The sequence below is a fragment of the Chlorocebus sabaeus genome, chromosome 5 (assembly GCF_047675955.1).
Source record: "Chlorocebus sabaeus isolate Y175 chromosome 5, mChlSab1.0.hap1, whole genome shotgun sequence".
Lineage (NCBI taxonomy): Eukaryota > Metazoa > Chordata > Mammalia > Primates > Cercopithecidae > Chlorocebus > Chlorocebus sabaeus.
Genome location: NC_132908.1, coordinates 20,697,970 through 20,842,148, shown reverse-complemented (window position 1 = coordinate 20,842,148; position 144,179 = coordinate 20,697,970). Strand labels below are relative to the sequence as shown.

Here is a 144,179-nt window from a genome sequence, read left to right as displayed (position 1 = left end):
GACCAGGTGGGCCCAGGGAGAGATGCAAGCACCTGCTTCCTCTACGGGGCCAGCTTTACTCAGCTGAGCTAGCTGTGTCCACAAAGGAATGTGGTCCAGTGTGGCCAGATCCTCCAATTAATTGCAGAAGAACATTCAGTGTGGTTTTTAAATATTGGAAACAAATTACAAACAATATGGGCAAACCTGTATGGGCTAAACAAAGCACATCTTTTTTGCTGGATATGGCTTACATATCACCTCTGGGCAAGGACAGCAGAAAGCTGAGAAGCCAGCTTCGGGGTAAAGGAGGAGGAAGAGAGGCCAGCCTCCAAGACCCAGAAGTCTTGATGCAAAGATGGACATAGCAAGACAGGGTAGTATCACAAAGGCCAGTGGGGGAGGGTAGGAGAAGGCAGGTGTGTCCACATTCGGGATTGTGGCAGAAAGGTGGAGAACAATATTGCAGAGACTGCCAGGAGACCGCTCCTTCCTGTTTAGCTATGAAACTTGCTTTGGTCAATTAAATGTAAGCAGAAATGACTTGTGTCACTTCTAAGCAGAACCATTTAAAGCTAGTAAACAGAACCTCTTAGTAATATTCTTTTTTTTTTTTTTTTTTTTTTTGAGACGGAGTCTCGCTTTGTTGCCCAGGCTGGAGTGCGATGGCTTGATCTCAGCTCACTGCAGCCTCTGCTTCCCAGGTTCAAGTGATTCTCCTGCCTCAGCCTCCCTAGTAGCTGGGACTATAGGCACGCACCACCATGCCTGGCTAATTTTTTTGTATTTTTAGTAGAGATGTGGTTTCACTATGTTGGCCAGGCTGGTCTCGAACTCCTGACCTCGTGATCCTCCTGCCTTAGCCTCCCAAAGTGCTGGGATTACAGGTGTGAGGCACCAAGCCCGGCCTCTCTTAGTAATATTCTAAGTAGAGAATATGCTATCAACCTGAGTCCCGGAATTAAGATAACATGGAGCAGATATCAACCTGTGCTGGAAATGTGAAATGAACAAGAAATAACATTCACTGTGTCAAGTCACTAAGATTTGAGATTGTTCCTGCAGTAGTACTTAACCCATTCTGATTGACACTAGCTCATTTATCTACAGCCAGTCACTTGGTTTCCTGGTCATATAAATGAAAGGATATTTTCTTCACTTTGCCTGAAGGAATTTCAAACAATTTTTTATTTCTATGAAACCTTTTCCCAAATTTGTACCACTTTATCTTTGTAGTGCCTCTTCTCTCTTCTGTCTGCTGAATAACCTTTCTTGAATGTGTATATTTCTTCCAATAAATATTTTCAGGCCTGTAGCCTTTTGTACAGGATTTACTAAATTCATCCCTTTTGATTATTTTTGTCTCCTTGATTTTTTTGTTTTGTACTATGCGTGTCTGAGTACACTTCATGAGCTAAACCAAATTAGTATGTAGTCAGTGTTCTCACCCTGTTTAAGAAGGCACTGGCATTTTGACAGCAAGGATGAAGACGTGAGGCAGATGGATTCAGAATTGCATTGAATTCCACTCTATTTTTCAAGATATTTAATTCATAAAGTAATTTCGGGATCATGAGACACGATACATATAACATTACAAGCAAATGTATTTATGACTAAATTATAAAACTTTGCAGGAAAGGCCTCTAGACAAGCTGGCAAAAAGTCATTAAAGTATTTGAACATTCATTCAGTCACTAAATATTTACCGAGTGCCTCAGATATACTAGGGATACATCAAGGAATGACAGGGGGCCACTCTCATAGGAGGCTCATTAGGGCAGTGGAGCAGAGTGGCTAGAGGCAGGTTTTAGAGCCAGAAGTATGACTAAGCAATTGACTTCATTGTCCCTCACATGGGCCTCAGTTTCCCCATCTGTAAAATGAGGACAATCAGAATTCACGCGGTTGTATTAGAAATGAATGAGCTCGATGTATACAAAGTGACGTGGAACTGACAGATAGGGAATGCTTAAGGAGTTGATGTTACACAAACTTCCCTAGAATGAGGAAGCAGGGCCATGAACAGAGGTTGCTTTTGTGGGGAAAAGTGCGACAGTAGAGAGAGGGAGAGAGAAAAGGAAAGACAGTGGCCAGGATGAAGAAAAGAGTTGTTTGTTTAGTTCTGGAAACTTAAGTATGCCCATTGGCAGGGGGAGGATGAAAAAATATTGAAGACTCAAGAGAGATGGGACAATAGGTGGAAGTCAGTCTTGCAAGACAGGGTGGAGAAGTTAGACTCAAAGGAAAAGAGGAGATGCTTCTCCTGGAGTGGAGATGAGGTCTGGAAGGAGAGCAGGAAGATGCTCAAGAATCTGGTTGCAGAGAGGAGCAAGTTGGGGGATCTCTACTGCAGGGGCCCCTTGGTCTCTATTAGGAGAAGGGGGCTTATGAGGCAGCTGGAGATGGTTGGGGCTCTAACTACTTGTCTCTCAACTTACTGGCTGTCAAGCAGTGAGCGGTCCAAGTCTGGACTCAGTTACGATTTCCAAACTGAGAAGCATGCATTTGTTGGTACAGGCTTCCCAGGAACCTAAAGGCAGCCAAGCAGTCACTCTGTTCCCAGAGTTCTCCAGTGAGAAGGAGAAGCTGGTCTGATCTCCTATCACCACACATTTAATGATTTGCCATTTGCCGTTTGCTCAAAAAAGACCAAATGAGCTAACCGCTTGCAAGACCCATTATGAGCTGCTCCCCTCCCCCGCCACCTCTTACCACTCTTCCTCTCTCCAGAGGGGGCTCAGGTTTCCTGTGTAGAAGGCAGGGTGTTTTGAGGTGTAGTGAGCTATGATTGCACCATTGCCTCAAAGCAATGCTTGCATTATGCTTTGCATAAGGCTGAGACAACCTCGATTTGCCATCTCAAAGAATGGAGGCAGTGAGATACAGAAAACATGGAAGCCACCGGTTGGCATCTCTTTCTTTGTGCGTCAGTCATGTGGAGCTTGGCTTGCTTCCTCTTGTAACTGATGACTGAGAGTCTGTGCTGTGCTTGTCCTCACCCTGGGGTCTTCATGCATGCTGTTCCCTCTGCCTGGAGCGTATTTCTCCTTCCTTCCTTCCTTCCTTCCTTCCTTCCTTCCTTCCTTCCTTCCTTCCCTCCTTCCTTCCTTCCCTCCCTCCCTCCCCCCTCCTTCCCTCTCTCCCTTCCCCTTCCTTCCTTCCTTCCCTCCTTCCTTCCTTCCCTCCCTCCCTCCCCCCTCCTTCCCTCTCTCCCTTCCCCTTCCTTCCTTCCTTCCCTCCCCTCTCCGTCCCTCCCTCCCTCCCTCCCCCTTCCTTCCTTCCTTCCCTCCCTCCCCCCTCTGTCCCTCCCTCCCTCCCCCTTCCTTCCTTCCGTCCCTCCCCCTTCCATCCCTCCTTCCCTCCCCCTTCCTTCCTTCCTTCCCTCCCTCTCCCCTTCGTCCCTCCCTCCCCCTTCCTTCCTTCCTTCCCCCCTCCCTCCCTCCCTCCCTTCCCCTTCCTTTCTTCCTTCCTTCCCTCCCTCCCTCGCCCCTCCGTCCCGCCCTCCCTCCCTTCCCCTTCTTTCCTTCCTTCCCTCCCTCCCTCTCCCCTCCGTCCCTCCCTCCCTCCCTCCCTCTGCCCTCCCTCCCTCCCTCCCTCCCGCTTCCTTCCTTCCTTCCCTCCCTCCCTCCCTCCCCCCCTCCATCCCTCCCTCCCTCCCTTTCTTCCTTCCTTCCTTCCTTCCCTCCCTCTCTCCTCCCTCCGTCCCTCCCTCCCTGCCTTCCCCTTCCTTCCTTCCTTCCTTCCTTCCTTCCTTCCTTCCTTCCCTCCCTCTCTCCTCCCTCCGTCCCTCCCTCCCTCCCTTCCCCTTCCTTCCTTCCTTCCTTCCTTCCTTCCTTCCTTCCTTCCTTCCCTCCCTCCCTCCCCCCTCCCCCTTCCTTCCTTCCTTCTTTCCTTCCTTCCTTCCTTTTTTGTCTTTCGACAGAGTCTTGCTCTCACTTAGGCTGGAGTGCAGTGGTATAATCATAGCTCACTGTAGCCTCCAATTCCTGGGCTCAAGTGATTCTTCCACCTCAGCCTCCTGAATAGCTGGAACCACAGGTGGGAGCCACTATGCTTGGCTAATTTTTTTAAAAAATTTCTTTTGTTGAGACAGGGTCTTACTGTGTCGCCCAGTCTGGTCTGGAACTCCTGGCATCAAATCATCCTCCTGCCTTGGCCTCTGAAAGTGCTGGGATTACAGGCGTGAGCCACTGTGCCTGGCCCTGGTACACATTTCCTGACCATGCTTTGCCTGGATAACTTCTACTCATCCTTCAGATCTTAACTGTAAAGGCTCCTCCTCCAGGCAGCCCTCCTTCCTTTTCTCCCTTTTCACTATCAGTTGATCCTGTATTATGATAGTTTAAGTGTCTGTCTCCTGTGCTAGACTATAGACATCTTTTGTACTCCAGCATCCTGCCCAGTTCCGTGCTCCTGGCCCAGAGCAGACATTAATAAATGTCTGTGGAATGACAAGTCAAATGAACGAATGAATGAACGAATAAACAAACGAATGAACGAACTCCGTGAGGCTCCAAAGAAACAGTGAGCAGACTCAACCTGTAGGTGGCGCAGTTGAACAGGCGACCAGAATGGGAAGGGCTTATGGCCAAGGATCTGTTACCTTTGTTGCTGTTAAACCATGTGGCGCATGATCCCTGTGCAGTTGGCTTTTGAGGCTGAAATCGTGACTTTATCTTTATCAAACTGTGGGTGCTGTGGAGTCACCCGGTGATTACATTAAAACCATTGGTTTTGGACTATTCGAGTTTAAATCCAGGTTTTTGCTCCTTCCAGCTGAGAAACCTCCGGAAAGTCATTTAACTTCCCAGAGCCTCAGTTTTGCCCTCTGAGAAATGGGCAAGGTAGTAACAGTACCTGCTCCCTCACAGAGCTGCTACAAAGATCGAAAGGGGAGTGAGTCTCTCAGGCATGCCCGGCCCAAAGCAGGGGTGCAGGCAGCTTAGGGATGACGAGTGTGGGATTAGGGCAGGTCTCTGCGGCGTCTTCCTCCCCTCCCTGCGCCATGGGGCGCGCGTGCAGGCTGCGCTCTGCCCACCAGTCCTGGCACAGCCTCTCCTGAATGCGCGGAGCGGGGTGCAGCCGAGATTTCTGGGGTTTCGAGCCTACTGGGGAGTTGCAAGGCGGCTCTAGGGCTTGCGGACCCATGGCTGCTCCTCTGATGGTGAAAGCAGCGCTGCGGCTCACAAAGTGGTCCTTTCAGTGGTTTTTGCAGCGGCAGAAAAGGGCCTGCGGGCGGCCGAGTTCCTCCACGGTGACCTCCGAGCTGGTGGTAAATTGCATCTCTCGGCAGAGGTAGCTGCGGGAAGCGCCGGGATCAGTCCTCACCCGGGGAGGACAGGGCTGGAGCGCTGGACCGGCACGACCCTGAGTGCAGTGCGGTCGGGGTGGAGGGTCCACTGGGGCTTAGCCATGCCAAAAGGCGTGCTCTGGAAGCCAGGCCACGACAAGTCCTCCCAGTCCCGCGGATTGCTGGGGAAGGAGGAGAGACTCCACCTGGAGCCCCCAGATCCTAGGAACTCCTGGGGTGGGTGGGAGTGTTTGGAGGATGGGCTCAGAAGAGTGGAACTTGGATTCTGGAGCTGAAGGGGGCTGCAACTCCAGCCAGAAGCAGCCCTTATTATCCCCTTTCTGCTGAACGTCCAGACAGGGGCTGGTGTCACATTAGGGGGCGCTGTCATAATATCATGAGAGCTGCCAGCATCAGCGCTGCACTCAACACACTTAGGGGTGATCAAGCTTTGCCTCTTACTAACTGTGACTTTAGGAACATTATTTCTTTGGGCCTCAGTTTCCTCATCTGCAAAATGGAATTATAAAGTAACTTCCTCGAGTTGTCACTGTTACAGGATTGGCACACACAGTTTGCTGCCGATCCTAAGCCATGCAGAGGACTAATCGACCCACACAGTCTTTCCCGCTAAGCCTAGATAGCCTCCATGTTGCTCCACACTCTGATCAGTTACTGCACAGTGTGAAACCTTCAGGGCATCGCTGGCCTTCGGCCTTGCCAAATCACGGGCATCAAACTTCATTACAATTACACGTTTCTAGCCTCATTCAAGAATGAAGAATCTGCAATTGCACATCACTGCGGTTCAGCTTTCATTGCACTAGAGAAGTGTGTGTTGGCCAATGTATAAATGTGCATATCTTCTCAGCATTATTTAGAGGATGACAGTGTGTCTGGGGATACTTCATCAGCAGAATCTAATAAACTCAACATCATTAGATAGTTACATAAAACAAATGAAAACATTGATGTATCGTTTACCTGTTAGGACGTATTATGTAATAGCTCATCGGGTTGGGGAAATTAGATGAGATAATGTATGTAAATCACTTAGCACGGAGCCCGGCCCATGACATTTGCTCAGTAAAAGTTAGCTAGAGTAATATTAAGACATAGTGAAGTTGAAACATTGATATGGTTTGACTGTGTCCCCACCCAAATCTCATCTTGAATTGTAGCTCCCATAATTCCCACGTGTTGTGGGAGGGACCTAGTGGGAGATAATTGAATCGTGGGGGTGGTTTTCCCCATACTGTTCTCATGGTGGTGAATAAGTCTCATGAGAGCTGATGGTCTTATAAGGGAAAACCCTTTTTGTTTGGCTGTCATTGTCTCTTGCCTGCTGCCACATAAGACATGCCCTTCACCTTCTGCCATGATTGTGAGGCCTCCCCCGCCACGTGGAGCTGTGAGTCCATTAAACCTCTTTTTCTTTATAAATTACCCAGTCTCAGGTATGTCTCTATCAGCAGCAAGAAAACAAACTAATACAGATACAGTGGAGTTCACAGAGCTGTGACCGTGCATCATTGTTTTGTTAGGATTAGGTTCTGCTGCATAAACAGAATCTACTCTGCTTGGTGCCACACCCTGACTTCATTCCTTCCCTTCCCAGTCCTACTTTCTACTCCCCTGCAGGCTTTTCCTAAGAGCATGCCTAGTAAATTACCTTCAGATGAATCATTATTTTGAGGCTCCTAGGGAACCCAATCTAAGAACCACCATCACTCATGGACATTAGGACCGATCAGAGTCCAAGCTAGTTCGACCAATCACAACTCAGCACCTCATCCTGGCTGGTCACATTCACATTATCGATAGCAGTTAATATTTGTGCCAGACACTGTACTAAGTGCTTGATATATATTAATTCATTTAATCCCCACAGTAACTCTATGAAGTAGGTATTCTTACTATCCACATTTCCAGATGAAGAACTGAGAACCAGAGAAGTCAAGTAACTTGCTCAAGGTCCTGCAGGAAATAGGTGGCGTGGCCTGAATTCAAACCTAGACGATTTGGGTTTTTGAGTTTGGGTCTTAACAGCACACTCTGTAGCTAGTCACTGCAACGCACCCAGTAGAACTCAGTAACTAAATGGTAAGAGTTGTTAATGTGAGCAACAGAGACTAATTGGGAAGTGAATTACCCATGGCTAATATAATAATTTGGTTGTAAAAGCAACCAAAGTGTCTATAAGAAAGAAATTTTGAATAAAGCCCTGGGCAAAAATAAAATAAAATTGAGCGATTTTGAAAAAAATACAACAGGTTTGTGTATCGTGTTTACCTGGGGCTTTGCTGGGGTTACCTCTGACCTCTAGACATCCTGCACATATTAACACCACACACACACACACACATACATACACACACACACACGTGGAGATGTTGTCTTTACAAAGCTAAAGAAGCCCATGCTATTCTCATGAGGCCTCTGTTGTCTGAATTTCTACTGACAGAAGCTGGGGCCATCTTATCTGGGTGATAGCCAAGAAAGATGGTGTTGGGGGTTATTTGAAGCTTGAGCTAGGATGAGGGAGGTAGGCACAGAGATGTGGACTGGAATGTCCTAGATGGCTTCTCCCATCACATGTGTGGTGGTTGGGCTGAGATGGCTGAAACAGCTGGCTGCAAGCCAGCACCTCTCTTCCTCTCATTCTCTTTCTTTTCACGTGGCCTTTCTTGTGACTGGCTTCAGCTTCCTCACAATATGGCAATTTCAGGGTAATCTGACTTCTCACGTGGGGAAAGCATTCCCACAAGAGTGAAGGCAGAGGCTGTCTGACCTCTCTCAAAGGCCTAAAAGGGGCACAGCATCTCTTCTGCCAAAGTTCATTGATCAAATCAATCATAGAGGCCAACCCAGATTCCAGGGAAGGGAAAAGGATCTCCCCTCTCAACAGAAAGAATGGCCATCTTTACCCTGCCACAGACTGTAGTTTAAGCAAGATAGACATGAAGTTTTATTGTTATTAGGATGTTGGGATTGTTTGTTACAGCAGCTGACTTATGCTGAATAATGCACCTTGTCATCGCTGCACGTATAGGGGCTTATTCTCATCTTCCATCAAAAAGGGTCATCTAGTAAATGAAGCAAAACTGAGAGAGAATGGAAGACACTGTCCAGGGAATATTCAATCTCTGTTTCTTCTCAAGACCTCAATTTCTGATCTTCTTCCAACTCCTTTTGCATTGAAGAAAAATAAGTTCAAGTAGGAGATGTATGAACTCTCATATTTGGTTCAAAGAACAGTTTTCATCAGGGAAATTGATCTAGTAGTCAAAGTGATTAAAGCCATTTGGAGGTAAAGAGCACCTCATCACTGGGAGGCATTTGCACAGAGGCTGGTGTCATTGGGATGTTGGAGTTGAAATTCAACCACTATCCCTTCCACTACTGAGGCTGCTTTTCCTCAAACCCAACGAGATCCCAGTTTGATGGAAGTCTTTTCCAGCCCATGAGACCACCTGGGTGAAAATCTAAGCTCTTGATTGTCATGAGCAGGCAACCAGGGAGTGTAAACATACATCTTTCTAGAAAGTTCCAAGGCCAGGTAATAAGAAACTGGTCCTTGGCATTTGATAGAAAATAAAGGATTTCAGAAGTTTTTTCAAGCAAAGACAGGAGGCTGATAATAATAAAGATATGTGAGTGTGAAATAGATGAGACCTTGACTTCTACTTTGCCTGGGTATGGGGAAGGGTCTTTTGTAAAATACTGTGGATTTCTCTACAATAGTGACAATGTCTTAAATATGCTTGGTTCCTTTCTTTCCCTCCTCCTCATCATCCTGTGCTTCAGCTTGACCTGCCATCTCCAACTCCAAAATACATACTAAATGTGTCCCTTTCTCTCTATCTCTGCTGCCCACACCCTGATCCAAGCCACTATCATTTCCTGCCTGCACCACTGCCCCAGCCTCCCAAATGGCCTTAGTCACATGCTTATCTCTCCCCCTATAATCCATTTTGCACACCTGAGTCTGAGAGATCTTTCTGAAACAAATCATGTTACTCTTCTGATTAAAACTCTCTCATGGTTTCTCATGGCACTAAGAAGAGAGTCAGAGTTCCTGCAATGACTAGAGGCTCTACAGATTCCAGCCCTTTCATGTCTCATTGACCTCATCTCCTACCCACTTGTCCTCAGGACTTGCCGCTCAGCCATACGGGCTTCCTTTCAGTTATTCATTCATTCACCCAGCGCGATCCCACTTGCTACTCTCTCTGCCCGAAATGTTATTACCTTCCCATCTTCTTGTCATCTTGATCTCTGCTTAATGTCACCTCATCAGAGAGACTTTCCGTGATCGACCTATGTAAAACACAGCCCCTCATCCTTCTGTATCCCCCCACCCTTCTTTCTTTTCTTCATGTCATCAATTTATTTGCCTATTTATTTATCCAACGTCCTCTACTCTAAAAGGTTATGCCCAGAAGATACTTTGGCTATCTTGTTTTCTGCGATCTCCCTCTAGCCTAGAACAGCACTTGTCATAATCAATTGAATAAATGAAAAAGTATCAAATAAACTAAAAAATGAATGACCACTTGGCACTCCCCCAGGTTCCAGCAGAGATCTGGACATGCAGTAGGCAACCACTAACTTTCTTCCATTTGGTGACTAAATGGAAAACAAAGTAGGTAATGGCTTCATGTCGTCACTGTGTTGTGGTTGTGTTTCAGTATATGCAACATGGTGATTTTGTTCTTCAGAGGGGTTCCTCGCATCCCAGAGAAAATGACTTGAGACACAAACTGCAGGACAAGGTCAGTCTACCAGGATCCTGCCCAGCTCTATCTGAGCTCCCAAAAACTCATTCATCTGCCTTCTCCCTGAACCGCCTTACACACGCCAAGCTGACCCAGCAAGGAGCTGGTGGGCGAGTGAATATCTTCAAGGCTTTTTTAAAACAGACCATCAACACTCAGAATGTATAGCCTTAAGTGTGTTCCTAGAAAGACTGTCTGGGAAGATAGAATATATAATCAGAATTTCTTAAGTGGTACTGCTTGGATACTGTTGTGAGACATTAATTTGTATTTTCTCTCTTTTCCTTCCTTCCATACAGGCAGGTGGCTGGCTTGGTGGTTGATTGCTTTAAGGGAGGAATGTGTCAGGACTAAAGGCAGAAGTATCCCCCGAGATTTCTGTCTTTGTTGCTGAAAACTTAAACATGTGAGGATAGGTTTGTGGGAGGAGGTGGAATGGCTTAGATGACTCAGAAAGGAGAGAGAGAGAGACTTCCCTGAGATTAAGAAAAAGAGATGTCCTCTGGGCTGGGGTAAGAGAGGAATCCAGTGGGTTCCCAGAGAAATAGGCAGGCAGAAAGCCCCCAGGGAAAAATGGTACACGATATGTCCATGGGCATAAGACCACAGGGACCTGGATCCCCAGCCTTGCCAGAGATCCTTGGGTCCCGTGTCTGGGTTGAAAGCAGCATGCAGAACTTGGAGCTGAAGGTACCACACAGATGAATGGAACTCTCAGGGGTAATTGACACCATATATCTCACACTCCATGCCTTGGCACTGGATAAGATCCTGGATCTTTGGCAGTACAGATGCATTGAGCTGAGGGCCACTCTAAGAGACAAAGGCTGAAGTTCCTGCTAGTGCTACAAGGTTCAGAATGGGAAATTTGGCTCTTTTGTTTGTTTGTTTGTTTTTTATAAGGAGATGTGACCATTCTTGCACCCTACACTTTTGAGACAGAGATTCCCATCCACTCTGTGTTTATTATTGGAGAGAATGAGAACAAATGAGTGAGGAAACAATAGATGGGGCACAATGACAGAGTTTCCGGTTGACTAAGGGGGTGGCCAGGCCTCTCATACTTGCTTTCCAGGGTGTCCTTGAGGAGTTCTCCAGGAGTTGCTTCCCCTGGCTCTGTATTCATGGTTAAGGAAGTAATCCATGCCTAATGATGCCATAAGCATGATCACACCTTCTTTTGTGTAAATAATGTCTGATAAAATGAGGTGTGAGCCTGCTGTTGCAAAGAACACTTAGCTGTTAAATGCTTTCTTTTCCACTCCATTGACTTTCCCTATTTATAGCTTTTCCAGCAGAGCGTTTGTGTCATATTCCTTTCCTACCAGCTGCTGGGCTCCTCAACTTAGTTCTGAAGGAAAACCCACAAGTACCTCCCTGGCACTACCTGCTCCGTATGGCACTGGCCTCTGCTTGGGTCAAGAGTCAATAGACAAAGTATGGGGTGAGGTCTTGTATTAGTCTGTTTTCTTTTGCTTGTAACATAATACCTGAAACTGAGTAATTTATAAAGAAAAGAAATATATTTCTTGCAGTTATGGAGGCTGAGAAGTCCAAGGTGGAGGGTGCTGCAGCTGGTGAGGGCCTTCTTGCTGGTGGGGACTCTGTAGAGTCCCCAGGCAGCACAGGACATCACGTGGAGAGGCGGCTGAGTGTGCTAGTTCGGGTCCTTCTTCCTCTCTTTTACTTTCTTTCTTTTCTTTTCTTCTTCTTAAGAGACAGGGTCTTTTTAAAAATTTCAATAGGTTTTTGGGGAACAGGTGGTGTTTGGTTACATGAATAAGTTCCTTAGTGGTGATTTCTGAGATTTTGGTGTACCTTCAACTGAGGCGTGTACACTGTATCCAATGTGTTGTCTTTTATCTTACTCCCCTCCCACCCTTTCTCCCAAGTCCCTAAAGTCCATTATATCATTCTTATGCCTTTGTGTAGAGACATGCTTGCTCTGTCACCCAGGCTGGAGTGCAGTGGCTTGATCATAGCTCACTGCAGCCTCAAACTCCTGGGCTAAAGCAATCCTCTCACTTCCAACTCCTGAGTAGGTGGGACTACAGGGACACATCCCCACACCTCACTAATTAAAAAAAAAAATTTTGTAGAGACAGGGCCTCCCTATGTTGCCCAGATTGGTCTTGAACTCCCGGTCTCTTCCTCTTAAAGCCACCATTTCTCTTCTCATGATAATCCATTAATCCGTTAACCCACTGGTTAACGGTGGATTAATCCATTTATGAGTGGATTAATCCATTCATGAGACAGAGCCCTCATGATCCAATCACCTCTCAAAAGCCCCACCCCTCAATACTGCCACGTTGGGTATTAAATTTCAACATGAGTTTTGCAGGGGACAAACATTCAAACCATGAAAGTCTCCTCTCTTCCTCCCTGGACTTGCCCCAGAAGCCTCTTAGCCAGATTAGTTAGTAACAGTCCCTTGACCTGGTTAACCTGGTCAGAGGTGAGGGGCATCTACTGAGAGGGGAGGATTATAGAAAATTATGGGTGAGAGGAGGCTTTTTGTCTTGAAAATAGGACAAAGGGTATTGAAATAAGAACTACAAAAACACTCCAGTGAGGGTGATAACATACTAATATTAACATTAGTATTAATGTTAATGGGAATACTGTAGTTAACCTTTACTGAGTTGCTTGCTGTATGCTGAGGACCGTACGAAGAGTTTAAATGCGTTATCCATTTAACCTCACACCAACCCCACAAGGTAGGTTTTGAGTGGGCAGTATTGATCAGAGGCGAGTCCGCTTAGAGGAGGAGATAAGGTATTGTGACTGCTGAATGAAAGTAAAATGAATTATGTGAGCATGTTCAGGAGAAATCATAGAGGTCGATTTATTCTTATTTGTAGGAAGACAAAATAAGGAACAAGGGTAGGCAGACTTGTGGGATGCTTTTTTGTTCTTTGACAGCAAGAGTGGATTTTAAATGTGTTTTTCTTATTTTTTAAATTTGTATGAATTTAGGGAGAAGTGCAGTTTTGTTACATGGATATATTATGAAGTGGTGAAGTCTGGGATTCTAGTGTAACCGTCACCTGAATAGAGTACTTTGTACCAATTAAGTAATTTATCATGCCTCAGCCCCTCCCACATTCTCACTCTTCTGAGTCTCCAATATCTATTATCCCTCAGCCCCTCCCACATTCCTACTCTTCTGAGTCTCCAATGTCTATCATCCCTCAGCCCCTCCCACATTCCCACTCTTCTGAGCCTCCAATGTCTATCATTCTATGCTCTGTGTTCATGTGCACACACTAGCTGAGAACATGCAATATTTGACTTTCTGTTTCTGAGTCCTGGATTTTAACCCAGTAAAACTGAGGTCTCAGTAAAGACAGAATCCACACAGGCATCATTTCTGGTTGCCCCAGTAATAGGATCCTCACTTTAGGATAATAACATTATAATGAGAAAATGAAAATGAAATAAACAGGAAGTCAAGAAAGAACTGTGTATGCCTAGTGAATGCCATCTTGGGAGGACAGAGATGGGAAAGGAGGGCAGGAGGGAAAACATTTGGGTTATGTATAAAAGTTACCTTGAGATAAATTGGCATGGCATGTATCTTTGGCATCTCCCGCAAACTTTAGGGAAAAAATGGGATGGAAACAAATAATGAACTTGCTTATCCCCATTGACTAATCCTTTTCAACAATGGCATAGCCTCCTAGAGAAATGTGTTCACAGGAAATGGTGAAAGACGATCTTCCTGGTGCTCTGTGGCCTTGTACTTAGCTTTGAACACTGGGATCATGGTTGACCTGGAATCTGAGATGCACACCCTAGAGTCAATCCTTGCTTCTCAGGGCACCACCAGGCGGTGATTTTGACAATCTACTGCTTAAAATTTTCTTCCTGCTCTTACTAACACCAGAGAGTTGGACATGTCCCAAAGGAGTAAAGGGGATAAGAGAGGAGGTCAGCAGTTCTTATGTTTGATGCCACTTTACACAAGAAAATTGAGGTTAAGAAAGGTTGAGTAACACATGTGGTAGGGCTAGGGTTAGAATGCAAATGCTTCTGTCTCTAGTTCAAGCATGTCATTCTTTCCAGCATCTTATTCACCTTCTCAAAACCAAAGAAACTTAAGGAGGAGAAAGAAAAAACAGTAGATTGCTTGCCAAAATTTGTCACAATTCTTTCCTTCTCTGAATCCTTTTCCTGTGCCATGGAACTCTGAACTTCTCCCACTAAGAAGTAGAGTTTGGCCAGGTACAGTGGGTCACACCTATAATCCCAGCACTTTGGAAGGCTGAGGTGGGAGGATTGCTTGAGGCCAGGAATTTGAGACCAGTTTGGACAACATAGCAAAACCCAATCTCTACAAAAATTAAAAAAAAAAATAACTGGACATAATAGTGTGCACCATAGTCTCAGCTACTCAGGAGGCTAAGGCAGGAGGATCCCTTGAACCCAGGAGTTCAAGGCTGCAGTGAGCTATGATGATGTCACTGCACTCCAGCCTGCGAGACCCTCTCTCTAAAACAAATAAACAATCAAAAAAGAGGCAGAGTTTATGTCCTCACTCCTTGAAATTGGGCTGCCTATGAAACTTGCTGGCTTGAAATTGAGCTGGCCTTGAAACTTGCTATGGAAGTGAGGGTGTGCCAGTTCTGAGCCCAGGCCTCCGGGGCTCTTCTGGGCTTCCATTCACTCTGTGTGAGCCCTGCCATGGCCATGTGAACTAGCCCAGGCTAGCCTGCTGGGGGACAAGAAACCCTAGGGAATGGAGCTGAGGACCTCCGCTGATGCAGATACAAGAGATCAGCCGATGGTGGTCCCGGTCAGCAACCCAGGGATTCATGAACAAGAATAAATGTTGATTGTTGTATACCACTGGAGTTTTGTGATTGCTTATTACATGGCACTACTGTGGTAATAGATGACAAGTACAGAAGGCTCTGGAGACTATATCCTGGGAAGACGCACGATGGAATATTAGACAGCAGGATGAAAGAGTATGTTTAGCAGGTCACAAGGACTCTGGGAATCCGAAACCCTCTGAGGAGTCTGCACTCAGTGATGGATGGAAAAAAAATAGGTATTATCCAATACCATCCTCGGAGACATTGCCCTTGGAGAAACAAAAAGGAAACCAACATTCTGTGCCGGGTAGTCTAGAGTCATTCTTCTGTTTTCTCTTTGCAGCTATCCCCATGAACACCATTTCACAGCTGAGGGAGGGAAGGGACAAACTCAAGGTCACACAGCTTAAAAGTGGCAGAGTAGGGGCCGGGCACAGTGGTGCATGCCTGTAATCCCAGCCCTTTGGGATGCTGAGGTGGGTGGATCACCTGAGGTCAGGAGTTCGTGACCCAACCTAACATGGTGAAACCCTGTCTCTACTAAATACAAAACAAACAAACAAACAAACAAACAAAAAACCAGGTGTGGTGGCACATACCTGCAATCCGAGCTACTTGGGAGGCTGAGACAGGATAATCAGTTGTACCTGGGAGGCGGTGGTTGCAGTGAGCCAAGATTGAGCCATTGCACTCTAGCCTGGGCAACAATTGCGAAACTCCATCTCAAAAAAAAAAAAAAAAAAAAAAAAAAAGTGGCAGGGTAGGAATTCTCACCAAGGTCCAATGGACTCCAAAGACCACCTTCTTAATCGACTCCATGTTTTCCATGTAGTCATTGAGCAGGCATTTACTATGCCAGACCCTGTGCTAGGCTTAGAATTTCCTAGTTGACTGTAAGATAGTCTGTCCCCAGAGAACTGGAAGTCCATGTGAAATAGGGTGTTTTTGGTGCTATGAGACTAGTCACTCATGGACTTCCAAGGTGTGATTCCTTCTCAGTAGAGGAATGTTGGGTCAGAGGGTTCTGGATCCAGGTAATCATCAAAGGGCAATGGATTTCAGTTACTCAAGTACTTTGGCTTCTTGTTTTGTTCCTCATCCTGAATGGGCTTGGGATTTAGGCCGTGGTTATGAACTTTAGGCAATACTGAATTCAGTGCTACTGTTCTATTGGGTTCTGGGCCTGAGAGTGCTTTAATATGGATTATGAAGAGGGCTCCAGGGTTAGACTTGGATTAGACTTTGGCTTCTGTCTGAATTGCACAGGGAAATGTTAGGTCTTTACATAGCTATGATTTTCACTAGGCTTGGGATTAAGTTTTGCGCTCCATTAATCTCTGCACTTGGCTTGGAACACCAGTATCTTGGCTGGGCTGGAATCTAAGATGGATGAGGCAGATGGGCTCAGGGCCACCACCATATCTCAGTGCCTTGGCTGGCCTCTCTCTGATTTCTCTCTCCTTCTCTTGCTCAATCAGCTCCTACTATCTCATCTCCTGGGAAGTTTTCCTCAACTTCGTTGAATGAAGTCCACACTTTCTCCTTTACCCAGGTGTGAAAATAGGAAAGCAGCTTTCCATGGTTCTTTAATCTATTTGCCACTTCCCAAAAATAACTCTGCCACTTCCTTAACCCTTGCTATTGGCGAATCCTGTGTTGATCTTATGTCCTAGAATCTAGAAGAACTCTAAGAACAGATTCTGACTGCAAAATCCCAAGACTACTATTTCTAAGGGCTCCTGGCCACTGGATTGAAGGTGACCCTAAGGTCACCTTCTGAAGGGGTTGGGGGCCACCAGGCCATGTGCTGAGGGGTTCAGTGTGTGTAAAGCAAGCTAAGCAAATCAAGGGAGCTGGGATGCTTTGTTTTGGAGAATTTTATTTTGTTTTTGGAGGTAGGGGAGTTCCTAGCAGAAAAGTTGGTAGCTGCCATATTTCTATAGGTTCTAGGCCAGCAGGTGGCTGTAAACCCAAGCCCACTAAAAAGCCCATAGGGCCAGAAACAGGTATACAGAAATACATTTCAAGATTCAGAGCCAGGATTGACAGAGAATGGGGCCACAGCTGGAAGCCACAGTGAGAGAAGATACAGGAGCAAGGAGATGGGAAATTTAATAATCACATTAAAAACTTAAACACCAGGCCCCAGTGCTTGTCACTTTCCATCCGTTGAGATTCACAACACTTGACATCCAATTATAATTGTGGGTTCCTATAAAACAGCCCATTAACTGCAACTATAAATTATTATTGCTTATGTGGAGTAGGCTGCTGGCTTAGTGGCTGATACTGAGGATTATGGAAATTATTATCAAGCAACAATGTCTCTCTGAGTCCTCTTGCTCTGGGGAAGATGTATGGACCCTGGAAGAATGAAGAGGGCTGCCTAGGAGTTTTGACTACATGTTTTGCCACAAATGGCAGCTTCCTTTGTAATTGACAAAGGGAGGGCTTCTTTCTCTACCACTCCTCAAATTTCCCATCTAGTCACCTCCCATTAGACAGGAACTTGCATGGCTGTGCTTGAGGACCTGGTATACAAGTATACACATACACACACATGCACGCAGCTACAGATGTTATTAATGCCTCTTATTTGCTGAGTGCTTTCTGCATACCTGGAAAAAGTTATGTGATTTGTCTATGTTTTCATTTTGTCTTCATATCACCTTATGGGATGGTGATACAGCTAGTCCCATTTTACAAACGAGGAACTGAGGCACGGAGTGATTATGAGTTATTTGCCTAAGGTCACAGAACTAGTAAAGGATGGAGTCTTGATTTAAACCTAGGCAATTTCACTCTGGTCTGGGCTCTTCACTACTTTCACACGCTGCCTGCAGCAGATACCCTTTCACAAACAGCTGCTGACACTTCTGGATAGAACAGACAACCACAGATGCACTCCAAACACTTTGCAAATACAGTCCTGCAAAAGCTACCTGTTTAGCTGCTCATGGATTTATACATAGATACTCCAATATGCACACACACACACACACGCATCATGCATGCACACGCCATATGCATGCACATACCACACACGCACATGCATGCACACACCACACACATGGATATGCATGCAATAACCCCCATACACAGGCTTGCAAATGCCAGCCACACACACACACACACACACACACACACACACACACACACACAGTATAACTCTTACCAACCACTCCTACTCCTGAAAAATAAATCAAGGCCGGGCACGGCGGCTCATGCCTGTCATCCCAGCACTTTGGGAGGCCAAGGCGGATGGATCACGAGGTCAGGAGATCGAGACCATCCTGGCTAACACGGTGAAACCCCGTCTCTACTAAAAATACAAAAAATTAGCCGGGCGAGGTTGCGGGCACCTGTGGTCCCAGCTACTCCAGAGGCCGAGGCAGGAGAATGGCGTGAACACGGAAGGCGGAGCGTGCAGTGAGCCGAGATCGCGCCACTGCACTCCAGCCTGGGCAACAGAGCGAGACTCCGTCTCAAAAAAAAAAAAAAAAAAAAAAAAAGAAAAGAAAAATAAATCAACATACATCGTGGCTCCAAATAAATACTTTCTAAAATTCTTTAAAGAGCTTATTCCATTCTTTATCAATTCCTGAGTCAGCAACTTCGACTCTCCTTTCCTCCTCTGCAGACAGCACTGCTTCCTGGGAGGGGAGAACCACCAAGGAGCCTTGGGCGACTGCTGTCTTGCCATGGATTCTATTGCAGAGTGGGGAGCGCTCAGCCTGGATGGGGTTTTCTGTCAGCTTAACAGTGTCACTTCATGTCTTCCAAGAATTCCCGAGAGCTTCTTGTCTACTGGTAGTACCTTTCTCTTCTTTTCCAGATTTTCTACAGTTTTAAAATTTGTATCATTTCAGTGGCATTTGGGGACGGAATAGAGATAAACATAGAGGTTAGATTTACCCTTTAGCAAACAAAGATTGTCCATTGCATTTTAAAATTTGGCAATTTTTGTTTTTGTTTTTGTTTTGTTTTTGTTTTTTGAGACAGAGTCTTGCTCTTGTCGCCCAGACTGGAGTGCAATGGCACGATCTCGGCTCACTGCAACCTCCACCTCCCAGGTTCAAGAGATTCTCCTGCCTCAGCCTCCTGAGTAGCTGGGATTACAGGCATGTGCCACAATGCCCGGCTAATTTCTTTTGTATTTTTAGTAGAGACAGGGTTTCGCCATGTTGGCTAGGCTGGTCTCGAACTCCTGACCTCATGATCTGCCCGCCTCGGCCTCCCAAAGTGCTGGGATTACAGGTATAAGCCACCGCGCCTGGCCAGCAATTTCATTTTTATAGCAAAATAATATGTACCACTAATGACTGCTTTGCCACATATGACTTGGTATATATTGTCACATTTCATATCCCCTAGCAGTCTGTGAGGTAGGGACTATTATCGCCAGTCCTTTTAACAGCTAAGGAAACTGAGGCATAGGAAAAGTTTCCCCGATCAAACTCACATAGCTAAAAAATGGCAGAGCCAAAATTTGAACTCAGCTTGTCTAACTCCAAAGCTTGTCCTTTTCACCTACCCTACACCTTCTTTTGGCCAAAAACAATATGTCTTAACCATTCCCTTTTTACAAGCGTAATCTTCTCAAGTCTTAAGAAAATTTGGAGTAGGAATAATTATAAAAAGTTTTTTCATTTTTCTTGGCTTACATCTAAGAAGAACCTTTCAGCACAATCTCATTTTAAACTCCTGAATCTTCTCTTACTTTTTTTTTTTCCTTTTCCCCTATAATTTTTCTTTCCTGGACACATTTACTGAGGGAGATCTTCTTGTTCTTTCCGGGTTTTTTTTTGTTTTTTTTTTTTGTTTTTTTTTTGTTTTTTTTTTAATGGGTCTTTGATCCTTTTGTCTCATACTAAGGGGAAAAGGGAGAGCTTGTTTTTTTGTATTTTTCTTTTGCTGGATTGGGATTTGGTTACTTCTGATAACGAGTAGGAAGTGAGTTTCTGGGGGAGTCAGCATTGCAGAAGAGAAGTTTCCTGCTAGGCAAAGCAGTTTCCTTTCTGAGTCTTTTTTGGCAGCAGAAGTTAGTAGGGCACTGCCCTCTCCTCTAAGTGCCCTCATTAAGAGCTCACTGCAGAAATGCCTCCGCTTGGCTTGGCGCACTGTCCAGGGGAATTGCCAGGGTGGACAGCTCCGTGGTCTAGCGCTAATGCTGCCCGTGTCTCATGTCCTGTGTCCCGTCCTGGTCCCATCACTCTGCTGGAGGGATCTTTGTGGAAATCCCTCTTCCAGCCCCAGCTTTTGAATGGCTAGCTTCCCTGTCTCCCAGTATTGATGAAGGTCTCCCCCAACCCGTTTTTTCTATTTCTGTGACCATTTCAATTGGACTTTATGAAGGAGAGGAATTAAAAGCAGGAGCTTCAAGTATTCTAAGGAAAATGCAAATTTAAAATTTTCTTTTTAACAAGAAAAAGGACTGAAAGGATAAATATTCAAAGATATATCTGGGTGGTGGAATTATAGGTGATTTTTATTCTTTTCTTTGCAATTTTTCTTATCTCAGTTGAGTATCTGTTACTTTTAATTGATAGGTTTTTATCTCTTAATTTTAAAATTTCAAACATATAGAAAATAATATGACAGACATCCACATACCCACCATAAAAGTTTAATACATGTTAACATCTTCCCTATTTGTTGCAAACTTTTTAAAAAAAATTTTCTGAGGATATGTATTCCTTTTCTAAACGAAGACTTCAGTACTCAGAGAAAGCTAACTCAGGGACTCTCTGAGTCCTGGAAGTAGTTCATTGCTTAACAATGAAATAGGCAGTTAGCACTGCCTGAGAGGCCTGGTACCTGGCTATCAGGGGAACCAGTTCAGGTTTTGGGGTAGTGCTGCCGTTAAACAGACTCAGGGAGGGAAGCTGGAGGGTGTGTATACCAGTTTAATGCCCGGGAAGATTTTCCCCAATTCCAGAGTCTAGAGACGTCCACTCCATGCCTTACAGACCTCTTAGAGCCTTGCTACTCAAGGTAGGGTCTCAGACCAGGATCCCTTGGCAGCTTTTTAGAAATGCACTGTGTTTCTCACATGAAAATGTGCATACGAGTCACCCGGGGATCTTGTTATAATGCAGATTCTGATCCAGCAGGTCGGAGTCGGAACTGGTATTCTGCATTTGAACAAGCACCCAGGTGATACTGCTGATGCTGGTCTGCAGAACACACTCTGGGTCACAGAGTCTTAGAAGGCTGTTACCCCAAGCTGAAGGAAGCCACCCTGGCTATACGTGGCTGGAATCTAGTCTCATTGGTCAGAGCCAATGTTGCACTGGTTTTTACATTTTTGGAATAGCACCTTGCTCTTGGAGAAAACGTTTGGCCATTAGATCACTTTAGGTTTTGCTTTCAGTTTTGTGTGCCTCAATTATTACAAATTATTGTAATTAACTCTTTGAATAGAGTCCATCAGGGCAAACTCAAAGCATAATCTATTCTAGCTAGAAAAAAAGGATACACTTCTCTAATTTCCCAAATCATTATCCATATTCAGTATATCTCAACGTGGGATGAATGTCTCATTGTTGGTGTGTTTAAGTAGTGCATTGATGGCTTAAAAAATTTCTTTTTAGCATTTGTTGGGCTTTGAGAGAACCAAAAAGGCACAACCCTATTATTTTTTTCATCTGAAGTCTGATCCAATTGAGAAAAAGATAAAGCATAAGTCAGATGGGAGATTACAATAACGTTCTCATTGTGGTAAAGACTCAACTGCGATCTGATTTTATTAGAGTCAAGGGCCCTACTAATGCCCACCACACCTCGTACCCCAGCTGGAACATTGGGCAGCCCACCTGAGGGTAAGTGTGATTCTTAGGAACAGACTCAATTGCCCAGATCACTGCGTGACTGTAGTCAGGTTGGAGAGGAAGGAGAAAGAGACAAAAATGAGTATTTACGGCCGGGTGCGGTGGTTCATGCCTGTAATCCCAGCACTTTGGGAGGCCGAGGTGGGTGAATCACCTGAGGTCAGGAGTTCAAGACCAGTCTGGCCAACATGGTGAAATCCCCTCTCCATTAAAAATACAAAAATTAGCTGGGTGTGGTGGTGTGCGCCTGTGGTCCCAGCTACTCAGGAGGCTGAGGCAGGAGAATCGCTTGAACCCAGGTGGTGGAGGTTGCAGTGAGCCACGCCACTGCACTCCAGCTTGGGCAACAGAGTGAGACCCTGTCTCAAAAACAAACAAACAAACAAACAAACAAACAAACAAGGATTTATGATAAATTACCTCCACCCAACCAGGAAATGACCAACGACTGCACCCACCAACCAGATAAATTGTGTGAAAAGGAGAAGGAATAAGTAAAATCTAGGAGTGTTTTGTGAAAACCCCTTCTCTTGAAACCAGATGAATGTGGGAAGATATTCCCTTATAGCAATAGTTATGCTTTGGTATTTTATTTTATTTTATTTCATTTCATTCATTTATTTAGAGACAGGATTTCTGTCACCCAGGCTGGAGTGCAGTGGTGTGATTATAGCTCACGGCAGCCTCAACCTTCTGGGCTCAAGCGATCCTCCTGCCTGAGCCTCCCGAGTAGCTGGGACCACAGGTGCATGCCACCACATCCAGCTAATTTTGCTTTTTTGTGTGTTTTGTTTGTTTGTTTGTAGAGACGGGGTCTCACTATGTTGCTCAGGCTGGTCTCAAACTGGACTCAAGTGATCCACCCGCCTTGGCCTCCCAAAGTTCTGGGATTACAGGCCTGAGCCACTGCGCCTGGCTGCTTTTGTATTTTAATGAGTTAGGGTTAGTGGAACTGACTTTTCATTTATAACTGTCCTGCCTCAGCCTCCCGAGTAGCTGGGACTGTAGGTACATGCCACCAAACCCAGCTAATTTTGTGGGGTTTGTTTTGTTTTTTTTTGTAGAGACGGGGTCTCACTATATTGCCCAGGCTGGTCTCAAACTCCTGGGATCAAGGAATCCACCCGCCTTGGTCTCCCAAAGTGCTGGGATTATAGGCCTGAGCCACTGCTCCCAGCTGCTTTTGTATTTTAATGAATTAGGATTAGTGGAACTGATTTTCCACTTATTATAGGAACATAAGGTCTCCTTTTTAAATAAATTGAAGTAAATAAAATGGAGATAACTTAAATGAAGATTAAGGTAATAATAGTACACATAGTATGTGGATACGGCAAAATTGTAAAGATGATGCTCAAATGTCCAAAGTCTGGGAAACACTGGCCCACTGACTAGTCCCTGAAATCTCAATGCCACATTTCATCTTCATAAACTGAAGACCAGGGTCATTTGTCCTCATGTTTTCCACAAGGGACAGAAAAGGAACAGAAGGCTTTAGTTTAGTTCTTCAACCATTGATCATTTTTGATTTGGTTTCACTCAATAGAGTGGTTAGAACAAATAAACTAAGACCCTTGACATACTATTGGTCTTGATTTCACATATATAAATCATTTATGGGTCGAGTCATATGATCTTAATAGTATTGATCCAAGGCTTTTAATTCTGTCTCTCTCTTTTTAAAAATTCACTGAGAGAATCTAAGTGGGTAGGATACCAAATTCTACCTTTAAATGGCATGAAATGAGACTGTGTCCTTCAACAATTTGATGCAGTTTTTAGACGAACTAGAAACATGTCCGACCGCCATAGCAAACAGGGACACCAGTTTCCTTTTATCCATTACATGTCAAGGTTATAGTCACAGTTTCCAGGAGGCAGCATGATACAGCCAAACCTGTTGACTAAACGGTGCTAGGTAGAATTAGCTAAATGCGACTGATGCCAAAAAGAAAACATGGATTTGGCAGATAAATCTCGGCATCCACATGACGACATTAAATTATTCTACCCCAGAGGTTCATTCACTCTGTTACCTGGGGGCCGTGTTGCTGCCAAATTTCCCTGAAAGGTTGACTGCTATACATTTGAACTCAAAATCAAAAGCAGCCCTCTGCAAGCATGCTTAAATAAGGTATGACAGCCGCCCCCACTAAAAAATCCCTTCTGAAAAGATGGAGCCATCCTATAATTGAGTCCTGATAAAGTCTGTATATTAAAAGGCATTCTCTACTTTCTTTTGAACCATGAAGTACTGTCTGTACAGTCTCGTGTGAGCTGACTTAATGCTAACCTGGAATGTGTATATAGGTCACCGGGTGGACTTGGTAACAGAGAAGGCAAAGAAATTTAACACAGATTTAGTCCTCATTCTTGGTGATGTGAACTCATAGTGCAAGTGTTGGACGTAAACAATGTGCTGGAAGGTCATTTGAACCAGTAAGATGTGAAGTGACTAAAAAAGAAGACAACGTGTATCTGTTCTCTAGTCCCAGGTCTAACAAACTTTGCTGATGGAAAGTTCCTCTTAAAAGACAATTTAAATGTTAGTGTTGCAGCGTAAGTCTTTTCCTCGTGAAGATAAGAAGTTAGAGTTTTAAGTTGTTGATTTGAGTTCTGACTGTGCAACCTCAGACAAGTCACTTAAAAAAAAAAAAAAACAAAACTGCTGGGATCATGACTCCAGCCCTTCATGACCAACCACCAGGTAGGTCAACTGTCCTAACATCTTGGGAATGGGTGCATGTGGCTGGAAGAAAATTTCCCTGGTATCACCATACATGGATTTGAAAACTGGGGCCTCCCAGACAGCTGTTAGATAATGCAAAACAAGATCCTGATGTCAAAGATTAATGAGCATGTAAATAATATCATTTGATAAGATTTGAGGGGAAAAGCAGTATTTTAAATTCATATATTAATGTAATTTTAAATACAATCCGTCAGAGTAACTAAAATAAATGAGACGTTACAAGCAGATGGCTATCTCATCTAAATTTCTAAAAGTTTATATTATGTTGAAACGTATGAAATTGCTACTTTTGTAAGTCAAAACAGCTAAGTATTGGCAATTTCATGTGGTTCAACTTTACAAACTCAAATTGGCAGAATACTTTAAAAAATACCATTGGGAAAATGGTGGATCATGTTAGTGGGGCATTTATGCTACAAGGTGAAAGTGGCACCTTGGAAGTATCTGACCTCAGAATCTTTAAGGCTAGAGCCGTGATGGCATTTTGGAGATTCGGTGGAGTGTTTGTTGAATTTTTTACTTAACTGAGAACATTTTGGGAGACAAACTCTTGGCTCTTGACTCTCGGTGATATGGAAATGGAAATGGAAATGATATGGATATGGAAATGTTGGATGTACACAATCTGTTGTAGGGTCATCTTAACCAGCAAGATATGAAGTGATTTCATATTTCAATTATGATGATATACCTAGAAATGATAATGTCTGTTGACTATTTGCCCAATTTTTTTGACAGATAGATCTTCTTTCATACAATGTCATAGAATACTTGTCTTTCACACACTCACCAGTGATGTTAGTGGCGAATGGCTTGCCTCCAGCTAATGCCAAAATCGAATGGTGGAGGTTCTAGGGAGAATAAGATCATCACTGTTCATCTCTCGGAATTCTACTGGCTTTCTCACTCTGTCAACCCATACCACCTATAATTTGCAGTTCTTGCACTGTATCACCTTGATCCCCCTAGACTCACCCTAATAGAACCATTATTTCATACGCTTTCTAATTCATACTTATCATTAGTTTGTATAGAAAATAGCAATATGAGGATTATCCTAGGATTTCCTGTGAAAATAATTATAGAAGACCCATTATGTTGACCAGCATCTCTTATATAAAGAGGAAATAAGCCCTGTCTCCTTGGAGCTCACATCATTAGACCATATGATGTCGTAAGAGACACATCACCCATCAGTTTTCCTCCTTGCTTTTACTGTTAGGAAACTCACATCTATGTCTGAGCTCAATCATCAGAGAGCTTTTCTCACCATAGTATTTCTTTATATGATTCTACCTCCCTCTTGATTCCACATGAAATTGCCAATACTTGGGTATTTTGACTTACAAAAGTAGCTATTTCATAATATATTTCATATGTCTTAACATAAACTTTTAGAAGTTTAGATGAGATAGCCATCTGCTTATAATGTCTCATTTATTTTAGTTACTCTGACGGATTGAATTTAAAATTACTTAACTTTTTGTCAGGAATTTTGTGTTGACCCCTGTAGCAACTCCACCCCCAAATGTCAGCTTAGTTTTGGAGAGCAGGCTTGGTCACACTCCCATTCTATACCCCTGTCTGCTTGTTCTTGTTGCTATAAACAGAGCACCAGGATTTTTGTCTAATTTCTTAGTATGAGCTCCACTTCTCCGTTAGTAATATACTGGACTTAATGAACAGTAGGAAAAAGACAACGGATATCTGTTCTCCCAGGTCTAACAAATTTGCTGATGGCAAATTCTTCTTAAAAGACAATTTAAATTTTACTGTTGCAGCATACATCTTTTCCTCATAAAGATAAGAAATTGGAGTTAGAAGTTGTTGATTTGAGCTGGCTATGTAACCTTAGACAAGTCACTTCTAAAAAATACTTCTGGGATTCAATTTCTTTCCTCTGCAGAATGGGAATAAAAATCTTTGTTATTACAAAGATTAAATGATATAAAGTATATGAAAGGACTTTATTTCCTTAAGCCAGTATACAAGTCATGTTACAATTATTCAAAGGCAGGAGGAAAATTGAAATCTTGTATAAAATACCTTTGTGCCCTAAGTACTTTGCCTCTGTTATCTTTGTTTCTTCTTATTACCCAGAAGCTCCTTGCTATACCTCTGTCCAAGGGCTTGAATGGCTACAGCTTTTGGAAAAGGATCCAGGACTCTGACGGTGGCGTGTATTGCCCTTAAAGCCACTGTGAGGACCCTGGAACTCTACCCCATGAGGGCCAGGTTCATCTGAGTACAGTGAGCTGCAGAGCCCATGCTGATCTGCGACATAGCAAAATGCCCAGCGTGGAAGGGTAGCTAGGTCAGGGGCTGAGCTGCAGCTACAGTCAAGCTATAAATACATCCTTCCCTCTAGGCCTGGAGAGGAACAGAGTGTCTTCCTAGAAGCCTGAGGGCAGGATAGCAGGCCCATCAACACATGGCAAGATGCCAGCTCCGCGGCAAGGCTGAGCATATGTCAATTGACTGGAACTCCACAGATAAGCTGCAGACTGAGGTGTGCTGGGGTGGGTGCTATCCATTAAGTATGTGTCAGTCAGCCATGACCTAATTAGTCATGTGCAGTCAATCATGTTCTGGTCAGATGTGGATCAGCCAGACACATGCCAGTCACACAGACTCATCTCCAGTTCTTCAAGGCTTGTGGGAGTAAAATAAACGTCAGTCGCACACACGTCCACTGGATGCATTTCCATCCAACACTGTGTTGCATGAGAAAGGGGCACAAACCACGTGCCCCCAGCAGCATGCAGGAAAAAGGCTGATGTAAGAATTAAGAAGTTGCTAGAAGCCCTTCCATCCTCCCTGGCTCTTCTCTTACCACCTTTCTGGTCCCTTTTCCTGCAGTCTGAGTGTGCTATGTACCCAGCAGTGCAGATGCCACATGGTGGGGGACAAAGAAAGTGGAGCGGCATCTTACTCAGAGATTGGGTTCCGGAGTGAACAGGTCAGATGACAAAGGCACGGAAGCAAAGTCGCCGTGAGAAATCCCCTCAGTCCAACTTCGCCAGTTTTACCTTCTGTGCATTTGGGCTGCTATACAAAATACCACAGATCTGACAATTTATAAATAATAGAAATGTCTTTCTCACAGTTCTGAAGACTGGAAAGTTCAAGATCAAGGTGCTGACAGATTTAGTTTCTGGTGAGAGCCTGGTCTTTTCCAAGATGGCCTCCTGAACACTGTGTCTTCGCACAGCGGAAGGGATGGAAGGGCCAAAAGGGGCCAAACGCACTCCCTCAAGCCCTTTTTAAAAGAGTGCTAATCCCGCCCATGAGGGTGGAGCCCTTGTGGCCTAAACCTCCCCAAAGCTCCACCTTTTAATACTGTTGTATTAGAGGGTCAGTTTCAACATGAATTTTGGAGAGGACAAACACTCAAACCATACTGCCTTCCATCACTGCTGCACATTGCTGTCTATTCAGTTGGTCAGAGGAAGTAGGTGGCTTGCATTTGGGGACCACAGAGGATAAAAAATAAGTGATAACTAACATTAGAATCACAGTTAGTAGGGAAAAATGCTCACACTGTGAAGGGTATGCCGAGATCGAAAAGACGAAAGATCTATATCTCCCTTCTCATGGTTATCCTGCAGTGTATGTTCATGAACAAGATAGCGGGTAAAATTGCTTATACTATTTAAGTCATCTCTTTTTTTCTCAGTTCGACAGAATAGGAGTGGATTTAGGTGAGTTAAATGCTTTATGAGATGACTCCCTTGCATCATCAGATGAAATGCAATCTGATTTGTTTTAGAGGTGTTGAAAATGTGTTTGGTCCAGTGCCCAGAGCTCAGGCTAAATCCAGGCACCAGGCCCACAAGTGCATAAGAAAACTCCAGGGCCTCGATGTGTTCTCTCAGGTGTTCCCTGGCTACGGGAAGCAGGGAGAGTGGTGTGCCTGAGCTTGCTAGTCCTGTCTCCTGAGAGCTGATTGCGCTTGTCTCTTCCTAATTTGCATGCAGCGATGCCACTTTGGTAGCTTGAAATTGGCCCAGGTGAGTGTATTTACACCAGGGAAATTGGCAGATGCTGCAAATCAGACATCTTTCCTTCCCCTGATACTCCTTCAGAGAGCCAGTTTATGAGCTGGAGATAAAGGCAGGGAGAAGTTGGTGCTGGGGGCACTTGCCTTGAGAAGTCAAGTGGAAGGGATAGTGAGACAAATTGGAGGTCTCTAATGTGGGAGGTGCTGGAGTCATTTTAAAGATTGGTTGGAAAGTGTTGGTAAGCTAAGAGACAGCTTTTTCAAATAGTTTAAGTTTCATTGTAACACAGATTGTTAAATTTTTCCCCAATATTCATTCTCTCCTTCTTCCTTAGCAGAAACTCCAATTCTGGGTTGTCAGGGAAGCAATGTGTTCAGCTAAGAGATTACATTTTCTGGTCTCCTCTGTAGTTAGAGGTGGCCAAAAAGATGTTCATATAAGTTACTGGGCCAGGTGCGATGGCTCACGCCTATAATGCCAACACTTTGGGAGGCCAAGGCAGGTGGATCACCTGAGGTCAGGAGTTCGAGACCAGCCTGGCCAAGATGGTGAAACTCTGTCTCTACTAAAAATACAAAAGTTAGCCAGGTGTGGTGGCGCTCACCTGTAATTCCAGCTACTTGGGAGACTGAGGCAGGAGAATTGCTTGAACCCAAGAGGCGGAGGTTGTGGTGAGCCAAGATCACTACACTTGCACTCCAGCCTGGGCAACAAGAGCTAGACTCCATCTCAAAAGAAAAAAAATAAAAGAAAGAAAAAAAAGAAATAAGTTACTGGGTAGAATTTCTGGGAAATATCCTCAAAGGGGGTTGATTTAGTTAGAAGGAGTAACTTCTTTCTTTTCCTTTTCTTTCTGGCTACAACATAGATATGGTGGTTGGAACCCCAGCAGCCATTTTGGACCATGAGGATGGAAACCATGGAATAAGGATGGTGTGGCAGAAAGACCAAAGGAGGCTGAGTCCCTGATAATATAATGGAGCTGCTGCACCAACTCTTAACTGTCTGACTCCAGACTTCTTTGATTTGAGAGACTAAATCGCGGATTTATTTAAGCCACTGTTGTCAATAAAAAGCAGTTAGGAATACAGTTCCTAGAAGGCACATTCATAGTTTCATTTCACACTAGAAAGATGGAATAAAATGTGTTATAAGTTGTTTGTGGGGGGGGAGGGAGCTTGCTTTTTTCCCTTGAGGTGATAAAAGCAACATGTTCTCAGTATTTACCAGGAAACCAAAGGCAAAGTTCATTGTCACAATGTGAGGAGCCCCACTGAGACAACTATTTATTGGCCTAAATTGGTTTTTCAGATCTCTGGTGCTGAACACTGGGAGGTGGTGTGAGAGGGTGAGGAGACTGCGTATGTCTACCTAGGAAGGGGACTAAACAGGAAGGAGACCAGCAGCCCATCTTATCCTTGGAAAGGTGGATTTGTATTTCTGCCCCTAGTGCAGGTAGGTAGGTGTGAGATCCACCTTGAATCTATGGGAAAGCTGAGTATACTCCCTGGACTGGGATATGGTGTAGATGGGTCCGGGGTCAAATCTTGTGACCAGAATTTAGCCCAGTGGCCTGAATTCTTAGTCCCAATTTCCCCCACCTAAAACAATCACGCCTCCAGATGCTTTTCAGACTGACATGTAACACTCTTCCAAAAGATGAAAATTGCTCTCATTCTTTAAGACGGGACTCCGCTGTCACCTCCTCCCGTCCCGATTTTCACCAGGAAAGTCTCCACTCTCTTCTCTGTGCCCTTCATCACATAGATTCCACTTATTACATTATATAGTAATTACTTGTTTATACGACTTTAATTCTCATTAGTTTGGGGGCTCCATGGGGGTGCAGGAAGGAAGGCCAATGTGACTGCGCATCTCTGGAGCCCGGCTAGTACACCTAAGTGTTCAAGGTTAAGTGAATTAAATCCCATCAATTACTCATTTTAAAAAATTCATCTAGTAGGTTCTTCATCAAGTTTAAGGAAAAAATGTAACCTCATTGTCCCTCTGGGGCAAGCTTGTCCAATGAATGATTTGGTTCAACTTTTATGTAACAAAGTTGTGAGTTGTTTCTCAGCTGCCACAAACCCTCAGCTCATGTAACCTAAGCATGCTCACGTGAACCAAGCTTGCAACTTCTGGGGAAATGTAAGTGCCCAGACCAAGGAGCAGGGACTGAACGGAGAAGCAGATTATCACACGGCAGGATCCAGAATCCAATCAGATCAGGCTCTGCGGTCACCTCATGGCAGGACCCAGTCAGATCAGGCCTCCTGACATCACCTCATTTCAAGATCCAATCAGATTGCACCTCATTACCCTATGCTTATAAAACCTGACCCAGCCCCAGCTCGAGGAGGCACTGCTTTGGAAGCTATCCCTGGTGTTCCTCTTACTTGTTGTGAGTAATGAAAACCCCCTTGTTAAACCCCTCTTGGTTGTGGTCATTGGGCTGTCACCGGCCAAGCTACAAAACCTATCCATTGTGTGGGTAACAAGCTGAACTTCATCTAAGAGGTTGAGAGATTTATCGTAAGTGGGAGAAGAGTGGGAAGCCGTTCCATGGCCTTCCTCATGAAGTTCTTGCTGATTCTGTGTTGTTCTCCTCGTTTATATGACCGTAAATTCTTACATTGCTCCAATTATTGCACTTTGCTCACTGTCTCATGTGTCTCCTGTGTGACTTGTTCCAGGACAGTGCTCATACTCTGGCAATCAAGGGTGTGGCCTTGAGACTAGAGCCTGATTTGACTCCTGGCTCTACCAGATGTGAGAACTTTAGACATTTTCTTTACTTTTTTTAAGCCTTACTTTTCTCATCTCAAAGTGAGGAGAGCATCAATATCAGCTATCACGTTTGAGTGTGATTCCAAACACTTTATATGAATTAAATTTGTTGAATCCTCATGAAGCCACTATGATATTGGTACAATTCTTAATCCCCCTATTTTATAGATGAGGAAACTGGCACAGGAACCTAAAATAACTTGTTTAAGGTCTCAGAGTATGAGAGTAGTAAGCTAGGGTTAGAACTTAGGCATCTGTGGTCTTAACCACCACACCGAATAGTTTTACTTTTGACTGCACTTTGAAATAGTACTTGCTTTGGCCAGGCGAAGTGGCTCATGCCTGTAATCCCAGCACTTTGGGAGACCAAGACAGGCGGATCACAAGGTCAGGAGATCGAGACCATCCTGGCTAACACAGTGAAACCCCGTCTCTACTAAAAATACAAAAAAAATTAGCAGGCCTGGTGGCGGGCGCCTGTGGTCCCAGCTACTTGGGAGGCTGAGGCAGGAGAATGGCGTGAACCTGGGAGGCAGAGCTTGCAGTGGGCCGAGATCGTGCCACTGCATTCCAGCCTGGGTGACAGAGCGAGACTCCATCTCAAAAATAATAATAATAATAATAATAAACTATTAACAAAAAGGAAATAGTACTTGCCTTACAGAGTTATTATAAGATATGGAAAGCACAATTGCTGGCATACAAAAAGCACTGAATAAATGTTAGCTGTCATTACATCTGCACTTCCCTTTTACACACATTCAGTAAATTTTTGTTGAATAGTTTTGAGTGTTAAGGAGTGTTTATGAGGATGTAATAAAGAGACACACACACACAAGAAGACACAAAACCACACATAAGTATGCATCCATGGAGAGACACACATGTGCATACCAAAAGGACTGAATGTGGAGTATGAGGAATCACTAAGGATCACAATACCAGCAGAGTTGGAGAAGCTCCTGAAAGGCAGAGCTAGACGAATAGAAAGAGTCTTGGATGTCCAAAGGCAGAAGTATCTCATTGCTAATTTCCAGATCATTCAGGGACATGGAATCCCAGTGAATGGGGAGGAACTGCAGACAGGGCTGCCATGCAAGACTGCAGTTTGTGCCTTACAAAAAGATGCCAGCTGGGGGTTGGTGATATCCAATCTGTACTCCATTCACCATGCTGTATACTCAAAACGCTGTGTCCACCCCAAAGACACACCTTTTCCCATTTGTCTGCCAATGAAGAGTGCCTTTTTCTAACCTCACAAAGGCTAATGATGGCAATAAAGATCCCAAGAGACCTGAGTGATTTCAGGCAGAAGACAGAGTCGAGGAACAGGGTCTATTCTTGTGGTTAAGCAATGATCAAAAGGGCTAACATTCAGGTTAGAGAGTCCCAGAAGTTCATTCATGTACTCAAATAATTATTAAGTACTTATGTATGTCAGGCACTATGCTGAAAAATATGAGCATAGTCCCCACTCTCATGTAGCTCCCAGACCTCTAAAAGAGACAGATATCAAACAAGTAAACTAATATATAATGTCAGATAGTGATAAGTGCTATAATAGACTTTTAAGAATTACAAGATTGAGAGTGACTGGGGAAGACAAAGGGCAAGTTTTGAGTGGATATTTGAACTTAGAACTGGATGATAAGAAAGAGATGGCCATGAAATCTTGAGGATTAGCCCTTTAGGAGGAACAAGTTGGTGTCAGAGTTTGGGGACAATAAGGACACCCAGAGATTTACCATCCCAAGTGGGGCACAGTTGAGAGTGAAAGAGGCAATGTTGATAATTATGCCAGGACAACAGGTATAAACTGGGTCTGAACTGGGAAAATCAGAGTGAGAGAGCACCTTACCCTAGGGGGCACAGGGACTGGGTTTATTTGGTCAGAGAATCTGGAGCCCAGCGTTTAGACTGAGCCACTTGATCCTGGGTTGTGAAAGTGATTTAATTCACCCATTCATAGGAAAAAGGAAGTTGCTATGAGCAATTCTGTAGTTCTGTTAGAGCTGCAGCTGATCTCAGCCAACAGAAATATTGGAGCAGTGGTGGATTCCACTGCCAGGAATAAAGGGGATATGAATGGACTGCCTACTACGTGTGAGGCAAGTGTTTTCTCGCTTAATCTTCACAACAAAAACTGCTTATCTTAGGTACAAATTTATGTCCCAATTTACTTATGATACAATTGGCTCAAAGAAGTTAAATAATTTCCCCAAGGTCATGTAGCTAAGGAATGACAGAGGTGGGATTCAAACTCAGACCTACTGGGTCTGAGCAAATTGTGCTTGCTTCTATACCATATTGTCCTCAGACAGAGGCAGGGGAAAGAAAGCAGGGACTGAAACAGGTACAGACACATTCCAATATGTGTGGAGAAGCATACTCACATATTGACACAAAGCCACAGAGAGAATCAGAGACACCTGGAGGCTTTGCTACATTGATATGGTTCTGTGGCCAAGACAGCTAGATATCCCTCAATATCTGTTCTCCCCTTCTTTCATAGAGTATCCTAGTTTTAGCTCAGCATAGTGACACCCAAATTAAAGATTACATTTCCCAGCTTCCCTCACATCTAAGTGTGACCAAATAACTATGTTCTACCCAAGAGGGTGTAAGTCAAAGTGGTACCACTACCTTTGCACAACCACAGGAGGCACCATTCACAATATGAAGATGCTGTGAGTAGAAATGATGTTGCAACCTCAGATGGAAGAGGCATGTTCTTCCTGTGCCCCTTTTTGCTCCTAAGAGATTGAATGTACCAACGAACAATGGCAATAGAACTCTGATCCACAACCTCTTTAGCAACCTGCTTGGGAAGCCAGACCACAATCCCTGCAGCAACTGGCCCAGAATGAGAAAGACTTGTTCAATAACTGCCAGCTCCTCCATTTTTTGTCCCTGCTTCCAACTCAGGACCAGACAGAGAGTCACATAAACCTCTGAATCAATCACATAAGATGCCCGTTTTTGTTTTGTTTGTTTTGATTGTTTGTTTTGATTTTTGTTTTTGTTTTAGATATCCAGGCTACAGTGCAGTCGTGTAATCACAGTTCACTGCAGCCTTGACCTCCTTGGGCTCAGGTGATCATCCTGCCTCAGCCTCCCAAATAGCTGGGATTACAGGACATGGCACAATCCTAGCTATTTTTTTTTTTTTTTTTTTCATAGAGACAGGTTTTCACCGTGTTGCCCAGGCTGGTCTCGCACTCCTAGGCTCAAGGGATCTGCCAGCCTCATCCTCCCAAAGTGCCGAGATTACAGATGTGACCCGCTACACCCAGCCAAATGACCCACTTCTAATGATCTCACTTCCAGCTTTCCTATGCTAACTGCCTACAATCAGGCACCCCGAAGCCTTCTCTCTTTTCCAGTATGAACCTTTCCCACTGTTCTGCCAGCCTGTGAGTTTCTGCCAAATGCAAGACTCCTTGCTAGAGCAAGCTCTGAATCGATGACCTCTGCTTGCTCTCTTTTGGATAGTCTTCATTTATTTCTACACCCTCTTCCTGCTGAGTGGAATGCAGATATCGTAGGATGCATGGGTCTCCAGTGTCTGGTGTCATGGAACTGCCGTCCACTCTGGGCTGCTAGTAAGAGAGAAATCCATTTCAGCCTTTCAAGACACCGCCATTTTGTGTCTCTGTTTCAGCAACCTAACCAAACACACACACGCGCACACACACACCCCCCCCCCGAGGAGCCTTTCTAGTTCAGATTGAACATTCAGACTTCATCTATTTAAAGCATACTAATTTGGAACTTGCACAAGTTTGCCCTGGGGCAGGCTGGGTAAAAGGGTCCATTTGCGCTGGATTAAAAAATCAGAGTTTGCTGAGCAGATTCATGTACTCCAGATTTTACTCATTTAAACTAGGATTTTTAAGCATCTTTCATTTGCATACAATGATTGAGATGATAATTACGAGAGACTCATACCTATTCATTAATACTTGAAATTTACTTAGTCCGGGCAGTCTGAGAGTGCTTGTCATGCAAAGGAATAAAGCTGCATTTATGTGCACAAAATTCAAAATTTTCATCAATTCTGACTGATCTCTTCAGAATAAACAAGCAAATTGCATTGACTCCTTCTTAGACGATTCCTTTGTGTCTTAATGCACTTCCGTCTCCCATTGGATATGGCTTTGGCCCCTATAAGGCCCAGAGTTACAGAACACCAAATGCTTTTGGATGGGAAGTGTATAAGGGCAATTAATTAATGCCCATATATAATCTGCCCTTTTTCTGATCACCAGAGGCTCAGGGCCCCAACTTCCAAGCAGGAATGGCTTGCACCCTGTCACTTCTCCAGATCCACAGGGGAAGCACAGAGGCAAACCTGCAGAATTGATTTCTTGATGCCACGGATCCAGTCATTTGATTCCCTGTAAGACGCTTGGGTAAGGAAGATGGACCAAGATGCAGAATTGTTGTATTACACTTTAGTGTCTTCCACCCTTATAAGTCAAAACTGATCTTCAAGGAGCTTCTACTGTGCCTGAGAGAGCACACAAAGTCCACGCGGTCCCCAGATGTTCAGCAATCCTTCCTTGCTTCCTATGGATACATGGAGCTATCTGGGAAGCATCCCCCAGAAATGCAGTTCCTTGGGACACCCTTATCCACAACCCCAGACCTCCAACATCCATCCACCCTCTCACACATTCAACCATCAGACATCTGCTATGTTCCTACTACATCTTAACAAGATATAGTCTTGCTCTTGAGGAGTTCATGGTCTATGGTGGAGGCAGACATTTACACATTTACACAAATAATTATAATCTAGTATGATAAAAGCTGCCATTGAGTCATGTACAAGCTCCCCAGTGAACAGAAGAGTGAGCAGATAGCTTAGCTGGAGAAGGCTTCAGAAATATCAAGCAAACGACATTTGAGTGAAGGGAGCATGGGTTTCCATTAGCTGGGGACGTGTCAGGGAAGAAAGCATCCCAGGTGAAGGAAATGGCATGGGAATAGGTATGGAGACTTGAAAAACGCAACAAAAGGCACATCGTTCTGCAAGGTTGGAGCAGAGGATGAAGGAGAAACTGTAAGTTGGGGTCGTCTTGGGTGCCATGCTGGAGGATTTGGGCTTTACTGGAGGTTATAAGACACGTTCAAGCCAGGGCTGGGAACTCAAATGCCTACAGGAGCCTGGCAAATGACAAACCAGCAAGGGAGGGTGCCTACATGGGAGTTGTAAAACTGGGGAGTGCAGGTTCCATCCAAAGGCAGCGGCCAATTGTTGCCATGATGCGGGGCGGGCTTAGTGTAGTCAAGTCTCTCTCTCTCTTTTTTTTTTTAATAGGAAGCTGGAAATCCATATTTTTTACATACAAATGCTCCCAGTTTCTAACTGTTGACAGTTATTTCAAAATATCATCCTGGCCAAGCAAAAGGATATCTGATGCCCCATCAGCCTTTGGACCTTCAGTGTGGCATTTCTGATCTAAAATTTCTAAGCAGAGAATGAACACAGGCTTATGTTTCAGATAGAGGGTGTCCCCATAGGTCTCACATGATCTTTCTGCCTCAGCTTCTGCCACTAAGAACTTCCTTCCTCATCTCCACCACCTTGCCTCTGCCCCATGTAGTCCTTGCCCTCCTCCCTGACCCCCAGACCACCCCCAGCACCAGCTGCCTTCTAGCACTGCGAGAAGTTGAATTAATGAACTGTGCTGCAGACCCAGCTTACAGAGAAAAACCCAGCACTAAGGACACGAGAGAGCCATATTTATTTCACATGGACAAGCATGATTCCATTGCATGCTGAACATGAAAGCTCGAATGAGCAGAGTACCCGTAACAGCAGAATTATGTGCTTTTGTCCGCAGGGAGCAGGGAGAATCACAAAGTGGTTTTCAGAGACGGTGTTTTTCAAGCACAGTTGGGACCACAGGCTCTGAAGTCACTGGTTTATTTCATCACCAAAGGGTCTGTCTCCCAGGAGTGGCCGGAGGTGCTTTCAGCTTTGCAATCTCTCAGTGAATTGCTAAGGTCTGAGGAAGGCTAAGGATGGTCTCCCATCCCACCACCCAGAGCATCTTGAAGAAATGAAGCTCAGAGGGAAGATACATGCCACTTGGATTTAACAAGGCCACTCCTGCGTGGACAATGACAGAGACTGACCGCTGTGCCCATAGCAACAGAACCATCATCGCTTATAGTATCTATCATCACTGGAACATTCACTCTTCTTAAAGCAATTCCCCAAGGCCCCTTATGGGCAGAAAGGAGAATGATTCTGGAATTTACTGGACATGCCAGGAGCAGATCAACTTTGCTTGAACAGACTGATGAGAGATAGTGGCAGGGACTTTCTGTTCTCTAGGCTTTAGCTGGGCTTCCTGGTTCCAAGATGATGCAGCTCAAGGTAGGAAAGGGGGCTGGAGCTGAGGTTTGTTGGAGGGAGAAGATCAGAGGGTCTGGGAGCAAATCTCATGGAAGAGATAAGCAGAAGAGCCCTTGCGAGCCCTTTCCTCTCGTGGGCTTATTCCCATCTGAAGTCCTGCCCAACAGTTTCATAAAATTTGATATTGTAAGGTCTATAAAATTCCCGGAGCTGGTCTATCACTTCAGGATCAATCTGTACATGAGTTCTCCCTTTTGATTTGCCCAGGCATCGAGGCAGGAGGCTCGATTCTGTTTTTTTCAAGCAAGGGAATCCTTTGGTCTTGTTGAAATAGAAGTGCTTGTCCGTGATGAATCTCTTAATGCCCAAGAAGTCTTGGACTCGCCCCATCTCGCCGGCCGGGTCAGTGATGAGTCGCTCACCACTGACGAAGTGAATCTGAGCTAGCGGGAAGTACTGCAGCCAGCTCTCCAGGTGCAGCACGTACATGCCGATGCGGATGGCGTTCCACGACACGTCCACCAGGCCCAGGGTGCGGTTGCGGAAGGAGAGGCCCTCAAAGGTCGGGATGTCGGGCTTCTTGGAGAGTGTCTGGGTGTAATCAGAGATGGCGCGGGTCACAGGGTTCCGCACGACCACAATCAGCTTGGTGTCTCGGGACATGTTGAAGATGCGTCTAGGAGCCTCTTGAGTGACGAAGTAGCTGGGCGTCTTCTCGAGGGTGATCTGGCTCTCCAGGGTCCTGGGCATCAGGCTCCTGTGTGGGCAGAAGGAACACATCATCAAATAGGTTTGTCTGGGGCCAGGCCTCAGGCCCAGCTACATCAGCCCTTCCACCCAGGGACCTGTTGCATCCCCCTCCTGGCCTCTGTTCCATTCAAAGCTCTCACCTGGTGAGGGACTCACTTTAAATCTTGTTGCTTTTCTTTTCTTTTCTTTTTTTTCTTTTGTTTTGAGACACGGTCTCACTCTGTTGCCCAGGCTGGAGTGCAGTGGTACAGTCACAGCTCACTGCAGCCTCCAACTCCTGGGATCAGGCTATCTTCCCATCTCAGCCTGCCAAGTAGCTGGTACTACAGGTGTGTGCCACCATGCCTGGCTAAGTTTTCCTATTGTTTTGTAGAGCAGGGTCTCACTATGTTGCCAGGCTAGTCTCAAACACCTGGGCTTAAGCAATCCTCCCACCTCAACCTCCCAAAGTGCTGGGATCACAGGCTTTTTTTCTTATTTAATGTTTAACCTGTTTGCTTCAAGACTGGAAACAATCTAAACATCCATCATTGTGAGCTAAATAAATTGTGGAATAGCCAATTAATAGGGTTAGGTAGATCTGTCTGCATTAATATGAAATGAGTTCCAACATACAGTGTTAAATGAAAATAGGCGAGATACAGCTTGTACATCTTAGGAAGGATACATAAGGAACCAATAAAAGCAGTTGCTTCTAGGGAGGAAACTCAAGGTGAGTGCAGAATTAGAAGATGAGGGATAAATGAGAATTACTTTTCTTTTTTTTTTTTCAAGGGACAAGGTCTCACTCTATCTCCCAAGGTGCAATGCAGAGTTACAATCATGGCTCACTGAAGCCTCGAACTCCGGGGCTCCATGATCCTCTCACCTCAAGAAACCGGGACTACAGGCTCATGCTACCACTCCTGGCTGATTTTTAACAATTTTTTGTAGAGATGGGGTCTCACTGTGTTGCCTAGGCTGGTCTTGAACTTCTGGGCTCAAGTGATTCTCCTTCCTCAGCCTCCTGAGCAGTTGAGATTACAGGTGTAAACCACCATGCCTGGCTTATTTTTTTTTTTTTTAGAGATAGGGTCTCACTATGTTGCCCTGGCTGGTCTCAAACTCCAAGCTTCAAGTGATCCTCCTGCCTTGGTTTCTCAAAGTGTTGGGACCATAGGCACAAGCACCTGGATAAGAATTACTTTTTATTTTATAACCTTTAAAACTGCTTGAAAATTTTAATGCATTTATTACGTATTCAAATTACAAAGTAAGCCACTGAATATTGTTCTGGCAAAAGATATTTCTCCAAATATATTAAGAAAATCTTTTTTTGGGGAAAAAGTCTTGTCTTGCAGGAATAGCAACTGTTTTAGATATGAGTTCTGACGTCTTCTTCTGCTGAAAAACGGTTGAAACACATCCTTTGTGTAGGCTTGAACAAGCCAAGAACTCCAGGCTGGTTGGGATCTTAGTCAGGAGCCAGGCTATGTAACCTCTCTTTCCCTTGTTTTTTAATTTCCTGGCTGTGCTTGAGACCTTAAGGGATTTGGGAAGAAGCACTGAAGTCTCTTTCCCGGGAGCATCTCATTCAGACCTTGATGGAGGGGAGCATCCCTGGTACCCAACCGCTACTTCTTGATGAAGGTCACTGTTGATCCTTACGTGCATTTTTCTTAATTCTAGCTGCACCTTAGAACTACCCGAGAAGTTCTTTTCCTTTCTTTCCTTTCCTTCCTTTTTCCTTCCTTTTCTTTCCTTCCTTCATTCCTTCCTCTCTCTCTTTCTTTCTCTCTCTCTTTCTTTCTCTCTCTCTTCCTTCCTTCCTTTCCCTTCTTTCCTTCCCCTTCCTTCCTTCCTTCCCTCCCTCCCTCCCTCCTTCCCTCCCTTCTCTTTCTCTTTCTCTCTTTCTTTTCTTCTCTCTCTCTCTCTCTTTCTCTCTCTCTCTCTCTCTCTTTCTTTCTTTCTTTCTTTCTTTCTTTCTTTCTTTCTTTCTTTCTTTCTTTCTTTCTTTTCTTTTCTTTTCTTTTCTTTCCTGGGCTCTGTCCTAGAACAACTGATTCAAAATATTCAGGGAGGAGATATATAAAGTTCCTCAGATCATTCTAATGGGAAGGCAGAGTTGAGAAACACCTTTCCCAAGCCTAACGTGGTAGGAGGCTGGTCTACACTCCAGAGGCAGGGCTTGGATACAGGACCAAATTGAGGACTAGCTAAAACAGGGTGGGGCGGAAGCAGCTTTCCACAAGACATGCCCACCAGTGTGCCCTGTCAGGTTACCACTGCCATGGCAACACCTGGAAGTGATCATCCCTTTCTATGGCAACAACCTGATGACCTGGAAGTTACCACCCTTTTCCTAGGGTGGTAGATTTCTGCCTAATCTGCCCCTTAATTTGCATGTAATTAAAAGTGGGTATAAATATGACTGCAGAACTGCCTCTGAGCTGCTACTCTGGATACTCTGCCTATATACTACCCCTGTAGGGTAGCCCTTCTCTGCAAGGAACAGTGCCTCTGCTTCTGCTGTACACTGCTGCTTCAATAAAAGTTGCTTATCTAACAACACTGGCTTGCCCTTGAATTCTTTCCTGGGCAAAGCCAAGAACTCCCCGAGGCTCACCTGCCCTGCATCACTAACACTATGATTTACCAACCCCCAGAACATTCATTCTCACATCCTTTGGAATATCAACTCCCAGTTCTTAGCTTTCTGCTTCCCGGCTCCTATCACTCTCTCCACCCAATACCCTGGCCTCACAGTTCTTTGACCTTTGCTACTCCAAGTATTTCCATTTTCTCTTCCCTTCACCAACTCTTTTTCATAGCCATACCTTGGGCCATGTCACTGAAATTTGCCTAACTCTGAAGTGGTTCATTCAGAAATTTCACTCTAAGACTATGTAGAGGTTTGAATGGTGACCCTCCAAAAGATATGTCCACCCAGAACCTTTGTTCTGTTTTGGGTTTTGTGTGTGTGTGTGTGACAGAGTCTCACGCTGTCACCCAGGCTGGAGTACAGTGGCGCCATCAGGGCTCACTGCAGCCTCAATCTCCCCTGGCTTAGGTGATCCTCCCACCTGACAACTCCTGGGTAGCTGGGACTACAGGCACTCGCCACCACTCTTGGCTAATTTTTGTATTTTTTGTAGAGACAGGGTTTCACCATGTTGCCTAGGCTGGTCTTGAACTCCTAGGCTCAAGAGATCTGCCTGTCTTGGCCTCCCGAAGTGCTGGGATTACCGGTGTGAGTCACCATGCCCAGCCCACCCAGAACCTTTGAATGTGACCTTATTTGGCAAAAGGGTCTTTGTAGATGTAATTAAGGACTTGCAGATGAGATCATCCTGGATTAGAATGGGCCATAAGCCCAGTGACGAGTGTCCTTGTAAGAGAAGGGAGGAAGAGTCACACATTAAATACAGTGACCTGAAGACGAAGGCAGAGTGTGAAGTCAGATATCTACAAGCCATGAACACCTAGGACTGCCACAAGCAGCCACTGGAAGCCAGGAGAGAGGCACAGGGCAGATTCTTCTCAGAGCAGTCAGAAGGAACCAACCCTGCGAACAATTTGGTCTCAGACTTCTGTCCTCTAGAACTGTGAAATAATGCATTTCTGTTGTTTTAAGCCACCCAGTTTGCAGTAATTTGTTTTGGCAGCCACAGGAAACTACAGATTACAACCTCGTCCCTTTCTACTTTTTCCAGTCTCAAACTTCTTATACCCATTTTCAAATTCATCTGGGATTCTCTCAATTTCACTTTATTCCATCCTTCCCTGGACCCAACGAACAATCATTTCAATAGCATCATCTTCACCCTTATCCATTTTCCCATTCTAATTGCTCTCCCCAGTCTCTAATAATGCATCCTTCCAGCCTTTTCTCCTTTCCAGGTCTGTCCCTGGGTTGCCAAACAGCAGTGGAGAAAATTGCTGGCACTTACAAGTAGATCCTTACTATGTTCATGGATTCTAGCTTCCATTGAATCTTCAATACTGCTCAGTGATCTTATATTTGTCTTTTCAGGCCCTTTCCATCATTTTTCATAGTAAATGTTTCCAATTCTCATCATATACTCCCAGCCTAAATCCTGTCATCCATCCTTAACATGCAGCTAGTCTCCCGACACTAGAAAGCCATAAGCTTTCAACCTAACACCTCAACTCCTTCAACCTGCCTCTCCTCCAGCTTAAAGCTGATCCTTATGTGCAACCATCCTGAGTCCCTCCTGCTAGTCTCAGAGAACAAGGTACACGAGGGCTCACCCATCCACCTGTGCTTAGATCCCTTCCCCTTCTGCCTTTCCTGCAAACGCACCCATTAGCGCCTTGAACCTTCTAATTCATTGCTAGGCTGATACAACTGATCTCTTGCTTCCAGGCCCAAAGTCTATGTGGACCCTTTTTGGTTGATTGAAATAGTACTTATTAGTATTAAGTAGGACAATTTTTAAAAATAGTATTTATTAGTATTGAGTAGAACAATTAAAAACAATTTTTTAAAACTTGAGTAGAACTAATTTTAATAAAGTAGTATTGAGTAGATAGTTTGCATTATGTGCAAACAATCACAAGGGCACTTGAATAGAATTCTTTGGCTGGATTTTCTTAGAAATCAGGACATATTATATCGTGACTGTGGCATATATGGTAATTAGGTGTTGGCCTGTATGACAGGAATAGATGAAATTACATAAGGATAACAGTGCATTTAAACTGTGTTTAAAGACTTCCCAAACTCTACAGGGGCTGTTGAAATAAAGGTCTTCCACAGCACAAGGAAATTGACTTGACTTGCCACTAAACAGATTTCTTTGCAATATCCTTCAATACGCTAAAGAATATCCAAGAAAGGAATTGAGGACAGATTTTCTAAGCTTACTTGACTATAGAGCTGTGAAGCACCAATTAACATCTCTTTTTGTTACCAGTTTGGAAAATGCTGACCAAATCCAGTGATCTCCAAAGTACCACATTATTCCCCCATCTGTGCACTAAAGTGAAGCTCCACCCTTCTAATTTCTTTTTTTCTTTAATTTCCTTTTTTTTTTTTTTTTTTTTGAGACAGAGGTTTGCTCTTGTTGCCCAGGTTGGAGTGCAATGGCACAATCTCAGCTCACTGCAACCTCTGCCTCCCGGGTTCAAGCAATTCTCCTGTCTCAGCCTCCCAAGTAGCTGTGATTACAGGCATGTGCCACCACACCCAGCTACTTTTTTGTATTTAGTAGAGACAGGGTTTCACCATGTTGGTCAGGCTGGTCTCGAACTCCCGACCTCAGGTGATCCACACACCTTGGCCTCTCAAAGTGCTAGGATTACAGGCATGAGCCACTGCACTCAGCCCACCCTTCTAATTTCTAATTGGTGTTATCAGTTGCAAAACCAAATGGCAAATACTAAAGAAGATACAAAAATCAGGCTGCAAATACGCTGTAGTCATGCCACAAGTCAGAGGGCTCCTGGGTACTTCAAATTTTCTCTATCCCACCAAAAAACACCCTTGAATATTTATTTCTCCTTATGTCATTGGAATAGAGTGTTGGAGTTCTGTGTGATGATAATGTGCAAAGGTACTGCGTATACCTTCCCATGCCCTGTGCACATTGGAGGAAGGCACGATTAGACTTTGCCTTGGGGCTCATCTTTCTTCTTTATGCCACTATTTAAATTTTGCTTACTTGTTTCCAGCTGCTAGCAAACAGCTGAACTTTTCTCTCACCCTGCAACCCTTTTAAGCTTTTGCCTCCTTTGTTTTCTGTGTAGCTCTGCAAAAGTTACTGAAAGAATAATCTAATGCTCATTGTTTGTACTCTCCTCCCATCTGTTATTTTAACTTGCTTAGGAACTATTTTCCCTACATCTGGTAACAGCCCCAGATTCTTCCTTGAGGACTACCATTCCTGCTTTGGACAAAATCTTGGTGGGCCAAGGGTGGGGGTGCATGTCCAAAGTTAGGCTATTGGGAACCAATTGTGTTACAAAGACTAAAAAGGTGTCATAAAGATTGAAATTCCAATCAGATATAAAACCCTGGAAGAGATTCCTCATTAGTTTCTGTTGCCAAATCCCTGCAGCTATGTAGGTTCTTGCCCTTTCCGAGACCTGGCTCTTCCCCTTTCTTCTGGATTCTGTGAATTACTACACATCCTTCCAGTAAGTTTCTACTATTTTAAGTTAGTTAGAGTTGGTTTTTGTCGCTTGCAATCCAAGAATTTTAACCTGTCTTTTACAGTCTGGCCTCTTGCGATGGTTTGAATATTTGTCCCCTCCAAAACTCATGTTGAAATTTAATCCTCAACATGGTACTATTGGGAGGTGCGGACTTTAAGTGGTGATTGGGTCATGAAGGCTCTGCCTTCACGAATAGATCCATCTATTCATGGATTAATGAATTAAAGGATTAATGTGTTAATGAATTAGTGGTTTATCATGGGAGTGGAACTGGTGTCTGTATAAGAAAAGGATGAGAGATCTGAGCTAGCAAGTGAGCACACCCAATCCCCTTGCCATTTAATGCCCTGTGCTGCCTCGGGACTCTACAGAGAGCCCCCACCAGCAAGAAGGTCCTCACCAGATGGAGCCCCTTGACCTTGAACTTCTCAACCTCGATAACTGTAAGAAATAAATTCATTTTCTTTATAAATCATACAGTTTCAGGTAATCTATTATAAGCAACAGAAAATGGACTAAGACACTTATTTTCTGTTGAAGCTATACTCACCTCTTGATTATAAATTCCATGAGGGCAGGGTAGGGTGTATCTTAATTGCAGCTGTATCTCCAGAGTCTACCACAATCCATGGCACAAGTAAGGTCTTTATCAATATCTTTGACATTTAAATGGAGTCAGCAACCTATCTAATCCATTTATGCATTGAAGCCCTCATCCCCTTTACAAATTCCTAACTCTCCCCAAACCATTCTGGAACTTCTTAATGGCCTGCGTTCCACTTCTCTCATGCTGGTTTGTGTTTGTTTGTTTGTTTGTTTGTTTGAGACAGGGTCTTGCTCTGTCTCCCAGGCTGCAGTACAGTGGCACAATCTCAGCTCACTGCAGCCTTGACCTCCCAGGCTCAAGCAATCCTCCCGCCTCAGCTCCCCAGGTAGCTAAGACCACAGGTGCCTGACTATTTTTTTTTTTTTTTTTTTTTTTTGTATTTTCAGTAGAGACAAAGTTTCGCCATGTTGCCCAGGCTGGTCTCGAACTCTTGGGCTCAAGCAAACCATCCACCTCAGCCTCCCAAAGTGCTGGCATTACAGGTGGGAGCCACTGCACCCAGGCCCACTTCCGTCATTCTATGTGATCCTCCTGGATGATCTCATTCCTTCCCCAGCCTTTAACCATCACCTAAGAGATGCTGACACACAAATCTGTAACTGCAGCTCCGACTTAAAGCTTTCCTATGTTCTTAACTGGAATGCCTGTCTATGGACTAGATACCTCACTTCAAAAATTAACATTTTCCTCCCCAGATTTGTTTCTCCCTTTTGCCTGCTTTGCAAATATCATTATGAAAGGAGGAAAACTTCAGAATCATTCTTTTCTCTTCCTCAAATGGAATGTCTTTCATTCTTATAAGTTTACCTCCCCAACCTTCTGAAGTCTCCAGCCTCCTCCCTTAGTCCACGAACACAGCCACGGGCCCTTGTCACCTCTTCCTCAGACCACAGATTTCTCTCTGCCCTCCATGTTCCTATTCTTTTTTCCCTTTTCAACTCATTTCATGTCCACCAGGGAATCCAATCATGGATTCTAAGCTTTCTGGAGCAAATCCAATTAAGTCAGGCATCAACGATTCTTTTGAATAAGGTCCGTATTCCTTGGCTTGGCATTTGAGGCCCTTGTCTACCTTTCTAGAATTAATCTCTTGCTACTTCCTTGGTAGCCTGATGTTCATGCCATGCTGAACATAAAATCCTCTCCCCAGACAGGAACCTGCCCTTTCATGTGTGTTTTGCACTTGCCAAGTGTTTTATTTTTATTTTTTAAGACTGGTCCATCTTACTTGTCTCTCTTGCCCTGGTGAATGCCTACTCACATTTCCAAGTCCAAACCAAAAGTCACACACACCCTCTGTAAACCCTTCTTTGTAACCTCATGGCACTTTGTATAACCGCCTACTAGCACCCTCATCCCCTTGTGTGGGAATTGTTAGTTACGCATCCATTTATGCCAACAGATCCTCAGCAACTTGCACGTCTCTTGTTCATTTTTACCTCCCTCACATCACACCTAGCATACCATAGGTGCTCAATAAATGGATCAAAGATCCAGTGTCAGAGGTGGGGCCCATTGAGAAGTGGCCCTTGAGTCCTCAGAAGTTGTCAGTGCTGTTTTATAAAGCTCAGCCCTTCTTTAGCATGTTGGCCTCTGGCAGCTAGGTCTGCAGGGAACTTTTCTGTTGTTTTTAAGATTCCATTGTGCCCACAGGGGCTCTGGCTCATGACCGAGGAGGAGTCCAAGCTCTACTTCACCATACTTTCCAAATGTAGGAAGGTAGAATGAGATTTAAATGAACATCTGACGCCATCTCTGTTTTGCCACATGTGCACTATCCCTAGCCCAAGGCTCTGCCCTGTGGCTGGTGGGGAGGGGGTGGTGAAGTTAAGCTGCATGCCAGGACCACTTGAGGGGTTTTGGAGCAATACAAATGTCTGGGTCCCACATTAGACTAATTAAATCAAAAACTCTGGGCATGAGGCCCAGGTACCTGCAATTTTATTTATTTATTTATTGAGACGGAGTCTCGCTCTGTCGCCAGGCTGGAGTGCAGTGGTGCAATCTTGGCTCACTGCCACCTCCACCTCCCAGGTTCAAGCGATCTTCCTGTTACAGCTTCCTGAGTAGCTGGGATTACAGGCATGTACCACCACGCCCAGCTAATTTTTTGTATTTTTAGTAGAGTTGGGTTTCACCATGTTGGCCAGGATGGTCTCGATCTCTTCACCTCGTGGTCCGCCCGCCTCAGCCTCCCAAAGTGCTGGGATTACAGGCATAGACCACCGCACCCGGCTGGTACTTGCAATTTTAAAGCTCTCCAGATGATTCCAGTGGGCCACCAGTGCTAAGAACCACTGTGGCAGACTGCACCTTCCTTTAGCCATGTGTCCCTTAATACAGTTGCTCATGAGAATTAACTGGGTGCATCTTGGAGAAAAAATTCCCAGGTCCCTCTTTGGTACATTCCAATTTCAGTGGGTTTGGGGTGCAGTTCAAGAATATGCATTTTAAACAAGCTCCCCCCGTGATTCTTATGATCAGAGAAGCTTGGAGCATACAACCTCAACAAAAGGTATTCTCATAAGTAACATGGGCACACTCATTACTACCTAATATATTTGATGTTGATTCGCGTGTTTACTGTCCCTGGCCACACCCATCCCATCCCACGGTAGATGGTAAATTTTGAGAGTGAAGATTGTTGTCTGTATTATTTACTGCTGTATTCTCTATGCCTGGACAAAGGCTGGCACTTAGTAACGGTTCAGAAAATACTTGCAGAAGGGAAAAAATAACAAAGACAAGGCTTTAATCTTGGAATAATGAGGCAGAATAATACTGTTTGTACTGATAAAAATGTGTCCCTCTTTCTATGCTATAAAAATCTGTACTCTTTCACCCTAAGGGAAATATCACAGACTTCCTGTAGCCCCTTCCAAAAGAAAAAAGAAAAAAAAACCCACGCAAGTACTCTCTTGTCATCCTGAGGCTTTCTGGAAATTATATTTTTGACCCACACTAGGTTACCCAGTGGAACACAAGACAGCTCCCTTGGAACCCACTGTCCACCTAAGCAACATCCCTTGCACGTGTGAGCACGTGGGAACCTGCCTGATGTTGGGCCATCATCGGAAACTTACAGAGCTGGCACACCGCTGATTATTACTGATAGGATTCTCTGGAAGGTTTCATTTTCTGCTAAATTTGTACACTCTTTATATGTGTTCTGGAAGACCCGGCTGCCTGGAGGCCTGTGGTGATTTATTAGCTTCTAACTGGGCAACCAAGCTCCTTGAAAATCATTGCAGTCTCCGGAGAGATAATTAAGAGCGGAAGAGGAGGGAAAAGGCCTTATTGCAGGAAACCGGTTCTTCAAACCAAACCTGCTAAAGCCCCACACACTGAGCCATGTGGCAGGCGCAGCACCTGTGGCCGTTTATTCTCGTGTAGTTGAGCGTAGTCATGAGCTCCCTCTCACACTGTGGGACCATTTCCTTCCAAGTCCACAGCCCCAAATCCTTACACTTACGTGACCCTGCAGCAGGTCACTAAGTCTCAGCTCAAACTCCAGCGACCATTCTCATTGCTCACAAGATAGAGACTTCACTAGGATTTCTGTGGCTCTTCCTGATCCTGCCCATGGCCCCTCCTGGGCTCTGGCTAGACTAGATTATTTGAAGCCAGTCTGTACTCCTCCAAAAACTGTATCTTTCATGCTAAGGGAACTTTGACATGTTGTACCCTTTGCATGAAGCCCTCCTTAACCTGACTGGCAAAACTTCATCTCTCAGCTCATCGTTACCTCCACCATAAAGCCTTCCCTGACTATGCCCTTATTATTTCTCCCTTCCCGGAGAAATCACTCTTGTGATTCCATAGTACCCACTATAGACATAACCCATTTTTGATACATTATCTGAGTCTATCATCCCTCTAGAGTTCAGTGTCCCTGAAGGCAGGGATCATGACTGTGGCATCTCTATATCGACAGTGTCTAGTCCTCTGCTGGTATGCAATCATGGATTCATTCATGAGGCAAGTGTTTACTGAGCACCTACTATATGCTGGGGATACAGAGATAAGTGAGGTGCAGTCTCTTTCATCAAAGAGTTAACAGCTTTGTGGACCAACTGGGACAGGAGGCGGCAGGGTCCCCTTTTCCTAGTGTGAGGGGCTGCACCTAAACTTGGCTTCCTATAAGAAGTGGTAGCTTTCTTCCTCTGGCAGGAGAGGTTGTCCTTGAACCCAGTTTCTCATAGGTCCTCAGGCATTCAGGTGCTGGGCAGCTGGCTGTCCCAGATAACTCCTGTAAATAGCTGGTATCTAAATCCAGTCAGCCAGTTGTTTGATTATTCCCCAACTGACAAGGCTGCTCTAATCCCTGCACTACAAGAGGGAAGTTGATAAAGCTGAAGGGGCAGAGTCCCTTCATCCTTGGGGCATATACCACATTGGGTCCAGGCCCTGGCAGTCCCCTCAATGGGATGGTGAGAAGAGAGGGTAATGCTGTCCTTCTCCCTCTTGTGTTGTGACCCACGGCTTGCAAATGTCCCCAGTAAAGCCTATTCCTTTATCCATCCCTTGTGTATTGTGGAATTTATCCCTAGTCCTGCTGTGTGACAAGTGGAGACTACAAAGGGATCCTTCTTACATGGTATGTCCACATAGAGGACCACTGAGCAAAGAGATTGCACCTCGCTTTATCTTTGTATCCCTGGTATATAGTAGGTGCCCAGTAAACACTTGCCTCAGGAATGAATACACTACTGCATGCCAAGCACAGGATGAAGCATTGCCAATACAGAGATGTGACAGTCATGATCCCCACTTTCAGCTACCGGCTACTTTAATGGCTGGGTATGAGTATAGGATTTGGAATCAAAGAGACCTGAGTCTTGTCACTTGCTAACCATAAAAAATGGGTACACAGCAGTCATCAGACATACACGTGGTCATTGGTGCCTTGGACATAAACAAGACAATAGCTGACACTTATTGCACAGTGACTGTGGGCCACATGCTGTTCTAAACTCTAAATCATCTCACTTGATCTTCACAATAACCCTACAAAGTAGGAACTCACGCTATTCCAGTTTTTGTGCTAAAGAAACTAGGACATAGAGAACTAAAGTAAATCAGCAAAGCAACACAGCCAGTTTGCAGAATCTAGATTCAAGTGTGACTCTCACACAAGAAGAAAACGTGAGAATATAAAAATGAATCTTGGCATGAGGACAGCCTTTCTAGGCATGAGACAAAAATCATGAAGGAAAAGATGGAAAAGTTAGACTCTCAAAAAATGTAAGTCCCTGGAATAGAAAAATATCATAAATAAAAAGAAAAGGACTAATTGGAAAAATATCTGCAGCACCTACACTATAAACACAAAGAGCTGATTTCATATCTATTTTTCATATCTTTTTATGTTTTATATATTTTTACAGACACATTGCAAATCAATAAGTAAAGGAGAACCAGCCAGTAGAAGAAAGGATCATAGGCATGAGAAAAGAGTTAATAAAGAGCTATGAATAGAAAATAAACATATGAAAAGATAAATCTCTAAAATTAAGGAAACACAAACTAAAATCATGATGAGATAATATTAGTCACCTGTAAGTCTGGAAAAAATTGTTTTTTAAAATTGTAACAATTATGACAGCAAGAATGTGAAGAACTAACACTCTCCTAATTTTGGTAGGCATATACACTGATGCAGTCTTTAGGAAGACAATTATATGTTATCTATCAAAATGTAAAATGCACATACCCTTTAACCCAGCAATTCCACTCCTGGAAATGTATTTGCACAAGTGTATAAAGACTCATGTGCCAGCTGTTCATTGCAGCATTTGAAGTAGAGATGGGGAGGCATCTCCCAAGGACACCTGCATAGGTTGTTCCCAGAGGGCAGGTCTAAAAGGTAGAAAGGATATGGGAGAACACCTACAACTAGAAAACAACACCCTTGGACTATTGTCTAAGCAGGAAATAAACTTTTCCTAGGGGTTTGCTTGTTATAGCAGCTAGCATTAACTTAGCTACTCCAACATTGTAATAAAAAAAAGACTAGAAACAACCCATATGTCTATCAGAACAACAGTGAGGCCATATGACAGATTATGATTTGGCTGTCAAGAAATGAGGTGGATCTACAAATACTGACACCAAAAGGAGTCAACATAATATTAAGTGAAAAAAGGCAGGTTGCAGAACAGTAAGTTTAATATGTCCCTATTTACGTACAAAATATACACGTGTGTGCTAGTGCCTATATGCATAGACCTTTTCTAAAAGGATACACAATATATTTAACAGTTATTATCTTTGGAAAATAACCGTGGGGAATCTGGGCTGGGCTGTAGTGTAGAATGGGACTTAATTTTCACCTTTAGCTTTTTGCATTTGGATTTATTTTTGTCTTTGCCATGCACATGTATTTTTTGTCATTTTTTTAAAAACTAGCTAATGAAAAGCTATTTTTAAAAGTCTCCATTGATATTATTTAGGATGAAGAAAGCCTTTACTGTGGAGTGAGGGGGAGGAAACATGTCTGGAGTGGCTGAGGTGTGGGCGGGAAGGAAGGATATGGAAGGTGAAAATGTATAGCTCCTTTCTCAAGAAGCTCGCTTGGAAAGGAGGAACGGTGATTGTGGGTGTTGAAGGAATGTTTTTGCTGCTGCGTGTACAGCTCTGATAAGTTTCCAGGCAACTGGACTTCAATTTCTTCAGCCCTATCTGCAGCTGACCGTGGGACCCTATCTGGAGGTAACTCCCAGGATATCTCTTCTTCTGTGGTCTGGGCTTAACTTCTCTCCCTGCCCTCCCTTCTCTCTGGAAGTGGACCCCGTTAGCCTGTGCCTCTCACACTTTAATGTGCATTTGAATCGCATGTGGGGTTCTTCTTGAAATGCAGATTCTGATTCAGTAGGTCTAGGGAGGGGGTGCTAAGAGTATGCACTTCCAGCAGGCTCCACGGTGAGGCTGACTTTCTGCTCCCTGGGCTATCCGTTGAATTGCAAGGTCTTAAGGCAGCCCCAGCAATACTGGTACAAAGGACATAGCCAATGAATGTTTATTGCCTTAATCGGAATCGGCTAATTGATGTTGGGTGAAAAATTGCGGATGACTTGAATTCAGAAAGCCTGGATTGGAGTCCCAGCTTTTCCTTTTCCTGGCCATGTGACTTTCATGTTAGTTTCTTCACCTGCAATGTGTGGATCATGGTAATGCCGACTTCACCTGGTTGTTGTGAGGTCTAAGCTGCGAGAGTCCCATATAAAGTGTAATGCACCATGACCATCTATCAGTGAGTTCCTCTTTCTCTACTTGATTTCCTCCTTTAGTTCAAGTCTTTTTCATTTTCAAAAAGCTACCCATTTATCCTTTCACCTGCTCCTGCGACAGTCCTGTATATCTCCTTTTCTTCCCAGCCAGAGTTCTTGAAATAAAGCTCCATGGCTTCACTTCCTCACCTCACATTCATCCTCTTGCTCCGTCTCCTCCCACCCCATCACCCTCTGAAGCAGTACTCTCCGAACACAACCCTAAATGCTAACTCTACCTCGAATCTTGGTCTTGTTTCACTTTTCTGTGGCCTCTGAAGCACTTGCCCACTCCCTGCTTGTTGAAACTTGTTTTTCTTCCTTTGGGAACACATTCTTTCTTCCTCCCCGCCCCTGCCTCCCACTGACCATTCTTTCTCTATACACACTTCAGTTATTTCTCCTCAACTTACCACTTCTGATGTCTCAATTAATGGCCCCACCATTCACCAATTGTCCTACCAACACCCATATCTAATCTATAACCAAATTCAATTGGAGATCTCTCCTCACTCACACCCTTCCGACGTCTGTCCCAGCCAGCTCAGGACACACCACAGCTCTCTTCACTCATGATCAGAGCTGTGGGGAGCAACTCAGTGCCTATCTCTAGCTAGGCTCTACTTTGTAGCTTCCAGCCTGAGGCAGCTTGCTCTCGTGAGATGTTCCCCAGTGACATTAGCATCCAGGAAACAAAATGGCACATGGGGACAGTGATGGTGCCAAGTGGAGGCCAAAGGGATCTTTATCTCCCTCTAGTCTCCGTCAGTCAATCAGAGTGAATGCATGCCATGAAACAGCATGCATGGCAACTCCCAGACAAGCTTTCTATCCTTCCTCTGATGGGGCCACTCCTACCCCTTCCCCCATATAGAAATTTTCAAGCCACCATCTCCAGAGAGAATGATGGATCATCCCTGAGTGCCTGCAGGAGACCCTCAAAAAGGGCCAGGAACCTGTACAAGAAGCTTCCTGAGGCAACGCTGGGAGCCAGGAGCACCTGACTGCCCTCTCTCTATACTCAGCAGGGCAGAGCACCTGAAATCACAGGTTGGTTCCACTCCAGACACCTGATTGCCAACACAAAGGGGGCTGATATGGTTTGGCTGTGTCCCCACCCAAATATCGAATTATAGCTCCCGTTGAAGGATTGAAGGACCTGGTGGGAGGTAATTAAATCACGAGGGTGGGTCTTTCCTATGCTGTTCTCATGGTAGTGAATAAGTCTCATGAGATCTGATGGTATTATAAAGGGGAATTCTCCTGCACATGCTCTCTCTCCTGCCTGTTGCCATGTAAGATGTGCTTGTGTTCTTCCTTCACCTTTCACCATGATTGTGAGGCCTCCTCAGCCATGCTGAACTGTGAGTCTATTAAACCTCTTTCCTTTACAGATTACCCAGTCTTGAGTATGTCTTTATTAGTAGCATGAGAACAGACTAATTCAGGGGCCTTTAGTACACAGCACAATTCTGCCGTGTGTCTGGACAACTGGCTCTCTCACTCTGCATGACTATTTCAGACCATTCCCATTCTCTGCAAATGACTAAACCCTGCCCTTTCCTGCCACTGTCAGTAGGTGACCTTGCATCCCATTCCACAGACAATATAGAAACCATTAGAATGTAATGCCCTCAATATCCTGCTACCAAGCACATAACGTTTTCTATTCTGCCCAGCACTAGGCTGAGGATGGAGCAGGTCAACCCAGCCGTTTCCTGATGCCAGCTTCCCTGCTCTGAAACCTGCCCCACCACCCAGTTTCCTGCCTGAATTGTCCGAGTAGTCCCCACCCTCCACCATCTGCACCCTCATCCTTTCCCACCAGATCTGAATGCTTCCCAGGCAAACTCCCCAGCCAACAACTGCATGAGTCAGTGAGTTTATTTTGTTTGTTAACACCAAGCTTTACAACCTCACACTTCAGAGTCCCCCGGGGGTATTAATGGTTTTGCAGGGATGAGTTCCGCAAGCCAGCCCCACTTCTTGCAGCATAGCAGCGCCCCCTAGTGGGTAGTGGGAGGTGATCCAATTGCAGTGGTTGGAGCCAATACCTGTTGCCTCCCTGGAAGAAATTAACCAACGACAGGAACGCTTTCCATTCTGACTCCCGAATGTTGTCGTTGTATCAGGATACATTAAGCTCCATGATTGCAATGGGTGAGCAGGAGCTGGCTTTCTCATCATGGAGGGAGCAAGGGCCATGCACCGGGAAGTCAGCTGCCTACACATAATTCATGTCTCAGATGTGCCTAAAACCACATGTGTAGTTGTTGGGTCGCTAATACTCCTGCAGGTTCAAGGCCTGCCTAAACTATATACATGTGAGTTCTTTTCTAGGCTTTTGTGTAGAATGGTCTAGCTCTGCACGTCAGTTCTGGAAGGCATTTGCAAAACCCAGCAAGATGAACTAGCAGACACTCTTGAATCCCCCAGTCATTTCCCTTTCTGTCTCTAGGGCTGTGCTGTTCTTTCTGCCTGGATCACTTTACCCTGGCTCTTCCTGTGGCTCAATCCTTCTCATGCTCAGGTCTCAGTTAGAATGTCACCACTTTCAAATGTCACTCTCTGAAGTGGCTTATTTCCTCATCACTCTAAGCACAATCTGTAATTACCTTGCCTCTCTGTTTATCTATTGCCTTCCCCCCTCCCCAGGTTAGACTGTGGACCCCATCAGGAAGGCACTGTGCCACTCTCTGAAGTGGCTTATTTGGCTTATTTCCTCATCACTCTAAGCACAATCTGTAATTATCTTGCATATCTGTTTATTGCCTCCCCCCTAGTTAGTCTGTGAACCCCATCAGGAAGGCACAGTGTCTTGCTTGCTGGCTGTGGTATCTTCAGTCCTTGTCACTGTGCCATGCCATCTTAGGCAGGCAAAAGAGAATGAATCATACCTACCAAATATTTTGCTTGTTAAATGAATAAGATGGGAAGGAATCAAAGCCTAAATCAAGAATATATGAGCTCCTGGAGGAAATGCAGCAGCCTGAGATCTTTAGAAAGAATTTCCCAAAGTGTGTTTACTTATCATCTGTGGCGCACAAGTGATTCATGGATGAAATTTACATTTTTTACAGTTACATGTTTATTTTAATATATTTTAGAAAATTGGAACCAGGACATCACTTTTACTTAACTGACTTCATTGTTTAGGATGAAGCTTAAATACATAGTGAAGGTAGAAAATGTAAATTGATCTAAACACAAATGTTAAGTAAATAATAGTCTATGTCCTTGAATATGGTAAAAAGTTGATCCTTCAATGACTAAAGTTTGGGAACCTCTAGCTCAAAACAATATTGGTGCGGCCAAAGGGAATCCAAACCAGAGTAATATGAACATATACTCACTCAGCAAATATTTACTGAGCACCCACTCTTTGCCAGCCATCTTAATAAAAAAAATAATTACAACATGTGATAAAGGAAAAGAAAGAGAACAAGCATAATGAGGAAATTAAGTGATCAGAGAAACCCTGGGGGACATTTGAGCAGAAGGACAAGAGGTGAGCACAGGCTTAAGCAAAAAGACAAGGGTAGCATGGTGGCACACGCCTGTAATCCCAGAACTTTGGGAGGGCTAGGTGACTGGATTGCTTGAGCTCAGGAGTTTGAGACCAGCCTGGGCAACATGGTGAAACCATATCCCTACAAAAAAATACAAAAATTAGCCAGGCATCGTGGTATACACCTGTAGTCCCACCTACTTGATGGGGCTGAGGTGGGAGGATCACTTGAGCCCAGGAGGTCAAGGCTGCAGTGAGCCGAGATTGTGCCATTGCACTCCAGTGCCTGGGCAACCAAGCAAGACCCTGTCTCAATTAACAAAATAAAAAAAGAAAGAAGAGAAAAGAAAGAAAACAAAAGAAAGAAAAGACAGCAAGACGACATGAAAAAACAAGGTATGGATGAAGTAAGCTAGTACCAAAAAGAATAAAAAAATACAACTATACTGACAGCAGTAAAGAACAGGATTAGTGATGTGAAAAATAAACATCAGAACAAACTGGAACCTGATCTTAGGCTTCTAAAATAAAATTCACAAGATTGAGCTGATGAGAGAGAAAGTGGGATGGAAGACAGAGTGGTTATAGGCAACTTGTAGTTTGCTGGTGTTATTGAAGAAGAAACCCAAAACAAATTGGACAGAGCTATAGGCAAAGATTTCATTAAAGAGATCTTCCCAGAGATATAAGATGGCTATGTGGGTATATTAAAAGGTCAGCCTAGTCCGAATGAAATAAAACCCACATCCGTGAGGCTGAATATCTATCATCCATTCACCCACCTGTCCATCCACCTACCCATCCATCTATCATCTAAAATACATAAATACACCAGGACAAACATTTTAAATTATAGGTAAAATTCCAAAGTTCTACAAGTATTACAGGCACCCAGGGCAGATAAAGCAAACAAAACAGTTTTTCTACAAATTTAAGCTAGTCAAAGGCCTTTTAGCAGCATTAAATGCTAGAAAAACACATGTTATCATCTAAAGAGTTTTGCAGAAAAAAATGTGTGACTCCTAATAATACTTATTATTGAGCTAACGTGCTTGTGAAGGCAAAAGAAAAGTGTTTTATGGCATGCAAAATCTTGAAAAGCATTAGATCCTGCTCTTCAAAAAAAATCCCTTGAAAAGAAAAACAACATCCCGGATGGTATGGAAAAGCTCAAGAATGGAAAAGTTGTATATGAAAGGACAGTGATGGGGTTAAACAAACACTAACCCCAAATAAATAATACATGTAGCTTCTAATGTCAACATTATGCTTTTAAAAAAGATACAGACAGGCATGGTGGAGTGCACCTGTAGTCCTAGCTACTTAGAAGGCTGAGGCGGGAGGATTGCTTGAGCCTAGGATTTTGAGTCCTGCCTGGGCAACATAGTAAGACCCTTTCTCTCTTAAAAAAATATAAAAATTAATAATTTGATGCATTAAATCCACATGAACAAAGACCGAAAAGTTGGCAATACAGGAAGAAAAGGAGAAGGGACAGAGAAAAAGTACACAAGTCTCTTTACTAAGAGATACCGTCTACTCATTTACTCTATTAGAAAACTGCAAAATGAACTATTATAAACAGGATACATACCTTCCAAAATAGTGGAAAATGGAAAAGAAAAGAAAATTGTTTGGCCATATAACAAAAGATAGGAAAGCCAAAAAAAAAAAAAAAAAAGCAAACATTTTAGGGCAAGTTGAAGAAGTATAAAAGACGGATTGTATTAATATTAAAAATTGTTGGAAATAAGCCAAACACCACAATTTTCAAAATGACAACAATAAGAGCATTTGTGTTCACAAGACCACCCCAGAACACAGAGGCAGGAACATTTTATACAAAAATGGAGAGGTAAAGATACATCACAAAAATATAATGCTAAAGAAAGCTAGAGATAGGATATTAATTCCACAGAAAGTAGAATCCTAGGACAAATATATTAAATGAGACAAAGTGAACCATTCAATATTGAAAAAGGTGCCTGTAATCCCAGCACTTTGGGAGGCTGAGGCGGGTGGATCACCTGAAGTCAGAAGTTCGAGACCAGCCTGGCCAACATGGCGAAACCCTGTCTCTACTAAAAATACAAAAATCAGCTAGGTGTGGTGGTGGGCGCCTGTAGTCTGAGCTACTCAGAAGTCTGAGGCAGGAGAACAGCTTGCACTCAGGAGCTGGAGTTGCAGTGGGCTGAGATCATGCCACTGCACTCCAGCCTGGGCAACAGAGAGAGAGACTGTCTCAAAAACAAAAACAAACAAACAAACCAAAAGAAAAAAAAAAAAGAAAAAGGGACCAATTCATAGTTGGAAATTGTACATAACACGGTAAATCAAACCCAGCTTTTACTTCCACTCCCTCTCTGATTAGCACTAGATTGATAATAAGTGGATACAAAATATAAATATCAAAATATCAAAGAGAAATGGTGAAGCGTTGGTGGCAGACAACAAATATAGGCATATTTTTGGAAGAAGGGAGGCTAATTTGTTTTTATTGATATGTCTATTCTTTTTGAGACATGGTCTCATTCTGTCTCCCAGGCTGGAGTGCAGTGGCACGATCATGGCTCACGGCAGCCTCCAAGTCTTTTTTTTTTTAAGAGATGGAGTCTCGCCATGTTGCCCAGGCTGGTCTTGAACACCTGGCCTCAAGTGATCCTCCCCCCTTGGACTCCCAAAGTGGCTGGGATTGCAGGCGTGAGTCACCGCATCCGGCCCTGAGGCTGATTTGTGAGAGGCATTGGACTTAGAAAAGAGGAGAAGGCTGAAACTCAAGTGGCTGTGGGAGACGAGGTGTCACTAAGGAAGAGAAAGTGAGTTCTTGACACAGAACCTTCCAAAAGCTCAGGAACTGGAGGCACCAGGGACCCCAGTGGTGGTGAGAGGTTCGGGAAAAGGCACAGTCAATGTTAGAGGTCTCTAGAAGGAGGAGCTACATTCACAGAGCCTTCCCCCTGCCTACAGCCAGGCAGCTGTCCTACACCTATTAGGACAGCAGAGGGAAGATTATGTCTTGGAGATTTTGAACCAGGGAGCCCCCCAGGGTCAGTGACATAGGGAACAGAGAAGAACGTGGTGAGGCACCAAGCCAGAATGCTGGCAGGAAGTGTAGCTACTCCTGCCTGACAGTGGAGGAGCCATCTCAAGAGAAACTGACCAAAGTGTCGAGTTCAATCTACCAGAGCACAATGTATTCCAAGAAAAGCATGGACGGGTGTGGTAGCTCACGCCTGGAACCCCAGCACTCTGGGAGACCAAGGCCAGCACATCATTTGAGCCCAGGAGTTCAAGACCAGCCTGGGCAACATAGTGAGACCAAGTCTCTACAAAAACAAAAAAATTACTAAAACATTAAAAATAATAAAAATAATTAGCCAGGCATGGTGGCATGGGCCTGTGGTCCCAGCTACTTGGGAGGCTGAGGTGGAGGATCGCTTGAACCTGAGAGGTTGAGGCTGCAGTGAGCTGTGATCATGTCCCTGCACTCCAGCCTGGGCGACAGTGGGACCCTGCTTCAAAAAAGGAAAAAACGTTCCCCTTCCTGTGTCCATGTGTTCTCATTGTTAACTCCTACTTATGAGTGAGAACATGCAGCGTTTGGTTTTCTGTTCCTTTAAAAAATATATATATTTTAAAAAGGAAAAAAGAAAAAATAAAAGCTGCCAAATCCCATCAAGATCAATATCACTGCATCTAATCCAGTTATAATTCAGTGCAGAAATAGGTCAAAAGAAAAAATTATCATCTCAACACATTCTGAAAAAGCACTTAGTAAATTCTACATCTATTACTCATTAAGGAATAAAATAATAATCTTAAGAAAGCAGGAAGGTTGCATCTTTAATGTGAAACAGAATATCCATCTGAACCCCATAGGCAATAGCATATTGAAGGATGAAATAATACCAATAGCTAACATTTATTGAGAGCCTTGTGGTAGACATAGCTATATGAGCTTTTACATGTATTATCTCATTTAAATACCACAGAATATCATCAAGGAGCTATTACTATTAACTTTATAGCCTTATTATTAACCTTATTATCACTTGAGGGAATTAGGCAGAGAAGTACCCACCCAAAGACCCAAGGGACTGAGTAGTGAAGCTAAGATACAAATTCAAGTGTTTTTACCCTAGTACCTGTCCCCATAAACTCCAGACTGCAAGTCTCATTAAAGTTAGGCAAGGCAAAGATGTCCTCTAACACAATTAATATTTAATATTGTTCTATAATGTGTAGACAACTCAATTAAAACTTTAATAACTGGAGAGATGGAAAATCGTAATGTTCGAAAGACATCAATTCTTCTCAAATGAATGTAAAAATCAAGTGTAATTCCAATCCAGATCCCAAAAGGATTTTAAAAATTGAATTTGACATAATAATTATAATGTTTCTATTGGATCAGTATGTGAATGAAAAGAGCTAATGCATTTTGAAGAGCCATGGGGGATGGAATTGTAATAGTCAATATTAATATATATATATTGTAAAGCTGTAGTAATTAAAACAGTGTGGTTCTGGCTCAGGGACAGACAAATGGATTAACAGGAGAGAATACAACATCAGAAATAAGTAGAGCTACGTGAAAAAAAACACGTGATAAAGGTGGCATTTCAAATGAGTTGGGAAATTATGAATTATTGGGGCTTTGTTGAGGCAATTAGTCAATCATTTGGGGAAAAAATGGTGTTAGGTTTTCTCATTCATACCCTACCCCATTATTAATTCAAGATGAATGAAATAATTCAAGATGAATGAAATAAAAAGAAAACGATGCAAAGAATTAAAATATCAATAAACATGTATATATTCTTGAGAACTGGGGAGGCTTTATAACCATGGTATTATTAGAAGAAAGCAAAGAAAAAGACTTTAGATGGACCACATAAAAATTTTCAAGTATTGGGGCCGGGCGCGGTGGCTCAAGCCTGTAATCCCAGCACTTTGGGAGGCCGAGACGGGCGGATCACGAGGTCAGGAGATCGAGACCATCCTGGCTAACACGGTGAAACCCCGTCTCTACTAAAAAATACAAAAAACTAGCTGGGCGAGGTGGCGGGCGCCTGTAGTCCCAGCTACTCGGGAGGCTGAGGCAGGAGAATGGTGTGAACCTGGGAGGCGGAGCTTGCAGTGAGCTGAGATCAGGCCACTGCACTCCAGCCTGGGCGACAGAGCGAGACTCCGCCTCAAAAAAAAAAAAAAAAAAAAAAAAAAAAATTTCAAGTACTGGAAGACAAAACACTCACCATATAGAGGAAGAAAACGCAAAAGATAAACTGTGTTCCAAATATAATAGATAAATAGTTTCAATACAAAGTTTTATAAATCAATAAGAAAAATGTCCCACTAGAAAACTGAGCAAAGATATAATTCCTGAAAGAAGATATAAAATTGGCAAAATATTCACATTCATTAGATATTAAAGAGATACAAATTAAATCCAAGATAGCATTTTGACCTATCACAGTGTTAAAAATTATTTAGCAATCCATGGCACATAGAAATATGCACTCTTATAACATATTTGGATTGCAGATAAGTTTAAATTTTATGGAATGCACTCTCTATAATTTATCCTGTCAAAGTATTAAGATATTTGCAAAAAGATGGATAAGGATGCTTAACTTAGTATTATTTATTTAAAGTGGTGAAATAATAGAAACAACCTAAGTGTAACACAATGCTAATATTTATTAAATGATAGCACATTCATTTAATGAAACGCTATGCTGTGATTATAAATAACGTTTTAGAAAATGCTAGAGATATAGGGAAAATGCCAGTGTAAATTGGTAGGTTAACAAAAATCAGAAAATACTTCATATGCACAATAACTGGTCTGTATATTTGTGTACTTGGATATTAAAAGGGAGACATAATTTTTTCATGATATTCTGGTATTCTCTACTTCTCCCAACCCTATAAAATATACCACTTGCAGTTCTTGACGACTTTTCCTGAAAGATGTGTAGAACAGCCTATTCTTTGTTTGATTTTCATACAAAACCCTTCACTGCTTTACTCCCTGTGCACTTATAAATTCGAAATAGGAAGCTTCAGCACAGAGGTAGAGTCCATTTCTGCCAAACAAATTATTACAACAACTTCAAAGAGAAAATCAGGTGTAGATGCATAGAATATATTGCATGATACATAAGAACATATTACATTGGGTCTCTGAGGAGGGAACTGAAGGGCTAAGGGTTGGAAGGAAACTCATTTTTTATTGTGAGACATAATTCCTGAAAGAAGATAGAAATATTGCAAAATATTCAGTCCTTAGACATCAAAGAAATAACAAATTAAATTCTTTGTAATTTTAAAATTGATTTTTTAATTGTAATTATGAATTAATGTTTAAATTAATCCTTTGTAATGTTAATCCTTTGAAATACAAATTACATCCTCACTGCACCCTTTGACTTCTTGGGTCAAGTGCTTTTTTTTTTTTTTTTTCCCCAAATGAAGATCGTACAAGGGAAAAGTCTGAATTTCTGTTTTGCTGCTTACTGTTGTGCAGCCTCAGGCAAGTCACTTAACCTCAATCTGAGCCTCAGTTTCCCCATTAAAGGGGATAAAATAAAACTCACTCTGCAGAAGTGTGGAAAGGCTTCGAGATGATGCATGGAAATTTCTCAGTATGTTCTGATGCGTAGTAGGCGCTTGTTAGCTGTCGTTATGATTAACCTTGTACCTGCCTGAAGCTGTGGGAGAACTGAAGCAGAATGTAATTATCCATGTTGGAACCAGGCCAGGATACCTGAGTCTTGCAAAACATGCAGCTGAATGTTCAATCAAGATATGTAAGTACACAGCCTCAATATATCCAATGCTTTCCCCTAGGGTTCAGGAAGTAAAATGCATTTCACCATAGCACATCTGCTCGTTTTTTAAAATTCCATAACTAATTAAGCAGAATCCTCATCAGCGAGCTCTATGTGGATTAGCTAAATATGTCAGCAAACTCTGGCCCTTTTCTGTTAAACACAGGTGATTTCTTCTATCTACTAGTGCCTCTAGCCAGTTGCTGATGCCTGGAGAATTGGATGGTTAAGGCTTTCACTTAATCCACGGAAAGGCACTTCTCATGCAATGGGTCAGTTTGATAGCTCTTTAAAATTCGGAAGGCCCAAGAGTTTGGTGGTTAAACCTAAAGACTTTGGAATCTGCCTGACATGGTTTCTAATTCTACTTGCCCACCTCCTGAGTAATCACAGGTAAGCTATTTAACCTCTTTAAGCCTCAGTTTTCTCCTCTGTTAAATGGGTCAAATTGTGGTGCTTAACCTCCTGGGATTATTGTCATAATTAAGTGTGATGTACTTTGTACAGTGCTTGGTGCTTGGTAAGACCTAAAAAGTTTGACAAAATAAAGATGTATGTGCATTTGCATTAAAAGAACCTTCCTCAGGAAGGTCACCTATTGCAGAAAAATGTATATAACTGGGATCTCTTTAAAGAAAGTTTTAACAACAGGATAAAAGCAATCACAAAGAACATTCACATTGTCCTCTGTGGTAAGCTTATAAATAACTGGCTTTTTAGATATCCCTAAAGGTAAAATATGAGAAAATGTATCATTCTATTGTGGTCAAAAACATTTCAATGGTTTCAAAGAGAAAAAAAATAAAGCAATGCTCCTTTAAAACGAAAATCTTTGTAGGAAACCCCAAACTCTGATTATTAATGTGATTATTAAATGGTATCTCTTATATCTCCCCATTTTTCAATGGGCATGTTGTCATATACATGTAATTAATTATTAGTTAACTCTAAGCCCTTGTGTGGAAAGTAATCTTCGGATTAGTAAGGAGGTCACGGGAGAGATAATCCGAAGCTTTTTTCTTTTCTGATTGTACAAGATTGTAATGAAGGATATGTGGGGGTTTTCCTTATTATGCCAAGAATCTTGAAATAGAGGAAATTATTCACTGGTTAACTATTGTATCGTGAAGTCAATCCTAAGAATAGTCACTGCTGAAGAGGCAATAATTTAGTCGGTTGTATTTTACTTTATTTTTCAAAAAATATTTTTGTCAAAAGTCTGTTATTTCCCAGAAATTTATAGGCAATTCCCAAAGTCTCCCATCTCATCTCACTTCCTGGTTGTGGTATAAACCTGTTGAATGTGTAAAGGGTAATCCCTACTGGAAACTATTTTAGTGAAAAACACAAATCTAAGTTGTAATCTTGTTTCCATCACCTAAAAATTGAGGTACACTGAGCAAGTCCCTTAAGCTCCCCAAGTTTCAGTTTCCACACATCTAAAATGAAGAAAGCAATTCAGGTTGAGTATCCCTTATCCAAAATGCTTGAGACTAGACGTGCTTCAGACTGGGGATTTTTTCCAGATTTTGGAATATTTGTATTATACTTACCGATTGAGCATCCCAAATCCGAAAATCCAAAATCCGAAATGCTCCAATGAGCATTTCCTTGAATTGTCATATTGGTGCTCAAAATGTTTTGGATTCTGGAGTATTCCAAATTCTGGATTTTCAGATTGGGGATGGTCAACCTGTATATTTCTTAAAGGGCTTTTGTGAGGCTTCAGTGAATGATTCATATGATTAAATAATTGTACATGAAGTGTTGGCGCATGTTATAGGAGGCCCTTCACAACTTCCCTCCGTACGTATTATCATTGCAAATAAGTTTGATTTTGATTGTAAATTTGTCACCAAAGTCTGTGAGTCTGAAGCTTTCATTGTTGTCCCTGCTTATTCCTTTGTCTGTTTTTAGGAAATGTGTGTCTGTGTTTGTGTGTGTGTGTGTCCAAGTTTTCGCATGTGAATTTTCAGGTAGACACTTCTGTGTGTGGCTAAAGCATAAAGGAAGATGGGCCGACCTCGACTGTCACGATGCCATGGCTGTTGTACAGTTTCGTCAACCAGTTCATTCAGCATTGACAGAGAGGGGAACTTGTTTGTGCTATGTACTGTCCCTGGTGCTGATAGCAAATTTTTGCCTTTATTAAGGAACTCATGTTTTAGCCAAGAAGACAAAGGGCTACAAAACAAAGAGAAATGCTCAGGGCGAAATGCACCCAAGGTGCAATGAGAGCCTGTGAGGCAGTGGCACCTCACTGTGTCCCAGAGAGTGCAAGAGCATCTCAGTTAAGCCAACATTAATTTGGTTAAATCTACATCCAAACTAACACTCAGATGAAGTGGCAGCCAACAACAGATCATACAGTTTCCAGAAGAAGCAAATGGTCAATGGTGTCTAATGCTAAGAAAAGCCAGAGACGGGGCCAGGCGCAGTAACGTATACCTGTAATCCCAGCACTTTGCCAGGCCGAGGCGGGCGGATCACAAGGTCAGGAGATCGAGACCATCCTGGCTAACATCATGAAACCCGTCTCTAATAAAAATACAAAAAATTAGCCGGGTGTAGTGACACACACCTGTAGTCCCAGCTACTCGGGAAGCTGAGGCAGGAGAATTTATTGAACCTGGGAGACAGAGGTTGCAGTGAGCTGAGATCGTGCCACTGCACTTCAGCCTGGGCAACAGAGTGAGACCCTGTCTCTAAATAAATAAATAAATAAGAAAGAAAAGAAAAGCCAGAGATACTCTTGAAAAGTAGTCTTTGTACCTGTGAAATTACACAGCCTCAGTAAGATGTGGGCGTAAGAGCACAGATCAGTTAGCCTTGAATGAGTGAAAGAATAGCGACTGGTTTAGGGAGTGTTCAGATTTGTTTCTCCTGTCCCTACTCCAGAAACAGACACAGAGACAAGGATTTAAACACAAGAAATGTATTTGGAAGGCGATCTAAGAAAACACCAGAGAGTAGGACAGAAAGGAAGCCAATAAAGTGTGTGCTCTTAAGCCAGTTACCACTGTGGGAAACTGAGGCTTGGTCCCACTGGAGCTCTGGAAGGCAGTGTGGGATCCAGCCTAGAGTTGTCCCAACTGAAGAACAAGAAAGCTGTTGTATTTATCCTCCACATCTTTGTCTGCTATTCACTGAGGGCTGGCTCCAGGCTTATGAAGTCTCCAGAATTTTGGCTTACAGTGGCATGATCATGGCTCACTGCAAACTTGAACTCCTGGAAGCTTGAGGGATCCTCCCACCTTAGCCTCCTGGGACTGTATGCACATGTAGCCATGCCTGGCTAGTTTTTTTTTTTCCCCATAGAGATGGGGTCTCGCTGTGTTGCCCAGGCTGGTCTCAAACTCCTGGCCTCAAGCGATCCTCCCACCTTGGCCTTCATGGGCCAAGAATACCCCTACTGAGTCACAGCCTTCATCATGTGAGGGTGAAGACTAACCGTGATCTGAGTGAGCCAAGCACCGATCGTGTCTGCTACAGGTGCATGCAGCTGTGTAAATAGTTTGGAGGGTGCTATAGACTGTTTGTGTTGCCCCAGAATTTATATGTTGAAACCTAATCCCCAAGGTGATGATATGTGAAGGTCAGGTCTTTGGGAGGTGATTAGCTGATGGGGACAGAGCCCAGCGAATGGGATTAGTGCCTTTATAGAATAGACCTCAGAGAGCTCTCTCATCTCTTCTGCCTTGTGAGGACACAGCAAGAAGATGGCTATTAATTAACCAGGAAATGGGGCCTCACTGGACACTGAATCTGCCAGCACCTTGATCTTGAACTTCCCACCCTCCAAAACTGTGAGAAATAGATTTCTGTTGTTTATAAGCCACCCAAACAGATGAAGACAGTGGGAAATGGAAGGATTTGCAGGAGCAAGGTCATGTGCTGAAGAGCAGGGCCAAAGATTTACAGTGGACTGAAAGGTTTGAAATGGCCATTGGGGGAATGGAGTGGGAGGTTCCCAGGTGCACACAATAAATCACTAGAAATGCTAGGGACTCTGATGAATTGTGACTCATAATTTAAAAGTGGAATCAGGCCAGGCACGGTGGCTCATGCCTGTAATACCAGTGCTTTGGAAGGCAGAGACAGGAGGATCACTTGAGGTCAGGAGTTTGAGACCGGCCTGGGCAACATGGCAAAACCTCGTCTCTATAAAAAGATGTAAAAACTAGCTAGGCATATACCTGTAGTCCCAGGTACTTGGGAGGCTGAGGTAGGAGGATCGTTTGAGCCCAGGAGCTCGAGCCTGCAGTGAGTCATGATCATACCACTGCTTTTCACCCTGGGCGACAGAGCAAGATCCTGTCTTTAAAAAAAAAAAATGAAAAAGAAGTGGAATCGAAGCCACGGTAACACCAAAAATGTGAAGTATAAGCCAGCAAAGGAAAATAGAGTAAATGTCTCCCTTTTTGGATTCTTGAATTTGTTGTGTTGCTTCAATCTGTGAAGCAGAGGTCACTCTCTAGGTGGTGGAAAAATAATTGCATCAGGCCCGCTACTTAAAGTTGTGCCAAGTTGTCTTCTGGCCAAGGGTGCCCAGCCAAGGGAGAAATGGAGGTGAAACCAAGTCTGCACTTAGTTTACCAAGCTGTCTCCCCTATAGCTGGGCTTACAGGGAAGTGGCACTCTGTCTGTTTTCCGTGAGGTCGGCAGCATCCCTGCACTTCACACAAGAAGCCCAGGGATTTGGGCCAATGTAGGTCTTCAAATATGGGTCATCAAGGCCCTGTGTCTAACGGAGAGACGTGAACACAGCATTTTACATCACCGCATCCCCAAGTTGTACTTCCCAAGAAAGGTTTTCTGCCCATTAGTATCAGAGAAAGAAACAAAAAGCTGTATTTCAGTTTGTTTATTGCTCCAAAGCATCTGTTACTTTGCTATGTTTTGCAGGGAAACTTGGCATCTCATATTCGTAAGTGAGCTGCTTTGGGTTTAATTGTGCAGCTAACTTGAGCTATAAAACAGAATCCGTAGCTGCCTGGAGAGGGTTTTGAGGGAAAAGCAAATGAACCTCCAGGGCTACTTTGCTTAGAAGATAATCTGTGTGTTAACGGCATCCCCTGTAAGCCATGTACATTTAGCTCTCCGTGTTGGGGTATGAGGGAGCCTGGGCTTCCACGCATGAGCCAGGAAAGAAAGGCTGATTTCTGATGGCCTGACCCTTGGGGACAGGCTGAGACAGCTGGACTGGGCCAGATGGTCTGTCCCTATCTCTGACTCCAGGCATTTTGTCTACCAGTGACCACAGTGGGTGGACTGGGTGACTGTCTACAGAACCTTCTGTTCAGTCTTCCCCACTTTGCCCCTGGCAGAGGAGTATCTTCAGTAAAAATTAAGGACTTGGCTGGGCGCAGTGGCTCACACCTGTAATTCCAGCACTTTGGGAAGCTGAGGCAGGTGGATCACTTGAGGTCAGGAGTTCAAGATCAGCCTGGCCAATACGGTGAAGGCCCGTCTCTATTAAAAACAGAAAAATTAGCCAGACATGGTGGCATGCACCTGTCATCCTAGCTACTCGGGAGGCTGAAGCAGGAGAATCGCTTGAACTCGGGAGGCGGAGGTTGCAGTGAGCTGAGATCCCGCCACTGCACTCCAGCCTGGGAGGCAGAGTGAGACTCTGTCTCAAAAAAAAAAAAAAAAAAAAAAAATTGAGGACTACATGGGATCCACAATGACATACAGTGAAGTCTTCTAGCAGAGCGTGAGATTTAAAGTTCTGTTCCTCCTGGTTTTTTTCGTTGTTGTTGTTGCTGGTTTTCCCCACCCCCCTCTCAATTTTATCTCTAGGGACTATGGATTGCATTGACATCTGGAAGATTTTTCTATATTGGAGGCTTACAGAATCAAAGTTGGGGCAAGACTTTTTTCTTCTAAGCCACCTCTCACAGATCCTTAAAGAAGGAAAAACGGGGGATGGGGGAGGGGGTGGGAATATGGCAATTTTCAAGAGTGAAAAATGTTGGCTGGGAGCGGTGGCTCACACCTGTAATCCCAGCACTTTGGGAGGTCAAGGTGGGCGGATCACTTGAGGTCAGGAGTTCAAGACCAGCCTGACCAACATGGTGAAATCCCATCTCTACTAAAAATAAAATTAGCTGGGCGTAGTGGCACCTGTCTGTGATCCTAGCTACTCGGGAGGCAGAGGCATGAGAATCGCTTGAACTGGGGAGGTGGAGGTTGCAGTGAGCTGAGATCATGCCGCTGCACTCCAACCTGGGTGACAGAGTGAGACTCTGTTTCAAAAAAAAAAAAAGAGAGAGAGAAAGAAAAAAGAGTGAAAAATGCAATGGTTCAGGGCTGAAAAGCTACAGGGCAAAAGGAGGGATGGTCAAGGTAGATGTCTAGGTGGGATCAAAGCCTGACTAACTTTGCACAAGGGATAAAACTGAGAGTACATACACACACACACACACACACAGAGATATATATTCCCGAGAGAGAGAGAGTGTATGTGTGAGTGTGTGTGTATATATATGTATATATACATATATATATGGCTCACTGTAACCTCTGCCTCCTGGGTTCAAGCAAGTCTGAGAAAAAAAAAATATATATATATATATGAGAGTATATATGTGTGTGTGTGCATATATATACATATATAGATATTTTTTTTTTTCTCTATTTTGCAGATTGGAAAATGGAAATTAGGGAAGTTACCCAAGGCCATCCAGTTCAAAGATAGCAAAGCAAAGGTTTGAACCCAGAAGCTACAGGACCTGTCCCAGGGCTCAGGAAGAAGAATGCGAAGCTCCTTCTATTATGGATAGAATCCTGTGATGAGAAGCTAGGAGAGTCCTGCCAACACTCGCATCCTCTCCATAAACTATTGTAAATGAAGCTTCTGCTTTTCCTTCTACCTTGGTAGGAGCTCCAACGTGGAGTCAGAAGAATCTGGGTTTAAAAGTCAGCCCAATCTCTAACTAGTGTGTTCTTATACAAATTATTTAACCTCTCTATTCCTTGGGTTTCTCTCTATAAAACAGAGACAGTAGTAGTAATACTTCATAGGGTTGGTGCAAGGATTCAGTGAGATAAAATGAGATACATGATATCGCGTAAAGCCCTAAGAATGGTCCCTGACACATAACAAGTGCCCTGTAGGTATCAGATGTCAAAATTCACGTTTACATGGCGCAATCTGGGTCAAGGATAGCTCAACTCCTTTCTTGACCCTGGGTCTTTCACTTTTCCTCTGTCTCTGTGACTTGCCCATTGCAGAAAAATGATAGAGCCTTTATCCTCAGTGGGGCAGGACCAGATTGTTTTGATTTCTAGAGGTGGGTCTGGAAGCCACACCTATGATTTTTCTCTAGAAGGCCCCAGAGAAGGTGAGGGAGGTCCAGATCTCCTCTGTGGCTGGCTAGGTGGGTGCCCCAACTTTTCCTTCAGGCAGATCCCGAAGTCAAGTTTAAGAGGTGATGAGTAGCTATGGAATGCCTAATTTTGGCCTTGGGTTCCAGATGCATTCTTCAGTCTAGCTTGATCAGGAATATAAGAATAAATTATATTTTAATGTCCATCTGCACCTATTTTTTAACTTAGTTTAGAACCAGAAAGTGAAGAGAAGCATTAATTGTTGACTTCAAACCTCAACTGAAGGAAAGTGTACAGTTTAGCCATCATCTAATATTTTACCTTCAATCCAAAAAACACACAAAAAACAAACACCAGTTACATAGTTATTCTAGCCACTAGAGTGACTTTCTAAAAGAGCTCACTTTATTTTTTGGATTGTGCTAATTGTGGATCCCTGGACTTCCTACCCACCCTACGTAGCACAGACCCAATTTCTCCTCCACATAACAGCTTTTCAAATACTTCTGTCTTAGATAACTCTTTTGTCCCAGAAAAAGCTCCTATTCATTCAACTCTTTCTCATCGGACCTGTTTTTTAGTTTCCTTGCCCTTCTGGCCTCTCCAATTTTTTCTGGCTCTCTCTAAAAGGGTATAAACCCTCAGACTGAGTTGCGGGTCTGATGTTACGGACAATAGTTGTCTGATACAGCTGGGCTGGTGGGACACTTCCTGAGCTTCTTTACAGTCATTTGCTTTCATCTTGTGGTTCTCAGAGGCAAGAATGGCTCATGTGCTTGGGAACTGGCATCTGCTGCACTTTACAATATTCTGCAAGCACTATAAAGTGATCTGAATTTTCCCCAAATGGAGTATATAGATAGCAGGAATGTTGCTATGGTCTGGGAATCTTTTCTTCTCTTTTCTTTTCTTTCTTTTCTTTTCTTTTTTTTTTTTTTTTTTTTTTCTGAGATGGAGTCTCTCTCTGTTGCCAGTGGCACGATCTTGGCTCACTGTGACCTCCGCCTCCTGGGTTCATGCAATTCTCCTGCTTCAGCCTCCTGAGTAGCTGGGAATACTGGCGTGCACCACCACACCTGGCTAATTTTTGTGTTTTTAGTGGAGATGGGCTTTCACCATGTTGAACAGGATGGTCTTGATCTCTTGACCTTGTGATCCGCCTGTCTCAGCCTCCCAAAGTGCATGAGCCACCACACTCAGCCTCTCTCTTTTTTTTTTTTTTTTTTAGATGGAGTCTCACTCTGTCATCCAGGCTGGAGTGCAGTGGCACAATCTTGGCTCACTGCAACCTCTGCCTCCTGGGTTCAAGCAAGTCTGGCTCAGCCTCCTGAGCAGCTGGCACTATAGGCATGTGCAACCATGCCCAGCTAATTTTTTCATTTTTAGTGGAAACAGGGTTTCATCATGCTGGCCGGGCTGGTATCAGACTCCTGACCTCAAGTGAACTGCCTGTCTTGGCCTCCCAAGTTGCTGGGATTATAGGCATGAGCCACTGCACCCAGTGATCTGGGAATCTTAATGCAGCTAAGTTTACTCCCTCACTGATCTCCAAGGTTCTCTTGAAAACCCTAGGTATATCATTTTTTTTTTTATTTTTTGAGATGGGATCTTGCTGTGTTGCCCAGCCTGGAGTGCAGTGGTGCAATCACGGTTCACTGCAGTCTCGACATCCCAGGCTCAATTGACCCTCCCACCTTAGCCTCCCTGGTAGCTGGGAACACAGGCATGCACCGCCAAGCCTGGCTAATGTTTAACAATTTTCTGTAGAGATGAGGTCTCACCATGTTGTCCAGGCTGCTCTCAAATTCCTGGGCTCAAGGACTCCTCCCACCTCGGCCTCCCCAAGTGCTGGGATTACAGGTGTGAGCCACCACACCTGACCTTGTATATAATTTTTAAAATGTGATGTAAGAAATAAAGATTTCGTGCAAAATTTCTCAGTTATAAAATTTTGGCAAATTATTTTTAAATAACATCAACAGCTACAAAAACAAACAAACAAACAAAAAACACGGTAAGAGCCAAGTAAACTGTGTCTCCTGATTCTTCAGGCTACTGTCTGCCAGTCTGCAGCCTGCCTGCCTCAGCCACTGGCCTATTCTTCTGTCTTTTGCTGATGTTTACGAAGGACCTGTTCGATTCCAGGCACCTGAGAAGATGCTAGGAGAAGAGAAGTGAGTAAAGGACCCACAGTTCTTGTACATGTGAATCTTGCCCAGAATTAAAGTAACCTATGAACCTTTGTCTTAAGTCTTTTAGATGCTGTGAAGAGGCTTCTCCAGCTTTCCAAGGCCCCCGGGAACCCTCCTGTCCTCATCTTGCTGAGAAGTTAGGATTCTGTTGTAAGAGTCATCTTCCCCTATGTTGACCCCTTCGTTCCCACTCCTGTCAGCTTCCTGCAAGCTCTGCTTTCTCTCAACCAGCTTCTTTTGGCTCTTTCCATTCCAATATGGCTGAATGTGGATTTTGAGACTCTCTGTAGAGCATGGAGCCCTCTGGAGACTGAGAGGAGATGAGGAAACAGGAACACGGGTAGAGACAGAGCAGGAAGCAGGGCCCAGAAGAGCCCTCGGAGCCTGCGGTGACCACGTGGACTCAGCCCTGTCTCCTCCCGACAGCACCGATGTCTGCTCCATGCAGCGGCAGGCCGAGTGTCCTCTCAACGCTCGGCAGTGGAGAAGGAAGAGAAACAGCATTTCACAAATCACCTGCTGAAGTCAAGAAGTGGTCAGGAGCCTTCATAGGTGTTCCTTTCAACTCTCCCAGAAGCCCTACAAGACATGTGCTGTGATTATTTCTACTTTTCAGATGAGGGAAGTGACTTTAGACGAGGGAAGTTCTTTCCCAGAATCATCCAGCTAGTAATTGGCAGAGCTAGAATTTGAATGGAGATCTGTCCTTTGGTTGCAGATGATGGAAACTCAGTTTAAACTCGCTCAAACAACAAGGGAATGTATTGCCACGCATACTTTGAAAGTCCCATGATGCATCTAGTCTCAAGCCCATCCAGATCTAAGGCATCCAATAGCATCCCTGGGACTCTCTGTATCCATCGCTTGACTCTGCTGTTCTCTGTTTGTTCATTTCATTTTGCAGATCGCTCCCTTCAGGTGACTGGCAAAGGTGTCTATTAGCACCTGGGCTACGTAATCCTCACAGCTTGATCCCAGAGGAAAAGACACTTATTTCTACCAGAGTCCATAGATCGTATCTTAGGGAGTTTTGCGTTGACCCATTTTGAGTCACACGCCATTTCTGAACAAATCCCAGCGGCCAAGGGGCATGGAGTTCCCTGAGTGGCCAGCCCAGGTCATGAGCCCATCTCCATGGGAGGAGGGCAGCGTTATACACTCCTTGACCTGGGCCACATGGCACAAAAGTCTCCCTAGACAAAAATCAAAGTGGTACCAGCCAAATAAGGGACTGGATAGGTAAAACAGAACATATAGACAACAGATGTATATATCTGGGTGACAGAGTGTACACATCTGTTTTCTATACTTTGTTACTGAAGGTTTCCCTCCCCTCCCCCGGTTTTTAATTTTAATTTAACTTTATTTTATTTTTAGAGACAAGGTCTCACTCTGTCACCCAGGCTGGAGTGCAGTGGCATAATCATGGCTCAGTGCAGCCTCAACCTCCCAGGTTGAAACGATCCTCCCATTTCAGCCTCCCATGTAGCTGGGACTACAGGTGTGCCACCACACCCAGCTAATTTTTTAATGTGTTTAGAGATAGGGTCTTGCTATGTTGCCCGTGTTCATCTGAAACTCCTGGACTCAAGTGATCTTCTCACCTTGGCCTCCCAAAGTGTTGGGATTACAGGAATGAGCTACCCCTGGCCCCCACACTTTTATTGGCAAGAAGACAAATCAAGATAGGAGAGTTAGCAGCTGTGAGCCTTTCCTTATGTGGTTTGATTACTCTCCAATACCTAAGTTAGCAGAATGTTCTTCAACAGTCCCAGAGGCCGAGCTCTGTGCTTTATGGAGCTTTGTGCATTTTCAGAGGCCCCTTGTTCTTTCTCACCATGACTCACCCAGTCTATGGTTGGAAATCACAGTTTCCCTCCCAAGTCCCTGAGTCCAGTCTGGGGTTCATGGTCATGAAAAATCCCCATGCTTTGATGGCAGAAGGCAGAAGTGACTGCCTTATCTTCTCTGGGAGCCCAGGGAACAATTTCAGACGTAAACATATTGGAGGAAGAATTCAGCACTGGAGTCGGTACCTCCAGATTAATTTACACTGCAGCGGCCCCCAGAGAGACTGACAGACTGATGGATGGCAATGCCTGCTGGGTGTGCGGCCGCATTAATGCTGCCAGGAACTCAGCTCATTAGCTCAGAGCTCCTTTCCTTCCCTTGCCACACCTCAGACACAGCTAATCTCATGTAAAGTGGGGCCAGCTCACTCGGGTCACGTGCACTCAATGTCCGATCCTTGAGGTGGATTTCCAACTGGGATGCTCCCCAGCAGAGTGTGCTCATCACCCCCACCCCATCCACCCTCTGCCTTTATCCTTCCAAGGGCATGGTGCAGAATACCCGGCAAGAACACAGTCCTCAGAGGAGCTCAGTTACCTTCCCCTGGAGAGCCCAGTAACAGTTCCGAAGGCGGGAGTGCTGGTGATATCAGTAGTCCCGCCTGCGGGGCGTTAGCTATTAGAAAGCTCTGGAGACCATCTACAAGACACTGAAACACCTGGTGGATTCTGTTGGAATCCAAAGAAATTATCAGTGAGACTGGTTATTTGCTCAGAAAACAGAGCCTGAGTTTGGGGCTGTGTAGACAGAGATGCTGGGTTGGTGACGACATGGCACTGTTGCTGAGTTTGCAGCCAGAGCCCAGGCAGTCTGCATAGATGGCCCTGGCACTGACTTATTATTAAGATGGGTGCTCAGCTCATAAAAAGAGAGCATGAAGCGGCCAGCTGACCTTTTAACTTTTCTCCCTCTAAGATGATTGCAGAAATATGTAGATAGGGCTTTGGGCAAATGCCAGGAGACCCTCTGCCCTGTTCCCCTAACTTCTCTGACTTCGTCTCCAGCCATCTCGCCCTCCCTTACTCCACTCCAGCCTCACTGATTGTTTTGCAATTGAACATCCAGACACCTGTCTACCCCAGGGCCTTGGCACCTGCGATCCACCCTGCATGGAAGTGCTTCCCTCAGATATACACACGGCTTTTCCCTCACCTTCTTCAGGCTTGCACTCAAATGTTGCTGTCTCGGGGGGACTTCCCTGACCACATGTCTAAAATTGCAACACCCTTCCCTCAGTACCCCTTACCCTCAATTCTTGTTGTTGTTCTCTGCCTCACTTACCACCTTCTAAAATGCTCCATAATGTACTTATTTCTTTTGTTTTGACCCTGTTAGGCCCCCGCTTCATATCCTTCAGTGTTTCCCCAGGGCTTACAGGGAGGATGCTTCTGATGGTCAGTGAGCCCATCATCAACTAACCCTGCATCACAGACCCAGATGGTTAATCTCTTTCAACTCCTCCCTTAGTCGAGGACAAAGTCTCAATTTAGTGTTAGTATGACTCAAACATGTACGAATTTCCCTTCTTAACAAAGACAGGGCAGGTCTCAGGCTCTGAGCCTTCCACGGGCAACAGTGTCTAATCAGAATTGAGTAACATCATTTGGGTTTTGTTTACTTATTTCTTTGACAAAGGATCCCTGTTTTCCATTTTCTGCAGTGTTAAAAAGTTGACCTTCTAAAAAAAATTAAGCAAAAAACTCAGGTAGCTGATATGAAGAAAATCCCTAAGGGGCTACATGAATGACAGAAGTTTAAGACATCATAATGTACACAATAAATTCTAAATATGTTTGAGCAGTGCACTTGGAGCTTTCCAGACCTGATACTAGCTGCGATCTTAGACACTCTCCTCTGCACAGTCTGGACTCTGGTAATACAGGAATGTTTAAGGTTTCTCCCAGCACTTAACACACTTTTACACATCTTGGCCCAGAACGTGCTTCCCAGCATTGCCTTGTGGGTGGGGTCCTGCTTGTCCTTCAGGTATCAGCACCAACATCACTCCCTCCAAGAAGCCCTCATTATCCCCCTCTATGCAAGAAAGAATTCATCCTTTGCTTCTCTCTGCCTGCTGGATACCTTGTAATACCCATATCATTGCACTCATTACACGGCACTGTCTTACTTGGTCAGACAAGCAATACCTTGAGGGTAGACATTGCCTTCTTCCTCTTCATTACTGCCATGCCTAGCACAGTGCCTGGCTCGTATCAGGGACTAATAAATGTTGAGTGAAACACCATCTTACATACATTCTGTGGATGATTTGCTTGCCTAGTACTTTGGAGTTAGGGGTAGGTCTGGGATGAAATCCAAGCTGATACAAACCTGCACCCTTCTCAGCATAAGTCATGATCCTACAACTCTCTTGGATTTTCAGATCCTCTCCTCTGTACAAATGAGCATCTCATGGACCAATAAAGAAAGACATGCATCCTCCACTCTGCAGTAAGTCACCAGGCCAACCTAGTGTGTTAGAAGGAGGCTCCGTTTCCCTGCCTACTTATAACCAGTCTGCTCATGTCGAGTCAACTAGTTGGCAAATTTAGGAGAAGTCACCGAGCACGCCATGGTCAGCAATCCTCCCTGTCAATCCTGCTAGGACTAGCCAGCCTCCAACAAAAGTATTCCTGCTCCTCTTGCCATCCATGCAGAGAGAGAGCTCTTTGGAGGAAAGATTGCAGTCACCCAACTATTCAGGTGACCAGATGGGTGAGTCTAATCCAGCAGGCTCTAGTGACTTCAGAACCAAAGTCATATCTGCCAGTCACATTCACCAGTGATACAGCTGACATTTTATCATTATTATTATTATTTCAATAAGCTTTTGGGGGAACAGCTGGTGTTTGGTTGCATGGATAAGTACTTTAGTGGTGATTTCTGAGATTTTGGTGCACCTGTCACCCAAGCAGTGTACACCGTACCCGATGCGTAGTCTTTTATCCCTCATCCAATGTTTGGTTTTCCATTCCTGAGTTACTTCATTTAGAATAACGGCCTTCAACTCCATATGAGTTGCTGAAACTGCCATTGTTTTGTTCCTCTTTATGGCTGAGTAGTATTCCATGGCACATATATACCACATTTTCTTTATCCACTCATTGATTGATGGGCATTTGGGCTGGATCCATATTTTTTCAACTGCAAATTGTGCTGCTATTAACATGCATGTACATGTGTCTTTTTCATATGATGACTTCTTTTCCGCTGGGTAGATACCCAGGAGTGGGATTGCTGGGTCAAACTGTAGATCTACTTTTAGTACATCTCCACACTGTTTTTCACAGTGGCTGTGCTAGTTTTCCATAGTGGTGGCGTTTCCACTGGCGGTGTAAAAGTGTTCCCTTTTCACTATATCCATGCCAACATCTATTATGTTTTAATTTTTAAAAAAATTATGGCTATTCTTGCAGGAGTCATGTGGTATTGTATTATAGTTTTGATTTGCATTTCCCTGATCATTAGTGTTGATGAACTTTTTTTCATATATTTCTTGGCCATTTGTATATCTTTTTTTTTTTTTTTTCTGAGAATTGTCTGTGCATATCCTTAGCCCACTTTTTGATGAGATCATTTGTTTCACTCTTGCTGATTGTTTGAATTCCTTGTAGATTCTGGTTACTAGTCCTTTGTCGGATGCATAGTTTGCTATAGCTGACATTTTGATGGCCGTTTGTCTCATTCTTGACTGGACTCATTTTGAACTTGGGAGGGGAAGAAAGGAATGCAATATTATATTCAGACATGTGTCACTCCATGACAGAGATATGTTGTGAGAAATGTGACATTAGGCAACTTTGTTGTGTGAACATCACAAAATGTAGATGTTAGAGCCTACTACACACCCAGATTGTATGGTATAGTCTTGTGCCCAGGCTACAAACCTAGACAGCATGTTGCTGTCCTGAATACTCCAGGCAACTGCAACACATTGGGGAACATTTGTGTATCTAAATACAGGAAAAGAACGTAAAAGTATGGTATAAAAGGTTAAAAATGGTATACCCATATAGGGCACTTACTATGAATGGAGCTTGCAGGACTGGAAGTTGCTCTGGGAGAGCCAGTAAGTGGCGAATGACTGTGAGGGCCTAGGACATTCCTTTACACGACTGTAGGCTTTATAAACGTTGTATACTCAGGCCACACTGCGGTGGCTCATGCCTGTAACCCCAGCACTTTGGGAGGCTGAGGCGGGCAGATCATGAGGTCAGGAGATCGACACCATCCTGGCTAACACAGGGAAACCCCGTCTCTACTAAAGATTAAAAAAATTAGCTGGGTGCGGTGGTGGGTGCCTGTAGTCCCAGCTACTCAGGTGACTGAGGCAGGAGAAGCACTTGAACCCAGGAGGTGGAGGTTGCAGTGAGCCGAGATCGCGCCACGGCACTCCAGCCTGGGCGACAGAATGAGACTTCATCTCAAAATAAACAAATTAACTAATTAATTAATTTATTAAAAGTATTTTTCTTTCTTCAATAACAAGTGAAAAAGAGAACCTGAGCTCACTATAACATTTTTACTTTATAAACTTTTAAACTTATCTTTAACATTTTGACTTTTTTGTCATAACGCTTAGTTCAATACCTTTGTATAGTTACACAAAAATATTTTCTTCATCTCTTTATAACCATTTTTCTATTTAAAAAAAAATTTTTACTTTTTACTTTTTGAACTTTTTTTAAAAAATTAAGACACAAAGACACACATTAGCCTAGGCCTGCACAGGGCCAGGATCATCTATATCACTGAAATTGCCTAGCAATGCATTTTACAGCACACGCCCCCATCAATAAACGATACTTGACTGTGAAGGTGAGTGTTCTGTCAATGCTGGTCGCTATTAGGATTGTCCCATTAGGACATGTTGGTGCAGTCTTGGCCCCCACGCCCTTCCCTGTATGTGATTTGGGATTGACCCTCAGGCTCCAAACACTCTCAGCTGCAGAGGAGTCCTGACCACTGTGTCGACTCAGCCCTTTAAGGTTAATGGTCTAGGAACTTAGCATCCAGAAATCTGAGGAGAACCAGGAGATTTGTCATTGGATCAAGTGGTTCAGCTTCCTGGGGCCTGGACCTATGACAGGTCCCAGTATTGTCTTGACTGTAACAGGTTCCAGCCCCAGCAGGTGCCTCTGCCAGCTCTCAGCAATGACATTTACAGTGAATAATGCCTCGTTCCAGACAGCATATGGCCCTGGCAGAGTTTGGCACCCAGAAGAGAGACTCACAGCCATATGGGCTCACTGCCTATGGTCAAGTCAGGCCACACAGGGAAGCATGGGGTGGGAGACTCAGACGGGATCGCTGTGAAACCAGGCTTGAGGACAGCGGTGTCTAGGCTTTGCTGGAACCCTGTTTAGTGCAATTGCCAGTGAATAAATTCCACGCAAATCTGAGAACTTGCAGATGGGACGTGGAGGAGGAAATCTCACCTTCTGAACTTATCTCCTGTAAAATAAGTCTGGAATAATCATCTTTAGGGTCGATATGAGAAGCAAAAGGTAGATTATTAAATAGCCTTTTACTTGAGCTTATCTCCAGGGCTGTCATTTGAAATCCTAATGCTCAGTTGACAACTAAAAGTTGAAGGAACAGTTTTCTAGCTTAGTTTATGGTCCTGAGGGGGTCTACTGTTTGCAAAAATGGCTACACGCAGTCCCCTTCCTGTATTAACCCCCTCTGGTAGTGCCCTCCCAGGATGACTCAAAACTTGGCTCTGGACTTGCTTTAACCGACAGGATAGTTGTAAAAAAGCTTTTGAGCACTGAAGCTCGCCCTCCTGCTGTTCCTGGAACCCTGTGATCTCCATTGAGTAAGCCCAGGCAAGCTTGCTGAAGAATGGGAGATCACTCAGAGATGGGGCAGCCTCCATCATCTCAAGCACTCTGGACCAAGCTGCCATCCATCAGCCAGCCCTGCAGTTGACCCACTAGTTGATCCCAGATGCACAAGTGAACCCAGCCAAGCTCAGCTAAACCAGGCTCAGTCTAGAACTGCCCAGGTGAGCAGTCTAGAACTGCTCAAGCCAAACTGCCAGTCGGTAGAGCTGCTGGACTCTATAAGTGGCTGTTGTGTTAAGCCACTAAGTTTTGGGGTGGTTTGTTACACAACAACAGCAAACTGAAAAACACGGGTTTTGTTTTGTCAGAGGTTGCCAAGATAGACTAGGCTTAATCCTGGTAGACTAGGATATCTGCCCAGAACATCCCAGAATGGTCACTTGTAAAGTTTAACAAAGACAGTGACTATACATTCAAAAATTCCTACACCAAAAACAAAAAACCATCTCCCATTGCTCTTGCTCTTCTAATCTAGTTTATCTGTTACCCAGCAGGTTTAGAGGTTGAGAAAATTGTCCAAGAAAGTTGTCATTAAAGTGAGATAAGATTTAGTGAACATTTAAACGTCTGCCATCTTCCAGCCTTTGAGCTCGGTGTTTAAAGAATTCTTGGTTTCCTTTGCCCCCACCACTCCCATTTAATAACCTATGAAATAGATTCTTCTTCTACATATGCTGAAGATGAGGCTTGGAGAAGTGGTGCTGGTTTTCCCTTTGAGTGATGGAGCAAAGCTTTGAATTCCACTCTGCTAGCTCTGAAGTTAGACTGCTTTGCTGACACCCCAAGATTCCTCTTCCAGCAGACACTTTTTGACCACTACTTACATGCCAGATACTTTTCTAGATGCTTTACGTGAATAATTTAATCCTCCACTCTAGCCCAATACAGTAGTAAGTATTGCTATCATCACTTTATAGATAAGGAAACTGAGGCACTGAAAGGTTAAGAAATGTGTTCACGGTCACGTGTCTGGTGAGGGGTTGAGACATGATTTGACACAGGGCTTTGTGGCTCCAGAGCCCAACTTCCAGCCAGAGATCTCAGTACTAATGGTTGAAAGTCTGGAAGTCATTATATAAACAGCTTTTATACAATGTGACTCTTATAAACCAACATGAGGGCTCTGGGTAGGGAAGCCGATTGCCAAATAAGTCCATGTTTTGGGTTCTCTGGGATGATGTTAGGGAGAATCTTGTATTTCCGGGTTCAGGGCTGCTCCCTCCTCAACCTCAGTGAGGCAGCCCACTACCCAGTGGTCCACGTCAGAGTTGCTGGTTGAGGTACTTACATGGGCCATGCAGGTAACAGATGAGTGCAGTGGGCTGGGTGGGGCTGGTGGGGAACCCTAGAGGGTGTGCCCATCTACAGAAGGAACCACTTCTTTCCGGCTGATTATTTACAAGCAGGAATATAGGTCCAGTGTTGCCCAATTTCCCTATTTTTCAAGATAGAACTATACATTTTTGGTATGTTTTGATTTTTAAATCAGCAACCAATAAAAGAATTTTTTCTCAAAATACCCTGTGAGCCCTACAAAACTTCTCTGGATCAAATATTATCCAAGAGCAGCATTTGCTATATTTGGTGTAGGAGATAAAGCTCTGGGTAAATGACAATAAAAATCAGAATGCATTGAAGGAGGGAACTTATCTCCTTGAAAATAAGTCTGGAATAATCATCCTCAGGGTCGATATGAGAAGTGAAAGGTAGATTATTAAATAGTCTTTTACTTGGGTTTATCTCTAGGGCTGCCATTTGAAATCCTAATGCTCAGTTGACAAATCACAAGATTGTCCCACTTCTGTGTAGACAGCAGATTTATAAGCCAAGTTCTGAAATTTTCATCTCAAAGTGTCTGCTGTACTATTGGCTCTTTGGGTATCTAAAGTATACAGATCTCATTTCCATCAACAATAAACAGACTGTCTGGAGAAGCCTTGGCACCATCTGTAATCATTACACTGGTACCAAAAGAAATGTATTTCACCTGCTCACTTCCCTGCAGGGCTATTCCAGGCCTGCTTGCACCTCCCAGGTGAGTCCACCCTGGCCCTGGAAATGAATCCTTTCCCTGCCAACATTGGTGTCGGAGTCACACAGGCTTCTAATCCACAAGGTGTTACCGCTAACAGCTGCCCTCAATGTAGGAGTCTTTCTGGTTTCCCTGAGACTTGCCTGTCAAATTGCAGACCCCTGTGGATAGAAGGGCATTGGGCCAGGTTCATCCATTCATCAAATATTTATTGAGCAACTACTATGCGCTAGGTACTTTTCCTGAGCCTAGAGATAGACTGAACGGAAGAATCAAAATCTCTGACCTATGGAGATTGTGGTGTTGTGGGGATACAGACAGGAAGATGCATAACAAAGTACAGATGATTGCCAACTTAAAATGAGGTCACATCCTGCTAAATCCACCATAAGTTGAAAATATCTTAAGTTAAAAATGCGTTTAATGCACCTCACCTACTGAACATCGTAGCTTAGCCAAGTTGACCTTAAACATGCTCAGAACACTTACGTCACCTTATTGTTGGGCAAAATCATCTAACACAAGGCCTCCCCCACCTCCCCCCCTTTTTTTGTTTGAGACAGAGTCTTGCTCTGTTGCCAGGCTAGAATACGGTGGCACCATCTCGGCTCACTGCAATCTCCACCTCCTGGGTTCAAGCAATTCTCCTTCCTCAGCCTCCCAAATAGCTGGGACTACAGGCATGCACCACCATACCCAGCTAATTGTTGTATTTTTAGTAGAGATGGGGTTTCACCATGTTGGCCAGAATGGTCTCCATCTCCTGACCTCGTGATCTGCCTGCCTTGGCCTCCCAAAATGCTGGGATTACAGGTGTGAGCCACCGTGCCCGGCCCACAAAGCCTATTTTATACAAAAGTGTTGCATAGCTCATGTGACTTATTGAATACTGTACTGAAAGTGCAAAACAGAGTGCCTGCGTGACTAGTTGAATGGTTTCTACCGAAGGGTTATTGCTTTTGCACCATCGTAAAGTCGAAAAATCTTAAGTTGAACCATTGTAAGTTAGGGATCATCTGTATCTAATGGTTAAACCACATTAGGTGGTTATAAGTCCTAAGCAGCAAAAATAAAGCAAGGAAGTGATGAAGGGCCAGGGAGGTTAAAACTGTGCAAAGGGTGGCTGGGGAAAACTTCCCTCAGAAGGGGAGTTTGAGTAAAGACTTACAAGGAATGAAGGAGCTGGGCATGAGGCTCTCAGAGGAGCAAACATTTCAGGTGGGAGAAACACGAGTGCACAGTCTCCAAGGTGAGAATGTACCTGGTGTCTCCAGGGGACAGGGAGGAAGCCGGTGTTGCTGGAACAGAACAGGCAGAAGAGAGCTGGGGAGGAGATCAGAGAGACAAACAGGAACAGGCATTGGGTGTAAGACCTTGGAGGCTGTATAAGGACTTCAACGTTTACTCTGAACGAGATGAGAAGCAGAGGAGCGACATCATTCGACTTATGCTTTAGCAGACCTGTGGGCTGCTCTGCTGGGGACAGACAGAAGAGAGGAAAGGGCAGAGCACTAATCAGTTAGAAGCTGCACATGGTCATCCACGAAAGAGATGATGGTAGCTTGGCTGAGAGTGAGTGAGTAGTCGTCATATCTGGATACATTTTAATCCTGGAATTATTCCTGTCCCCATAGGGACAGGAATAGGCATTCCTGGGTGGGCATTCCTGGGTGGGCTTCAGGGGCTCCAGAACACCATGGAATGCTGTTTTGTGTATGATATATGCATGAGCGAGTCAGAGGAAGGCAGTGTATCCCAGGGCACCACAGTCAAGTGGCCCAAGTTCAAATTCCACATCAGCCACTTTCTGTAACCCTAGAGGGAGGTATAAATCTCTCTCTAAGCCTCAGTTTCCTTACCTGTAGGCTTGGAGATATTAATAATTATACCTACTTTATAAACACAATGTGAGAATTTAAGACTATATTTGCATAGTACTTCATAGTAAGTGTTCAATCTACATGAGCTATTTCCATTCAATTTTCTCAAGCAATCTGTGACCCAAATTAAGATTGAGTTCTGAGGCTTTGCCTTCAACCTGAGATAGACCATAGGTGCTGAAAGAGGGCTCCTTTGGCTTCCCTGATCTACATTAACAGGAGGTGGAAGATCTTAGGTTTTTGATATGGTTTGGCTTTGTCCCCACCCAAATCTCATCTTGAATTGTAACTCCCACAATTCCCACATGTAGTGGGAAGAACCCAGTGGGAGGTGATTGAATTAGAGTGGCGGGTTTTTGCTGTGCTGTTCTCATGTTAGTAAATGAGTCTCACAGATCTGATGGTTTTAAAAGGGGGAGTTTCTCTGCACAAGCTCTCTTTTTGCCTGCTGCCATCCATGTAAGACATTTCTTGCTCCTTCTTGCCTTCCACCATGATCATGAGGTCTCCCCAGCCATGTAGAACTATAAGTCCATTAAACCTCTTTCATTTGTAAATTGCCCAGTCTTGGGTATGTCTTTATCAGCAGCATTAAAACAGACTAGCATAGTTTTTAACAGAGGCCTGCTCTATAATCTCAAATCAGGGAACTGAGCCTTGGGCCAGCTAAGTAATTAGCAATAACCTGCCCAAGATTACAGAGCTAGGAAGTATCAAAGCTGGATTTGAACCCACAGCTGTCTGATGCTAAATCCATGCCTTTAACTACAACACCATGCTGCCTCCCATGGGTGTTGGAAGACCTTTTGCTCAGTGATTTGTCCAGCAGGCCAGATGAGGGAGGTCTCTATCAGGAAGAGTCAGGATCAGCTCTGTCTCTGAGGGCCAGTTTTACAGAGCATCCCTTTTCACTAGGCTTCCGGGCTGTTCCAACAACAACACACATCTCATTTGCAGTTCTTGCTGTTTAATACCTGTTAGGAAAATGCTAATTTCATTGTAGGTCCCACTGCTGTTCAGAGGATCACAAACAGGCTCATCATAAATCAGCAAGGGACAGCATTTACACGTGATTCCCCCATAGACTCTACCAGTGGAGCCTCCTAAAACTGCTGCTTCATTAATGGGCCATCTTCATACTAGTTAATGTCTAATTACTGACACTAATGGGTCCATGTATTTTAAAAATGAAATTATAGGTTTTATTCAATTAGGAAAAGCACTAGATAAACTGCTGAATAAATCTGGCAAGAGACACACAGGACTGGTAGTTAAACAGGCGCCCCCAGCTCAGGGACCTCAGAAAGCTGCAGCAGCAAAATTAACGCTAAAAGGAAACAAATCAATGCCCAGAATTGTAAGACAGAGCACGGCGGTGGATGAATTTATCTTTAAATTAACAACAGTCCTGGGTAGGGCCCAGGCTCAGAAATGGATCTGAAACTTAACTGCTGTTGGCTTCAGAATACTTCCTGACTTTGCATTCTCTGGCTGATGTACACGGAAATAACACGTCCTGCCATGGAGGGATAAACACTATTAACAGTGTGTTGTAGATCCTTCCAGACTTTCTTTCTTTTTTTTCTTTTTCTTTTTCTTTCTTTCTTTTTTTTTTTTTTTTTGACGGAGTCTTTCTCTGTCGCCAGTCTGGAGTGCAGTAGCATGATCTCAGCTCACTGCAACTTCCACTTCCCAGGTTCAAGCAATTCTCCTGTGTCAGCCTCCTGAGTAGGTGGGACTACGGGTGCGTGCCACCATGACCAACTAATTTTTGTATTTTTAGTAGAGACGGGGTTTCACCATGTTGGCCATGATGGTCTCCATCTCTTGACCTTGTGATCCGCCTACGTCGGCCTCCCAAAGTGCTGAGATTACAGGCGTGGGCCACCACGCCCAGCCTATCCTTCCAGACGTTTAATGTTCTTATTTGTATGTCTAATTTTTGTGCATGTGTAGTTTAAAAAAATAAACAGAATCACACAAATTGAGTGCATCATTCTGTAACCTTTTAAAAGTTGATCATATACAGTGGATAATATTCTGTATTAGTTGTTTACATCCATTTACTTAATCTTTTCAAAGAGCTTATAGTATTCCATACCAATCTCCCATATCAGACACTTGTTTGGATTTTTTAATAGTCAAACAAAACTATATGAAACATCCTTGAAGTTAAATATGCATATACCCTTTATTTCCTTGAAGTCGTTTTCTAAAAACATATCCTAGAAGTGATTGAGTCTAAAGCTTTTGCAAAATATTCTTCCAAATCTCCTTCCAGAACAGTTGTACCAACTGACACTCATAATAGCACTAAAAGTGGATCTTTTCCATGTTTCTCAACTGCAAAAAACGCTATCATTATTTTGCTTCATTTTTTCATGCCTACTGAGTCAAGCATTTTTTCTTTCACTTGCTGATTGTCCATTTGAATTTCTGCTTTTGCATGTTGCTTGTTCATGTTCATTGCACAATGTTAGGTTGTTTATCTCTTTCTTTTTTATATGTCATAAATCTTTACAAGCTCTGGATATCTACACCTCGACTTTATATGTTGCATATCCCATTACCCATTTTGCTGGCCGCTTTGCCTTTGTGATTTTCTAATGTAAACATATTTTACATTTTTATGTAGTCCAATTTCTTAGTCTTGTTCTTGGTGTTTTCTGTCTTTGGTGCCATGCTTAGAAAATTTTCACCATTCTGTAACTTAAAAAGTGGTTTCATTTTTAATGTGTAAGTCTGCAATTATTTTGAGACTTATTTTGGTATACATGAGGGAAGAATTAGTTTCCAAATGGCAAGCCAGTTGTCTCAACACTATTTGTTAAATAAGTCTTTCCCACTGATTCAAATGCCACCTTGCCATATAGTAAACTCTATTTTTAAAATGGATTTTCTCTTCTATCCCACTGATCTTTCCACAGCAGTACTATACTTTTAATTACTATAAACTTATGTTTTAAAATAATAATCTTACTCTCCATGTTCAGATTTTCTCCAAGTGTTCGCACCAATCTCTAGATGAACTTTAAAAGTGAAAGTGTTCTTTTAATAGGAGTTTCCATTTAATTAAATAAAGTGAATAGATTAATTAGAAGAGAATTAACATCCAGTTATATGCCAGGCCTTGTACTTCCTCAGGTCCTTTGTTTATATTGCCTAGCAAAGTTTTATAGTTTTCTTCATGCAAATTTTTTATCTTTTTTTTTTGAAACAAGGTCTTACTCTGTCACCCAGGCTGGAGTGTGGTGGCATAATCTTGGCTCACCACCCCCTCGACCTTCACAATCACCACAGTGATGCTCCCACCTCAGCCTCCTCAGCCTCCCAAGTAGCTGGGACCACAGATGCATGCTACCATGTCTGGCTAATTTTTCTGTATTTTGTAGAGATGGGGTCTTGCCATGTTGCCCTTTGTAGAGATGAGGTCTTGCCATGTTGCCCAGGCTGGTCTCAAACTCCTGGGCTACCTTAGCCTCCCAAAGTACTGGGATTATAGGCATGAGTTACTGAGCCCAGCCTTCATACAAATTCTTTCTGGTTTTTGTTGCAAGTAACCCTTCCTCTGCCCCAACACACACACACACACACACACACCATATTGTCAAATTTGTTAATGTGTGTGTGTGCATGTGTGAATTCTCCCCTCTGCCAAAATCTTTTATTAGTTCCAGCAGGTTGTCAGTTGGTTTTCTTCGTTTTTATAGGCAGACAATGCCATTACCTGCTAATCACAAAACAATATGACTTCTCTTCAAGATTTCAGTCTGTTTTTTTCTTTTTCCTTGTCTTGTCACATTGGCTATACCTTCCAGAACAATACTAAATAATTGCAGTCATGTTGTTCTGGGTTTAAATGCTGCCTTAAACATAAGGTAAGGAGCCAGTCAGGTATTTGTTCTTGATTACATTAAAGACCATCCTTTAGTCCTAATTTAGGATTTTGTTTTTCAGAAATGATCATTGACTTCCATCAATGCCTAATTTAAAAACTATCCATTTGATTGTACATTTTCCCCTCTTTTGACCCACTATAGCGCTTTAATTATATTACTGGGCATCCTAATAACAAGACATTCTTGGCATCCTTAGAAGGAATCCTATTTGGCTACTACACATTTTCCCCCCACCCTGCCTCCCTAAATTCTCTAAATGCAGATTTATCTTCGCTAATTTACTTGAATCCTGTTTGCTCCTATATTTTTCACATTTTATGCATCTGTATTCAGAGTTTGTTGTCAGAGTAATCCAGTTACTCAGTAGTAAAATAAACAAGGAAGTATGTTTTTTTATATTTCGGAAACAGCATAAATAGCCTAGTTCCTTGAAGACTTGATTGAACTCATATATAAAATCTTTGGGTCTAGCAGCACTTTTTTTTTTTCAGACTGAGTCTCACTCTATCACCCAGGCTGGAGTGCAGTGGTGCGATCTCGGCACAATGCAACCTCTGCCTCCCAGGTGCAAGCAATTCTCCTGCCTCAGCCTCCTGAGTAGCTGGGATTACGGGCATCTGTCACCACACCTGGCTAATTTTTTGTGTATTTTTAGTGGAGACGGGGCTTCACCATATTGGTCAGGCTGGTCTCGAACTCCTGACCTCGTGATCTGCCCGCCTCGGCCTCCCGAAGTGTTGGGATTACAGGTGTGAGCCACTGCGCCCGGCCTAGCAGCACTTGTTTTTTGTACATTATTTACAAACTCTCCAATGGTTGTTGGAATATTCAGTTTTTCTTGAGTCAATATTTTTTTTCTAGAAAAGTATCTTCTTAAATGCGGTTTCAACTTTTAATAAATGCAATTTAATTTTTCAAAAAATCTGCATTTTGTCTTTCTAATATTGTGCATATAAGGTTTTTCTTTTCTTTTTTTTTTTTTTCTTTTTTTTTCTTTTGAGACAGGGTCTTACTCGGTCACCCGGGCTGGAGTGCAATGGCAGGATCATGGCTCACTGCAGCCTCAACTTCCTGGGATCAAGTGATCCTCCCACCTCAGCCTCCTGAGTAACTGGCACTACAGGTGTGTACCACCATGCCTGGCTATGTTTTTATTTTTTTTATAGAGATGGGGTCTCCCTATGTTGCCCAGGCTGGTTTCAAACTCCTGGGCTCAAGTGATCTTCCTGCCTCAGCTTCCCAAAGTGCTGAGATTACAGGCACGACCCTTGGTTTATCTAGCCAAAGTCTGTCTATTTTGTCTTTTTAAAACAACAGCACTTGGGTTTATTTGTTAATTACAGTGTCTTGAGGGCCCTCTTCCTAGGAGAGTGGTAAACATATGATTTGTATGCACTCAGTCACTAGGATAGATGCACTCTGGGCTCTGCTCATTCTCCATCTCCCTTTCTGTGAGCAGACCCTTCACCCCCAGGAGGGACTCCTGCAGCCACATTTGGACTGAATAACCCAGCCCTCTTGATCTGGACCAGACCAGCTACACACACGTGGCTCAAGCTACCTCAAACGATCTCTCCTGGGAGCCTGGAATTGAGAATTAGAGATGCTAGTTAATGTCTGCCATGTGTTCAAACCAATAATTATCACCTTGGTTCCAGGTACAGTTCTTCATGAGGTCCTGACATATTTCTTGTGTTGGTTCCATGAAATATCCTTGTAACTTGATAATTAACCCTTTCTCTGCCTTATCTAATTTGAATATGTTTCTGCTCTTTGCAGCCAGAGGATTCTTGATGAAGACAGTCACTGAGGGTCAGGCGTCCATCATATCACCACCTCCAGAAGTAGAAGAAATTATATGCTGAGCATGTGGGTGCAGCCTCGACTGAAAGGGCAGGGTGGATAGGGTGACTGCCGGTCAAACCACAGATCAAATGATCTGAATCCAAATGATCCAATTGTCCAGGGCGGTTGAGTTTACATGCTGCAGGAGCCAGGCATGAATTTTTGGTTTTTAAGTTTGTATGTTACTTTGAGACTTCGATTCCCACTCTCCTAAGAGAACGTTTGTCCTATACATTTGAGGTTTTCTAGTCACTCGAACTCGAGGGTAGGGGCTTTCAGATAGAGTGGAGAACCCTGCCAAACTCAACATGGGAAGGAACTGTGGAGCACTGAGTGTTGGGAACCACAAAGGATGAAGGGAGAGGGTGGCAAGTAATTGCCATTGAGCTTCTTGCACAGCCTAGAGAGCTATGGGTTATGCTAAGAGAGCCAGAATGGCCCTCATCGATGGGACTTCTAGGCAGTCCCTTGTGTGTGAACCTTGTGAGCAAAGGCAGCTTGCTGGGTCAGAGGCACTGTCACAGGAGCTGATGATTTTACGGGCAGCCAGAAGATGGGTCCCAGGACAGACAGATGGTAACACTAGACACTGGGGATTAATACAGGGCAGGGGCGGCGGCAAGGGTTGAAAAACTAACAGTTGTGTACTATGCTCACTCTCTGGGTGATGGAATCATTTGTATCCCAAACCTCAGTATCACACAACATACCCAGGTAACAAACCTGTACATGCACCTCCTGAATCCAAAATAAAAGTTAAAATGAATTTTTAAAAGAGAGAGCAAGACAAAAGGTCCTTCAGAGGGCCCTGGTCAGGGAAGTTTTTGAGGGCATCCTGGAGGAAGAGGAGCATTGAGTCAGAGGACACATACAAGTGTGGAATGACAGCAGTGAGTGAGGTAGCCACTTTTAAGAGCACATTCAGGAGACTAAGACCAATGTGATGGTCCCAAGGCGGAAACAAATCAGCAGTGACGTCTACTGATGTGCTATTCCAAAGGGCAAGACTCCGGAGGTACATCATTCTCAAACATGTATCATGAGTTCTGTTCATCTGGAGGCACTAGTGGGGCTACCAGAAATTCCAGAAGATCCTACAGAAGCCTATTTTCAATTTCTAGTGCCTCGTTGGCAGCCAGGACAACTGGGAAGACTGTCTGTAGTTGGCTGAGGAATGGTCCCCAGCAGGTCCTAATCCCGGAACCTGGAAATGTGACCTCATTCAGAAAAGCAGTTTTTACCGATATGATTAAGTGAAGAACCTTAAGTTGGGGAGAGTTTCCTTAGTATTCACTGCATTCCAAGCTATGCTGGACGTTGAAGACGTAAGCAGTGAACAAAACAGACCTGGATCTTGCCCATGAGGGCTGCCCCCTGCATCCCCGTAGGAGATGTTTCAAATCTTTATTGTCCACTCCATGCTCCTTTCTTGGCTATCAAACTTACTTGGCTTCTCTGGGAAGAAGAAAGCCATCAGCCATGCCTTGAATACCCCTTGAGCTTGGGAATGTGGTAGACATGTCTCGGACTGGCAACCTGGCTGAGTCCCAGGTGAGAAGACTGGTTTGCCACCCAGGTTCCTGAAAATGAACTTTGATCCACAGGACAGCAGTAGAAGCTACAGAACCCACATATCAAACGATCTGAGTCCAAATGATCCAATAGTCCAGGGTGGGTGAAGCTTACATGCTGCAGGAGCCAGACAGATAACAGAAAATGTGTGAGATAGCAATGGTATAACATGACTATATTGAACAGCTGGGATTGCAAGCGTAACAGGTGCCTGGTTAGTTTGCCCTTAAAATATGGTGGGAGACCAATCAAACCATTTCAACAGATCCACAGGCTCCACCTAGCCCACGGTCTACCAGTTTGCAACCTTTGCTTCTGATTTCCTACCAAAAAAAAAAAAAAAAAACTGAGGAGAAGCCTGCCTCATGAATGAGACACACACCCACACACACACAGTTGCTTTTAGATCCTAAAACAGGAATACCTAATTGGTCTGCTGGTGCATTCCTCCATTTATTCGTTCAACAAACGCTTACAGAGCACCTGTTAAGTTCCAGGTGCTGTACTCGGCATTAGGGCTACAGCTGTAAATGAACCAGAGAAATGATCTCATAGAGCTCACATTACCACAGTCGGGGCGGAAAGACAAGCAGTGAACATTTAACAAGTACATTTACTTTTCTCTATGAAAAACATAAACAGGATGGGGCAGCTATTTTAGATAGGAAAGGTCTCTCCAATGGTATATACTGGGCTCAGGTTTGAATGATGAGAGGAGGCTGAGATTGGGGAGCAGAGCTCTTTAAGAGACCAGTGCAAAGGTCCCAAGGCAGGGAAGTGTCTCAGCAGGTTCAAAAGCCAGAGAGGGCACTGTGGCTGGAGGGCAGTGAGCAAGGGGGAAGTAGGAGGTCCACAGAGGATTGCAGCAGCCATATCACATGAGATGCTGGAGGCCACAATAAGAGATGTGTATTTTATTATTTTAAGTTCCCTTGACCCATGACTTCTAGAAGGAGGTTCCGTCCCTGGCTCTGGATTAAAAATTGTATTTCTTTTAGTTACTGTGCTCTAAAAGTCTCTGACTGTCAATATCTCCATGCACCATTTAGTACTCAGATGATAGTTCAGATGCCTGTGGAAGAGGAGAGGGACAAGGCTGGTCCTAGGGACTGTGGCTCCTCCAGCTTCTGGTCGCTTCACCTCCCCACTGACATTCCAGGGCAAGGCCCCAAGTCCTCCAGGCCTCTCAGAAACAAGAAACTCCTCTCCAGCAAGTACAGGTGCTATTTATGCCAGTAGCCAACTGGGTTCAACTCTGGTTCAGATGCAGTCAGGGCAGCTGCCCCCAGACCACAAGCAGAGACAAAAGCAGAGAGATGGGCCCACAAGTATAGAGTCTCTAATGGACCCCCCAGAGTGGGCTATGGTCCTAGAGGCCAGAAAAGAACGTTATATATCAAAACTATGATATGCAACTACGATATATAAAATATATTTTTAGGCCAAGTATAGTAGTTCATGCCTGTAAATCCCAGTGCTTTGGGAGGCCAAGGCAGAAAGATTGCTTAAGCTCAGGAGTTCAAGATCAGCCTGGGCAACAAAGTGAGGCCCTATATCTATAAAAAAGTTTTAAAAATTATCTAGGTGTGGTGGGTGCTTGCCTGTAGTCCCAGCTACTCAGGAGGCTGAGGCAGGAGGGTTGCTTGAGCCCAGGAATTCGAGACCGCATTGAGCTATGACCATACCACTGCACTCCGGCCTGGGCAACAAACCAAGATCCTGTCTCTCTATGCATAATTATATTAAATATATATTTATATATTACTATATTAAATATACTATATATTTTGCCATATATTGTAAGATGTTAAATATACATTAAGGGTATTCAATTATTAAATATGTATGATACTTTTCGTTTCATACTTTTATACACTCATAACTGTGATACATAAAGGCAATTTATGTATCTAAGACTACGGCTTTCATTGGTTCCTTCCACAAATTTTTACTGGGAGCCAACAATTGCCCAAACTGGTATAAGTGTTGGGGATTGCAGCAGTGAGCAAAATAGATGGCAATTCCTGCCTGCAGGTAAGAGACAGACTTATTCCCCAAAAGCAAGTGATATGGTAAAAAGTGATCATTGCTCAATAAATAAATAAATAAATAAAGCACAGAAGTCAGATGGGGAGTTCTGATGCGTATGCAGGGTGAGATGCTTTGGCTGTGTCCCCACCCAAATCTTGAATTGTAGCTCCCATAATTCCCATGTGTCATGGGAGGAACCCAGTGGGAGGTAGTTAAATCATGAGGGTGAGTCTTTCCCGTGCTGTTCTCATGATAGTGAATAAGCCTCATGAGATCTGATGGTTTTATAAAGAGGAGTTCCCGTACACAAGCTCTCTCTCTTGCCTGATGCCATGTATGACGTCCCTTTGCTCTTTGTCTTCGACCATGATTGTGAGACCTCCCCAGCCATGTGGAACTGTGAGTCCATTTAAACCTCTTTCCTTTATAAATTATCCACTCTCAAGTAGGTCTTTATTAGCAGCATGAGAACAGACTAATACACGGGGAGTGAACTTGACATGTTTGAGGAAGAGCTATGTGGCTGGACTTCAGATTGAGGAGGATGTCAAGGACCTGGGGTGCACACGCTCAGATCCCTCCCATTCTGCATTCACCCCACTGCCAATCACCCCTACATGCCCAAGTCAGAAATCCCCTCGGACCAGGTCCAGACCAGATCAGAGTAACTCTCATGCCTTGGAAATAGGCATTTGTTGCCTGCACCCTCACTTAATACTGCTCAGTTACTGCTGGAGATTAATGTTTGTAGGTTTCACTCAGCTATAAATCATAGATTATAGATTGCTGGAATTTTCCATCAAGCCTAGCAGTGGGAATTTTGAAATCAGAGGTAGAGAATTCCTCTAAGATGGGCTAAGAAAACAACTCTGCCAAGAAAGAACCCCTTTGACCCAATAAGGAAGACTTTGAGACAGGAGAGTCGGCACAGTGGATTCTTAACACGAGACCCATACAAGATGTAAGGAATCTGACAGCTATAACACTGAAAATGAGAATAAGTAGTAAATCACTGATTCAATTACGTTTTCAGCAAATAACAACAGAACATGGACTAAATTCAGTTATCTAGCTTGCTGCAAATGTGTGAGGCCCCAATATCTTTCCTAAAGTATCTCTTCTGTGTTAAAAATTATGAAAGGCAGTTTGCATTGTTTGCAAATAAGAAAAATAACTTGTACTCTGTATACTGCAAAATACTTCATACTAGTCGCTAAGGTGAAGGTTTTGGTCTTCTTAGAGCACAAGTAACATTTGACTGGGAGAACTGAGCAGGGAAATAGAATCAGAAACATAAGGATAAAGTGTTCGTTTGTTTGTTTGTTTGTTTGTTTGGAGACAGTATCTTGCTCTGTCATCCAGGCTGGAGTACAGTGGCACGATCGTAGCTCACTGCAGCCTCAAACTCCTGTGCTTAAGGTATCCTCCCACCTCAGCCTCTCAAGTAGCTGGGACTACAGGCGTACACCACCACGCCTATCTAATTTCTTAATTATTTGTAGTAGAGACAGGGTCTTGCTATGTTGTCCAGACTAGTCTTGAACTCCTGGCTTCAAGTGATCCTTCCACCTCAGCCTCCCAAAGTGCAGGGATTATAGGTGTAAGCCACTGCACCTGGCCCAAAGTGGTTTTATCATATTTCGGATCAGTAAGACTTTGAGCTTTATTTATTATACTGATATAGTGTACAATCCATACCTTGAATTCATGCACATTATCTCAGAGAAGCCCAGTGAAGGAACCATTTTCCTCATTTTACAATACAGAAACAGACTCAGAGAGGTCAAGAGACTTGTCTGAGGTCACACAGTACAAAGCTGGGACTTGAACCCAGGCTGTCTAGCTGCAAGTTTGTCTTTTTCTACTCTCACATCCTTATAAAATTGACTTCCTCCCAAGAATAGCTCACTTCCTTTCAAACAAACCAAAAAGGATTCCAAAATAAGCTCTCTTAGAATTATATTTGTAATAATATAGTGATCTAATTATCGTATACTTCATTGTTTGGGAAATAAAACACCTTGATTGTCTTAGCAGCTGAATTTTCTGGTTAAAAAGCCCAATTCACATCACAAACAAAACATGCATGCTTATACATCTTTTTTGATAGTCCAAGAGCTCTTTTTAAAATTAAAAAAACTTTTGTGGGTACCTACTAGGTGTATATATTTACGGGTTATATGAGATATTTTTATACAGACATGCAATACATAATAATCACATCAAGGTAAATGGGGTATCCGTCCCCTCAAGCATTTATCCTTTGTGTTACAAACAATCCCGTTATACTCTTTTCGTTATTTTTTAAATGTACAATTAAATTATCTTTGACTACAGTCACCCTGTTGTGCCAGCAAATACTAGGTCTTATTCATTCTTTCTAACTGCCAAGAGCTCTTAAAGAGGGCAAAAGTGTGTGTTATTCTTTTACCTTTGGTGTCTAGCACAGCGCCTGGCACATTGCAGACATCCGTGAGGGTTTGTAAAATGAATCAAAGAACAACCACCCAAAAGCTATCCTACTTAAGAATCTCTCACATCTCTCCTTCAGCTCCCCTCCAATGTACTGAGTGGCTTATTAATTATGGATGGAAATGGAAGCTCTGAAACAGAAGCCGATGTGGGTATAATCACACCCTGTGTTTGCACGATCATAAGTAGATTATTAAAAATGGATAAGGCAGCCATAATTGGGCTCCAGCCTACCAGAAATCTTAGAGGAAGCAGATGGAGCATTTGGGCATTTTCTGTGCTTTAATCTAAACCAGCAGAAAAAAAAAATTGATTAGAAGATTGTCTTTCACATTCCATTATTGATGTCCGGGCTATCATTAGCAAACGGGTCAGTGTAAGAGCTTTCCCCAGCGCAGAATCAGAGGCACGGAGATTTTATTTAGAGCAAGTTAAACTTTGTTCCATTTGTTAGGCTCTTTGCATAGTTTAGGCATTTGGCCAACCTTGTAAGTGAATTTTTCCCCAAACACATTTCCCTTTCATTTTGAAATGAGGCTGGAAAGGAAATGATACTAACGTGTTTTCCACTGTTTACGCTTTAAAATCATCTCAAATACTCATCAAGAGGCTACAGTGAAAATCACAAAGAGGTGCTTTCTTAAAAGAATGTAATCAAAAGGCCTCTAGCTTGAAGAAAGAAGACGGTGGTTGGGTAACATACGTGTGGAAGGATGCAAGAAGCATCTTGTGAAACAATTTGCATTCATACTGACTTGTGTTTAAAATTATAGCTGTGGAAATTAATAACATTACTTTCATCACTATACTTAGCACCAGGAAATCACATACAAAGTCATGGGATTGAGACCTAACTGATTTTTTTTAATGAGGTCTTATTTAGCCCTCTCTGAACCTCGCTTTCCTCATTTATGAAATGATCATGATGGTAACACATATCTGTAGGGGTGCTGGAAAGGTGAAACGGCATGGTGCATACAAAACACCTAGGATAGTGCCTTGTATGTATTATATGTACATTGTATTAAGGATTGCCATTGAGATTATGTAGCATCTGTTGAAAATGTTTTTATTCTTACCATTGAATGACACCCACAGGCATCAGATCTGAGCATGGAAAAGCCTTCAGAAATGACTCAGCTCCGCACTCCCATGGAAAGGCCCAGAGAAGTGATATGACATGCCCAAGGCAGAGAAAAGTCAGGACTAAAATCCAGGCGATTCCTTGCCTGGACTCCTGATTGCAAAGTACAGCTCCCCAAGGCCCTCTGAGGTCACGGTCAACTGGACACATCAGCTACTGAATGGAAGCAGACACGGCCTCTCCTGCCCCTCCAGAGTCAAATCCAGCTACCCCAGGAGGGACTTCCCAACACTCTTTCCCATCAGAAATGCTCAAAACCCAAAAGATAAAAGAGGGGAGAGTTGGGTTTCTTAGTGGAGATTATGTGTTTTGGGGATAAGCATGGGAGCAAGAGAGAAGAACAATCCTACATTAGCAATAGGATTTCTATTTCTGGGAAAAGACAAGAGACTGAAGACTTACAGACTTAAAGATGCAAAAATAATCTGAAGAAACTGCATCAGGACTGGCAGCTCAGGGAAAGGAATTGCAGGTCATGGAAACAAATATTGAGTAAAGATATCTTGACAGGACTGTCACTTGTCACCAGTCTACATGGCATCTTTATATGATTAGCAAAAGGTGTCCCTTCCTCAAAACCCTACTTCTATCTGCTGGAAAACTGTAAAAGTTATGCAAATCTATAGTGTCTATGATGTAACTTGGGCCCCTTACATATGCATGGTTGTGCAGTGCACAACCTGCCCAGTCTCACATGGCATCCCTGCTGAGCCAGTTCACAATTTACTATACTTAGGAAGCAGAGTGCTTTTGCAGAATTAAGTGGAGAAGTCTTCTGTAATGTATGTCTATTATTTGTGCCTTCTTATAGTAATGATACCCCAACATCTCTTTTTAGAGTTTGAGTGGGGCAGATCCAAATCTCTGCTCAAGAAGTGAGTATATGACCCATGCACAAACCAGGCAGAACATCCCACTTGCTAGTTGTGATGAGTGGTCCAAAGATGAGCAGGTGACCCAGTCAGAGCCAATGAGTCACAACTAGAAGTTTTCTGGGAATGCTGGGAGAAAAGAAAATTCTGTTGCACTTGGAATTGTGAGGATATAAGGGTTGAAGCATCATGTCAACATAAGGGGTCTGAGAATGAAGTCAGCATATGAAGTGGAGAGGAGACAGAGAGAGAGAGAGAGAGAAACCCCAGAAGCCAGATGACTTGGAGTTGGGAGAGGATCAGAGATTGAAAAGGAATGCTTTCTGAGTTCAAGAGTAGGGTGGCAGGAGAGCCTTCCAGATGATTAGAGAGCAGCAGGGGCATGGTAGTTGCAGCTGGACAGGGGAAATTTCCCAAGGCAGCAGGAATTCTTGCAGGCATGGTAGGAAGCAGCCAGCCAGACACAGCCTAGAAGCTGAAGATATTTGAAACCTGCCATGGTGACCTTGTCAAATGTGGAGAAGTCACAGGCGAGGGCTGGGACTGACGGTGGCCTCACCTTCCTTCTGTGTCCCCAAAGATGCTCAACCACTGAACTTGCAAAACCCCCCAGCTCAAGGGGAAACTACTAGAAGAATCCACTGCCCTCTGCTTGGGAGGACATGCCAGACCCAAATAGAACTCTCATCAATTAGAAGCAATAAACAAGGGGAGAAATACGAGGCCTATGAAAAATGCCTATGTCATAAAATGGGCAGAGGAAAAATGTGGTTTGGAAAATGATTTACTGCAGGAAATAGAGTAAATTCCAATAGCATTTGCTTTCTACTTTTCATAAATTTCTTTTTCAATGCAGACTCCATGCCACAAAAACATAGACGAGTTGAGAAGAAAAGAGATTAAAGTGATTGTAGTTTAAAGTCCGAAAGAAATTAAACCATTTAAAAATGCATTTGAGGTTGGGTGTGGTGGCTCACGACTATAATCCCAGCACTTTGGGAGGTCAAGGTGGGAAGATTGCTTGAGCCCAGTAGTTTGATAGCAGCTTGAGCAACCAAGCGAGACCCTGTCCCTACAAAAATTTTTAAAAATTAGCTGGGCATGGCGGCACATACCTGTAGTGTCAGCTCCTTGGGAAGCTGAGGTGGGAGGACTGCTTGAGCCCAGGAGTTTGAGGTTGAAGTGAGCTATGATCATTCCACTGCACCCCAGCTTGAAAGACAGAGTGAGACCTTGTCTCCAAAAAAAAAAAAGCATTTAATACAGTAACAGATAAATTAACAATGCAGAAAAGCAATTCAGTGATAACAAGAAACTTGAGAAAGTTTCTCACGATTCAGAGGAAAAGAATAGAGGGAAGTGGTGATACTCAAGACAGATAATGTGATATAACACATAGGAAATATATGTCTGTGAACAAGATACCAAAACAAATACAATAGAAGCAATATCCAATATGAGGGAAAAGTTCCTGAATTAAAGAAAAACCTGGACCTGTGTTTCAAAAGAGTATAAATCACATCAGAAAACAATTCATAAAAAAGAGACTAAAACCTAGATATGTATCCTGGCACAATTCTAACTTCAAGGAAAAGAACTCTACAAATACTCAGGGGAAAAGCCTACTACTATAAAGGATAAAGTCAGCCTGGTCTCAGACTTTACCTCCCTAACAGTAGACATCAAAGATGATGCTGAGTTTCAGGGTTCTGGAAGCCTGCAACCCCAGAAATCTACACACACAACTAAGTTGCCATTCCCCTATGCACAGCAATGGGAAGATATTCTCAGATATTTAAGGGCTCAGGAAGTTCAATACCCACATTCTACATGACTAAAATCAAGTTCCAGCCAATCATCAGCTGATTAAAAATACAATAGTGAGACCACATGGGTCCATGTTTAGAAAATGAAAATATGGAGAAAGTAGATGCTCTTCTAGGAAAAGATAAATCACCAAAATTGACTCAAGAAGAGTCAACCTGTTGAGGCCAATAAATGTGCCAGGCTTCTTGCTTGACCAGACAACCAGCCTCAGAGGATGCCCTGTCTCAGTGGACTTTTGTTTTGGCTGCGGATGCTGGGGAGATGCCTTCCTTGGAACTTTTGTGATCGTGGCAGCCTTCCAGTCTTGGAGGAGGCCCAGCCACTTCTGCTGTAGGGACCTCTGTCTGTCCCACAGTGCTCTTTCCTCTTCTCAGGATGGGAAGAGGGAAGCTGACTTCCGTGGCACCTTCAGACCCATCTCATCTTGAAGTCTCTATCATAAGGATGAAGTTATCCTAGCATCTGAAAACCAATGCCGATCATCCTCCGATTAGCACTGATCTTTGTCATGGGAGTGAGGGGAGGAAGAGGGGAAGATGTAGATGCCTATGTTCAAGTCCCCATCTTCCCCAGGAGGCCTAAATTCTCTCTTTTACCCGTTCATGGATTCCTGAAATAGTAGTGGTAGGAACTGTTACGAAATCCTTCCTCATTTCTGTGGAAGATGCCATTTAGAATCCTTTAACTGTTATACCCAACAACATAGATGAATTTTAAAACTTTAGGTTGACCAAAAGAACAAATGTGCATATCTTGCAAGATGCACCATATGAGTCCACATGTAAGAAGTTTGAAAACAGGCAAAATTAATCTCTGGTGATAGGAGACAGAATAGGTTAGATTTGTGGGGGTAGTGACTGTCTGGAAAGGTATATGGGGGGCTGAGGTGATGGCATGTCCCAGACCTTGATCTGGGTACTGGTTACACAGGTGTGTGCACATGTAAAAATTTATCAAGCTGTACCCTTCCAATTTGTGCATGTTGCTGTATGCAAAGTTAAACCTCAATTCTTAAAAACTCTTCGAAGTGGGTGAAACAGGTAAGCTGATATAAAATGGGATGCATGTTCAGTAGAGAAAGAAATGTTTCTATCATTTCTTTCATGTAGATTAGTCAGAACCCGATTTCTTTCTCGGTTTGGAAACCAAAACTACGTAAAAATATCCTAAGGGATGTGGAGATTTTATGAAGGACCAAAAGGAACATTTTTCGTCTTTTCTGGAAAAGTACAGAATGAGTTCGGTTCCTTGGGGAACGCGAGTCACCAACAAGGGCATGCGGTCCTCAGGGCCGGAGAGTCAAGCCTGGAATGATGAGAGAAATGGCTGAGCTTTTCTGCAGGAGAAACACGCATTAATAACCAGCTGGAGAAAATTCTTCAGACAAATTGAATGTGACAGAGAGGGGAAGGGGCAGGCCTTGTGAGGCAGAGAGTCATTAAGGGCTTCAAAAGGCAAGAAAGAGGATGACACAAAGCTTGAGGGAGGAATCTTTGGGGTCCAAGGTAGTGCCTTCTTCTCCCAGAATGTCTAAGAACTAGTACACATCTGAGCTCATCTGCAGGACTGCCCTGTGACAGAAGGAATGACTGGGGACCTGAGCCAGGAGGGAGATTGCAAAGGTTTACTAGAAGGAACTTGCCTACTGAGCTTGCCTCATAAAACATGGTTCTCACATTTGCCATTATATCTGCTATTTACTACCACAATCATGCTGCATTTAAAACCTCCCACAAAACTCAGAGGTTTCAAATAGAAATCACTTATTTTTGCTCCTGTGTCTACACTAGGAGCTCATTTAGACCAGGGTTTCTGAACCTCAGCACTATTGACATTTGGGACCAGATAATTCTTTATGATGGGGGCTGTCCTGCTCATTGTACTGTTTAGAGGTAACCTCTATCCACTAGATGCCCATAACATCCTACTCCTAGTTGTGATAACCAAAAATGTCTCTAGACATTGCCAAATGTTTCCTGAGAGGCAAAATCACTTTCAGTTGAGAACCACTGGTCTAGGCTGAGCTTGAACTGGGCTCACCTGGGCTTGTGTCTAAGCTTCAGGTTGGGTCCAAGCCTGCCCCACGTGTCTCTCATCTTTTTGGAACCAGATGGCTCAGGGTGTTCTCATAGGTGACTGCAGAAGGACAACCCCATGAGCACATTTCAAACGTCTGGTCATGTTACATCAGCTAACATCCCTAGGGCACAGCAGTGCACACAGTCAAGCCCAACATTGATGGAGTGAGGAAGCACATCTTGTCCCAGTGGAGGGGAGATGGGAGTGAATATTTATGGAATAATAATCTAAACTATCACAGCCATCAACACCACAATTGGCTTGAAATTATATTAGTCTAAGGAGTCCTTCACCTTTTATCTTAAATTATCCTAGAGGAGACCCAGGAAATATGATAAGTAACTAGGGGATGGGAAACTCCCAGGAATCAGGAAAGTGTGGATTGTATCTGAGATTCCCTCCTTCAGGAGGATAGATTTTCAACTTTATTCTTAAACCCATGTTTTACGGCTATACCACTCCAACGAGGAGACAGCTGGACTGCAATGGAGAAAAAAAATAGCATCAACTTAGAATCAGAAGACTAAGTTCTAGTTCTTGTTTTGCCACTTACTAGCTCTTTGATTTTGAGCAATTCCCTTGACTCCAGTAAGACTTGGTTTCCTCACTTATAAAATGAGACAAAATCAGTTTCTACCCAATAGAGTTGATGTGAGCATTAAATCACATTATGCACATAAAACGCAGGTGGTTTATATACATGATGTAATATATGCCCCATCAGTTCCTCCCCTCCCTGTACACACAGGATGCTCTTCACACAAGAGATGGGGTCTCATTCCCCTTCCCTTGAATCTAGACTGGACTCAATGACTTGCTTAACTAGTAAGGCAAAAATGATGCTCTGGGACTTGTGAGACCAATTTATAAGATGTCCTGCGGCTTCTGCCTGGGCCTCTGGAAATGCTTGCCCTTGAGATGCTCCTTCCCAGAACCCAGCTGCCATGTGCAGGAAGCCCAGGCCCTACAGAGAGGACATGGGTAGTTATTCTGGTTGAATAACTGAGCTCACAGGTGGCAGCCAGCAGCAACTCCCAGCCATACGGGTAAGTCATCCTTGACATTCATCCCAGTAGAACCCTCAGATGGTTACAGCCCAGCTGATATTTAACTGCAGAACTGAAGCTGTGTGAGATATTCTGTTTTGTTGTTGTTGTTGTTGTGCTTTTGTTTGGTGTTTTTTGTTTGTTTGTTGTTGTTGTTGTTGTTTGAGAGGGAGTCTCATTCTGTCGCCCAGGCTGGAGTGCAGTGGCACAATCTCAGCTCACTGCAACCTCTGCCTCCCAGGTTCAAGTGATTTTCCTGCCTCAGCCTCCCAAGTAGCTGGGATTACAGGTGAGCTTCACCACACCTGGCTAATTTTTGTATTTTTAGTAGAGACAGGGTTTCACCATGTTGGCCAGGCTGATCTCAAACTCCTGAGCTAAAGTGATCTGCCTGCCTTGGCCTCCCAAGGTGTTGAGATTACAGGCATGAGCCACTGTGCCCAGCCTATATGAGAGATTGTGAATAAGAACAGCTTAGCCCAGTCATCACATGGAACCATAAGAAATAATAAATTATGGTTCAAGCAACTAAATTCTAGGGTTGTTTGTTATATAACAGTAGATAACTGGAACAATGGCATGCTATTATAAGGTATTATTTTTTAGGGCGATATCACACATATATACCTACAGAGAGTATTACACCCACTCAAGCCCTGACATAGTTACTAGAGTGAACAGTTACAGTTGCTGCCACTGTCCTTCATTCTGATCATGCTACATATCATTGCATTGGAGGGAACCACCCTTTCCCTACGTGTGTTTTGGAAACAGGCTCCCATTAAGGGTTACCCGTTTTATTAATAGCAAATACAAATACAGGATGCCTAGTTAAATTTAAATGTCAGATAAACAATGAATGTTTTCAGTATAAGTGTGTCCCATTCAATATTTGGGACTTATACTTAAAAAATTGTTATTCATCTGAAATTCAAATTTAGCTGGGAATCCTGTATTTTATTGTATGGGAGCAACTCTACTCCCATACCCAGCCCCAGGAGCGAGGAGGACCTTACACTTAGCCAGTAATGGTAATGCACTGTATTCTGCTAGCTACGGTTATCCCTTCAGGATGGCTATATTACCCCAACCGGGGTAATGGGAGAGGGAATCCCACGACTGGTGTGAGAACTATTCAAAATCATCCTGCCCCTTTGGCTGAATTAGGTGCTGTGAGGTTATCGAGTAGAAGCCAAGAACAGAGATTAGCCAGAGGTAGCAGATCTGAAAGATGGAGCATAATGGTATAGTCTGTGTCCTGAATCAAGCCTTGTCTGAAGCTGCCTCCAGGCAGATATGTTGAGAACAAGTGCACAATTTACTCCATTCCTTTTCCTTTTCTGTGATGACCTTAGAAGCCTATGTTGAGATGAAGTGTCTGTCAACTGGGTCCCTGAGGGGCCACGGTGAGCACATTGATACCTGTAGGACATGTAGCTTGAGCAAGAAACACATTTTTGCTGTGTTAAGCCATTGATATGCTGTGGTTGTTACTGCAGCACAACTGAGCCTATTCTGTCCTAAATAGATTCAGAATAAGAACTAGGCCCCCCCTCCAAAAAAAAAAAAAAAAAAAAAGATAGTGTTTCCATATATAGAAGATGAGCTGTAACATTTCTGTATTGCAGACATTTTAGTAAGAGGTTTGTTTGCCCTCAATTTATACTGTTAGTCTCTGGGTGGGCTGGCTTATTTTAAAGATAGGATTGGGATAAAGAGGTAAGTGCATACATCTGTGAGATCCTGTTGACTGGAAATGGTGAGACAGCACGAGTGTGTTCCTGTAGAGGGTCCGGGAGTCATAACTGCCAGGGAGTTGGTCTACATTCGTGAAACCTGCTATTTAGGGCACATTACATGCTTCAAGTCCGTCTGGGTGTATATGCCACACGGAAGATCATTCCCGTTTCTTAGATGAGAAAAACAAGGCATAGAGATGTAGAAACACCCACCCAAAGCACAGTGAGTCAGTTTCATTGTCCAAACCTGCTGGATTTTTAAATGTTCTAAATGTGAAAGCTTTTAAAGACTCTCACATTGAATGCAAGATTTTATAAAAGCAGCTGGATAATTGTAAGGCGGGTGTAACCTGCTGGTAAGATGAATGCAAACAATCTAACGGCTTCAGAAAATCACCACCATGCATGGTACGGTGTCAGGGTTCCTTCCCTCGGCAGCCAGCATGGGGATAATCATAGAGCCTCATGTTAAGTTATGGCCTCTTTAACAGACAGCAGAGAACAAAAGGGAGAGAGAAATCAACTTGAATATGTAGAGCACTTTTCCAAGAGACCAGCAGGGAGGAAGGGGGGTGAGAAGTCACAGGATGCTCAAGACTGAATGCAGAGAAACAGAGCCAGGGAATGCAGTGGTGGAGGCGTACGCGAAGGTAGAGAACTCCTTTCTAAAGGTATTCAAAGGAGCATATTTCACAACTGCACTCAGAAGCAATCCTGAGGCTTTTTAAAAAATGCTGTATGGAAGTTCTTTTTCAGCTTGAGCTAAAGCCATCATCTTCTGCTCCAGTCTCTGGTGAACATCAGTTAATGTCTGTTCAAAAAATCTTGACAGAACACCTATAATGTGCTGGGGATTATAGGAAATAAAATCAAGGAGAGGAAGCTAGCATTTTCCTAGTGCCTATTGTAGGCACTGTATTGGCAATAATCCAAATTTCATTTAGTCCTTGTGACAGCCATCAGAGGTCTTCTTGCCCTTGTTTTCCAAGTGAGGAAACTGAGCCTCAGAAGATGAAGTGACCTGCCTAAGGTGAAACAGGCAATAAGTGGTAGAGGCTCCTCTGACCCCAAAATCCAGGCTCTTCCAGCTACATTTTGCTGCAGCCATGTAACAATAAACAACAAATGAAACATAGCAATAGCAATTAAGGGGCTTACTAGCCAGTTGAAGGAAAAGGACACATTAAAATAAGAATTATCGGATTCCAGAAAACACATGAGGCTGACCTGATCAGGCAAGAATTGAAGAAGAAAATGAGACTATTAATTGAACAAATGTTTCTTTCTCACTCTTTCTTTCCCTCCCTCCCTCCTTCCTTCCTTCCTTCTTTCCTTCTTGCTTTGCCTTTCTCTCTCTTTCTTTCTCTTTCTCTTTCTTTCTCTTTCCTTCCTTCCTTCTTTCCTTCCTTCCTTCCTTCCTTCCTTCCTTCTTCTTTATTTTTTTCTTTCTCCTCCTCCTGCTTCTCCTCTTTCTTCTTCTTCTTCCTCTTTCTCTTTCTCTCCCTCTTCTTTTTTTTTTTAACATCAGGTGTTTAGAGTTAATTGTACTCCTGACTCTATGGCTTGATAGCTTATCAGGTATGCCCTTTGCACAGCTCCTTTAAAAAATATATTTATAAATTCATGTTTTCAGTTTTATCCTCATTCTTCTCTTCCATTCCCCTCTCCTATAGGCACTCCATTAGGAAACATATATCTAATGGATATCTTTTGGCTACAGTACGATCTTGCAAAATGTATATTGTTTTGCCATATACACTGCATTTTTAAAAATTTGCACATGGACTTCAATAAATTTGCAAATGGGCTTTTAAAAATTTACATAAATGATATTTATCTAAATGTCTCACTTCCTGTCTTGCATTTTTCACTAGGCACTATGCTTTTAAGATCTATCTGTGTAAAGAAGGTGTGGTATATATACACCATGGAATTCTATGCAGCCACAAAAATGACATCATGTCCTTTGTGGGAACATGGATGGAGCTGAAGGCCATCATTCTTAGCAAACTAATGCAGGAACAGAAACCCAAATACCATATGTTCTCACTTATAAGTGGGAACTAAATGATGAGAATAAACGGACTCAAAGAGGGGAACAGCAGACACTGGGGCACACTTGAGGGTGGAGGGTGAGAGAGGGGCAAGGATCAGAAAGAAATAACTATCTGGTACTAGGCTTAGTACCTGGGTGATGAAATAATCTGTACAACAACCCCCGCCATGGCATGAGTTTACCTATGTAACAAACCTGCACATGTACCCCTGACCTAAAATAAAAGTTAAAAAAGATCTATCTGTGTTGTTTTGTATTCATCACATTTACTGATTCACAGCACTGTAGAGGAACTCCACGCTGTGTATCCCCACTTTTGTATCCCGACTCTGCCAGAGATGGACATCCAGACCATCTCCAGCTCCCCACTGTCATAACCCCCCTGTAGTTACTTTCCTGGAACTTTTTTTTTTAATTAAGGTTTATGAGACTATCTTTGAGTTATGTGCCTAGGAGTGGATCTCTGGGGTTTGATATGTTTAATTTGACAGCAATGTCAGATTGCTCTTTGGAATTGCCCTAGTCCACCTTCTCATCAGCAGTACATGGCAGTTCCTTGAACCTCTCATGACTCCAACGCGTGGCATTTTTCTAATTGCTGCCAGTATAATTGGTGTAAAATGGCAGCTCAAATGGTGGTAATTTTAATATCTCTGATTACAGAGTAGAGTTAACGTAAACATCCAGATTTTTAAACATCTCACTGTGTGCTTGACACCATAGGTGATATGAAACACACATGTGACTTGGCCCAGACTCTCACTAAGCTTACATGAAGGTACAAAATAAGACCAGGAACATAACAAGGGAGGCATTAGAGGTGAGAGCAAAGAAAGGGTTTGCAATGAGATTATTGGGCACACCACTGCCCATAGCCAACAACAATATATGCACATACATATATATATACACACACACATACATATATACACACATATACATATATATACACACACACATACATATATACACACATATACATATATATACACACACACATACATACATACACACACACACACACACACACATATAGCCTTCTTTTTTTTTTTTTTTTTTTTGAAATTGAGTCTTACTCTGTCGCCCAGGCTGGAGAGCAGTGGCATGATCTCGGCTCACTGCAACCTCTGCCTCCCAGGTTCAAAGAATTCTTCTGCCTCAGCCTCCTGAGTAGCTGAGACTACAGGCATTCGCCACCATGCCTGGCTAATTTTGTATTTTTAGTAGAGATGGGGTTTCACCATGTTGGTCAGGCTGGTCTCCTGACCTCAAGTGATCCACCAGCCTTGGCCTCCCAAAGTGTTGGGATTACAGGCGTGAGCCACCGCGCCTGGCCTCATAACCAACAACAATATATTAACAAGTGTTGATTGGGCCTCTTGGCCTAATGCAGCAACCAATCTGAAGTGTCAACTCCTGTCTTCCCATCTTGTAATAACATCAGACAATAAGGGCCTTTTGTCAATGAGAAGAAAACTCAATCTGAAAAGACTGGAACTTTACCAGAAGTTGCATTTGCTTTAGCACAAAAGCCTTACCTTCAGCATCCTACTAAGTTACTTCTTGTGTTGCTAAACAAATGTTGCCATGATGAAAGAGACATGAGGCCTGACGGCAAAGGAGCCTGACCTAACATGGATTTTTGTATCAATAGAAACAATAGATAAAATATCACAAATAGGCCGGGTGTGGTGGCTCACGCCTATCATCCCAGAGCTTTGGGAGGCTGAGGCAGGCAGATCATGAGGTCAGGAGTTCGAGACCAGCCTGGCCAACATAGTGAAACGCCGTCTCTACCAAAAATACAAAAAAATTAGCTGGGCGTGGTGGCAGGCACTTGTAATCCCAGCTACTCAGGAGGCTGAGGCAGGAGAATTGCTTGAACCCGGGAGGGGGAGGTTACAGTGAACCAAGGTCACACCATTGTACTCCAGCCTGGACAATAGTGTGAGACTCCATCTTAAAAAAAAAAAAAATCACAAATAAATACATGAGTTAACACAAAAAAGGAAATTCCTGAATGGCAGAAGTAATGACAGCATTGGCAGCTGGAATGATGCTACAGTAGCCTACAGAGCCTTAGTGGATGAAGTTATACTGCCCCCTGTATTAGTCTCTTCTCCCATTGCCAAAAAGAACTACCTGAGACTGGGTAATTAACAAAGAAAAGAGGTTTAGGCCAGGCACAGCGGCTCACACCTGTAATCCCAACACTTTGGGAGGCCGAGGCAGGTGAATCATGAGGTCAGGAGATCCAGACCATCCTGACTAACACGGTGAAACACTATCTATACTAAAAATACAAAAAATCAGCTGGGCATGGCGGCGGGCGCCTGTAGTCCCAGCTACTTGGGAGGCTGAGGCAAGAGAATGGCGTGAACCTGGGAGGTGAAGCTTGCAGTGAGCTGAGATCGCACCACTGCACTCCAGCCTGGGCAACAGAGCAAGACTCCATCTCAAAAAAAAAAATAAAAAAGAAAAAGAAAAAGAAAAGAAAAGAGGTTTAACTGTCTCACAGTTCTGCAGGCTGTCCAGGAAGCGTGGCTGGGGAGGCCTCAGGAAGCTTTACAATCATGGTGGAAGGTGAAGGTGAAGGTGAAGGTGAATCAAGCACATCTTACAAAGTGGGAGCAGGAGGAAGAGAGAGAGAAGGGCAAGGTGCTACACACACTTAACCAGATCTCGTGAGAACTCACTCACCATCATGAGAACAGCAAGGGGGAAGTCCACCCCCATGATCCAATCACCTCCCACCAGGACCCTCCTCCAACACTGAGGATTACAATTCAACATGAGATTTGGGTAGGGACACAGATCCAAACCATATCCCTCCCAGAAGGACTGAAGGTGCCGCCCTGAGTTTATATGAAGAGGTTACCTGGAACTGAGACTCTGCATAGAGTCAAGAATCTCATAGAGGTTGCCACTTTGGGGAAGGAATACTAGGGAAGCTCTTCCCACTAGTCCCTGGGAACTGTAAGGAGCTTTGTCTCTACTCAGGGCTCTGGAAAGAAAAACTAAGTCTTGAGAAATTGAAACCCTAAGCTTGTGTCTAGTGTGATGCAGGAATCCCAAAGTGAGAAATAAACCAGAAAGTTTGTCACAGTGCAGCAGAAGTGAAATGTAAAGCCACTCAAAGGCTTCCACACCTGGGACACATGGCACTCACATGGCAAAAAAATGAAAAATGAAACTCAGCTAAAATGAGCTCAAAATTCAAAAATTATGAAACATACCAGGAAATGATTCATCATAATGGAAAGTAAGAAGACATATGTGGTGTTATGGGGTGTGTGTGTGTGTGTGTGTGTGTGTGTGTGTGTGTGTATAGGTTTTCATCCAAGATTCCCAGTTCATAACTCCCATATCCCTTGTTACAGTCTTTTGTTATAATGCTGGGTGCCTTAGGCCTTAGGAAACAGTGCCTCTTTCTTGCCTTCCTTTCTCCCTGCCCTAAAGCAGGACTCTAATCTTCCCCACTTTTCTGATTGTGGGTCTCCAGATCCTCCCCAGAGAGGGTCTCCACCCTCTACGCTGGAGAAAGGAATGCTGACATCTTGAAGCTTCCATAAAAAGCCAACAGAACAGGATTCAGGGAGTTTCCAGACAGCTAAACACATGGAGGAAGACAGGAAGGCAAAGAAGAGCTCATCCACGAGCTCAGGGAGTGATGCATTGCACCTCCATGCAGACAGAGCTCACCCACTGGGGACCCTTCCAGACCTCACCCTTTGTATATCTTCATCTGGCTATTTATTTGCATCATTTAAAAGAGACTTCTTCATAAACTGGCAGATATAAGCGCTTCCCTGACTTCTTTGAGCCACTCTAGCAAATTAATCAGTCTCAAAGAGGAGGTCATGAAAACCCCAACTTGAAGCCAGTCACACTTGAAGCCGATCAGTCAGAAGTTCTGGAGGCCTGAATTTGCAACTAGTGGGCAAGGGGGAGCAGTCTTGGGGACTGAGTCCTGAACCCGTGGGATCTGACGCTGTCTCTGGGTAGATAATGTCAGAATTGAACTAGAGGACACCCAGCTGGTGTCTGCTGCTTGGTGATGGGACATTAACCCAAAAGTTTGTCCTAGTACAGCAGAAGCAAAACGTAAATCCACTCAGTGGCTTCTACACTTGGGATACATGGCACTCACATGGCAATGTGTTCACACACAGACACATACATTTAGTCACAGAGATCTTATTCTGGGATTATGATTTTTGTAGTGTGAGAGTAGAAGAAAAACATGGTTTGAGAAAATTTTTCCCTACACAACATGTCGAAAAGAGAATGGCATCTTCCTCAAAACTTGAAATAATAGAGTAATTTAAAAGAAACTATACAATAAGTATTTTTAACACAATTGAAGAGATTAGAAAACCAGAAACACTAATGAAAGAAGAGCACATTATGTGGCATGATGGGACAGACAAATCCCAGTTTTGGCAAAAGCTCTAGCCTTTCCAAATCGAGCCTTTCTCTTGTTAAAAATACATGCTCTAAACAAATGAAAAATCACAGAGGAAGCCTCTATAGCTCAACACAGACAGACTAAAGGAAAGTAGACTAGGGAGAAGGTTAAGAGATGGGAGGAATGTATCCAAAGGTGTAACGTGTGTCTAACAGGAGGCTCTGGGAGGAGGAAGTAGAGATCATGGAAAAGAACATAAGCAAAAAGATGATGGCTGAGAATTTTCTGGGACTGATAAAAGGCATGAATCCTCAGAATGTGGAAGTAAAATGTATTCTGATAAAAATATAAATAAGTAGAAGGGTGGCTACCAGAGGCTGGGGGTGGGTGGGGATATGTTGATCAAAGGATATAAAATTTTAATTAGATAGGAGGAATACATTTGAGATCTATTGTACAACATGGCGACCAGTTAACAACAATACATGGCATTCTTGAAAAACGATAAATAAATAAACTAATCCATGTTTAGACACATTGTAATAAAATTACAGTACTCCAGCCAGATTACAGTACTCCAGCTGGACACAGTGGCCCACACCTTCAATCTCAGCATTTTGGGAGGCTGAGGTGGGCGGATCATCTGAGGTCAGGAGTTTGAGACCAGCTTCGCCAACAATGGTAAAACCCTGTCTCTGCTAAAAATACAAAACTTAGCCGGGTGTGGTGGCACATGCCTTTAGTCCCAGCTACTCGGAAGACTGAGGTAGGAGAATCACTTGGACCCGGGAGGTGGAGCTTGCAGTGAGCCAGGAGTGCACCACTGCACTCCAGCTTGGGTAACAGAGCAAGATACTGTCTCAAAAAATAATAATAAAATAAAATAAAAAGAAATTACAGAACACCAAAGATACAGCGAAAAGCGACCAGAGATAAAAGACAGGTTGTTTAGATTCTGAGAAGTTTTCTCAACAACAAAAGGAAAGTTCAGAAGATTCTGGAATTATGTCTTCCAGGATCTATAAGAAAATAATCACCAACCTAGGATTCCATACTGAGCTAAATGATTAATTGAAAGAGAAGGCAAAACCGAGACATTTTCATTAAAAAATATTGACAGAATTCACCAGTGAAAAAACCACTACAGGCAACTGAACTCATAAGAGGAAGCAGGTGAAAGAAGCAATAGCAAGCAGGGGAATTAGGAAAACTTCTGGATAAATCTACAATCTTGTTTTTTAAAAAGGAAGCAATAATGATTATATGGTTTTGGTTGATACAAACACGGTGTCATTAAAATACTAGACAATCGCATGGTAAGTGGGGGTGGTGATAGGAATTAGTGTGTTAAGATTCTTGTATTATTTAGGGAGAAGGTAAAATATTGATGAATTCTGAACTGTTAAGTCAAGTAAACATTGTAAGAATAACCACTAAAGAATATAAGTAGAACAGACAATTTCCAAAGTAGCTGAAGGGGAGAAGTCAGTGAGGCTGTCAAGCTGGTTTGTGATCAGGAGCAGTGGAAGAAATGCAGGTAGTGCCAAAAGAAATTCAGGGAGTGAGGCCGGGCGCTGGGGCTCATGCCTGTAATCCCAGCACTTTGGGAGGCCAAAGTGGGCAGATCACGAGGTCAGGGGTTCGAGACCAGCCTGGCCAACACAGTGAAACCCTGTGTCTACCAAAAATACAAAAAATTAGCTGGACGTGGTGGTGGGTGCCTGTAATCCCAGCTACTCAGGAGGCTGAGGCAGGAGAATCACTTGAACCCGGAAGATAGAGTTTGCAGTGAGCTGAGATCGTGCCATTGCACTCCAGCCTGGGTGACAATGTGAGACTCTGTCTCAAAAAAAAAAAAAAAAAAAAAAAAAAGAAAAGAAAAAGAAATTTAGGGAGTGCTTCCATAGAATGTCATCACCTACTCCAGAACCACTGGCATTTCTCCTAATGGTATGAGGATGGTCATGGAGAAAATGATAATTCTCCCATTCTTTCTAGCATGTAGCTGGATAAATTGCTGCTGCCTCCCAGTGCAGCCGGAAGCCTGTACTCACCTCTGTATGCATACTGACACCATCAAAGAATTCCTGTTTTGTCAGCCTGGGCAACATGGCGAAGCCCCATCTCCACTAAAAGTACAAAAAATAACCGGGCATGGTGGTACATGCCTGTAAACCCAACTACTGGGGAGGCTGAGGCAAGAGAATCACTTGAACATGGGAGGTTGCAGTGAGCTGAGATTGTGCCACTTAACTCCAACCTGGGCGACAGAATGAGACTCTGTCTCAAGAAAAAAAAAAAAAGATTCCTACTTTGTGAGCTCCTGTTGGTAAATTGCAAAGGTTTCTTTATCCAGCGAAGAATATGCAGACTGGGCTGGAAGTGACCTCCCTGACACAAGTATGAAGGAAATGATGTGGCACGAATTCATCTTAAGAAGTCTTGGAGAAATCTTGTGCCCTTTGACCTCTGGCCACCCTTACCAGGCAAAGGTGCCTATGGAATCCTCTGGCTGGATTTGCTTCTGCTTACCTTTGTAAGTCAGGTGCCTGTCACCATCAAAACCAAAAGTCAGAATTGATTTGATGTCAAAGATGGCATGTGCTTTGCACCACAATTTCAGCTCCTTGTGCAATCTAAACATCAGCCACGTTATCATTGAAACTTGCTTTTGGGTAAGGTTAAAGGTTACTTTTGGTCTTATTTTGCACAACGTTGAGTTTATATTATTTTCCAGAATGTGATCATTTATTTTTACATTAAAAAGCTGAGGTAAAAAGGCATAGATAGCTCTTTGTAAAGATCACATTCATATTGCATGGTTTTGAAGGCAATCGTCTTCCACTGAAATAGGATGCCTTCTCTGCAAAATGTATGCATTTACAAATTTGGGGGAAAGAGATGGCAATGTAATTTTCATCATATTAATGGAGAAATTTATGAACAAAACCAGGGTAAGAAGCATCCAAGACATTAATTCTAACTAGCAAGAGTAACAGGTGGCTGATATCAGAATCTTTAGGTAAAAGGGGAAAAAACTGTATGTCATCTCAAAAACAAAAAACAAAAAACAAACCCATACAATATCCTGACTTCAATTGAAGAAAAAGACTGAAGTTACTGCTACCCAGGAAAGAAAATTTCACATAACTCTCAGAGTTACCTATGCAGCAGCTTTTAAGCCAAGAAGAAAATAATGTTGTGAAATGCTGCTGTAAGGTATGATTTAATTTATCAAGTGTGATTGACAGACCATTCAAAATTACAACTATTCTGAAGCTCCAGGCAGGAAGGAGCATTGTTCTACTCCTCCTTTGCCACTTATACTTTTGTTCTTGTCAGGAGCTCCTTCCAGGTTTTTTGAGCCCTTTTCAGTCTTTCATGCATTTGCAGCTATAAGTCAACAGTCTGATGTATTTTCAGTGGGTGCCTGTGAGCCTTGCTGAGTCCTGCCCCATCCATCTGGTGCAAACCCTCATTCATTCATTCGACAAATATTTATCAATCTTTTTATGTGCCAAGCACTTTTCTAGGCACAGAAGCTGGAGGCATAAGCAGGGCTATGCTTCATTTTGCAGTAATGCACAGGTGTTTGAGGATGTTCAGTACAGTGAAGGAGCGAGTTCACAGGGTTGTCAGAGGAAATGCAGGGATATGCACTGGGTTAATCACAGCCCAGTGTCATTCACAGATTGGGGAAACAGTGTTGGCTTGTGCTGTGCAGGCTGGACTCTGCAGGGAAGTATGGGGTTGTGTTTGCTGCTGGGCAGTGAAGGGCAGCAATGGCCTGGACTGGTGAAAAAGGAAGTTAATGAGATCCAAGGCAAAGCAGCAGCATCCCCTGAACTCTCTCCCAGGCTTCAAGAGGTCGTAAGGCACCACCTAGCAGATAGATACTAGATGATCCACCCAGCTACCTAGCACAAGGAAGAACTGACTTTTCATCGGCTGCTTGCCTTCGCACACCATTGTCCTTTAAACAGATTGCCTCCTCGCCCCATCACATTCTTGCCCTTCTCCATGCCCCCTGCCCTTTCATAAATGCAGCTCCAGGAGCTTCCGCGGTTGAGTTTCAGCAGCTGTGGACACCTAATCGATAGCTTTTCATAACGATTTTCTCCCCAGCCAGGACTCTGGTCCAAACTATTCAGCTACCATACACCTGGATTGAACTAAATAAGAATGTCAAGCAGCCAAAGAGGTCATTTGTCGTCTATGATTTTTAAGGACTCATTCTGTGGCTGCTGTAGGAGAGAGGCCTCCACCAACTGTTAAAAAAGCCTCTTTGATCCAATGTGGCAGGCATGCTTGCCTCTGAAAGGCGCAACTCCAGGCACACTCAGCGGGTCAGCTTCAAACATATTCCAGAGGAATCCAAAAGGCAGCCTTCAAAATCCTGGCCCGTGGAATAGTGCATCCTGAGCCCCCTTTGAGCTCAGGAGCTAGATCCATTGTCTAGCTCTAGAATCTCTTTGTGCGAAAATCCCTGTGAGTACTGCACACAGGGATTTTCGCACAAAGAGATTCTAGAGCTGGACAAACGATCTTTAAGTCTATTTTCTCCACATTCAGTCATTCACACGCAACTCTCACAGTTCCTGCCATATCCTTGCACTATTGTTTACTTTAGATTTTTCTTTGAATCCCACTCACTTTGTTTTCACTTACATAAAACTACTTATTACGTACAATTTTGTTAGACACTTAAATGGGAAACCGGTACCTCTTGCCACAGACAGTAGATACATGTAAAAGCACATGCAGAGAGCTGAAAAGATTAAATTCTTTTTTTTGAAAACATTAAATTCTGACTAGTGTGTTATAGATCATCTCACGGCATCACAAAAAGAATAAGTAGAGTAAAATAAGATATTTTGCGAGAGACCACATGTACGTGACTTTATGATAGTATAGTTATAAGTGTTCTATTTTATTATTAGTTGTTGTTAATCTCTTAGCAACAGTACTGTGCCTAATTATGCATAACTCTTACTGTCCCTAATTTGGACCTTAAACTTTATCATATATAGATACAGATATAGACATACACACACACACGTATATAGTGTTTGGTATTATTGGCAGTTTCAGGCATCCACTGGGGATCTGGGAACACATCCCCCTGGATAAGGGATGACTACTGCAATATTGAAGTGGAAAACTCCTATGTAGTACTTGCTATGGGCTCAGCCTTCCTCTAAGCACTTTACACAGTTAATTCCTCATTTTTCATACCATCCCAGTATGATTATTACCCCTACTTCACACATGGGAGAATGAGGTGTAGAGCAGATAAATAAGTTGCCCAAGAGGACACAGGTTACTAAGCAGAGGAGTAGGGAGTGGAACTCAGGACATTCTGACTCTAGAACCTCTGTTTTTACTTAAATAATGGGGGAAAAAAACTGTATAGGCATCCAGGAAGGGAAAGCAATGCAAAACAGTTTGCCAACAGAGGGAAAAAAATGATCCTAGCTGACATCAATCTTGTCCTCTGCCACACACACACAGATGACCTAAGACAACAGATCCATGATTTCAGAGGTGCTTTTGAAAAGATTTTGTCTTGGCTGGGCATTGTGGCTCACACCCGTAATTCCAGCACTTTGGGAGGCTGAGGTGGGCGGATCGCTTGAGATTAGTTCAAGACCAGCCTGGCCAACATGGTGAAACCCCGTCTCTACTAAAAAATAAAAAATAAATAAATACAAAAAAAATTTAGCGTGATATGGCGATGCATGCCTGTGATCCCAGCTACCTGGGAAGCTGAGGCAGGAGAATCACTTGGAACTGGGAGGCAGAGGTTGCAGTGAGCCATCCTAAACACTTCAATTCAGCTGAATTATTGCTCATGTGTGAGAAAAGCAGAAAGATATTCTTAAACTTGCACAGCGGTCAGGTTAAAGCACTAACTGAAAAAAAAAAGTTACTCATAAAAGTCTATCAGCTGATTGAGAGATAAAAAAAAAACACGCAGCTAAAGAAAGGTATAAATTAATGGAGACAGGAAGGAGAGGACCAGAGCCAGTAAACAAGGATGTAATTGTAGATACAGTTATAAAGCTTAAGTGAAGCATCCAAGGTAACATCCTCCTGCTTCCTCTGGCCATGTAAGACATGCCTGCTTCCTCTTCATCTTCTGCCGTGGTTGTAAGTTTCCTGAGGCCTCCCAGAAGCGGAAGTCGCTACGCTTCCTGTACAATCTGCAGAACTATGAGTCAATTAAATCTCTTTTCTTTATAAATTACCCAGTCTCAGGTACTTCTTTATTGGTAGTGCGAGAACAGACTAATACAGATGGCATGTCTCTATTAGCTTGAAAATTATTTTCAAAATCATGCTAAGAAAATATCTCTAACATGTAACCAGTGTTGTATGAGGATTAAATGTTAGATTTTTATCTAATCCTTGTTTCAGTATCATAAAGATGCTTGAGCCCTTCACAGATTGTGGTTATACCCTCTTTCTCATTCTTAATTTCGTCTATTTTTGTTATCTCTTATTCTTAATTAGATACCATAAATGTTTGTCTATTTTATTGTTTTTATTTCAAAGAATAAGTCTTGGGTTTTTTTTTTTTTTTTAAGAATCAATGTTTCCGTTTCCCTCTATTCATTAATTTCTGTTTTCGTCTTTCCAAAATACTTCCTTGTTTCTTTATCTTTAACATTCCACTCACTTTTGTGGTTGAATCTTTAGCCAATTCATTTTCTTCATTTAATAAAGAAGCTAAGTTGCTGCTGAGTGCAGCTTTGGCTACATCTGACTTGTTTCAGTAAGTATTGTACACATCAGTATTTTCTTTATGTTATACAACTGCGGTTTTGAAATTTATCTTTTACCTGAGTAACTGACAGCTGCAATTTTAACTCCCAAGGCTATCCTTTTTTGTGATTTGTAAGACTTCTCAATATAAACAGGTTATTTAGTAATATGGAGGAACATAGAAGTGGAGAGAGAGCCCAAAGAATTGAAAATCTGTTGCTTCCGTGAAGCAAGAATCAGAAGGCAGGGTAGTCAGACAGTAGGCTGCTATTTTGTGATAAGCCTTATAATGTTATTTACCTGTTTAAACTATGTAGACATGTTGTTGTTGTTTTGATAAGCATTAAAATCACAAAAACAAAGTGGAGTAAAATACTTGGCATCCATAACATGTATAGAACTGGGGAAGAGGGAGGTTTGGAGTCGTTGTTCTCTAAGTTACTCTTTGTTAAGTCTTAGTGTGGTCAGATAAATGAGTACTATTAAAAATACAAAAACGAAGAAAACAAACAAACAAGAAGTACAGAAATAGCCTATATCGCTTCCACCTCAGAGGGAAAAAGAGGGGAATAGAGAAGGCTCCACCAATCCAGTATTGAAGAGTCAGGAGAAGAAGAAAAAAGAAACAAAAAAATGAGCAAAATGAATATTTGAAAAGTTCAAATACGTTGATAATCAGAATATATAAAAAATTCAGACTTTCTTACTGAAGAATGAAGATGATCACACTGGATGAAAATGTAAAACCCAGCCAAAATCAGCTCACTAGAAACATCTGAAGTAATAAAACACTAAAAGATAAAGTCAATCCAGTATAAGCATCATTAATCATTAAACACCCTCTTTTAAAAATGGAAAGAAATATCTCCAACAGGGAAAAAATAAAGCAAAAATTTCAGAAAATGAATGCAAATGGGCAATAAATATTTTTAAATAACTACCCCTAAATTCAAATTAAAAGAAGATAGTTTTCATGCATTAGATTGACAAAGAGCAAATAAATAGGTTGCTAATAGTCAATGTTGACAAGGATGTGGAAAAAAAAGTCCTTTCATACTTTCATGCTAGGGAAGTATAAATCCTTCAGCTATATTGCCATAGGGGTGGGTAAAACTTGATAATTTGTATCAAAAAATGAATACTTTTTAAAGGATGGTTACCCTCAAACCCCAAAATTCCTCTGAAATAAATTTATTCTGAGGAAAATCATTGGGTATGATACTTGCTGCTGCCCTTTCATTGTTAAGGAGCAAAAAGTGGGGACAATCTAAATGTCTATCAGCAAGCGATCTGGTTAATGGTTGTATAAATAATAGTATATCTATCCAACTAGATGCTATTTAAAATAATTCTGAGCATTTAAAATTATTCCGTAGATATACTTATTGGCATGGAGAGATATCTGCATCACATTGTTAAATAAAATTGCAAGTTATAAAATGGAATATAGAGCATATGATATCCACTATATATGCTGATAGAAATAGCAGTATAAAATGGTGTATTAAGTATACACATGATTTGTCTAAAATGGTAAAAAGCAAACTCCTAACAATGATTACAACTGTGGGTACACTTTGGGTAATTTTTTTTTTTTTACTTTGGGTAATTTTTAAATTCTTTAATCAGTTTCTTAATTTTTCCACAATGCACAATTTCCATTTTTATTTTTGAAAGAATATATTCACACAGCACAAAAAAATGCAAAAGACATACAGAAAAGTCTGTCTCCTATCCCTGCTTTTCCATGCACCCAATTTCTCACCCAGAAAACTGTTATTAGTTTCCTGTGTATACTTTCAAAATTTATTTACGCATAAATGAGTTAAATATACATTATCTATTCCCCCCTTTATACAAAAGATAAAATGTTTTTACTTTGCTTTTTTTTTTTTTTTTTTTTTTTTTTTGTAGCTGAACAATATATCTTGAGAACTTCCCATAGGAGTATATATTTTCTTTCATCTGCTATGCTGGATTCTGCCATGTGAAAGTCTCTTTAATTTTTTGTTTGCTTATTTAAATAATTATTAGTAAATTATTCTTATAATCAGGAAAAATAAAAGTATATGTTGGAGACAATGATGATAGTAGCAGATCCCACACATCTCAATATATAGTGTGATTGTCATTATTTTGGAAATAGGCAAATATAAATAACTAAAAATGACCCTACAAGAATCCACATAGATCAATAACCATGGAAAAATGGTGGGAAATAACAAATATCTTTCTCTCATGGGCTGGCCCAGAGGAAGAACCTTTGGAGTAGTAGACTCCCCAAACAGGTCCCGTGTGCCTCCCCTCTGCCCCACCATGGTTTATGAAGGGACACCATCCTCTGCCCCTCCACCCCATTATGTTAATCTATTTCCTGGTCACACCCTACCTTTGACCTTCTTCTCCAGCTATACATGCCCCTAGGTCATTGCTGCTGCTTCCATGAATTTAATTATCATCCATGGGTTAGCAAGACACACATTCTTGCCTCCAGTTCAGGTGGCTTCAGCACAATCACTAAAGTGTGTGCACTGACAACCACACAGGTAGTGTCTGAGTCACCTAAGAAAAGAAACCCACTCGACCTCGCCCAAGTGAAAAATGGTGGTTATGGAAGAATGCAGGGGTGCCTTGTGGATATAAAGTGCAAGCAGTACAGCCAGGCTTTAATGGCTACAATGGCTACTCTCTCTGTCATATACATAGTCTCTGTGTCCAATTCCAGATCAACACCATTGGTGGCCCATCTTTAGCAGAGGCTGGGGAGTGAGGTCTTGTAGCACACGAGCCTCTGGGAAGCATGGGTTCTCTACACAGTACTGAGAAGAAGGAACTGAGGGCATCAACAGTCCAGGGTAGATGCTCTCCCCCAGCTCTGGGGGTGTTCTGGCTGGGGAGGGTGCATCAGGAAGGTTTTCATCCTTGCTGAGTTTGCTCAGGATGTAGGGTGAGTGGGGTGAGCAACAGGGATGCTTCTCGCTCAGTCCTCAGGCTATCTGGTGGGCAGGAGGTCATCGGTGCTGTCAGTAGATTGTGAACTGTCTTGTTTGGGGGAAAACCCCGGGATACCCCTTCCACTGTGGCTCATGGCCCATCTTTCCTCATCTTATATCCCCTTCAACTTTCCCCAGGACCTTCAAGTGGGTCTTTTTATCCACCAGCATTCACTCCTATTATGAGATGCATTTCCCATAGCTGCCTTCCAGTATCCTGATCTCATGCCTTTCAGTAGAAGCGTGGCTGGACATCTATGCTGGCCACCCTGGCCTCAGACCACAGTGGAATCTTCCCAGCCTTTACTTCAGACTCCAACGTCATTCAGGAATGTGGGTGTGGGATGGGGAAGACTTGAATACTGTCCACATCCACATTCTAACTCATAATAAGGATGAAAGCTTAGGGAAGCTTGTGAATTCCCAAAATGTGAAGGCTGGATCTCTTTGATCATTAGGAACCACACTCTGTTGAGGGGTGTAGGATGCTCACCAGTTGCTGAGTTCTATAATCAGGGATATTTCTTGAATAAAGATTTATTTTTTAATTTTTTCTTCAGATCAGGGACAGTGGCTCATGCCTGTGATCCCAGCACTTTGAGAGGCTGAAGTGGGAGGACTGCTTGATCCCATGAGTTTGAAACCAGCTTGGGCAACACAGAAAGATCCTATCTCCACTAAATATTGAAAAAAAAAAAAGATTAGCTGGGCATGGTGGCACATGCCTGTGGTTCCAGCTACCCAGGAAGCTGAGGTGGGAGGATCACTTGAGCCTGAGAGCCCGAGGCTACAGTGAGCTGAGATCGTGCCACTGCACTCCAGTCTGGGCAACAGAATGAGATTCTGTCTAAAAAATAAAACTAAAATAAAAAATGTTATCTTTTAAAATTATCATACAATAAAATCATCTTTTTATTGGCATTCACTTTATGAATTTTAACACATGTATAGATACATGTGACCACCACCACAATCAGGTACAGAGTTCCCTTTGGGTGTCCCTACAGAACACCCAGAAAACTCGCTTGTCTGCCTCTTGTGGTCACCCCTCCCCACTGCCCTAAGCCCTTGGAACTACTGATTTGTTCTCTGTCATTTTCACTGTGTCTGAGAGTGTTATAGAAATGGAAACATACAGTGCATAACCTTTCTTCACTTGGCATAATGCCTTTGAGATTCATCCAAGTTACCGTTTTTAAGAAATAATAAACAAAGGCGTCTCATCGGTAATTTAAATTGAGATTGTAAAAAAAAAAAAAAAAATGGGTTAGCCCTCAGGTAACGTATTAGAGAGCAGATATCAGAACTTATCAAACCTACAGTCCAGATACAAATTATGTAAAACTGATCCAGGAAAGGAGACCTAAAAATACTGTGGAGTTGAATCTTTTCCTCCAGTTCTTCACGTCTGCACTTGCTTTCCCATGATGCCCCATCCATTTGCAATTGAAATTGGAATCACAGCTTTTTAAACCACCCAGACTTTGTAATGTCAGCCAGACCCTCCCAGGCTATTGATAGACCATGACAACCAAACATGATAAAATAATATAGTGCCATCAAAAAAGGGAGAATCTTAGTGGGCATTTCCCAACATGTGAGATACGTACCACTAGTGGCTAAAAACAAATTTAGGTGGCACATGATATGGTTTTAAACGTCGTCTAATCACATCATTAGAAGATAATTATCTTTCCTTTTCCATTCTATTCAAGTCTTCTTATTCCATCATGGAGAAAGTCTTCACTGGGTGCTAGAATGTCGTTAACACCTTTCTTGATCTCTCTCTGGAACAGAGAAATAGGTTGCCTCACATAGAACAAAGCATAGGCAACTGTATTGGGCTGGAATTGCACTTCATTGTTTGGTTTTCACTGCATTCGTTTTACGACTACATTCTATTTCTGGCAAGAGATGAGGAGCCTCATTTAGGATGGTGATATAAAGTTTCAATTTTAAGTAAATGTATTTGAGTAAAAGTTATGAGTGGACCTCAATATGATGTAAAGTAAACGGAACTATTTGTAGATATGTCCAAAAAACAAATCATGAAGATGGCACACAAATGACTGAAGGATGGGAGGCAATGTGTTAGATGTTGTAAAGGACATTGATAACCCCATGATTGGGGAGGTTTGTAGACAGGTTGCCCCAGAAGCAAGGCAAAGTTTGGATGGTCTCCCAGCTCTTCCACCAAGGGTTCATGCATCCAGACCTCAATACTGAACTGAGAACCAATCCCAACAAACCTCCATTTGCATCAAAGCTTTGCTTGACTTTAAAGGGAATTGTATCATCTCTGAGGCCACCTTGGCAGGTATTCATTCTCCATCCCTCTCTGTCCCACCATCCCAATGTTCCTCTGTCATTCTGCAGATGCAAAGTACTGATCAAGGGTGAATAGAAATTCTTCCCAGCTGATCTTTATGGTGCACTCCTACTCATCTCTTAGCCTCCTCCTGTTAGCAAGACCACATGCTCCAGGTTAGACTTCATCTACATCAGTAGAATGAGAGAGGTACTCACCTTCTGTGCAAGCAAGCTGATCTCTAAAACAAGAACCTGTGAGCACCTCTACCCAATTCAGGTGGCTGATGCCAAGAGAAGTGTATAGGCTCTTCGTTTGGTGTTCCGAATGTGTCATTGGGAGCTGGAGGCAGTGACCAAGTTGCAGAGAGCTTCTATCCCACAGAGAAGCATCACAAACTCAACATCCTACAGGGAGTCTGTGGGCATGTACATGAATAACAATAAAGAGAGGTGGAGATTGCTGGCTGGCTGGCTGGGGCCTAGTTCTATAACCAAACGGATTTCCTCAAGTATGGGTCATCTTGGCTTGAGATTCTTCTCCTCTGTATTGGCCCAGTTATTAAGACCTCAGCTCCCCTCATATTGACCAAGGTCCATGTGATGACAGTGAGTACCTCTTGTCTTCCAAGCACAGCCATCAGCTTAGTGATTATTACACCTCCTTCAAACACAATCAGGGAAGCAGGACCCAAGATAGGAATAATAAAATCAAACACTTTCTTATCACAATGAATCACTACAACAACCTAAAAGGCAGGAACATTTCATCATATCCTCATCTTATATAGGAGAAGCCAAAACTTGGAAAGATGAAGCAACTTGCCCCACAGCCATGGCAGAAGCAGAATTAGAAGCCACTAGTACCTATTTCTAAGACCCACCTTCCCAGAATCATAAGAGGGCAGATTGTAGGTCACATCCAGCCCACAGACATGTCCTGTTTGACCCACAAGTGTTCTATAACAGTTATGAATCAGTCAGATGTGATTATAAATTGAGAGTTCACTTTCTTTAAAATGCTATATTCAAGTTTTTCTTTAAAAAAATAAAAAGCCATAACTGGGAGATCTGGCCATGCAGAGATATCAAAATATCATTTAGGACTGACTACTGCTTGTCCTCTCTAAATGGGATAATCAATACCCTATCTAAATGGGACCAAATACCCTATTTAGACAAGATTTGTATAAATGGGACAAGTCCCCACCTATTCTTCATAACCCACAGCCAACTTCATTCATTCATTTATGTGCCCACAGAATCCCTAAGGATGTTGAGTTTGTGATGCCATCACTACTTCCACCTGCTTCTCCATGGGATAGGAGCTCTCTGCAGCTTGGCCACTGTCCCCAGCTGACAACGACATATTCAGAACAGCTCAGAGCTTCCCCATCCTTCTACATACCTCCCTTGGCACCAGCCACCTGGACAGAAGGAGGTGCTCAGAGGTTCATGTTTTAGAGACTACCTTGCTTGCACAATTGCCATTTGAATGATGACCAAATTTGAGAACCTATAAGTGGCTCTGACATGAGTACTTCCCAGAGTCACTTCTGGTTATTTCTCTTCTTCATCCTAGGCAGGAAAGAACAATTGAATTAAGTCAAGTTCTTTCCCTCTCCATGAAATGAGTGACAGACAAACATTTGGCCAAGTTACCCAAGAATTTCTTGTTAATGGAGAAGTTTGTGTTAGAGAAAATACAGGAAAGGGGGCCTAAAGTAGGGACTGCACCACCACGGAGCTTTGCAATGACTTAACTCATTTTTCACGGAATTAATAATTCAGATCCCACAGTGTTTCAGCTGGAAGTGGCCATAAACTTCAGAGAGTTTAACCAACCACTTCTGAAAATGGGGATTGATCCTAGGAAATGCTACCTCCACTTTAAGCCATCTTGCCTGAGCAAAATGAAAGCTGTTAGATGATTTCATGTCTTCATTAAAACCATCAAAGCAGAAACTCACTGCAAAGAGGCTGCCAAGTCAGAGAACATTTCCCCATGCTTCAGCAGCTTTGGGAAAGTCGGAGAGATTCAGATTCTGACTATCTTGCAGGAAGGTGTTACCATGTTCAATTCTGCTTAAGGGAAGCCACATGCACAAGCCCCCTAAATCTGGCAGTGTCACCACAGCAGCCACCTCCCCATGCATGTTGATGAGGCTGGAACAAGAATGAGAAACAGGGTGGCTCCCATTGAGTGACATGTGCCTTTTCTGGGTTGGAGAAGGGCTAATTTAACCTTTAACAGATCTCAAGAGGTTACCTAAGAACTCTGTATTTATAAAAAGGGCCTCAAAGATCTCTAGAAATGAGGAGTCTATCTCCTACCTATGGGAGATGGCAGATTCCTCATTGGGAGTGGAGATTCCAAGCTACAGTAGAACATAATGTTCTTTTCTTTGGTTAGTTTAGGGACATCTATAGATAGACAGGACCAGTCAAGCAAGGGGCTGTATTGGGAAGTATATTTGGTTCAGACTCCAGCCTGTCACTTGTAAGGAAGACCCTGAAAGATAGCAAGTCCTTAATAGGAACTTGGGCTGGGCACAGTGGCTCATGCCTGTAATCCTAGCACTTAGGGAAGCCAAGGCAGGAGGATTGTTTGAGCCCAGGAATTGGAGACCAGACTGGGCAACATGGTGACACCCTGTCCCTAAAAAATACAAAAATTAGCCGGGCATGGTGCCTCATGCCTGTAGTTTCATACTAGGGAGGCTGAAGTGGGAGGATCACTTGAGCCTGGAGGGTCAAGGCTGCCGTGAGTCATCACTGTGCCACTGCACTCCAGCATGGGCAAAAGAGCAAGACCTTGTCTCAAAAAAAAAAAAAGAAATGCTATCATCAACACTGCTACCATCATCATCACAAATGCCGTCTTTCTTGAGTCCTCTCTCCCACACTTTGCCCCATGCAATCATCAGCAAATCCTGCCACTGTCCCTTCAAAGTGTATCAAGCATCTGTCCCCTCTCCCGTCTCTCTTCACCACTACTGCTCTGCAATCACTTTTGCAACAGCCCCCTAACCAGTTTTCCTCCTTCCATCCTTACTCCCTTACATAGCAGCCAAAGAAATCCTTGTAGAATGTAAGTCAGATCATCTAATGCCTTCACTCAACACTACCCAATAGTCCTGCATTTGCTCAGAGTAGAAGGCAAAATTCTTGCAAAGACCTACAAGGCCCTGCACCATCTGGCCCCTGTTACCTCTCCAAGTTTCTTTCCCATCCCTGGTGCACTTCTTGGGCACTCCAGCCTGGACGCACTGGCCCCTGGGTTTTTCTCAATCATGCCAGCCACCCTCTGTCCTCAGGGCCTTTGCATGTGTGCGGCCTCTGCTAGAACGTACTTCTCCCAGATCACAGCATGTTTTCCCTCCTCACCTCCTTCAGATTGTCGCTCAAATATTGCCTTCTTTGCTAGGCCTTTCCTACCCACCCTGTTTAAAATTGCAACACCCTCCCCAGACCAAAGTACTCTCTCTCCTCCGTATTTTCTCCATGGCACTTACCACCATGTGACATAGATATGTTTGACTGACTTATTTATTAACTATCTCCTTCTTACCTGGTGGAAAGTAAGCAGCATGAAGGCAGAAATTGTTGTATGTTTTTTTCATTCCTCTGTCTCCAGTGACTATGTGGCCGGCACACAGTAGGTGCTCAATAAATACCTATTGATGACTAAGTCACCAGCATCCACATTCCACATTCTTTCAGAACCAGGTGTGGCAAGCTTAACAAAGGGGTGGACCAGTTTGTAGCTCCAGAACAGACTCATCAATTCCTAATCATCCCTCATAGCTAAGAGCATTCACTCAACGCATATTAATTGAACACCCACTGTGTGCCAGGCACCGTTCTGAGCTTCAGGGATACGGCCATGAATAAGACAGACAAGGTTCCTGGTCTCTAGGGGGAGTTTTCAGGCTAGTGGGGAAACAGTAAGTAAAAGAGAAAATGAACACAATAATTTCAGATGGCAGTGAGAAGTAAGAAGTAAATAAAGTAAGGTGGTGAGGAAAGATAGAGAGTGGAGAGGAGGTGAGCCAGCCTAGACTAGGTGGCTGAGAATGGTCTCTTTGAGGAGGTAGCATTGGAGCTGGGACCTGCATGATGAGAAGTAGCCAGACCTGAAATGTTCTGGGGGAAGAATGATCCCTGTAGAGGAACAGCAGATGCAAACACCCCAAAACATAGGCACCAGCTCTCTTGAAAGCCTCTTTTGTTTGCCCTGAGTGGGGGCCCCTCCTCTATGACCCCACAAATGCTGGGAACTTTCTCTCTCTCTAAGTCTGACTACTGAATTTATCTGCATCTTTATCTCTTTAAAGGAGAGATTAATTCTCTTTCCCATCTTCATTTTTCCACGGCTTAGCACATTACGTGGCACATAGCAGGTAGCCAGTAAATTCATGTGGAACTCCTCCAGGAAGCTTTCCCACATTCCCCTAAATGAATTTTCCCTCCTTTCCACGCTTACTTACCATAGCTCTCCTTGTATCTCTAGTATGGTACCTATTCTCATCTGACTTGTGTGCAAACTTTCTATGGACATCTAATAGCCTCACCAAACAGTGAAGAGTCCAGAGGCTCTGTGTTATATTCATCTCTGTGTCCTCAGCATGCTGCTCAATAAAGGTATGATGAAGAAATCAATGGCCAACAATGACAACTAACAGGCTTTTAATACCTCCCGTGTGCCACAGATGTTTTGAGCACTTTTATGTGTAATTGTTCACTGAATCCTCACAGCAACCCTATGTGGCAGTCAATATGATTAGTCCCGGTGTGCAGATGGAGGAACTGAGACCGAGAAGCCACTGGTTGGCACACACACACCTTGCATGTGGTGGAGCTGAGATTCCAACACATTCCTTCTCATCTCAGAGTTCGAATTTTTCATAGCTGTGCTGAAATTGCCTTCCATAGTAGTTTCTGCAACTTTATCTCCATTTTGAGTTCACGCTTGGAATCTTGGCTTCTCTCTCTCTCTCCAGTAAGATCTGTCTTTGTATTGCTTCCGAAAAAGCCCTTGTGCCACCATGAGGCCTTGCTTCAATGCCCACTCATCTCTCCATCAGCCTCAGGGTTGATCTGGGGTTCTTTCACCCAGCAGCAAGCACTGAGGCTAGGGGGCACCCTGAGTGGGCAGAAAGCCATCTCTCCTTAATTGACCATCTGCCCTATTAAAGGCAAGTTTGGGAAGCCCTGTCTTCATAGACACCCTCTACATTGCCTCTGTTAACAATATAAGGTAAATTTCAAGGACCATTTTCTGCAGTGGGTCTTCTTTTACACAGTTAAAAGCACACAAAGAAGTTGCATTGTCTTCTGCTCTTGATCCAGTGAAATTAAACTGCCTGAGAAAGCAAAATTGACATCCTACCCTGCCCTGTGTGTAAGCTTCATATCATGGTTTTTTTTGTTTTTTGTTTTCTGGTTTTTTTTTTTTTTTTGAGAAAGAGTCTCGCTCCGTCACCCAGGCTGGAGTGCAGTGGTGCAATTATAGTTCATTGCAGCCTCAAACTCCTGGGCTCAAGTGATCCTCCCATGTCAGCCTCTCAAGTAGCTGGGACTACAGGTGCATGCCACCATGCCTGGCTAATTTTTTGTTTTTTGGTTTTTTTTAGAGACGAGGTCTCCCTATATTGCCCAGGCTGGTCTCCAACTCCTGCGCTGAAGCGATTACCCAGCCTCAGCCTCCAAAAGTGCTGGCATTACCACCACACCCAGCATATCATTGGATTTACTTAAGCTGAGTTTTCAGCAAATTCCAGCAATATTTCCCAAAACGTCAGTTGTGTGCTTCATCTTGGTAATTTTAGGTACTACACAGACCTACTAAATACCACCACATCACACAGTGAGATGTATTATCTCTTCCTCTTCACCTTCATTCCTTCTGATTACATCAAGGAGAAATGTCTCACATTGATATTGGTATTTCTTTAACTGCTCTTAGCAGTGTCCCCTAGTATCCTCTTTTAAGCAAAGATGGAAAGCACTGTAGGCTTGGAACATTCCAGCCACACTAGAGAGCAAAAATTCAATCACTGTTTTGTTTTCAATCTAACTTATTTTTATGATCACTTTCTAATTATGGCAAGTGTTGCTGGCTTTCCATTTAGGGTGGCTTTAAAATAAAGTTGCTTCTAAACAATATTTATTTTAACTATACTTGCACAGTATGCGTTAGATTTGCAAATCCATAGCATATCTTTAGAAAGATACACAAAAACAGGTACCTATGGTTGCTTCTGGGAAGAGGAACTTCTTGGTTGAAAGACGAGGTGAAAAGAAAGGGATTCATTTTCTCTAAATACCCTTTGTCACTTTTGAATTGCACAATACAAATTTTTTTTTTTTTTTCTGAGACGGAGTCTTGCTCTGCTGCCCAGGCTGGGGTACAGTGGCACTATCTTGGCTCACTGCAACCTCTGCCTCCCAGGTTCAAGCAATTCTCTTTCCTCAGCCTCCCAAGTAGCTGGGACTACAGGCGCACGCCACCACACCTGGCTAATTTTTGTATTTTTAGTAGAGATGGGGTTTCACCATGTTGGCCAGGCTGGCCTCGAGCTCCTGACCTCAGGTGATCCACCCACCTCGGCCTCCCAAAGTGCTGGGATTACAGGCGTGAGCCACCACACCCAGTCGAATATCTTGTCTATTCTAAAATATATAAACTGAAGGGGAAAATGTGTTCTTTGTGATAAATTATAATTTTTAAATGGGTTATCTTAAGCAAAAAAATTAAGAAGGTCAGACGAGATGGCTGACACCTGTAATCCCAGCGCTCTGGGAGGTCGAGGCAGGAGGATTGCTTGAGCCCTGGAGTTTGAGACCAGCCTGGGCAACAAAACAAGACCCTGTCTCTAACAAAGGATTTTAAAAAGTAACCAGGTGTGTTGGTGCACGCCTATAGTCCTAGCTACTTGGGAGGCTGAGGTGGGAGGATCACTTGAGCCTGGGAGGTTGAAGCTGCAGCAAGCCTTGATTGTGCTACTGCTTGAGTCTCAAAACAAAATTAAGAAAATAATAGTAGAGGTCGTGCTGCGCTTTGGCAAATGTCATGAAGGTGGCACAAGAATGTCTGAAATCTGAAAAAAGTCTCCCTCCCAAATAACTATGCCACCATTTGGAAGGCAGCGTGAGAGGTCCTTGAGCCTCCACCCAGATAGAGCAGACACTTCTGGCTTTCTCACATGGGGAGTGTTCATGGTGGCTGGTGGCCATGGGCACTGAGGTGGAGCCATTGTCAGCTCCTCTGATTTGAAAGCTTAGGAAGACACCCAATGGACCCATGCCCAGGAAATCCATGTGATGCTCGGGCTCCAGATCACCCAAGCCCAAACCTCTGTCTCACGTGCCCTGGAAAAGCATACTTAATAATAACTCCCCTGTCCCCTGTCTTCACCCTGTCCCCTTAACCCACTGAGAAAGCCACTGGGAGCATAGCATTGAACTAACAGCCCAGCAGTGTAGCTTGACAGGCAGCAATTACCTCAGAAGCACAAGGTCATTTCCCCTCCCGGGTGGCTTTTACCCACCTTGTCAAGCTGCTTGTGAACTTCACAGTGCTTCAGCCCAGCCATGTAGCCCATTAGCTGGCCTACAGCAGCCTGGCACTGAGCCTGGCCAATGGAAAGCATTTGACAAATGAATGGATTAACCCGCACCGGAGTTAGCTCCAGTGGAGACAGTGAGTCCCACAGGTTTAGGTTGTCTGCGTGACTTATGAGTTCCCTTAAGGCTGACTCACTACCCCCCAAAGCCCCACCTCCCCATCACCTGCCCTGAGCCCTCACAGGTGGAGATGACCTCTCCTCAAGTCCTCCAGGGGATCTGATCAATAGGGAACTGTGTGCTCCCACCCCCTTCCCACCCACCCAGTCACTCAGTCATTCAGGAATGATTCATAGAGGTCTAACCAAAGAGAGGGAAGTTATTCTACAGCCCTGCACACCAGATACACAGAACATTACCAAAGCATTACTGAAGCATAAATGCAAGTAATAGCACCTGTTGGGCATTGACTCTGCTTCAAATCCGTTAGGGCCCTTTGGATGTGTCCCAGATATGTGTAAGGTACAGCAAGTGCCTCTGTACAGCAGGCCACGAAGGACAGGCCCACCATCGCATCTTATCTCCTGTGAGCACTAGCCCCACACCTTCCCTAATTTCAGGATAGTTGCTTTCAGGGAGATGGCATGGGTAACATTCAAAAATATAAAATGAATTCAGCTCCTGGACCAATCAGAAGAGAGTCCTGCTGGCTACAGAGATGAAGCAGGGTCTAGTCACTGGCTCTTTGGAAGATCCAGAAAGTCCAGGTTAAGCTGGGGAAGCCAGGTCTCCCAGGCAGAGGGCATTTCGGGAATCAGTATGGAAACATCCTGTATCTTCAATCTAAGACACTATCAATCATAAGATACATGCTAATTTCGGAGATGTTAAAGATACTTCTCAGAATCTGTCAGTGGTATTTTCACATGTTCACATCCAAAACAGCCTTAACAATGTGTGTAGCTGGAAAGTACTGGGGCTGTGAGCATCTTCTCCACCTAAAATTTTCCTGTACCAAGTGGTAGGGTTTGGCTGTGTCCCCACCCAAATCTCATCTTGAATTGTAGCTCCCATAATTCCCACATGTTGTGGGAGGGAGATAATTGAATCATGGTGGTTTCCCCCATACTGTTCTCAGGATGGTGAATAAGTCTGATGAAATCTGATGATTTTTGATGGGGTTTCCCCTTTTGCTTGGCTCTCATTTCTCCCTTGCCTGCTGCCATGTAAGACATGACTTCCACCTTCTGCCATGATTGTGAGGCCTCCTCAACCACATGGAAGTGTGAGTCCATTAAACCTCTTTTTCTTTATAAAGTACACAGTCTTGGGTATGTCTTTGTTAGCAGTGTGAAAATGGACTAATAGACCAAGGCTTTGGGGTAAGCCTGTTCTTCATTGTAACCTCTTGCCAGTCCTCAGCTCCAAGGGGAAGGGAAACCAGCTCTTCAAAAAACTTCCTTGAGCAATGACAGTTCTCCTTGCCCGTTCTGAATGTTCCTCCGTGCCTGACAAGAACTGTACATTTGCTGGCACTAACTATTATATCTCCAGCATGCTACAAGGCTGACAGAGTGCTGCAAGACAAATGGGGGGGGTGGTTATAGACTCAATGGTTTCATTTAATCATAGTGTATGATGTACGCCTGGACCAAGACAGGGAATTTCTGTATAAAGGCCTAAGTCTGCATAGATGCTGCAATTGTGCATGCAGGTGCATGTGTGTGGGTGTGCACACACATTCATCTGTGTGCATACCTAGCGAGCACAGATCAGTCTGTTTCATGTGTTGATCAATTTGTTAAAAGACGATAAAACTGTCTGCATTAACTACTTCATGCAGGAGGCCCCTTACTTTCTGCCTTTGATTTTATTTTTTTCTAAGGTTTTGCATTTCCAGAGAATTGGGTTTTGCAATTAGAATATGATTTCTTGATTAAAATGAACTGGAGATCTTATTCTGTGATTTTTATTCTCTTTCTTACTTAGACTGTTGCCTCTGGGGCAAATATTCTGTCTTCTTTGCTTTGCGCCATCCCAAGAACATCATCGATGCTGAACAAATAAATAACCAGAGTTGTGAAGTGAAGTCTGAAATTTATAGAATAGGCTCATCTATCAAAATTTGGACACCAGAACACAGAGTCAATTATCACGTATTAACTTGCTCTTGTTGGCATTTCAATGCGTTTAGAAAAGATACACTTCCTCCACACACGTTCCCCTGCCATACCAAAACACTAGCAAAACTGAGAACACTTAAGACATAACTCAGCTTTCCCTATGACTCTAAAAACCACTACACACAGCAAAGTTTATATCTCCTTATAAAAGATGACCCTGAAGAGTCTATTTCACATCCAAACTTTCTTAGAATGGCGGGCATCCTAAAGATAACCTTAGATTTGGAAAAGCATTTTCACATAGTCTTACTTGATTTTTATAAGGTTGCAAAGCACTTCAGGCATCATTCCCATTTCATAGGTGAGCAAACTGACACCCAGATATGTGAACTGACTTCCTGTTAACATGGAAGGAGGGAAGGAAAGAGAAAAGGAATAGAGGAAGGAAGAGAGGAAGGAAAGGAGGGGGAGAGGGAGGGAACAAAGAAGGAAGGAAGGATAGAAGGGAGGGAGGGAGGGAGGAAAAGGAGAAGGGAACAGGGAGGGAGGGAAGGAAGGAAGGAAGTGGGAAGGGAGGGAAGGAAGGATAAAGGGAAGGAAAGAGAAGGAATAAAGAGGAAAGTATGGAACTATCTTTATAGCAATTGATTAATTCTTCAGCCCGATTTAGTAACAGCAACAGAGTCAGAAACTAATATTTTAAATACTAACAGAACTAATAGTGATAACAGGAGTGTTGTAGTAATTAGTAGCAATAACAGTGTAACATTACTGCCTTATCTTTATATATCATAGACTTTTCCAGGGCAATTTCACATACAGTTTTGCATTTATTCTTCACAACAAGCTTCTAGGATAGTTACTACAGGTCTCATTCTATGATGAGGAAGCTGAGACTTGGGAGAATCACCTTTCTTCAAATCATACAGCACCTAGGTGACCACCTCTGGTCTTCCGATAGTGGGTCCTGTCCTGGTTCCCTCATCAGCCTGGTGTTGCTTTGCCCACCTGTCCAAGCAGCTAGGAGAGGCCACCCTGCAGCTCTTACCTCCGGGAGGAAATGTGGGTGGGGGAGAACCCAGGCCAGATACACAGTTGAGGTAAGCATCAGAGATGGCATTGCAGAAAGACAGCAAATTGGAAAGAACCCACTGCAGAGGGCTGGGTTTGGTGGTGGCCTGAACTGGACTGGTTCCCAAGAAGGGGATCAGGCTGAGGACAAGAAGGTGCAGACTCTGTCTCCTGGTCTCTCCAAATGATGGTGTCTCTCTGGCTACATCACCTGGCCTTCAGCTTTATCTCCATTTACCCACAGAAAGAAGCCCCTTCTTTGTGTTAAGGGTAAAGCTTTTGATTTTTCCACTATCTGGATTTCAGCCTCCTGACCAGGAAGTTATCACCAGGGGCTTTGATGTGGGCAGATCGTACTAAGATCCACACTGCCTGCAACTTTGCAACACCTTCTTTGGAAAGCACAGTCCACTCCAATGGGTGCAAGGGTTCTTTGGCCATGTCTGCCCAGTGAACCCTGGCTTTATGGTGGGAAGTTGTGAACTGACAAGGCAGTGGACAGAGAGGGGAACATCCTATCACCCACCATACATAGCTCATGGAATTCAGGAAGAAAGTGAGAACGTGGGTTTTAAAGGATTCCAGAAATCCCCATGATTTCTGCAGTTAATGCATATGAGTTGGCCATAATAAAGAGAAATGTACATAAATGTTCTTTATATACAGAAAGATGTTCTGGAGGTTATGGAAACAGCATCCAAGTGGGGTAGTATTACCTTGCACAGAAATGGCAATCCACAAGCTAAACACTTGACTCCAGGGGTGTGGATTTGTAACTGAAAGAAGCACAAACCACACAGCCCTTTCCTGACACTGCAGCTTCCCAGCTTTCCTGGTCGAGCAATGGGGAGAAGGCAATCACGATCAGAACTCTAGCATAATCTTTTAGAAATATAAAGTAGAGAAAGGTGGTAGAGGGGGAGAGGAGAGAGAAGCGGAGCTGTCAGCATGCTTGATGTTAAATAAAACCTACCAAGACTCAGCTGAGAATTTTAGCAGAATCCAAATGTGCTAAAAAAAAAAAAAAAAAAAAAAAAAAAAAAAAAAAGGCATGGCTCCCATCTCTAAGGTTCACAGTTAAGCTGGCTTAGAATCACACATGCTAAGGTTAAAAATAAAAAGCAGCCATCCCTGAATGACAAGGGCTCCGGGATGGAAGCCTGAGGTATGCTGTTTAGTGGTGGAAGGAAGAGAGGGGAGGGAGGAGAGTCTGGGTTCAGGGTATAGGTATTTATTGGAGGGCACACTGAAAGCCAGATGCTCAGAATTTTGCTGTTTTGCACTTAAAAGGCACTTCACATTGGCAAAAGGTTTCATAATGATCTTCAGATTTTCCGTCGAGGAAATGCTGGCCTGCGTTCGAATGTCATGGCTGACCCACTCCGGGCTCTGCTGTTCAATGTGTTTGCCTCCCCCATCCCGGGGTCTGGCTCAGACAGTGTCCACATGCACCTAGACGGGATGCCCATGAGTCATAGCTTGGAAAGCACGGCAGGCTATTGGCATTGGCATGAAGCCAGATCTGCCACTCTGTGCCACCCTACCCTATTAACCAGACATAATGGTGCTGGGGCCACCCACAGGCTAGTTAGCCCCTGCTTGGCTGCAATGGGGACAGACTCTGTGTTGGCTTGCTAAGGACGGTGCACGACCCACTCCTTGTCCCCACAACCACAACTATTGTGGGTCAGGACTAACCTGCAAAAGTGCTAAATCAGGCCTGTGGTCCCCCTACTTTTGGTAAATCCAGGGCCCTCTGTTATAAGTCCAGTGGGGTCCTCTTTCTAATGAAGTTGTCCCTTGTCCAATATGCATATGACCTCTACTGCCTAAAGCTGTAGATAAAAATAGCAGATTTAGCCTCAGCTACTGTGTCAGCTACCATGTTACCCCTCCCCAACGTCATTACTATGCAGATGTTTCTAGAAAGTCTTCAAAGGGTCAGGTGAATGGTGAGAATTCTGTGACCTATGTGTTAACAGGGAGCCCAGACATTACATCCCCAAATGTGGGCTGATCCTACACTTCAGCACCATACAGGGCTGGGGAGGCAGATGGGCATTGAGGAGTGGATGCTGCCACCTTACAGAAGCTTTGGTCTGTGCCTTGACACCCCCAGTGGGGATAATTCTCCTTCCTGGCATGCATGGGAAGCATAGACAGTCTATGCATGACTGGCTGCCCCTAGGACCCTCGCCAGCCTTCACCCACATGCCCACCTTCAAATTCCACATTTTGGCTGCTGGTTTAGAAGTATCACTTAACGTGAAGTGTCTTTTTTACACCTTTAAGGCACTTTAGAAAAGCCTTGGAAGGTATACAGAGCAAGAACTGTTTTCCTGCCCTTGGGATGGATGAGAAACTAAAGGCTGATAGAGTTTAAGAAACTTGCTCAAGCATAAGTGACAGACCCAAGACTCGAATCCAGGGCTCTTTCCACTGCTCCAAGACCACCTACCCAGGGCCAGATCTACTGGGGATCTCAGCCCCGGTACAGCAGCAAACACCTGGGTTTGAGACTGAGACTCCCTAAGGCATCTTTCTTACTGGAGACCTCTGGGGATGCACTGTCATTTGACCTGAACTCTGGGGACCTTTCCCAAACAGAGCCTTGCTGCAAGGAGTCTCTGAACTGCCTTCTCTTTTTCAGGGTCCTTCAGGTGCTGGGTACCAGCAAAGACCTACAGAGGGTCAGGATGGGGCCGTGTTTAGGCATCACAGGTCTTCACCCGTCCCTTCCTTGAGCACCCTAAGGGCTGGTCATAGAGGGAGTTAGCCCTCCAGCTGGCACTTAGGTTTGACTGGAGATAATCCTTTTCCAACGACTCCGGTGACAACAGGGAACGCCCTCTGCAGTTCCAGAAACTGCCCATCTAGATTATCACTGGGAAGTTCTGGGTAAATTCTGCTATAGTCCCCCATGGCCCGACGTGTCAGCCTGAACCCATACAACGAGTCGGGTTAAAAGAAAAAGAAAACACAAGAGACGGATGAGTCTCCCGATGGAAGCGACCAGAGACCCGGCGCACGGAGCTGAGCTCCTGGTCCTTACCTGTACCAATCCAGCCCGCGGCCGTAGTTCCTGTCAAAGAAGTGGGGCTCCGTGCCCAAGGCCCGCACGTCTGGGTGCACGCGGATAAACTCCAGCACGGCCCGGGTGCCCCCCTTCTTCACGCCCACAATGAGGGCTTGGGGCAGTCGCTTGGTACCCAGCTTGGGTGAGCCGGAGTGGTTGGAACCCGAGAGGCGAGGGGCGGGCACGGCGGCGGCGGCCGCGCTGGGAGGGCTGGGCTCGCTGGGCGTCGGCCCGGAGGGATCACAGGGGCGGGACTTCTGGAGAAGTTTCTGGCCGCCCGCGCTGGGGCCGCGGAGGCAGCGAGGCGCGCCCAGGAGGCGGCTCCGACCCAGGTCGTCGCAGCAGCACAGGAAGCTGTAACACAGGTAAGTGCAGGAGAGCGAGAGCGTGAAAGCGAAGAGCAGCCTGCGCGCCCTCCGCGGCTGAGGTGGCCCCGCGCGGCCCAGGACCCTATAGGCCATGGCTCCATGGGCCCGCGCCGGGGGTCATGGTTTCCGAGGGGGCACCGGCGGCGGAGCTGCTGTGGCCCTGCGGTCTCCTAGAGGGCTCGCGTGGCGCTGCCCCGGTCGCGCGGATCGGGCGTTGGGGGCGCCGTCTTCTCCGGGCGCTGCTGGCCGGGGTGCGCACCGTGCCCCGGGATCCCGGGAGCAGCTGCTCCTCGGGGAACAGGCGGTTGCATTTCCAGCATCTCCCGGTCCTAGATGATGGGGCTCCGGGCAGCCTGGCGGCTCGGGCGCTCCCTGGCTCTTACGTGCGCCGGGTTCGGAGCGCGCCCAGCGCCCGAAGCCCCATTCCTGATCCTAGGAGCGCTGCGCACGAAACGCTCGGTGGCGGCGCGCTGTGCGGGCTGGCGGGTGGACCGAACGGTGGCGCTGGAGCGGGCTGCGATCTGGCTCTTCGGGAAATGCCGAGCGGAGTGCGCTGCCGGCTCTATTTAAGGAGTTGCCTGACGTCAGCCGCGCGGGTCCCCCGAGCCCGCGCCGCGCCCGGGGACCTGGCCCGCCCCCTGCGCCCCCACTCTCTTACCCCTCCCAGAAACACAGGACGCGGGCGCTCCTCACGCAGGCCACTCCCTACAGAGCCCCAGGCCAGCTTTGGGGCGGTGAAGCGAAGGTGTCAAGGCATAGTACTCCTCTGGGAGGCTGGACAACCCTACCACGCGGGCCTCTCGACACCGAGGGACACGAACCCAGGTCGAGATCGCGTCGACATCCAGACCAGACAGACCCAGACGCAGACGCAGGCACCCTGCCCTGATGCGCGGTCCCACCACCCTGACCTGCACACGCACGCACAGGCACAGAAGCACACACGCCCTAGCTCGGACACACCCCCACGCGGGGAGGAGAAGTCCCCTGACCTGGGCCCAGATACACCGACAGGAACACTCCCCCCCTCTCGACATCTCGCCAAATGGACACACACAGCCCGGAATCCGACACGGAGCGCACGCACGCCCAGGACGGGGACACGCGCTGTAGATGGGATGGGTGGAGGAGCCGAGCGTGAGTGAGATTCCGTGACTATTCACCCAAGCTTCTTAGCCCCCCGCACGCTGACTCACACTCCGGCGGCTTGCTCTGTCTCACACCTATGAGGCACGCGCGCACCCCAACCCATTGTCACCCCACCTCTCCCAGGGCCTGCCCGGAGAGCGAGCCCCAGAGCGGCAGACTCCGCGCCAGGAGGGTTCCTCTCTTAGCAGCCGCCGCCTAGCGGTAGACCGCTCCCGGGGAGCTGTCCAGGGTACTGGAGGGTCGCCGAGGGCTGAGTGCTCAGGGCTTCTTCACGCAGAGACACTAGGAGGAGGAAACAGAGTACAAGGAGAACGTATCCAGGAGCAATTCCACTTCGAATGATTCCTAAGTAAATGCCCACAGCACAGTTCTCGGTGACCACGTCAAGAACAGGCTTAAGTGACGATCTCCAGTACTTCCCTGAAGTACCACGCTGGTACCTTGGATCAGAACCCTGCATCAGAACAGGCCTAAATGGCCATGGCCAAGAACACAGCTGAGTTGTCCTTCAACAACAATGCCAATGCCAATTCACCATGTCTGGGCGTTCACAAAGTGACCCCACCACCACCCCCCAAGAGAATGTCTAGATGACCACCATCACCCCCACCCCAATCAGGTTACAACTGACTTCCTTCCTCAGGGCGTAAACTGATCATTAGGTTCTGTGGATCTTAGCCCAAACCAAAAAATATTTTGTCCCCAAACCAGTCCCATCCCTAGAAACCTTAAACCAATTCTACTGCAGATAATAATAATAATAGCTACCAACTTTTTATCAAGCACCTAGCATGGGTTAACTGATTAAATATTCACCACAACCTATGAAGTTGTTACTATTACCCCCACATGACTTTGCTGTCTTAATTCTAATAGTAGCTAGCATTTACTAAGTGCTTGTTTTGTACGAGTTATGCGCTAATACTTGACATGCATTACCTCATTTATCTTTGGAGGTAGGTATTATTGTAATTCCTAATTTACAGGCAGTGAAAAGAAGATTTTAACAAACATATACACAGCAACTGGCAGAGCTGGGATTAACCCAGGCAGTCTGACTTCAAGATTCAAGCTCTTAGTTACAGCACTTTGCAGCTTCCTCACTTCCTTTGACCATTATTCATATAATTCTATCCTAGGCTCCTCTCCTGGATGTGAGCTAATTTGTCTATGTCTCTTCCAAAATCTTGCACCTGGGACTGCATGAGGAATTTCAGATATGGATTGAAAAGTTCAACAGGACTCTCACCTCTCTTTTGTAAGTTCTATTTCTAGTAATGCCACCTAAAACTCCATCATCTTTTTATTGTAGCTATATCATACTGCTGATATCTCAAACTTGGAACCAAGTAACATCTCTAAATGTTTCTTACAAGTGCTGCTGATTAAGGCACAGCTACCCCATACTATGCTTGTACAGTGGGCCTTTTTGGACCCAATATGTAGGTCCTTATAGATTTGACTTGATTACATTTCATCTTGTCTCATCAGTTCACTGCTCCAGTTTTTGTCAAATGTCTATTTGAAGTCAAACCATGAGGTAGCTTTCATTTATTCAAAAAGAAAAAGTAGAAAGATTATATCCCAGCTTTACCCTTTATTCCAGGTGTACTTTGGGCAAATGGACCCCCTTTGAGCCTCAGTTTCCTCAGCTGTAAAATGGGAAGTTATGATCCACCTTAAAAGCCTCTCAAAGTTTAGATGTTGTGTAATTTTATGATTCCATTATCCAAAGCATGAACCACTCGCTTGGCATCATGTAATTTCCACAGCTGATCACAATTTAATTAATTCATCATTCTAATTGTTAATAAAAATGTCAAAACAAATATGCTGAAAGTTCTTCTCCTTTTGGATGGGGGGGAAGTGTCTCACTCTGTTGACCATGCTAACATGCAGTAGTGCAATCACAGCTCATGCTGCAGCCTCTACTTCCTGGGCTCAAGGGATCCTCCTGCCTCAATCTCCTGAGTAGCTAGGACTACAGACATGTGCCACCACACCTAGCTAGTTTTTAAATTTTTTTGTAGAGATGAAGTCTTACTGTGTTGCCCAAGCTGGTCTTGAACTCCTGAGTTCAAGTGATCCTCCTGCCTCAGCCTCCCAAAGTGCTAGAATTGCAGACATGAGCCATAATGCCTGGCCTGAAAGGAGCTCTTATATATACTTTGAACAATTATTCACATCATGAACCTGCTATTTTTGTATTCCATTGTTAAAATTACAAGGTTAAATGTGGAGTCATCTGCTACGATGAGTACTATTTCCCTTAGAAAATAAAACATGAATATAATGATTTCTCATAATTCTGTGCTTGCTTTAATTTTTAAATAATTTTTAATCTTTGAACTGTGATATCCCTGGGTACCCAAATATATGAAAGCCAGGAAGATTTTCCTCTTCAAATTTCCAATCAGAGTAATGACTGACTTGGATAGAATTTTTTAGGAAGTGAGATCGTGGACATACCTGCCCATCTCCTATACTTTTATCTGTTTACAGTAGCAAACATGATTCTGCTTTAGGGGTACCAGGTAGGTTTATGTTGGGTTGTGTAGTTTGTCAATTAACACCCACTTAAGCAAGGTATGTGCTTATTTTTGTATCACATGAAAGTCCAGATGAAGGTAATTCAGGACTCATATGGAAGCCCCAAAGTGTTTGGGACCCAGGTTCCCTCTATCTTGTTACTCCACCATGCATTTCCTCCATTCTAAAGTCACCACATAGTCTACAATGACTTATTCATCTACAGCCATCATGTTCACATTCTGATCATCAGTAAATAAGTAAAGACATGCAATATCTCTTTAAGGACATTTCTTGGAAGTTGCCTGTATTATTTCCACTCATTTTCAATTTGACAGCATTTTATCATTTGTCTTTCTAGCTTTAAGAGATGCTTCAAAATGTAGTCTTGATTCTGGATGGCTATGTGCCTGGCTAACACTTTGAGATTTTGTTATCAAGAAAGAACTAAAGAATGGTTATGGAAGACAACTAGTAATCCTTACCATCCTTGGACAAACAATATTCCATCTTTTTTTCCCATGTGGTTTGTATGGGTTGAACATAGTTCAAAGACAGGCATATGACACCTGACATCATCACTTTCTAATTATATTTCAAGGACTGAAAGTAACTCAAATCTTTGTAGTGAGAATAAACCACACAACTTTTGTTAAAACTATTAGAAAAGAGAAACTCTTCTTTTTCTGAGATGATGAATTAATCTAAAATAAGCCTGAAGCTTCCAATGGTCATCTCTACCATAAAGTGGAGAAACTGACAATGAAGCCAATGAAGAGGAGAGCAGAACTGACAGAGGGAGAATTAGATTCCTGATAATATCCTTTGAACCTCTGAATCTAGCCATGCTGAATGCATGGACCCTGGACTTTATAGCTCCAGTGATTAGCTATCTTTCTGTTAGCACTTGCAACTGAAAGAGTGCTGATTAATACAACAAACAAAGAGTTGCTCCCTCAGTTGCAAGGAATAGGTACCATTTTAATAAAAAGTGGTGGGGGTGCTTATTTTGAAGGATATGCACATATCAGGACTACAGCCCTTCCAAATTTGAGACAGTCATAGGATCCAGTTACTTTCTTCAACTTCTCTTGTAATATCACTAAAAGAATGAATGTAAGTAGCAAAGAGATGATGTCTCAAGACTAATCCCTAGGATACTACAAGTTAGGGGTCAGGGAGACAAAAAGAAATCATCAAAAGAAGCTTCAAAGGAGAAGGAGAGAAGTGATAGAAACACTAGAAGAATGCGGCATCTTGAAATCCTGGTGAACAAAGCATTTCGAGAAGAAAAAAGTGTCACCTGTGTCAAATGCGTAGAACGAATGAGGATGAAAAATTGACTTGAGTTCAACAATGTGGAGTTCATTGGTGACCTTGAGAAGAACAGTTGTAGAGGAGAGGGGAGAGGTGGGAGCAAAAGTTGATTGGAATGGGTTCAGGGCAATTGGGAGCACTAAAGATCATTCTTTTGAGGAGTTGAGTTGTAAAGGGAAGCATATTAATAGAGCACTAGAAAGGCAGAGGTGAGGTCAAGATGAGGTAGTTTCTTTTCTTTTTAAGATGTCACAAATAACAACATGTATGCTGATGAGAAGGACCCAGTGGAGAGGTGAAATTGATGATAAAGGAGGGAAAGTGAAGGATTTCTGGGGTCATGTCCTAGAGGAGACAAGAGTGGATTTGATATGTGTACAAGTGGAAAGGTTGGCTTTATCTAAAAACACAGACAATAAAATCATATTGATAGGCACTTGCAAAAAGATGGATGGAATTGGGGATGATTATGTTCAGTGATCTCCAGCCACAGAAAGACAAACATCTCATGTTCTTACTGATTTGTGGGATCTAAAAATCAAAACAATTGAACTCATGCACACAGAGTAGAAGGATGGTTACCAGAGGCTGGGAAGTGTAGTGGGGTGTGCATGGAGTGGGGGAGGTGGGGATGGTTAATGGGCACCAAAAGGTAGCTGGAAAGAATAAATAAGACCTACTTTTTGATAGCCCAACAAGGTGTCTATGCTCAATAATAACTTAATTGTACATTTAAAGATAACTAAAAAAGTGTAACTGGAATTGTTTGAAATACAGAGGATAAATGCTTGAGGGGACGAATACCTCATTCTCCTTGATGTGATTATTACATATTGCATACCTGTATCAAAACCTGTCATGCACCCCATAAATATATACACCTACTATGTACTCATAAAAATAAAAGATAAAAAAAACCAAACCGACCATAAAAAAATCATACTAACAAGAGAGAAAATAAAGTATATGAACACAGATGCAGGTAGGTGAGTAGAGGTGGTCATAAAAATTCTTCTGGTTTCTTCTACTTTACCAGTAAAGCAAAGGCAAGGCCATTGGCTGATGGGGATAGTGGAGAAAGTGTTAGAGGTTTGCAAAGAGGAGGGGGGGGTACTAAAGTAGCTATATAAAGCCTGAGAATGAATGGACTAGGAAATATAGTATGATTGCTAGGAAGTGTTAAGGGCCCTCTTGAGAATAGAAATGATGAATTTTAAGTGAGACTAGTCGTCATGCTTGTACATTCGCTGTGTTCGGTTGTGCGGGTGCAGTCATTGAGTGGGAAGAAAGTTGATTTTAACCCAAGAAATACAGCACAGTGAGAGATGGTCAATGAGTTGATGGTTATAACTCATGCCTTTGTTCAATATAGCCACACTGTAGATGCTACCCCACCCGTTCATCATTAATAGCCTTCTTGGTTAACAGACCAACTGACCAACTGTTGCAGCATCACAGTGCCTGTGTTCAAGTAACCTTTATTTTACCGAATAATCACCCCAAAGCACAAGAGTAGTGATGTGGGCATATTGTTATAACTGTTCTATTTTATTATTAGTTATCGTTTGCGTTTTTAGATAAGTTAATCTCTTATTGTATCTAATTTATAAAGTTTATCATAGGTATGTGTATATAGGAAAAAACATAGTATATATGGAGTTCAGTACTATCCACGGTTTCAACCATCCACTGGGGGTCTTGGAACATATCCCTCTTGGATGAATTTGACTGACTCACCATCTTCATTGTCAACAGCCTGGTCCAAGTTACTATCCTTTCTCATCTAAATTCTTGCAATAGCTACTGACAGTCATTTCTTTCCTCTGGCTTCTGTTCCCACTCTTTCATATTTTCCTTTGAATTGCAAGATGCTGGAAGTCTGAAAACTACATTTCCCAGAATCTTTGACCAGCTGGTTTTCCAGTTAGATTCACCCACAGGAGATCCTGGCAGAAGACTGAAAAACAGATGGAAGGAAGAAACCACGTTTTGCTTCTAGAGATATCTCATATAGCATTAGCAGCAACAGCAGGGGTGGCTGTGTGCAGACTTATAATTTC

At 43.6% G+C, this 144,179-nt stretch overlaps 1 protein-coding gene and 1 long non-coding RNA gene across 2 annotated transcripts; one reads left to right on the top strand and one right to left on the bottom strand.

Moving 5' to 3' along the window:
- Nucleotides 1-36,967: 36,967 nt before the first annotated feature.
- Nucleotides 36,968-137,672, bottom strand: HS3ST2 (heparan sulfate-glucosamine 3-sulfotransferase 2). The gene is made up of 2 exons (XM_007987830.3): nucleotides 136,733-137,672; nucleotides 36,968-38,364 (listed from the first exon to the last, which is right to left on the bottom strand). The coding sequence occupies exons 1-2, from the start codon at nucleotides 137,215-137,217 to the stop codon at nucleotides 37,746-37,748; spliced, it is 1,104 nt and encodes a 367-aa protein (XP_007986021.1). The 5' UTR covers nucleotides 137,218-137,672; the 3' UTR covers nucleotides 36,968-37,745.
- On the top strand, nucleotides 137,037-140,037 carry LOC140711660 (uncharacterized). Its single transcript, XR_012092927.1, has 3 exons — nucleotides 137,037-137,121; nucleotides 139,413-139,531; nucleotides 139,880-140,037. It is a non-coding gene; the product is annotated as an uncharacterized lncRNA (long non-coding RNA).
- Nucleotides 140,038-144,179: the final 4,142 nt, after the last annotated feature.

Excerpts from the sequence above, each read along its gene's own strand:
- HS3ST2 (XM_007987830.3), bottom strand. The coding sequence starts at position 137,217 with ATGGCCTATAGGGTCCTGGGCCGCGCGGGGCCACCTCAGCCGCGGAGG. Across the intron at positions 38,365-136,732 it reads CGCGGGCTGGATTGGTACAG|GAGCCTGATGCCCAGGACCC; the intron begins GTAAGGACCAGG and ends CTGCCCACACAG.